The 144,179-nt window shown below is 35.7% G+C and overlaps 2 protein-coding genes across 6 annotated transcripts; one reads left to right on the top strand and one right to left on the bottom strand.

Moving 5' to 3' along the window:
* Positions 1 to 23,878: 23,878 nt before the first annotated feature.
* LOC6033135 (restin homolog) lies at positions 23,879 to 39,137 on the top strand. The gene is made up of 7 exons (XM_038255219.1): positions 23,879 to 24,315; positions 26,694 to 27,476; positions 31,590 to 31,807; positions 36,416 to 36,911; positions 36,994 to 37,089; positions 37,151 to 37,306; positions 37,369 to 39,137. The coding sequence occupies exons 1-7, from the start codon at positions 24,220 to 24,222 to the stop codon at positions 38,926 to 38,928; spliced, it is 3,405 nt and encodes a 1,134-aa protein (XP_038111147.1). The 5' UTR covers positions 23,879 to 24,219; the 3' UTR covers positions 38,929 to 39,137.
* A 5,472-nt stretch (positions 39,138 to 44,609) lies between these two features.
* LOC6033134 (tyrosine-protein kinase hopscotch) lies at positions 44,610 to 96,111 on the bottom strand. 5 transcript variants are annotated; one of them, XM_038253280.1, is made up of 13 exons: positions 95,554 to 96,107; positions 80,845 to 80,962; positions 72,867 to 73,434; positions 65,505 to 65,827; positions 65,183 to 65,444; positions 64,964 to 65,121; positions 64,806 to 64,901; positions 53,870 to 53,983; positions 53,479 to 53,771; positions 52,535 to 53,410; positions 51,895 to 52,475; positions 51,494 to 51,828; positions 46,093 to 46,246 (listed from the first exon to the last, which is right to left on the bottom strand). In XM_038253280.1, exons 3-13 carry the CDS (start codon positions 73,209 to 73,211, stop codon positions 46,093 to 46,095), a joined length of 3,537 nt encoding a protein of 1,178 aa, XP_038109208.1. In that variant the 5' UTR covers positions 73,212 to 73,434; positions 80,845 to 80,962; positions 95,554 to 96,107. The 5 variants fall into 5 exon arrangements, with proteins under 5 accessions (XP_038109212.1, XP_038109208.1, XP_038109209.1 ...); XM_038253281.1 differs by lacking the exon at positions 95,554 to 96,107 and adding an exon at positions 95,304 to 95,553; XM_038253283.1 differs by lacking the exon at positions 80,845 to 80,962 and having other exon boundaries at positions 95,992 to 96,111.
* Positions 96,112 to 144,179: the final 48,068 nt, after the last annotated feature.

Raw genomic sequence — 144,179 nt, 5'->3', positions numbered from 1 at the left:
TTCCCAAAGGAAATTATGCAAATCGAGCGGGAGCGGCCAAGCAAGCAAGCATAAAATGGATGCTCGGAGTGCGGATAGAGCAACAAGGCTAAAAAATGCTTGTGGGATTAGGGTTCCCTTAAAAAAACTGCTGAAATATCTAATTTTTAAATCAAAATAATGGTACATTCAGACAGCTTATCTTGAATGATGTGAATTCGAAAAATCCAACTTTTTTGATAAATACCCTAAATCTATCAAAATAAAACGATTGATCACCCTAAAGTGAACAAACCTGCGATATTATTTTTGGTGTCAGAAAGATTTTTAAACCGTCATAAGCCAAATCAGAATTTCAGGGTTTAACTTTTAAGTTTTTTAAGATTTTTTCGATATTTTTAATTTTGTGTTTTTTTTTATTAGAATGAAGCATTATTGTCCAGAGGATGACAAGAAAAGAATCTTAAGAAGGAATTTTCTGATCGATTTGGTAACTTGAGCAAAGTTGTCGTATATGGTTAGGCCTTTTCAGAAAAAATAGGTATGTACACGGAAAAATCCCGATATTTTATTTGACTTTAAAGGCCGATGCAAATATTTAAAAAAGTTTTTGTCCTTTGAGGCCGAGACCCTTTTGTTTCGAGCCAGAGGGCGAAGGGGAAGGGCAAAAAAATAAAAATTGAAATAACAAGCAATGGTCTTAACATTTGAATAATAAATAAATAAATAAACATGCTAAGAATGATTTGAAAGCAGAGAAATGCATTTTTTATTGATTTTATCTTATAACATATGCATTTCCATTGAACATTTTAGTTTTTTCGAAAAAAATTTACTTTCTCAGCGTTTCATACATATTTTTTTAAGAGGTGCTTTTCCCCTTCATGAAAACATTTTAAATTGCAAAAAATTACATTTTCCGAAGAAAAACACTTTTAAATTACAAAATATTTATATATTACTATACTTGAGAGTCCATTCTGATTGTAGATTCAATTTTGCATCTATAAATGATCTTTGAAATTTTGTATTACAATACTTTCAGTTTTTATTCCACAAATCACAATATATCAAAAATGCTTTTTTTTTATTTCCCTAAAACATGATATTCATTTGCTGGAAATTAGCGTCTTTAATAAATTAAACATTTAACTGAAACTGATGTTTATTTTTTGTAGATTAATTTATTTAATAAGTAGTAATTTGTTAAATATTTTGAACTAGGTCAACACCCACAAAAATCTTGGTAGAAAACAAGTAATAGTAGTAAATTAGTTTTGTTTGTTTACATTTATTTTTTATAAAAAATTCTAATATGATTGATTTACAAAACCAATTCTGGATTCTTTATTTTCTATTAACTGGAAATTGTTGCAGTAGCTTTTTCAGTCGAGAAAGAATAATTATCGCAGAATTTTAAAAGAGGACAGTTTTTGTACACCAGGTGGAATACCTTTTTAAAAAATTGATAAATAGTATTTTTTTTGGAAAAAAATATTCTTATTGCTATTTGCTACAAAAATTCTTGCTCAGTTTTGATAGAAATGAATAAAATAAGTAGGTATTCCAGAAGAAACATTAACATAATACAGTAATTCCCCACAAAAACAGCATGATTCGAAAAAAAGTTCTCCGATCAGGCTCAAAATATTTCTGGGGTTTCCTGGGCCGAAATAATTAGACCCAAATGTTCGCCGATTTTCGCAAAAACCACTTTTTTTTTCAAAAAATCATATCTCCGCGCCATTTTAACCGATTTTAGCTGTCTTAGGCGCAAAAAAAAGGTGATGAGTTTGGCTGTTTAGGAAAATTATTATTATTATTATTTTACTTTGAAAGGCCAACTTATTACCTTTCATTTGCGTTTAAGACAATTGAAATCGGTTGAAATGGCGAGGAGTTATGATTTTTTGAAAAAAGTGGTTTTTGCGAAAATCGACGAAAATTGCAATTTTTCGGACCACCCGACCAGCCGTAGGCCAAACAAAAAATACGGGTCTAATTATTTCGGCCAAGGAACCCCCAGAAATAATTTGAGCCCGATCGGAGAACTTTTTTTCGAATCATGCTGTTTTCATGGGGAATTGCTGAATATGAAGAAAAATATCTTTTTAGGCGTCATCCATAAAGTATGTCACGCTGAAATCGGCCAAAATTAACCCCCCCTCTCCCCTATGTCACACTTTGTCACGTTGGCTCTGACCCCCCTTCAGAAAGTACGTCACGTTTTGTCGGACCCCCCCCCCCCTCCGCACTATCTTGTTGTTTGTACAATTTTACACAGTAAAAAAATCATGGTAATATTACATCTGGGAAGGGGTACATCTTTTATGTCAGAAAAAATGTGTAATTTTACCTCTGAAAATGAGTAATTTTACCACTTTTGTAATGACACTTTTTGAGTCTAAATTGAGGTAAATTTACATCAATAGATCTGTAAAATTCAACCTTCAGAAATCACAGCTTCGAAATTTACAAAAATTTTTACTGTGTGGCATGATTTATAAAAAGGATGATTTTGAAATTCGGAATGCATTCGAGAATGTTTTTAATTTGTTCAATGTTGTAGTGATAAAAATCACCATCACAGTTTTTTGAAGCATATTAAATCTATTATCAAAATCTCTGTTTCTTAAAGCCTTGAATCGTGTTTGATTTATGAGTAAAAGTTATCAAACATTAAATTTTTAAAGCTATATTTAAGAACAAAAAAATTCAATATTAAATAAATAGTCTAGCGTGACGTCACAGTCTCACGTACCCCCTCTCCCCCTTGTCACACTTTGTCACACTTGCGACAACCCCCTCCCTAGAGCGTGACGTACTTTATGGATGACGCCTTATCAGCTACTACGACTGACGACTGAGGTTTGTATCCTACCATGATTAAAAACTTTGAAAAAATAAAAAATGTTTAGGGAACTTAAATTGAAGTTGGAAAGAGAATACACAATAGTTGCCGTTAGTTTCAGTGAAATTTTAACACTTTTTTAGATTTTAGGTTATACATTTATGGTAGAAAAACATCAAAGTGAGAAAAAACAGTTTTCACCGACAGAATATATTTTAAAACAGTTTCTCTGACTCGGACCATACCCTAAACAAAGTTCAGTGTGAAAAAGCGAGGTTCATTTCAAATTTAAAAAAAAAACCATCAAAGCAAGCCGTAAGCTAATATGCAAATATAAATTTAAATATTTAAAATTACATTCAAATCATGAGGAAAAAACAAGAACAAGCAATTAATTTAATGTTCTTCTTTTTATTAACTTTTTTTTTTGTTTTTTCTCAGATTGTGGTTTTATGCAACAATTTCCCATCTGCTCCCAACGAGAATGTTAAGAACATATAAATTTGAAATGATGAATATGAACGAAAAATCAAAGTCGCTCGAGGCGGGGTTCGATCCTCCGTCCTTTGGATTGGTAAGCAAAAATGCTAACCACTAGGCCATGACGACTTGGTGAGCGTGGACTGGAATTAGGTATACTGTTACAGAGAGCGAGTTGTGGCGCTATAACCACGGCAAATAGTGTCCAGGACATTCGTGGAAATACAATGTCCCATCCCAGAGGGTCCCGGAGTACCAATCCTTCTTAGCATGGTGCTCCCAACGAATATAACCAAATCTCGGAGCGTATGGTGGAATGTCCCCACGCTTCTTCCTCCCCTGTCGATTCAGAATTGTGTTGTTGTTCGAACACTCAGTGCTCAAACTCAACCCAATTACGAGTCATCTCTGCGATACGGCTTTACGCAGTAGGCCTGGCCGCTTTAACGCTTGTGATGTTTCAATGCATTCTAATGCAATGGCGCACTACAAATGTTAATAAATGACAAGAAGAGTGCTAGGCGTCATCTAACCTAAGGCACTCTCCAGGATCCCTTCGAAAGATTGGCTGCGCTAGGGTCTGATTAGATTAGATTAGATTGTGGTTTTATGCAACAAAATAAAAAAAAAAACTTTCGAAAATAAAGCAATAACACAATATATTTTTTTAGTCGATCGATCATGTAAATCCATCTAAATATTGGTATTTTACTTTATTTTGTTCGGATTGGAATCCAAGAAACTTCATTATAACTTTATTTTTTTTAAACACGGTACTCAAATTCTACATAATGTTCAGTTGGAATAAAAACTATAATTTTCAAACAGCCATTTGACGCAAACACTAATATTTCCGTTTCATCCATGAGCACAACCACAAACCACAAAACTAGAGGAAAGCTCTCCCGGCTGTGTGCTTCCCGTGTAAGTGTGTAGAAATTCATTTTTGAATTGTAGCGGCTGCCATGCTGCTGCGCTACTCCTGCTGTCCCGATTTTTCACGCCACATTTTTTTCCACTCAAACTTTTCCCCCAGCCAAGTGCCATTTCCGCGTGTTCCAATCCAACACCAAACACTATTTCCGCCGCAGCTCACGTTTATCGTGCGAGATTTTTCCTCCATTTTTTTCCCTCGGAAAAACGGAAACGCATTTTTGTTTCGCAGTTTCCGCTCCAGATTTTCCCACCAGACTTTTGGGGCCCCGTGCGTTGGAGTTTGATATGCGGGAAAAGGGAGTCGGCAAATTGAATTTAAATAATATTGTTATGTTTGTGCCCTCGCGCACAGCCCCTCTACACGTGGTGATGCGAATGCACATTTATTTTAACGGCAGCGGCCAAACCGGAACATTTTACTATGCAAATCATCCGGTTTGTTGAATGATTTTTTTTAGCGTTAAACTGTTCCTTGCTTGGATGTTTGAGGCAAACAATGTTTAAAAAATTTCTTGTTTGCTCACATATTTTCATACTGTGAATTGGGATTTCAAAATAAAAATGTTTACGCATCAAATTTGGGTTTTGGGTTTTGGGTTTTGGGTTTTGGGTTTTGGGTTTTGGGTTTTGGGTTTTGGGTTTTGGGTTTTGGGTTTTGGGTTTTGGGTTTTGGGTTTTGGGTTTTGGGTTTTGGGTTTTGGGTTTTGGGTTTTGGGTTTTGGGTTTTGGGTTTTGGGTTTTGGGTTTTGGGTTTTGGGTTTTGGGTTTTGGGTTTTGGGTTTTGGGTTTGGGTTTTGGGTTTTGGGTTTTGGGTTTTGGGTTTTGGGTTTGGGTTTTGGGTTTTGGGTTTTGGGTTTTGGGTTTTGGGTTTTGGGTTTTGGGTTTTGGGTTTTGGGTTTTGGGTTTTGGGTTTTGGGTTTTGGGTTTTGGGTTTTGGGTTTTGGGTTTTGGGTTTTGGGTTTTGGGTTTTGGGTTTTGGGTTTTGGGTTTTGGGTTTTGGGTTTTGGGTTTTGGGTTTTGGGTTTTGTTTTTGTTTTTGTTTTGTTTTTGTTTTTGTTTTTGTTTTTGTTTTTGTTTTTGTTTTTGTTTTTGTTTTTGTTTTTGTTTTTGTTTTTGTTTTTGTTTTTGTTTTTGTTTTTGTTTTTGTTTTTGTTTTTGTTTTTGTTTTTGTTTTTGTTTTTGTTTTTATTTTTGTTTTTGTTTTTGTTTTTGTTTTTGTTTTTTTCGTTGTTGATCGAAGTTAAAAAAAGATTAACTGGAGAAATAATAATAAAACATAATTTAAAATTCCTCTTAAAACCTTCTACTCTCATTTTCTCTAAGAGCAACCGTTAAACCCGTTATTGGCACGCTCGTATTGCAACTTCATTGGTCACAGAGATCGATGAAAAAACGAAAGTGACAACCGGAAACCGGAACCCGGAAATGAGAAAACACACTTCAATGGTAAATGCTTTTGGTCTGGAGGATGAGGCAATACACCATCGAAGAAGCGGGGACAAAAAACGAGTTCACGTTATCTCGTCGTAACATTTCACCAACCAGCAAAAAACCGGCGACAACGGCGTTGATGCCCATTCTAGGTGATTGAAATTGCAAAACGAAATCAATCGAGAGACGTTTTTTTTGTGTGTGATGTCGTCAAAGGAAAGTGTTGGTGTTTTTTTCTTGGGATTTGGAGCTTGCAGCAAATGCGAAATTGTGTTTTATTGGACTCATCAGGATTTCGATTGAATGAGACTAGATCAATAAATTGCTGTTCAAAATGCATGAAATTGAATTATTTAATGACCGTTTAATTAATATGATTTATGAATGCCATAAACCATCAGCGAAGTTTACGACTACCTAGAAATTCATTACTTTCAGCTTTGCTCTCTCTTGAAAACTTATTTATGACTTTCCTGCAACGCTTGCTGATCATAACTCGCCCAGTCCAATAACTATAGCTCTGTCCCACCTCCCAATAAACTGTATATTAGTGAAAAGCCCTGCCACCTCCACGCAAAAGTTTATTGAGAAGTTCACCCACCAGCAACCGACCGAGCAAATTGAACTCCTGCTTCACCCCTCCAAACCAACTCCACCCCACATTCCCACTTGATGGCAGTGCCATTATTTCGCACGAAACTCGATTATAAATTTCAATTACAACAGCACCAATTTTCCGCGGCAGGTCGCGTGGCCACCAACCCCTTCGCCGTTAATCCTTTATTTCTAGTCAACCAAAAGCCGGCGTGCTCCCGGAAAAGTCTGGATTTGGCAAGTCCGCCCCGCACTCGGATTTATGGCGAGGGTCTTTCGCTCGAAAAATGCGAAACAAAATAAATACTCAAGTCCCTTGAAAACCCCCACCCCTAAACGGTGGAGGGTCAGGTCGTCCAAAATCCAATTACTGGCGCTTAATTAATCGCCCTATTAAACGCTAGTAAATATCGAACGCCACCGTTGGCCGCACCCTACCACTGACTGCTTGAGCGGGAAAACAACGCCACCAATTGATTATGAGCAAGGCTGACTAATTAATCACACTCTCGGCTCGGATGGAACCGTTGAAGGAGGGGAGAAGGTTCCTTCCTGAATAAAAATTCACTGCAGCAAAAAACTTATGAGAATTCAAATCGCAAAAATTATTATTTTTGGAAGCTAATAACTTTTCAGCATATAATCCTAAAAATAAGATGTCTTTGGGAAAGATTTCTTAAATTAAATAAAGATCTTAGTTCCGAGAAAAGGAGAGAGTTGGAAAGTTATTGCGCATTCCACAGGTAAAAAACTGATACAGTTGCTTTTCCTTATACATTACAAGCCTTACCCGAAAAAACTTCGTCTTTTCCTTTTTTCGTTTGTTGACGTTTTTAGCTTTTTTCCTTATTCAGCCTCCTATGATCAAAATTTGATTTTACGCAACTTTTTCCATACAATCTGCAGATTTTCCGGAATCGGTTCCAGAGTGGCCAAAGTTGCCACTTTTTGGCGTAAGAACCATCCTTGGGCTTATACGAACCCAACGCAACAAAAAGCACCTCGATCCGACGCTCCGTATTGAACTGATTCGCGTTCGAACAAAACCGTCGAAATTTTTTATATATATAGAAGATAGAAGATAGATAAGATAGATAGATGACGGTTTTTCCCATGCAAACTTCAAGCGATTAGGGAAAGTTTCCCGAGGTCAAAATGAACTCAAATTTGATATTAGGCCTAGTTATGGGCCAACTGAAAAAAAATTAAATTGAACTTAGAACTAAACAAATTAGAATCCACTCGATTTTTTTTATTTTTCCAATTTTTTATTGAAGACTTGAAAGAATAAATTTGCTTGAATTCTCTTGACTTGCAAAATGTTTAAAACATGCTTGCCCTAATCTAGTTTTACTGTCTATTTGAAAATTTGAAGTAATTTTTTATTAAACGTTATTGCGAAAAAAAATCTATCTTCTTCAAATCAGATCAAATTTTTTGTTGTGGTTTTATGTTAATTTAAAATTTGATTCAATCGCATTTTACTTTTTTGCATTTGCATAAAACAAATCAAAATTACAATAGTTTATTTCATCATAGAGTGACAAACAATAATTTTCAAAAAAATATTTGGCGAAAAATTCGAATAAGAATAAAAAAAAACATAAATTACCCATTTCACACATAAATAATATTTATAAGAACTATTTTTTGAAAAATTAAAATCTATAGTTCGTCATTTTTTTGAGTATTAATGATTAGTTTGTAATGAAAATCATTTGTTACTACGGTTGACATTTTTCTGATATTAAAGGCATTTTAGGCATTGTTATTTTTAAATCATTTAGTAATTAACTTATTTTAAACACATCTATATATTAACAAAAAGTAGAAAAGTTTGTGTACGCAAACTGGGCAGCTACTCGGCAGGACGTCTTCTCCGTGGGGTCGAACTTTCGAAGAAAACTACGGCTTAGTCTTAGGCCATTTATTTAAAGAAAAAGCAAAAGTAAAGTTGGCAGAGGTTCCTCCTCGATGTATTCTCTGTAACGTTGTCGAATACGAACTAAATCTAATGAGCCGCAGCTCCCTATCGGCTACCCGATCGACGTGCTGACGATTGTCGGCGGAAATGTAAAAGATCGCAGAGAGCGATAAGAGATTGATTGAGAGAACGCAACATTTCATGATTACATTAGAACAGTCCAAAAAATCTTATATCTAGGGTAACAAATTCAATCTTCAGCAGTAGGTCTCCAACAGTTTGATTTTATTTTAATTTTTGTTCATTAATTCAGTTTTTAAAACTTTCAATGTTTCAAAAACCTTTTTTAGAAAATTAAATATCTCTAACTTAATACCTCCTAAATCCTTACAAATATTGCAGTTATTTAAACCGAGTTGGAAGTTCTTGTTTTAAGATTAAATCCATTTATTCATGAAGGAAAATTGAGTCACATGATTCCGTCACTGCTACTAAAATGCAAGTTGCAGAGGTTGAGATTAAGTAGCTCTGATTCCAAAATTATCATGAAAATAAAAAAACTTAAAAATAGGCTCAAGAAGAACAGAATGGAAAATTTAAGACACGAGAAGACACGATCAAAATTATAAATAAAATAAAACTAAAACTTTTCCCGGAAATCTAAAGGGGTAATTCTCTACCAACTCACACGAAATCGGGAAAAGTTGCCCTGACCCCTCTTCGATTTGCGTGAAACTTTGTCCTAAGGGGTAACTTTTGTCCCTGATCACGAATCCGAGGTCCGTTTTTTGATATCTCGTGACGGAGGGGCGGTACGACCCCTTCCATTTTTGAACATGCGAAAAAAGAGGTGTTTTTCAATTATTTGCAGCCTGAAACGGTGATGAGATAGAAATTTGGTGTCAAAGGGACTTTTATGTAAAATTAGACGCCCGATTTGATGGCGTACTCAGAATTCCGAAAAAACGTATTTTTCATCGAAAAAAACGCTAGAATAGTTTTAAAAATTCTCCCATTTTCCGTTACTCGACTGTAATTTTTTTAGAATATGTCATTTTAAGGGAAATTTAATGTACTTTTCGAATCTAGATTGACCCAGAAGGGTCATTTTTTCATTTAGAACAAAATTTTTCATTTTAAAATTTCGTGTTTTTTCTAACTTTGCAGCGTTATTTTTTAGAGTGTAACAATATTCTAAAAAGTTGTAGAGCATACAATTACAAAAATTTTGATTTATAGACATAAGGGGTTTGCTTACAAACATCACGAGTTATCGCGATTTTACGAAAAAAAAGTCGATGACGACCAACTTTTTCAAAACTTTTTTTCGTAAAATCGCGATAACTCGTGATGTTTATAAGCAAACCTCTTATGTCTATATATCAAAATTTTTATAATTGTCTGCTCTACAATTTCGTCGAACATTGTTACACTCTTAAAAATAACGCTGCAAAGTTAGAAAAAACACGAAATTTTAAAATGAAAAATTTTGTTCTATATGAAAAAATGACCCTTCTGGGTCAATGTAGATTCGAAAAGTATATTAAATTTCCCATAAAATGACATATTCCAAAAAATTTTACAGTCGAGTAACGGAAAATGGGAGATTTTTTAAAACTTTTTTAGCGTTTTTTTCGATGAAAAATACGTTTTTTCGGAATTATGAGTACGCCATCAAATCGGGCGTATAATTTTACATAAAAGTCCCTTTGACACCAAATTTCTATCTCATCACCGTTTCAGGCTGCAAATTATTGAAAAACACCTCTTTTTTCGCATGTTCAAAAATGGAAGGGGTCGTACCGCCCCTCCGTCACGAGATATCAAAAAACGGACCTCGGATTCGTGATCAGGGACAAAAGTTACCCCTTAGGACAAAGTTTCACGCAAATCGAAGAGGGGTCGGGGCAACTTTTCCCGATTTCGTGTGAGTTGGTAGAGAATTACCCATTGATCATTTATCATCGCCATTTTTGCAAACCATCTCCATTTTATCATCTGGCAAGACAAAGACTTATTTTTGCCAATGTAAACGTATGAAATGTCATTTTTCCGTAACTTCTGACTAAGTTTCAACAAAGGTTTTATTACGGCTTTGAGGAGGTTGATAATGACCCAAAGGCTTAAAAAAGCTGATCCAAAAGTAATAAAAATCATTTTCAAATTAAAACCATTCGCGCCCCTCATAAACCTCCCCAAACCCTTTTCCTCCTTTTAGATTTGAGGAGCGCCCCCAACTGGAAGCGCGTGCTCGTTACTGAGTAAACTTTCTCTCCTTATTACCGAATTATAATCTCGGTTTTGTAATAAATTAATGCTAGAAGGCAACGGCACAGAATAAATCACTTCTTTGCGCCCTCCAACTTCCTGACCCCGTCGATTTTGGACCCTTGGGTTCCAGGATTTTCAACTCTGAGGTTAAACAGTGTCAGCTGGTCAGTTGATTATTGCACTGTTTTTTCCATTTTTTCCACAAATTGCTTTGCAAGTAGTATGTGCAACTGATATTGATTTTTAAGTTTTTTAAGGATCATCACTACCGTCACAAGTTATCAGCCTTCCAGCTGTTGCTGCTTCTCGTTGCTGCAAGTTTGGTGTGATTAACCAATTTTCCGAGAGATTTAACCCGTAAATTACATGTTTACTACCAGCCACAATCCACGGTCCAAATCTCAAATCTGGCCAAATTTCGGGAATTTTTTTTTTTTGCTTTTTTTTTACTGAAAAGATTCTGGGCTGGAAACTGTTGAAATTGATGAAAATATTACGTCGATCTAAATGAAATTGGAGTGAGAACTAGACCTAATTTTGTTAAAGTGTTAGAAAGTAAAATTAGACTAAAATAAAGTAACAAACTGCATGGCCCTAAGATTATCTAAATTATAAGCAAATTGGCAATAGAATGGATATCAATGGATCCAGATATTCCTGAAATTAGTAAACTGATATTTAGGTGTGTTTACATAATTTAAAATAGTTTCTAAAGTCTCATAACTTGAGTCGTCTGCACCAAGTGTTTTAAAATGACATAACATATGGTTTAAATTTCCCTTGTAGTTGTCATTTGCAGAACCTTCATAATATAAAAACAACAGATGAAAAAAATCAAAACCCTTAACAATAACTTTATGAAGACCTCAAAAAAAAAAAGAACCGACCCTTTTCCGTACACAATCCGCGCCCATATCAGGGACCGTCCGTTCACGGTGTCAACCTTCTTTATTTCCCATGACATCTGGATATAATCATGCCAAAGTCCGGCAAACATGTCCGTTTGCCCTGCAGCAATATTGACCCTCGTGTTTCTAGGTAAAGGGGGCCACTTCACTGTAACACATTTCCGGAACGGACCGTAAGTTGGATTGGATTTTGTTGGAAAAGTTTGGACCAAGGTTTGAACAAAAAATAACCTTAAAACTGACCTGACCTGCGGATTTCCTTTCAAAACTGTTAAACTTTTCAGACAGGAAAAAAAATCCAAGTCCCAGCCTACAAAAGTCGCAAAGTGCACAAATCTTGGCAGTGAATCAGAAGCAAATTAATTGCGGAATGATTTATTTCACTTGGAATTACACTCTTCTTATCGGCGGGAGAAAAAACTTTTGCGGCTGTACTTATGATTCGAGGGGGGAGTTTTTTCTCTTCTTCCTCGAGTAAAAGCTAAAGTTGGCAATCCACCGCAGTTTGCCGGATGGTGATATAGTTTTCCACTTGATTAATTTGTGCCATTTGCATAATTTACATTCGCTTCAGTAGGCACACACACAAATTCACTCACTTGTAAGGGGGGAGTTTGCCACCAATGCAGTGGTGGTTTCTAGTTGATATTTTATTTCCGAAGCTTTTCTCCACATTTAGCGAGCGGGGAGCTTCCCTGGAAACTTTGGAAAGTTTCTCGAAGGGTGGTGCTCACTGGAAGCAGTAATTGCAACAGTTCTTCGAAAGGTATTGTAAAGTGGGGAGAAATTGGAATATTAAAAAGAAAACCAAAACCAAACAATATCAACTAAATAAAATTTAAAACGATTAGAGCGTTATTTTGAAAAAACGAAACAAAAATGTTCAAGGGAATAAAAAAAAAGACAAAAATACCTCCAATTAAAGAATTCCTCAACACCGGTGGCTAATTCCCCTGCAAGTGCACAATTTCCCTCCCGTTTCCACGCAACAACAATCCAGTCCGCACCATGGCAACACTGCATCAGAATCCTGCCGCGCGGCGGAAAAACTCCCAACGGAAGCGGCAAAAGTGCCGCCAAAAAGTTAAATAAGTACCGCAGAAAGATAAGTAGTAGCAATTTTAAATACGAGAAAAGTTTTCACTTCGGAACCGGGCGAAATGAGTTGGTCGCGCGCGATTGCGAAAGTACCGATAAAGTCGAGGCAAATGTAATTAATTAGGCGAAAGAGGATGTTGCATAATGCACCGAGAGAAAGTTTGGCTGCTGGAATTTCAACTTCAAATGACTTGTCTGTACTGACAACAACAGAAAACTGAAAACGAAAATTTAGATCGTTTAATTAATTAGCTGTTACCCCCTTAGCAAACATTTAACCAGTGTCATTTTGGGGAGCCACTTTCAACAAATTTGGCAGAAAAGTACGTAATTGTTTCGTCATACTTGGCGTGGCAGCAGTCACGGAGGGAAATTCGCGATGTGTTCTAATCGCTAATTTATTCATCGCGATTGTACAGAGGAGCGTCGAGTGGCTCACTTGAGAGCGATAGAGTGTTTTTCGTTTCACATTTTGCAGTCCCAATGTGCCAGAGGATATCGACAAAAGCAAAAAAAAAAAAAAGATAATAAAAAGTTGACTGACTCTTTGATTTGATTTGATTTGATGGGATAACCAACAGGGCCACAAGGATGACCTATGTAGCGGTTGCCTAGAATTACAGTGGCTCAGACTTAAAAGAAGCATCTTCAAATTACTGCCGTATGAAGGGCCAAAAGGGGTGGTTGGACGCGAACAAGCAAAATCACTCACGGTGTCCTCAGGGGAAGAGAATCTCCTTCCGACAGTAACCTCCAATAACTCCGAAAAAAGTCTGACAAAGCTGAATAACAGGGCTCGCACCCTGTTGGGGGCCTAAAAGGGCGCGGCAGACAGCTGGAAACTGACAGAAGTCAATAAGTGCAGTAATTAGACAATCCTTAAGAATTGTTCAATTAATACACTATTTTCCCCTTGTGACGTAGTTCTGGTCTTCCACTATCTACATCCAGTCTCCGCCACTACAGCATACTGTCCACTGCCCTGATGCTCCCTCCCCAATCCCCGGCTTTGATTCTAACTACTGATGAAAAGGAAAATCAAAGATGAGAAAAGGTCAATGCGGATGGAGAGCAAATCGAGCTCAGTATCCCCTCACAAAGACTGGTAGTAAGTGTGAAAAAGACAGCGAAAAATATGAAGAAAGGCAGAAAAATGAAAAGATAGTATGTCAATGCGGATGGATCGATGATCCCCTCACAAGGACATAAAAGAGATAGATTGTAGAAAAAGCAAAAGAAGCTCAGGAAATCAGGAATTAGAAATAGTCCAAGTGGATGGAGAGCAAATTAGATTCTCCCCTCATAATTACATCATAGAAAAATTATAGAAAAATATTCAACAATTCATTTTAAATCATAGAAATATTGTCTTAAATGGAATGTGTGTGTGTCAGTGTAAATGAAAGAAGCTTCTGATATTCAAAAGGAAAGATCTCACCAAATCAGGAATCTTGGGCATCAATCCATTTGATCGTCTCGTCACACGTCGCCTGAATCTTCATATGTTCATAGTTGAAATTTTCAGCTGCAGTACCGGTAGCACATCTGGTTCTACATGATCGACTGCTAGCAGCGCCCGTTAGATGGTTACACTCGGCAATTTCTCCTGCTGCTTGGCATTTTGGTCGTGATCTGCGGTTATGCAAATGGGAAGCAGTTCTTGTAACGGGACTGCTTAAACCAATCCTAAAACACATGCAGCTATTCACTGAATTCGGGCTGCATCAAGCTAGGACCACAAAATGACTTCGCCGATGGTCACTCTGTAAAAACGAAAAACGAAACTATTGGCACTACGCCCCCCGGGGCATGGCCTTCCTCTAACGTGGGATTTCTGCTCCAGCGCCTCTGACGAGACAGGATAAAACGGGACCGACGTTTTACTTCACCATCCGATAGAAGCTCAGTGGATAAGGCGGGAATCGAACCCGCGTCTCATAGCATCATCGGGATCGGCAGCCGAAGCCGCTACCCCTGCGCCACGAGACCCACCTGTCACTCTGTATTTTTTTCTGTTTTCTCTTCCTCTCCACTGACGACAAACGGTATAAGTCCCATGTTTTTTTTTTAATTTCACCGAAACTATCACAAATTCTCGTTATAGATGACCACCAAAACAGGATAAAAAATTCCCGTAAATTCACTGATTTTACATCACATAATTGAAAATATTAGAAAATCTAAAAATGAAATTTAGGAAACCAATAAAAAGTTGACTGACTCTTCGGTTCAAAATATATAAATTACATTAACGAATGAAAAGAGATTTTTCATAAATGAAAAGAAAGCAAAATTATACTCACTATAATTTTATTGTATGAATTTCAAATGAATTTGTTTTTTTTTTTTGCAATACTGTACACTATAATTACAGTAAGATTTAAAAAAAAAATAAAACTTTTTTGTTTCATTCAAAGGAGCAATTATTCGTCACTTGGTAGTCATTTGATGGTTCAATTATTCCTTTCATAATTTTGTAATATACGATTGTTTTTATATCGATTCCCATGGTAGAAGGTGCATTCGTGCAAAATAAATTTTAAGCTAAGCCCATAACAAATGGTGCATTATTAATTTTGAATTAAATTGGAATACGCATATTTAATATCTGGGTAATTCTCCGCCAACTCACACACTTTTTTTCGTAAAATCGCGATAACTCGTGATGTTTATAAGCAAACCCCTTATGTCTATTTATCAAAATTTTTGTAATTGTCTGCTCTACATTTTTGTGGAACATTGTTACACTCTAAAAAATAACCCTGCAAAGTTAGAAAAAACACGAAATTTTAAAATGAAAATTTTGTTCTAAATGAAAAAATGACCCTTCTGGGACAATGTAGATTCGAAAAGTACATAAAATTTCCCATAAAATGACATGTTCCAAAAAATTTTACAGTCGAGTAACGGAAAATGGGAGAATTTTTAAAACTTTTTTAGTGTTTTTTTTCGATGAAAAATACGTTTTTTCGGAATTCTGAGTACGCCATCAAATCGGGCGTCTAATTTTACATAAAAGTCCCTTTGACACCAAATTTCTATCTCATCACCGTTTCAGGCTGCAAATTATTGAAAAACACCTTTTTTTTAGGATGTGCAAAAATGGAAGGGGTCGTACCGCCCCTCCGTCACGAGATATCAAAAAACGGACCTCGGATTCGTGATCAGTGACAAAAGTTACCCCTTAGGACAAAGTTTCACGCAAATCGAAGAGGGGTCGGGGCAACTTTTCCCGATTTCGTGTGAGTTGGTAGAGAATTACCCATCTTTATTCTTTAAAGTTGTCTACATTACATTAGATATTTTATTAATCATCTTCCAAATGTATAGTGATAATTCAGAAAAAAAAATACTATCTAAAATCTTTTTTTTTTCAAAAACACAGTGGGATCACAGTTTAGATAAATCATTAGTTTAATCTCAACAGAAACTTAAACGATAGAGAACAGATGGGTAGTGTTTTACATGATTATTAAAAACTGACCCGCGGACCATACTTTGGTCACCCCTAACATAGAGTGATGTTTGAAAAGAGCAAAATAATCTACTGAAGGAACTTTCAAGTTTGATTTGAAGACAAAGAAACATTTTTGAAAATGTAGCGCTAATTGCATAATTTCTGTTACATTTAGCAGTAGTGCAGTCGAAGAGCCGTTCCTAAACCATGTGGACATTCTTTTAAAAAAATTATACTCCCATTCCTAATTGTATGGAAAAAAATGTTGAATGTATAAGGAAAAAATCACGTCATATTTATATTTACTGCTTGAGAATACTGAACCATACAAAATGTTGCATTCTGGATCTAAGCTATTTATCATCTCCCTACTGATCCCCAGTCAGACCAAAACATTTCTTCACCATTTCTTGGTTTGCTTGGAACAACTTTAAACCGAATTCTCAACTCATCAAAGTCAGGAAAGCTTGCGAGTGAGATATTATAAATCATGAACGGTGTTTCAACGAAAGTGTCGTTTAAAACGAGATTTCCATAAATGGTTTGAATATTGTACATAAAACCAAGACCTAGAATGTTAAGATTCTTGGAAGATTTCCAGGTCACTTGCCACTGCTCCTCATTTATTTCCAACGAATGCGGCCCAGCAGGTCGTACAATGTCGTAGTTGTTAACTCTAAATCGCATAGTCCTTCGACCAAAGCGATTACTAGCAAGCAAGGTATAGACAATGGTCCGATGATCCGCCGGATAGTGACAGGTCCTTTCCGCACGACTGTCAAAGCGCAGCATACCGTCGAGCAGGGTGAGTTTGCACGATGATGGTCCTCTTCTCGAAGGCGATGACAGAGTGTAACTTGGACCGGTCTGACAGGGGTCGCGGTACGGGAAAGCACAGTGGAGGTAGTCGAAGTTTTCCGAAATGCAGGTGAAATTATTAGCTGCTATTGCTTCGGGTGGTTTTCCGACGTGGACGGAGTACTGAGCAGTTTGGAGACCGTTGTACTGACAGGTGTAGTTACGCTCGCCACAAACGGGCACGTTACTTTTGTTTGAGTAATTTATGGTTGCAACAATTGCAGTTGAGTTTATAATCTGAAATAAGCCGTAGTTGTAATATATTTTTAATAAAGTAAATAAAGCAATATCACTTACATGAGATTCAAGACTTACTCCATCTTCAAAAATGTTCAATAAATTAATGTTTTCACTTTCAGATCTCAAGCTACATGTCACTTCGTAGTGCGTGACATTCGTATCATAGTTTATGATTCTTGCTGACACAACCAAATCTGCCAAACCTTCATTAGTCAAAGGCACCATGTTACTGTTTTCAATTAATGCAAATAACTGATAAATTATTATTAATAAAACGGATCTCATTTTATGAGGTTTCAGTTAATTTGTCCTAAATTATTAAAGTTAAGTACAAAACAAGTGCATTCGATAATGGGATTGAACCGTTATAAATTTCACTCAACCTATTTCGGTTCTTATATACTGAGCGGCAGTCTTCTATTTATACTATGGATGTTTTACTGAATATGAATGTTACATGGAAAGGTCATATTGATTAGAAACATTGCCCTGGCAAAGATGAAACACACTATTTTAGAATGTTTTGAAATCTATCACAACCATATCAAGTGAATGTGGAACATTTAGCCCTTTTCAGTTTTTTACATTCAGTGTTACCTTCTTTTAGAAAAATAAACAAATTTCAATAAATGTTATATTTAAAGAAATTTTGCAAAGAATTCATAGTTGATCGATATGAACGCAACTAGAATTAATTGATCATACATATTAAATTTCCATTTGTTCTAAACCCAATCAAATTCTACCAGGTTTCAAACTTCAATGTAAAAAGTCTTTCGTGGATTTAATGGGATAATTTTAATGCACGATCTAGTTTCACAATCAACTCAGCGATTCCCTAGAAATTGTTTGACACACTCTTCATCAAAACTGTCCGTCGAATCAAAACACAACTCAAAGCACAACATTTACGCTGCACTGCATTACAGCTGAATTGTGTGTCGACAGAAGCACAGAGGAAAACGCCGCTGCACTATGGGGTTTCAGGCGGCCATAAATCGAAAAACCGACATACTCTAATTATTTTTTTGGTATTTTTTTTCGAAAATAAACATTCTAACTAAGAAAAATCCGGAGTTTGAAAGTTGTAAGTTCAAAATTCACTGAATTGCAGACCTTCAAAGGCGAAAATGGTAAGAAAAAACATGTTTTTTGACAAAAAAAATGATTATTTTTCATAGTTGTACTGTGTAGCTGTTTATGTATTTTTTCCTGCATCATTATATATATTCAGAAAGGTAATTGATTCAACTTTTCAATAACATTTTACAAAACACACTTTTACAGGCTAAACAAAATAATAAAAATCAAAAAAGATGGATTTTTATTCAAAATTTAGTTTTTTTTCAACTTTGTTAATGGAGTACTTTTTTTGTGTGCATTTGTGCGATCTAAGCTGCGATTGCAGCTTAAAATTTGAACCATGTCCTAACTTGTCTCCAAATTTCAAAGTGCACTTTTTGAGTTATGCCATTTTGAACATTTTGATTCATGCAAGAAAATTAATGATTTCGCGTATACGCTTGGTTAAAATCACATTATTTACCTGCGGAGGCAGAAATGACGTACCTGCTATGTATGTTTTGAAATTGATTTGATATTCATGACTTTGTTGGTACTTAGGTACGTTTAATAAAATTAGAAATTCCTATTCTAAGTATTTTACAGAAACGACTCGTCGAATATTCATATCAGTTCGTTGTTGTGTTCTTTTGAAAGTATGGATAATAATACCGTAGTGTCCCGGTGCGATATAACGAAGCACTATTCTGAAAACGTGAGAACTGCTTTCGAGTATATTTCGAATTACAACATTGCAGAACCATCACATGATCAACTCAGGGAAAACCCACAGAGGAAAAACTACGCATGTTGTTCTGTAGCTTCAAAACGAGGTATACGAGGTATGCCCATAGAAGAAGTTCATATTTTAAGTAATCTAACGACAATCGGTTACATAGTGATTTTGATTTAGAAGAATTTATCGTGGAAAACGTGAATTTTGCAAGTGGATCAACAAAAAACGTGGACGAGAATCCATACAATGTTCCATAAAATAAACCGTCTAAAATTCTAAAACACCGCAAATATCAAATTTTAATTGGGGGGAAGGGGGGGGGGGTCTTCAAAGAGAGGTGGATTTTAACTCAAGAAGAAGGGGAGGGAGATTGACCGTAAATCAGAAACTTTAACATAGCATAAACTGCATCAAATAGACAGAGCAAGAATATTAAAATTCACCACTTTAATGCATGTGGCCTCAAATATATGAAAAAAACGAAAATTAAACTTTTTTTTGGAAAAATATCAAAATTCATTTGTTTTCATTATACTAAGTACAAACAACACAAAAAAGTCACAAAAAAGCAAAAAAATATTTTTGGCCGCTCGCTTATATGGAAATACCCCATAGTGCGCTGGTTTGACACGCGTTTCCTTGGTAGTAATCCCTATCAAACCAGCGAGCTTTTACTCGGAAACAATTTCTGTCGAATCATTCATCCAACGCTGCTGTTTTTGTTTGCTGAATAGTTAATGCGATGCAGTTTGAAATTTAATTTGCAATGTTGTAAAAGCGTTTAAATTAAATTTACTTTTCACACGCACCGGTTGGCACTTTCACTGTGTGTGTGTATGCGTTCGTGCATTATTGAAGCATGGTAATGAGGTTTTGGATTTAATTATGTGGGGGAACGTGAGGGTGGAGCTCGGAGTTGATTAATGAAGAAACAATTTAAAGTCTTTTAAATTCACGGAAGAATTGAGGAGGATTTAAAATTAATTCAATGCACGGATAGAAATCTACAGCGAAATCGAAAAAGCACTTTTTTTTCTTTTTAAACTTTCATATGGAACATCATTTATCAAATCAAAAAATCAAATTATTCGCTCTACAGCATTGCCTTGGCGTTCTCGATTGCGAGATTTCTACTCGAAACTAGGTGTTCGAAGGCTTGATTGTTGAGGCAATTGCAAACCTCTTTTTACACCTTAGCTTCCATCCACCCCGGGATTCGAACTGACGACCTTTGGATTGTTAGTCCAACTGCCTACCAGGGAGACGACTCCTACACCTGGACTGAGCTAACGACCTAACCTTTTTAGGTCAGTCCGAGGCCAACATTCACTTCCCGTCCGACGGAAGGCGTGATCAGACAAATCTCGTCTCGAAAAATGCCACCGGGACCGTCTGGGATCGAACCCAAGCCGACTGGGTGAGAGGCAATCACGCTTACCCCTACACCACGGTCCCGGTGGTGTACTTATACTTTTATGCTTTTCTGAAAAATAAACTCATCATGTTGTCAAATGATTAATCTATGTTTAGGGGAGGGTGGTTAGACGATTATTTCAACGTCTAGTGATTTTGTAGCTGTGGTTTTCAAACAATTCGTGCATTAATTAATGATTTAAAATTGTAAAAAAAAAAACAAAAAAGAGGGTTTTTCCAGTATTCTTAAGAAAAATGTGTGTAATTCTATCCAAACCTTTATAATTATTAAATTATTAAATTTCGAACAGTTTTCAAGAATTATACATAATTTTTCTACCACACGTTGACGAGATACAGGCTAGGGAACAAATATCCCCATTCTCTCCAATAGTATTGAATCTAGGACATTCGAGGCACTATTTTCTTAAAACAACAAATCCAATATTGCACAATACCTGTCCATCATTCCCAGCTGATTCATCCTTAACCACAACCTTTGCATCTCCGGTCACCTGTGTATCTAGTCATGACAAAGTCAAATGGGTTAAAACTCATAGAACAATATTCAAGACAATTCCTGTGATCTCGGTACAAATTAATTTTGAGGAAATTTTCGTACAACGTTTTGAGAGAAGTTTGAATATTACACTTTCTAGTTAGTAACTAAAAAAAATCTATCTTGAAAATAATTCGTCAAATCTCGTCAGAAGAAAAAAATAATATCATAAAAAAAACGAAATGATATAACGACCGGCGACGCATCGTTTTTGGTCGATATTCGTAACACGAGCGGGAGAAGTTTGTACTTGAGGAAAGCCAAAAAAACGCCGAATGAGCGTCTCCTGTCATTCACGGGATCTAAAAATATATGAAACATGTAAACAGTTGGTCCAAATTTTAACTAATGAGAAGCGATAATTGAGATGCAGGTTAACTAGGAGTTTGTTTTCCATCAATTTCATGTGAGCTGAAATATACTCGAGAAAATAAAATATCTAGCCTTGCCATGATGATCATTGCCAGATCAACTGATTGACTCTAACAAATGATTGAAATTGACAAATACAATTCCTGATTCTGCTTTATTCGTTTGCACCCAAAAAAAAAAACCTCACGCACTGCCTTTTGAGAAACGCGCATCTTGTAAAAATAAATTTATATCAATTGGATCTTCGTAACGGAACGGTATTGCAATCACAAATAATAACTACGAATCCAACCTGAGTTACCTCTCAAAAGCACGCTATGTAGATCGATTTTATCCCTTAATAAGCTAAAAATCATTTAAAAAAACATTCAAAAATGCACAAATGTTACCTTCTTGTGTTTTTGCCTTCCTCACCTCAATGGCTATAAAATCACTCGAAAAATGAACTTCTTTATTTGACCTCCTAGACCCCTCTTCACGTATACCTATCGACTCAGAATCAAATTCTGAACAAATATCTGTGCGTGTGTCTGGATGTGAGTCCGTGCACCCAAAAATATGCACTGGCTTAACCGATTTAGACTGTTTTGGTCTCATTCGATCCGTCTTGGGGTCCCACAAGACCCTAGTTAATATTATGAAGTTTAGAAAAGTACTTCAAAAGTTATGCTAAAAAACATTTTTAGCTAAACTTTGGAAGATAGCAAAAAGGGTGATTTTTGTAAGAAAATCCCGTCATGCTATTTATTGATAGAAAGGTATTTGAAAGACCTTTCCAACGCGTCCAAAAGATTGAGGATCTGACAACCCCATCAAAAGTTTTGAGCGCTTAAGTGTTATTTATTCACTTTTTTGAGGCCGGATCTTAAATATTTTGATGAAAAAGTTGTCCGGATCTATAATGCAACCCATAGTTGAATAGGTAATCAAAAGACCTTTCCAACGAGCCCAAAAGATTGAAGATCTGACAACCCTATCAAAAGTTATAAGTATAAGTGTTTTTAATACACTTTTTTTGAGGCCTGATCTCAGATATTTTGATAAAAATAAGCGTTATTCATACGCTGTGTATAGTGTATTCACTTTATGAATGTGAGGAAGGCAGCAACCACCTAAAGGTGGATTAAGTTCTGCGATACTAAACATCGAAAATTTTCAACAAAAAAAAATGTTTAAATCAACTTAAACATGCTAAAAATTATTATATTTTTTTTGTTTTGTACTAGCCTTACATTGTAACTTAAATTTGACGTGAATTCAAATCTAATTGATTATTATTAATGATCGTGTTTTATCTAACAATTATTTTTTTTCAATTTGCAATAATTTTAGTTCCTTTAACTTTAGGCAACAAATAAAGGATTTTTTATTTTTTAAAGGAGTTGCTCTATCCTGCATTTTCCGTGACTCTTTTTAAAATATATTAGACTTTTTCCACAAAAAAGCGGAACGAAACAAAAATCGTGAGCTCACCTACAAATTTAACTTTTAAACTTGAAATTCTAAAAATCCTGTTTTTGTCAAATTTGGTCAAGATTTTAAGAAAAATTTTCTACTTTCTATTTCAAATTAAGTACATGCAGAAATTATTTTTTGTTCCATATTATAATTGGACCCACTTTGTTGCAGCTTTGAGGTTTATAGATATTAGATATTTATTTAGAACAGCAAACAGTCAAAAGATAATCTTTCAAAACTTGAATTTGACTAGTGCGTCTATCCCGGGAATTCCCGGGATAAAATTCCCGGGATTTTTCCAAAACCGAGGATTCCCGAATCCCGAGAATTTTTATATTTTGTCCCGGGAATTCCCGAAATTGAAAAAAAATGGTCTGGAAATTCAGATTTGGTTTTGGAAATTTATTTTATATTTAATTTCATTTATTTTTACAAAGACTGGCTTTTATTTAATTTATATTTACTTATATTTAGGATTTTTAATTTGAAAAAATATTATATTTAATTTGATAATGTGTTTTCTATTGAAAATGGAGTTCTAAACTTAACTAAAATTTTATTTGTTGTCGCTTGTTGTTGTCGGGAAAATTGGACGCCCTAAATTTCACTAAAATTTTGTTTAGTTTTGGCTGCCGATGCAAATCAAACTTAAAATGCCATTCATCTTTGATATTACCTTGGTGATGATTTGGTGACGAACAAAAAAACGTGTTTTTCGGAATTCTCAATATGGCATAATAGCCGAATTTTCAATTATAGGCAGATAAGCAATAAATGTTTTTTGCCCATATTGCTGAAGAATCATGATTAGCAATTTTTTTTGCAATTTTGGAAAAAACGCACCTTGTATTGAATTAGAAAAGTGAATCATTGAAATTTTCTAGGCGATGAAAAGTAGGCTGTAGACAAGTGCTGAAAAGTTTAACTGAAATGTGCTGAAAGGTTGAAAATGGAGTCAAATGATACTTTAACGCACTCGTGCAGAATTTCTTCGCCAAGGGTTAGGTCTTAGGTGGCACGCGCACGCGTTCTTGTGCATCATCTACGTCCACATTTATCCGCATTCACACACAGGCAAGGGGTCGTCCATAAACCACGACTATTTCGAGTAGATTGTAATGCCGGTGAAACCTCGAGATCCACACAAAAGTAACTTGTGGACGCTCCGCTTCTAAGACGAACGAACCCAAAGTCGACGCTTGGTGTTTTTGTCGGTCAAACACTCCAACGAACGTGACGGCGACGTTTGGCCAAAAATAGCTCAGTCGTCTCGATTGCTCAAACCCGACAAGATCTCCCGCCCGAAACGCGCCGCGCGATTTTTCACTCTGAGTTAGTCAGTTTTTTTCGCAGTAATTTCGAAACGAACGAGGAAAAAATTTCCCGTGAGAAGGAAAAACTTTATATTATTCGCAATGATTTAATAATCGTTCCGGACAGCAGCAGCAGTGCTTGACTTTTCCGAAAAGTGCAGTGCAACGAATAAATATTAGTCAGGCCCAGTGTGGCCAGCAGCGGAGGCCAATTGGGGTGGCAATTAATTTTCCGAAAGTCGGAAAAGTTAACGTTTTGCAGTTGCAGGGGGAAGTAAAATGGGTAGTTTTCAGTCGACCCACGCTCGCGAGCAAGAGTCGCGACCGGTGGAGGACGAGGAGGAGGGGGAGGAGAGTGTTGGGGAGGAGGAAGAGGTGAGCAGTTCTCTGGGATTACGCAAAGTGATGACTTTTGCTTGTTTTTATGTTTAGTTGGGTAAAACTTTATGCACACATTTTTTACGACCAGAGAAACTTTTAAATGCTTCGAAAATTAAAGTTTAAAAAAACTTGATGCAAAATGGGTTCAAAAATGCATTTTGAAATCTCAATTTAATGTCGTCCTATTTGAACATTTTGGTCTCAACATTTTGATTTGCAAAATTTAGGATTAAAATGGTTCATCAAGGACGTTATTATTTCATCAAAACAGATGCAAACCTTAAAAAAATGAAAATGGTTGAATTTTATTAAATAACCAATAATTTTGAAATCAAAATAAAGTAAAACTGCTTTCATTTAACTTATTTTGTTGTTTTGGATATAATAAGTAAGGTATCGTAAATCGGGGTGAAATGGGAGGATTTCAAACTTATTTTAAAATATTATTTATATATTGAAACGGTAAGACTAATCTCAATATTTATATTTTTTAAATATTATTGGGATAGGCCACAAAATTTCCAAGAACGTTTCAACGGTAAGACTAATCTCAGGATTTATATTTTTTAAACATTATTGGGATAGGCCACAAAATTCTCACGAACGTTTATTCTAAATAGTTTTTTTTTATGAAAAAGTTATGTTTCAATAGCTAAAAAACCGGGTGAATTTGATAGTATCTGTGTCTTATGACAAATTTCCGCCTAAAAGCCAAAATTATATATTTAACAAACTAAATTTATCACCTTTAAAAAAATGTATATAAATTTGAGGTTAAGTAGATAATCAGATTCCAGTTTAATCAAAACTCTAAAATTCATCTTTTAGTAGAAAAGTATCATCTTTTATTGTCACTCTAATTTTGCAGCATGAATCAAAGATTTTCCATTTTTAGTATTTAACTTGTTCTACAGAAAATGCCTATTAATGTGATGATTTTTTATTGAAGAATATTTCAGTAACACTAATTTGACTCTTCTAAGTGTTAAATTCTCTAAAGAATCTTATAAAGCAGACCTTTTTTCGATTCGAACTCATTTTTAATTAAGAAAAACATGACACTTTAAAAGTATTTGAATAATACTATTTATCAATAATTTCATAACTGTAGTAAGCTAACTTTTAAAACTTTTCATAATGAGTGATTCTTGAAACATTTTTAACACTTGTCTACCAAGCTTGATTTCACACTATTCCGTTCGTACTTTTCATATTGCAAAAAAAATCTTCAACCTATCAATGTCACCCCGGTTAACAGTATTATTTTTACGATTCGTTTCAGATAAACAGATACTTTTCATTTGATCTTAATTTTTTTTTTTTTTTGATGGTTTTTATAAAATTAAAAATTTAATTTAATTTTTTTATAAAGCAGAAGCTAAACTATTCCAAATTTTAATAAAATCTTAATCCGTCGGCATTGGTCAAGGTGGAGAGGGGAGGAGAAAAAAATACTTTTAAAATGTATTATCAAAAAAATATTTTTTTATGTGCATTAAAGTACTGCATTTGATTTAAATATATAAATTAGCATTTTTTAAGGATTCAGAATAGTTTTCAACCGAGTAACAAGTTTTTTTTCTCACTTTTTGAGATAAATTCTAAAGCTTTAAAACATTTCTGCAAAAATCAATCTAATGATTGATTGCTTCAAAAATCAAGAGAAACTTAAATACTTAAACTTAAAAAATCAGTTGATTGCAGGGAACAAAAATACAACAGTCAAGCATTATTATCGGAAAACCCAATATCATTAAAAAAAAACTAGTACCAAGGTTTACAAAAATACCTATATGGAAAAAAAACACATTTATTGTTAAATGCCTAATTTTTCAGAAAATTGTTTTCATTGAATGTATTGTGGTTGCAAAAAAAACTAATTCAGTAATTCAGTTAGAATTAAAAAAATATGAATAGGGCTAAACAGAATAAAATCAAATAAAAACATGATTTTTTAAAAGTAATGCGAAGCAAAATAAAAAAAAAACTAAATTACTGGTTTTATCTGAATAAAAATTTCAAATGTTTCATATAAATTTATCAATGCTCAGAAAATAGAAATCTAAGAATTAAAATTTGCAAGAGTTTATTTTAATCTGAACTTAGTTTACTGAAATTTGTTTCAATACAATTTCTGATGATCTAATCTAAAACAGTGAAATCCAAACCAAAAAATCTCCTTATAAATGCAGAAAAAATACAGCCAATATTTAAAAAAAATCATATGAAGGATGTGATTCAACCAGAAAAAAAAAAAAAAGTTGAGACTTGAAATGTGCTCAAATGTCTCACTAAGATCCGTGTGCATAACTTTCACCCAGATGAAAAATCAAACATTAAAAACTATTACAATTGCGTATGCGATTTTCCAGAGAACTGCTCAGCCAACTAGCGATCCGCTAGTGAACAAAAGTTGTGCAATAATCGAGAAGGAAACAGCGACAGCAGCAGCATCGGAAGAATCGCTCCCAACGGTCGAGCCCGATGCTTCCACGGAAGATCCGGACGAGTTCGAGTCGTGCTGCGATGGAAGCGTCGAAAGATGCACGGAACTGGCCGAATTCCGCGAGGAACTGGCCAGAAAGCGTGTCCTGCGGCAAGCCAAAATGGCGGACATTAAGCAGGAGATGGAACAGCTGCGTGCGAGCTTGACCGAGGAACGCAGCAAGAATCGCGCGTTGATTCGCTACATCCAAAGCAAAGAAGCGGGGTCATCGGAACCGTTTGCGGAGCAAACGACGCTAACGATCGTCGAAACAGCTGCCGAAGCGGAAGCACCAGCCGAACAAAGCGACACCAACACCGACGCACGGCTCACGGTGAAGAAAGACCTGGCTGAGTCACAGCTACAGCTTCAGCAGGCGAACGGCGAACTGCTCTCGCTACAGTCCACCATCGATCAGTTGCGCGGCCAGATTCAGGCGCTCCAGACGCCGTCCGAGGAGGAGCAAGCGGCTCGTGACGAACGTAACCGAGAGTTCCGGAAGCAGCAGGCGGATCTTGCCGACGCGCAGTTTCACCTGCAGCTCGCTAACGCCGAAGTGCTGTCCATGCAGACGGACATCAGTCAGCTGAAGACGCAGATCAAGGGACTGAAGGACGTTATCAAGGCGGGGAAGGAGATTATCAACATACGGGAGGATCAGGTGGAGAAGGTAAGTGGTTCTGAAGGAGACAGGTGTAAATATTAGTGGTGACGGTCATGTTTACGGAGCTGGTGCCAAGAAAAACCGCTGGTGAAGTGGGGAGTTTAGGGGGAGGAGACAACACTCGGAATAGTGCACTTGAACTTTGTGGGGAACACGTTGTTTGGCACATGCCAACGGGTTGGGCAGACAGCAGCACGTGATTCGGTATTTTAATTGGATGTGGTTGAAGTGACTTTTTTTGGATAGTGGCGTTGAATGACAACGTGGTCAAGTGCAGTGGCAGTTGTTTTGAAATTTATTGACAGATTTTTTAAGGGTTGAGCAAAAACATGTTTTTTTTTCTGTATGTCTGTAGCACCATTTTTTTGACAAAAATACTTGTGCTTATTTGTACTAAAATCAGATTCTTTTTAAGAAACTAATTAGCAACAAACTATTATATTGAAAATTTAAGAAAATCTTTACAGCGTGACACGTGTTTTTTTAATCAAATTTGAAAACAAGTGCTTTGCTTTGGACTAAACCATTCTTTCTCAAATTGTGAGGGGTTGCTAGGACCTCAACCAGTGTTGGCAGGTCAAAGTTTAAAAAAATCAGGCCATTCGTCGATTTAAAAAATCTGGCAATCAAAATTCGACCATAAAGGATGATGAGAAAAGGTGGAAAGTGTTAACCCTCTACTGCCCAAATTTTTTTTTCGAAAATTTTTATTTTTCCCGTGTTCAGGAGGTCATTTTGCTTAGTTTATGTTTGTTTTTGGTAGTATTTGGCCTGTTCTACCACCTCCTATCATTACATTTTGCCTATCTTATTTGTTAAATCTTATTTGTAATTTGTTTATACAGTCACTTTTCAATGTTTTGCTTGTTTTCACATTTTCTGCTATAAAATGGCACCATTATCATTTAAATTGTAAATAAATGCGTAAAGGCATAGTCTGGAACACTAGAAAAATTACTGCATACTTCTTTTTACTTAAAATATAGGAAATGTTAGTAAAAACACTGCCAAAGTTGACCCCTAAAAAATTACATTTATGAGTTCTTCCTTCCAATGCTTTGAATTGGTTGAAAAATAGATTTTCGGCGATTTATCAAATCGAAGCCCTTCTAAAGGCGGGGTTGGGTTGTAGAGGGTTAATTTTGTTTGGGGGCCATCCATAAACCACGTGGACGTGAACGTTTTTTAAAAAATACTAAAGTGTGTGAAACAAAAGTTCGATGCAACACCCGAGTAACATTTTAGGCTTTATCATAGCTGTTACAACCGCTATAAAACTTATCAGCTTAAACCAACATTGAAACCTCTTAGTCGTAACAAGATCCCCAGAACCCCATTAAACCCCTTTTAAAACCCTAAAGGACAACTGAATCCTATCAACCTCCTCAATGCCGTAAAAAAAACCTTTAATAAAACTTAGTCAGAAGTTACGGAAAAATGACATTTCATGCGTCTACAAACGTCTTATGCCAAACAGGTTTTACTTTGGCAAAAATAAGTATTTTTCTTGCCAAATGATAAAATGGAGATGGTTTGCAAACATGGCGATGACAAAAAATCAACATAATTTAAAAGCTTATTTCTCGCAATTGGAGGCTCGAATTCAGCTGCGGTTGAAATTTTATTGATAAATTTAGGAGAGATAGAGCCAAAAAAATCAACATTTAATTATAATTCTTTGAAAAAAATGTTCAAATTATGTTTAAACATCTATAACTATATTAATTATATCAGAAATTCAGCATAAATGTTGTCAATCAAATTCAATCAGAACACGCTTCTAGCGCCATATTTATGCACTGCTAATTGGCCGCGTTAAATGCTTTTTCAGGAGCTTATGGTTTTAAGTAAGCTTTTTGCATGCCTAATGGCACTTGACAGTTAAAACACCCTTGGTTTTAAAAAAGCATGTGATAAAACCGTTTAGCATGACCTTTCTATTAGGTCTTCAAGACTCTCTTAAAACATTCATAAAACCTTATTGAAAGCTATTTAGCTTTTATTGTCCCAAGGTTTTTATGTCCGAGGCAAAAACCTTGTTAGAACCTACTTATTAGCTCTTGATTATTGGTTGCGGTGAATGTCCAAATAAAACTATGAAGCAATCAAGATGCTACCATAAAACGTCAATAAAACTAGGTGCTGGCTAGTTGGTTTAAAAATGTTACTTGGGGCCGTTGGCTCTAATTTTCACCAGGTTTTATGTCCGAGGCATAAAACCTTGTTAGAACCTATTAATTAGCTTTTGCTTATTGGTAGCGGTGAATACCGAAATAAAGCTATTAAGCAATCAAGATGCTACCGAAAAAAAAAAAACGAAACTATTGGCACTACGCCCCCCGGGGCATGGCCTTCCTCTAACGTGGGATTTCTGCTCCAGCGCCTCTGACGAGACAGGAGAAACCGGGACCGACGTTTTACTTCACCATCCGATAGAAGCTCAGTGGATAAGGCGGGAATCGAACCCGCGTCTCATAGCATCATCGGGATCGGCAGCCGAAGCCGCTACCCCTGCGCCACGAGACCCATAAAACCTTAATTAAACTAGGTGGTGGCTAGTTGGTTTAAAAATGTTACTTGGGCAAACTCTGGTTGATGTGCAAAATTGGCTATAAACTGTGAATCTGGCAAAATTTGTCGAAATCTGGAAAGAAGTATGGATTATTATTTTTCTGACAAATAATGATAAATGGACATGGTTTGCAATTGTCCACGCTCCATATAAAAGATATTTTTTCATGAACAGTTGCCCACGAAGTAGAGAGGGGTTTATATTACCAAAAAAAAACTTTCAACGTGCTTTATGGATGGTCCCTCCATTTTGAGCAATTTTTGTTCCAAGAAATACTTGACTTCTCTTGTTTTATTTATTTCTTCAGCCATTTTTAGTTTTTATAAGCATTCATATGCATTTTGCTTTATATTGGTAGTATCAGGCCATTTCTACAAACTTCATCCAATATCTTTTTTCTAATTTGATGTTTTTCCTAAATTTCCAGTCAATATTAAGATTTTTAGGGTGTTTTTAATATTTTTATAAATATAATTATTAGGATGTAACAAAATGGGTCATTTTTGCGGGCATTTCTGGGCATGATACCCTAAGTGTACTGAGCCCGAAGCCCAAATATGAGCTTCATTGTTTGCGACAGGACCTGGTGCTTTGACTTTGAATTTTAAATAGGATTTAACCCGTAAAATCGGTGCGTTTTGGTTTTGGCCAGTTTTGAGCCCATTTACGATTTTTGCTTTTTTCAAAAAGCTCATGAGGACATAATCCGTGTTCCAGGGTACAACTTTGCCGAAGAGTGCGAAAAGATTCGTTCACTATTTAAAATGTTACAGAATTTATAACACCGTCGCTGAAAACATCAACTTCTTGCTGTAGAGGTCGGATCGATCTCATATTTTGGTCAATGTTAGAATAATTTAATAGAAAGGAAAAACATAGATTAATAGAAATATAAAATGCTTATGAAAAAAATACAAAAATCTTTGAATGTTGAAAACCAAAATTGTCTCATTGATGACAACTCAACCTTAATTAAGATTAATGAATTATAAATCAAAATTCTTGAAAGTCACATTACTAAACTTTAATGTGAACTAAATGCAACACAAACAATCAGATCTGCACCCGGTTAGTCATTTGCTGTGTGTATTTATTCAGGGCACATTTCACTTTCTTTTTTTTCCTGTTAAGGAATCTGCATCACGATTCCGCAGGCAGACCAGGGCAAAAAAGAGACATCCAGGAAGCAAACGTCGACAAATGAAATCTTTACAATCAACAAAGTTTCCTTTTTTTCCCGCGTGCGCGCGCTCATTTTCCGACTTTTTGCCCCGCTTTTCACAGTCTTTCTGCAATGGCTGTGTAGTTTTGTTGTTCAGTTGTTTGCCCATATTTACATTTTACCGGGTAAACGGTAGGGTAAATGTCTTCAATGCTGTCTATTGAAAAAAAAATTAAAGATAATTCATGTTATTTTGTGAAATGTATTCTAAATTTAAATTTACTACAAAAAAAAATTAAATTTTGAAAATCCCCCCTCCTTTCACAGTCTTTTGCGTTCTGCACTAAAAACCCGTTTCTTTCTTCCCCCCCTGCCTCCCACCCAGCTTAAGGCGAAACTGCGCCAGATCGAGGACTCGCTGGCGGAGCGTGAGATGCAGATTATGTCCTCGGATCTGCGCCGCCAGTACGAACGACAAATGGCCAACATCCGCAGTCTGCGCGAGCTGTACGAGGAGCGGGAACGCGTCTCCCGGATGGAGCGGGACAATCTGCTGAGGCAGCTGGAGCTGCGCAAGAATGACCTCGAAGCCGAGCAGGAAAAGTGAGTACCTTGGGTGAATTGTAAAGTCGCGTCCCGTGTTGCGGTTCTGGTTCGTTTGATTAATTGTGTTGATGTGATGTCGAGTGTTGTCGGTCTTTGAAACGGAAACGTAATAACGACGTTGAAATTAAACCAAAGTGAGGCGGAACACGTTGTTTGTCAAGATTGTTCTGGATTGCGGTGTTCTTAAAATAAACGAGTCGTTTAAATTTTATGAGGTGAATGAGCTAGAAATTATGATTCATGCCTATTGAGAAAAAATAAATGGTTGAATCAGCTGGTATAGGGTAACAAAAACAAATCATCAGATTTTTCTGAATTTTCACAGGATATCACTAAATTTATGATTTTTTTTTTCTAAAAAGTTTCAAAAATTTCAATTAATTCATAAAAATACATTCACGAATTTTGTTTCAGCTGTGATCTCGGAAATACAAATTTGTAAATGTCTTTAAGGGGTTACATACACACGGAGAGACCGTGCCCAGAAATTTTAACAATTAAAATTGTTGATTTTACTTTCGTAAATTTTAACAAAAACGTACTTGTTACTGCCAATATTCCGTTAAAATAACTAAAATTTAGTATTAATTTAATAACCTGTTTGTTGAAAATGCTAGAGGCAAAAAGCTAACAGATTTCCCGAACTCGAATGAACGTGCTCGACTGTTAGCTTTGGTTTTAGGAAAATCAAAAATTTTGTTGGTTGAATATAATTTACATTTGGGTGAATGTTTAAAAGATGAACTTGGGTTTGCTTACGTCTGTCATTTGAAGTCAGGATTCGAACGAGAGCGGTCGATTTGTTGAGTTTGTGTTGTTAATTATGAAGTGAGAGTATGTGAAAGGTGAAAATTACACTATTTGGCTAATGTTGAAGTGACAAATCAAAGTGTTGCAACTGGGGAGTTGGAATTGGTGAGTAGGTTTGTTGATGATTTCTTTGCAGGTGATAAACTATGAAGAGCAAGATGACGACCTTCGCCATGAGGACCTCCAATGCGAGTGAGTTGAACACGTTAGAAGAATGTTTGATGGAACGTGAGGGCAATAGAAGGGAAATGCGGGCCGACTCTTTACGGATAGAGCAGCCCGGGCAAATTTAACAAAATGTTGGTTAATCCAAGTAAGTATGCTTACGACGCAGAAAATCTTAATGAACCATTATTTTTTTTTTCAGAATCATCAATTATAAAATACATAGAAATGCCATGTGTACGCAACATAAACAACATAAAAAATAGAGATGAAGTAAAATATAAAAAAATAAAAATATTTAAAATATATAAAAGAAGATAATTATTATCTTGATAGTTTTGTTGCAATACGACTGCTCAATAAACTGGTAAGTAAAACTCAAAATATTTTTTTCAGGAATCGGAGTACGTTGAATAAATTGAATCAAATGAAATGAAAGTTTGTTGCCAAAAGAAATTGTTAAATTAATGCAACCTTGGTAAGTAGCATTATTGATATTTCTTCTTTCCTCAATATAATTTCATTTATTTACGTTCCTTTTTTCAGTTTATAGCCGAAATTAAGAATTTTGTATTAAATGACTAATACATTTCACATGTCTATTTGCAGCCAAAGGTTCATTTTAGTGAAAATTCTGAGTCCAACCACAAGAAAAATAACTAAACCTGAGACCATTGTAGATAATGATGACTTATCTGATGATTTCACATTGATGGTAAGTGAATACAACACCTAATTTTATACAACATAATAAAAATATAAGCTTAAAACTTGGTGAAAATTTTGCTCGATTTCTATTTTTCAGGAATTCATGTTAAATTAAACATCTTTTTTAAATATGTTTAACAAAATTTGTAATATGCTTTTTCATTTTTTTTAGTTAAATGCAACGTATTTTTTTTAAACATTAATAAAACTCTACATGTTTTATAACAACAGTTAAAAAAAAGTTTAGTTTTGATGCTTTTTAAAAGTAATTTAACAACTGCATGCAAAAAAAAAAAAAAGATTAGTACAAAATCGCAGTAATTTTGAGTTTTGACCCAGAAGGAGGGTAACCGTATAAATTAGAGCAACACATGTCTCATGGTGAGAAACATTGGAAAGTGATAAACATTGAATAAAGAAGAAAATTAGCGAAAAAATTGTGCACTGTATTCCGCCGGCGGAATACAGTGCACAATTTTTTCGCTAATTATCTTATTTATTCAATGTTTATCACTTTCCAATGTTTCTCACCATGAGACATGTGTTGCTCTAATAGTACAAAATGTTAAATTTTTAGGCAGAATAAATGCGAAAATAAAAACACTCAGCATTAATTTGTGAGGCATTATTACAAAATTTACTGCAAATTCAATAAAAATATTGCTAACAACAGCTAATTATTGAGTACATGTACGAATATTTTTCTGTATTCAAATAAGACAATAGTTAAAATATAGCTAGAAATTCGGCCCAGCCTATATCGTTAGATAATAAAAGAAAATATATATCAACACTTACATAAATTATGTCTAATTAAGAAATGTTTTGTTATAAAATACTAATAATTTGCTGCATGCAAAAATATTTCGGTTGATACAACGAAAAAAAATTGTTGAAAAATAGTTGAAAAACATTACCCAGCCAATTTTTAACGGAATATTCCACAATATTTCAGCTGAAAACAAGAAATTTTTAGTTAATTTTCTGAAAAAAATATTCTAGCAGTCGACTGCTAGAATTTTTTTCGGCCATTTAACCAACAAAAATGGCAATTCCAAGTATTTTTTTAGTTAATTTTAATTACCGGTGGTCAGCAATTTCGGGTTAACAAAATCAACAATCGATTGTTGAAAAAAAGCTGTGTAAAAAATTAACCCATACTTTTAGTTAAATTAACCAAGATTTTCTTAGATTTGCCCCGGCCGGTCTCTCCGTGCATGTAAATCAGCAAAAATGTCAAGGGTTGGTTCGAGAACACACTCAAACTTTTTTAAAATTTGTTTTCATGGCACTAAAACAAACATTTTCAGCTATTACCGACATAATCATTGCCGAGATATAGCTATTTGAAGTTAACAGTTTCGGGTGCAACGATATCTCAACACTGCTTGATAGAGATAGATAGAGAAAAAAACTTTAAAATAAAATTTACATTTTCTATTGGCCATGGCAAATTTTATTTCAAATTTTGAGCTCCTTCAAATATTCCCTAAAAAATCAGAGGGCAAAAATTTCAATTTTCATTGGAAAAAAATTTAGAATCGATTGGAATCTATACATAATACTTTGAATGAAGCTTATGTAAACATTTTAAGCCAAATAAAGAATTTTCAACTATTTTACAAATTTAAAATTTTTGGATTATAGACAAAAAAGTTGAAGATAAATAATATTTTCACAAATTCATTGATAATTGGCGATTTTTTGATAGTAGTATGATGTAGCAGAACAGCTGCCAAAATTGTGTGGAGACTTTTAGGGGAGCTCCCCTTCAAGTTTTTTAGCTAAATCAAAAAATATAAAAATTAAAATGTCATGAAATATGGCGATTTCGTTAGGAATTGCTGAGCTGCACAAATATCCATTTTCGATTTTTTATAAAGTTCTCTCATCTTTTAACATTTTTTGAAAATATTTTTTCAAATGTATAAAGGATAACATTATATTTCCTGACTAAATTTTCAAAAGGTCTTATCTGCACAGGAAAGCACAGAGGTTGTTTTAAAAATTACTCTGAATTTAATTTAGAATATTTATTATAATTTATTAATTGTAATATCAACCCCTGAAGAGTCCAAAATTGAGAAAAGGCATTTCTTACTATTTTCCATGTGCTTTTTTTCATGTATTTTAGTCAAGTAAGTCAATACACTGATTAATTAAGTTTAAAAATTGTTGATCGGACCCTCAAATGTAACTTTTGATGATTGAAATCACTTTTCTTTCGTACAAATAATATGTTATCTTTATGAATTGAGATTCGAATAAGTCAATAAACTGCATTTTTGGATTCTTTGGACTATACTTAAAGAGCATTTATCTAGAGTACTTTTGCATAGGTCTAATCTTCCATTGGTTTCTAATGTTCCTGAGTACTTTCGAAAAAGTAATCAATAATTTATTAGTTTTGAAATCTTAAAGTAAATTGAATCTAGTGCAATCAATTTATTGGCAACAATGAAAAGTTGTGGGTCCATGGAAACATCATATGAATTGACAATGTTTCATTCAAAGCCAAAAATGCATTACAAAATTATTTGTGCAAACAAGGCTAGGAAAAAGATAAACTTTTTCTATTTGTTTTGACTACAACATTGATTTAAAGTAGTTTTTGAGATCTAATTTCATTTGTTAATTATTAGATTTGATGGAAAAATCGATATATGCTGCTTTTTCCAACTTGATGGTCTTCCGCTATTGAAAGGCATTTTAATCTTTTTTTTCAGCAAAACTCTTCTTCTCGCAAAACAAAATTCGAATGCATTTATTTTCAAGCCACGTGTTTTTTTTTTTTGCAATAAATCACCGCCGCAGACATGTGATGATAAATAATTATGACAAAGCGGTCCACAAATAGTCAATTACCATCGTCAACTAACCGTGTTTTCTTTTCATTTTCTCCCCCTCCCCGCACCCAAACAGAAACAAAAATCTCGAATCACACGTCGCTTCGCTACAAACCGACCTGGAAGCGTCCAAAACCGAGCTATTCGCAACCAAGGAACAACTCAGTCAATCCGAGGCCCAAGCCCGCCAACTACAGTCCGAGATGACCGTGGTGAACCGGTTCATCTCCAAGTTTTTGCTCGGCATGAGCCAAAAGCAGGCCACCAGCAGTGTCCGGCTGGACAAGCTGGCCGAGGTGTTGGCGGAGAATCGTGACCTGCTGATCGAGATGACCAAACAGGAGGCGGAAACGTTTGATTTGGGCGCGTTTTTGCCCCGTGCGTTGTACGACCTGGTGGCCGAAGTGGACCAGGAGGAGGAGAGCGAGGGGATTCCTGCGGGGGATGAGGAAATGCTGAACGAGGTTCAGAAGGCGTCCCCGGAACAGATCGCCGACAAGCTGCCCAAGGTTTGGCGGGTGTTGATCGAGCTGGTGAATCACCAGGAGCGGGCCGAGCAGGTGCAGTTTGTGGTGAGTTGACGGGGTTCATTGTGAAATGGGTTTGAATTTATTCATGGTTGTGCTTCACATCTCTCCCACGTCTAATTTGTAGGAAAATGGTGAATCAGAAGAATGTCTCAAGACGGAACAAACGAAGAATGGGCCGAAGCTGGTGGTCAGCGTCAGCAAGACGTATCTAAAACTTAAGGTATGAGATTATTTCGCTTTAACACCATCGGAAGTACATGCTCTCGTTCCATCGCGCACAGGACCTCATCCTGGAGAAGAAATCGCTCAAGAAGGAAACGAACCGCCTGAAGACGCTCAACACCCACCTCGAGCGTCGGCTGGAGTCGCAGGAGAAACGCCTCAGCGTGGTGAGCCTGGAGTTGACCAAGACGTGGCACCTGGTTGGCAAGATGCAGGTTCGTTTCACCTTAAAATTAGTTTGATTTAACAAATTTAAAGCTTTCTTCCCCCTCGACAGCGCCAACACCGTCAACTGCACACCCAGGAGCAGATCCTGCGCTACCATTTGCAGCAGAAGCGTCGGCTGTTGGGCGAGCTGAAGGAGGAGCTCGAGTACTGCCGGCTGAAGTGGTCCGCGGCACGGGCCAAGCACACCGAGTCCGAGGACCAGTGGCGGCAGCTGAAGGCCGACTTTGCCGCCCGGAAGCAGCAGGACTCGCTGAACGCGTCCGGAGAGAGTGGGTACAGCGATGAACAGCCCACGACGGACGATGAAGAGGACGATGCGGAAGGAGGAGGTCAGCTGGAGTTCAAGAAGAAGCTGGGAAGAAAGAGTTGCAGCAGCTTGGTCGAGTTCCGCCGGAGCGCCTCGCTGGGGAATTTGTTGCTGTTGCAGGTTGCGGAAATGTTGGAGATGCGAAAGTGTCACAGCGAGTCCGACATGAAGTCGTTGGGCAACGTTGAGAGGGCGAATCAGTTCTGCAACGAGAAGATTGAGGATTTGCCGATCTTTCCGGAGGATGAGATTGCCTGCGGGGTGAAGAAGAAAGCCAAAAAGGGAAGAAAGAAGAAGAGAAGTGGTCCGGAAACGGCTGAAGAGATGTTCCTGAGACTGGCCGGACTTGGACAGGACACGAACGAGGATGAAGATGAGGACGACTCGGATGAGGATCTGCCAGATGATTCGGAGTGTTCGGAGATTGAGAAAATCGACCAACGGGAGTCTACGCCAGTTAAGGAACCTGAACTGACCAGCGAGGAGTTGTTCAACATGAAACGAGAAGCAAGGTTGAAGCGAATGGCCGAACTGAATTCTAGACTAGATAACTACTCAAGCAGCCCAAATACCTCGAACGACAATACTATTTCAGAAACAGATTCGGCAGAAGCAGGTCCATCCTCCCAGGTGTTGACCTCCAACGAACAAGACGCGATGCAACGAAGAGCCGATCGACTCGAACGTCTAGAACGAGAAGCTCGCGAGTTCCGTAATAAACTGTCCCGTACCGTAACTCGTGGCACCGAAATATCCGCCCAAATTGACGGAATCCACAACGGGTTCATTGCACGACAGTCGGAGTCCCCAATCCCAGGAAGTTCCTCAGAAACCCAACCCACAAGCCAACGCCCTTCAGAAATCCCACCGGAAGACCTCGCCCTCCTAACCGACCGCGAACGAAACTACACTCAGAGCCGTTCCGAACGACTTCAACAGCTCGAAGGTCACAGTCAGTCACTGCTGGATCAAATGAATCGCTCACTAAAACGCGGATCCCGACTAACGACCCAACTCGACCTTCTCCACAGACGATACGGCGGCAGCGCTGATCAACCCACTTCCTCAACCGCTACCTCCGTGGAGCCACAAGAGCAAGCCGTCGAACCCCAAGAATCGTCAGACCCAGTCGACAGCGTCCTGCTTGAAAACTCGATCGTCATACCGCCAAACGGTCCCATCGAGCTCATCCTGGTCTCCGACGAGGAAATTCTCGAGGAAGTCGACCAGCTGTTGCCCACCCCGAGTAATGCTACCTCAATGCAAGAAGAAGACGCCGAAGGCGGCGAAGATGAAAATTAATTACACTCTTTTTACTAACGAACAAATAACCACTCCGATTCAAAAGACGTGTCCACCAGAGAATGTCGTCACTTAACGGATTAATGCACTAACTAAAGCTATCATATTTATATATACTCAACGCATGTCGAAACGTTTCTGTGTTAAAACAAACTGTGTAACCTCTTCTTCCTGAAAACAATGTGAAATAAACGAACACGAGCAAAGTTCTATGAGTCGCTCCTTTTAAATTATCACAATCAAGCTTATTTGTTTCATTTAATGGAGACGCATTATGCATTAGAGAGAAAAAGATATGCTCAGCTCGTGCCACAGTTGATCACGAGCAGAACTTTCGGAGAGCTTTCAACGACCGGGAAGCAAGAAGTTGAAAGATAAAAGTTTCAGAGGAAATGAGATAAACTGTGAGAGATATTTGATACTTCAATCATTAGATTATTTTTTTTTTGATTTTAGGCCGATGCAAATATTTTTCAAAGTTTTTGTCCCTCAGCTCTGGCCGGGGTCGAGGGTGGTGGGAGGTGGGGACAAAAAATTAAAAAATATAAATATTGAAATAATAAGCCGTAGTTTCGACATTTGCATGTAAAAAGTTTTTAAAAATACATTTTACACTAGTTCAGTTGGTTTGCAATCATTGGTTTCCAAAAAATGTAAGATTTGACGAAAACAAAAATTCTAGCGAAAAAAAAATGCGATACTAAACATCGAAAATTTTTAAAAATTCAAAATTTCTTCATTTTTTTTTATTAGAGTTAAAAAATATGTTTGAATCAACCCAAACATGCTAAAAATGATTGTGAACGCAGAGGAATGCATTTCAAATTGATTTCAGCTGATTGCAGTTCAATTTCCATTGAAATTTAGAAATTTTATGAAAAAATATGTTGTTGCCCCCTGATTTTTCGGACCAATTTTGAAGGGGGGACAAAAACTTGGAATAAAATTTGAACCAGCCTTATTGATCGCTATTACATAGCTTTTTTCCTAAAATTATGTATGGACCGTTCAATGACTAAAGAAGCAATTTTACATTACTGCACGGAGAGACCGGCCGGGGCAAATCTAAGAAAATCTTGGTTAATTTAACTAAAAGTATGGGTTAATTTTTTACACAGCTTTCTTTCAACAATCGATTGTTGATTTTGTTAACCCGAAATTGCTGACCTCCAGTTACTAAAATTAACTAAAAAAATAGTTGGAATTGCATTTTTTGTTGGTTAAATGGCCGAAAAAAATTCTAGCAGTCGACTGCTGGAATTTTTTTTTCAGAAAATTAACTAAAAATTTCTTGTTTTCAGCTGAAATATTGTGGAATATTCTGTTAAAAACTGGCAGGAACATATTTTTCAACTATTTTTCAACAATTTTTTTCGTTGTATCAACCGAAATATTTTTGCATGGAGTAAATTATTAGTGGTTTATAACAAAACATTTCTTTATTAGATATAATTTATGTAAGAGTTGATATATATTTTCTTTAATTATCTAACGATATAGGCTGGGCCGATTTTCTAGCTATATTTTAACTAATGCCTTACTTGAATACAAAAAAAATATTCGTACATGTAGTCAATAATTAGCTGTTGTTAGCAATATTTTTATTGAATTTGCAGTAATTTTTATAATAATGCCTCACAAATTTATGCTGAGTTTTTTTATTTTCGCATTTATTCTGCCTAAAAATGTAACGTTTTGTACTATTTTGTTTTTTTTTTTTGCATTAAGTTGTTAAAATACTGTTAAAAAGCATCAAAACAATTTTTTTAACTGTTGTTATAAAACATGTAAAGTTTGACTAATGTTTAAAAAAATTACATTAAATTAATTTAAAAAAAAATAATAAAAAAGCATATTACAAATTTTTCGTGAATTTCTTAAAAATAGAAACCGAGCAAAATTTTCACCAAATTTAAAGCTTATATTTGTATTATGTTGTATAAAATTAAGTGTTGTATTCACTTACCATGACTGTGGAATCATCCGATAAGTCATCATCATCTACAACGGTCTCAGGACACAGAATTTTCACCAAAGTGAACCTTTTGCTGCAAATAGACATTTGGAATTTATTAGTAATTTAATACAAAATTCTTAATTTCGGCGATAAACTGAAAAAAGGAACGTAAATAAATGTAATTATAATGAGGAAAGAAGAAATATCAATAATGCTACTTACCAAGCTTGCATTAATTTAACAATTACTTTTGGCAACACACTTTCACTGCATTTGATTTAATTTATACAACGTACTCCGAATCCTGAAAAAAATATTTTGAGTTTAACATACCAGTTTATTGAGCAGTCGTATTGCAACAAAACTCTCAAGATAATAATTATCTTCTTTTATATATTTTATATATTTTTATTTTTTGATATTTTACTTCGTCTCTATTTTTTTATGTTGTCATGTGTACGCATTTCTATGTATTTTATAATTGATGATTCTGAAAAAAAAATAATGGTTCATTAAGATTTTATCCGTCGTAAGCGTGAAGCTTTTAAATCATTCAGTTTTCTTATAAGAATCACATTAGATAAATTATTGTGCAAAAATAAACCCATACTTACTTGGATTAACCAACATTTTGTTAAATTTGCCCGGGATGCTCCATCCGTTAAGAGTTGGCCCGCATCTCCCTTCTACTGCCCTCTCTTTCCATCAAACATTCTTATAACGTGTTTAACTCACTCCCATTAGAGGTCGTCATGGCGAAGGTTGTCCTCTTGCTCTTCATAGTTCATCACCTGCAAAGAAACCATCAACAAACCTACTCACCAATTCCACCTCCCCAGTTGCGACACTTTGATTTGCCACTTCAATATTAGCCAAATAGTGTAATTTTCACCTTTCACATCCTCTCACTTCATAATTAACAACACAAACTCAACAAATCGACCGCTCTCGTTCGAATCCTGACTTCAAATGACAGACGTAAACAAACCCAAGTTCATCTTTTAAATATTCAACCAATTATTAATTATATTCAACAAAAAAAAAATCTTGATTTTTCTAAAACCAAAACTAACAGTCGAGCACGTTCATTCGAGTTCGGGAAATCTGTTAGCTTTTTGCCTTTAGCATTTTCAACAAACAGGTTATTAAATTAATACTGAATTTTGGTTAATTTAACTGAAAATTGGCAGTGACAAGTACGTTTTTGTTAAAATTTACGAAAGTAAAATCAACAATTTTAATTGTTAAAATTTCTGGGCACAGTCTCTCCGTGTGGTTAGCTAAAACTAGTTTTCTACAACTTTGTAGAACAATAATATTACTATTATCAGATAAATAACCTTGCAATTTTGTTGGTTTTAAATGAAAAATGACCTTACTAAGTTATTGCAGATTCATCTAGATGGGTACACATAAAAAATGATGGTAATATTCATATCTTGAAATGGTGACAGAATTTGTGTCAAAAAATGTGCAATCTAACATTAGAAAATGATGAATTTTCCTCAGTTTCTGGTGTCATCAGGTTCAATTTTTTTTACATTTTTTCGGTAAATAATATTACTCAAAAAAGAGTTAATATTCAACCTACCAAATATTCAACATTCCAAAATTCAACTGTATTTTGCTAAGTAGTTCTCCGCAAACTTACATGAAATCGGAAAAATTTGCCCAGATTTTTTTTCGATTTGCATGAAACTTTGTCCTAAGAGATAACTTTTACTACTGATCACGAATACGACCCCTTCCATTTTTGAACATTTGGAAAAATACGTATTTGCAAGACTTTTATGTAAAATTGGACACCCGATTTAATTACAGATTGTCAAGGCAAACAGATTGGCCAATGTTTGACAGATCCAAACGCGCTGGACACCAACCGCCCTTTACGCCCAGCAAAACTGGCAGTGTTGCAAGCGCAAAACATACGTTGCCAGAGCCGATTTATTTTGCATCGACCAATCTGTCTCCCTTGACAATCTGTAGATTTAATGACGTACTCAGAATTCAAAACAAACGCAGTTTTTATCAAAAAAAAAAAATGTTTCAAAAATTCTGCCTTTTTCCGTTATTATGTGAGTTGGCGGAGAATGGCTATTTTTTTATTAGATTTATAATATTTATTATTTTATTTGGATGGACCTTTTTCCAGATTGATGAGAATAGCTAATGATTGTTCGTGGTTTCACGGAAGCCGCGTAACCTTACCCATAATCTGTAAACCATGTACGGGCTGGTTTAAAAGTATTTAGCTTTTTTGTGAAAATATTATGTACAGTACCGCAAAAAGTTCTTCGCGAAAATAAAGTATTCGTCAGTACATAGATATTTTTAAAACTGAGGATTGTAAAACAACTAGACTGATGAATAATACATTTTACAACACTTTTTTTTTCATTCAAATGTTGTTAACATGTTCTTGAATTTCAATTTGTCCAAGAACTTTAAAAAAAATAATGCCTTTGGTCATTTATAAATACCTAGTGGAATGAAGTGCAATAGAAATCCAATGTTGTCAAATATTTTTGCAAAAAACTTGACTTTTTCTTAGGAAACATTTATGTTGCTTTAAAGCTAACAATAATCTTTTGATCATATGTAAATTTCATTGACAAGTAACATCAGCATTTTTCCTTTCCTAAGATTTCATCTTTGAAGTTGTCTAAAAATATAGCTATCAAAATCTAAAAACTCTGAAAATTTGCTCGTAGAATTGTTAAGGTCCGCTGGGTTGTGCAGAAAACTAGTTGAGAAGGATATTGCACTAAAAAAAATTTACTAAACTTATTTTTCGAGTTTGTTGCATTTCTTTGAACATTTTCACATTTTTTTTAAGATATTTTTTTTTAACTTTTGTAAGTTTTGTTTTTGCATGAGCTTGAATCATAAGCAGTTCCTAAAAAGAGAGTTTTAATTTAAAAAAGAGTTTTTTTTTTAGTTTTTGCAAAAAAATCATTTCATTCAGGAATTGTTCAAATTCCTTCATAATTAAAGTGCTTGAAAACTTTAAAAAATAAAATGAAATTTTTTCTCGAGTTTCCTATTGTTTTGATTATGTGCTGTTCTTCATTCTATGTAATTTAAAATTATAGTTAACATTAATTATTCTTTAAAAAATTATTTTGCATTTTTTTTTTCAAACCAAAGCACTGCCATTTTACGCAAAATTGTCTCATGCCATTTTTGGACGATTCTGACTTTTTAGCATTTTTGAGTTTAGTTTAACGTATACTTTTTGAAAAACCAAAAAAACCCAAGTACCTTGTTCGGAGACTCATGAAAAACAACACCCGGTCCCGGTATTTTTGTGAGATTTGATAATGATAAATGCAAAAAAATGAGCTGTTCTTAATTAAATCCTAAACAAAAATTTATTACATGTGTGTAATGATGATTGGTTAATCGCCTATATGAGCCTGACATTTCGATCAAGTAGGTTTTCGATTATGGTGGGCATACATACATATTTCTGAGTGTAATTTTGCATAAAATTTCATAAAGTAATGCAAAATAAATTTCAACAACCAGGCCTTTTACGCGCAGCTAAATTATTTTTTTTGCCGTAAATATTAAGAGTATCGGTAGCAGAGCCACACGTTTGTGCTAAAAAAGAGATTTGGGATCAGGGGAGAATCGAAAATTAATATCGGATATTTTCACCAGCTCATCACTTCTCTTTCATCAGGATTTTTCGGATTGTTCTACAGTGAAAACAACAACACCATCTTGCTTTGTATATATAATCCAGAGTGAAACATTCATGTACACCTATTAATTTTCATTTTTCTTTGAAAAAAAAAAAATTCCGTCAGAAGTCTTGATATCACCGCAGGCATTGCAACCTCAGAAGGTCGAACCATTTCCGTCCGACTTCTGGCTACGATCCGTTTCGTTTTTTTCTTTTTACATTTGCAATTCGTTTCCAATTGTTTGTGTGAGTCTCTGTGTGTGTGTGTTGAACAAGAACTACACCTTATCCTTACCGCTAATAGTCCAAGAATATAGAACAGCTATCGTCTTCGTAAGTGTGAGATAAATGCTTTCAAAACGGTGTTTCTTAAGTAAGTTAGGCTCGCCAGGATAAAACAAACATCATTTCTTAGTTGTGAAAGGATTTAGCAGGCAAAATTTACTGATTTAGGTCGAATTCTTTAGTTTAGCGTTGTACAATTAGGATTTTTGTTGTTTTTTTTCTAATCTGTCATGTTTTTTATAGATGTAATCTTAGTTACTCATTATTCGCACGTTTTTATCTAAGATAGAAAATATAAAGATTCATAAAAATATAACGATTTAAAAATATCAATAACAGGATCCCGGTCTAACAGTACTTCCCTTTTTGTTTCTAGCTCGATCATGCATAAGACTTTAAGACTCTTTTTTTTTTCTCAGTGTTGTTTTTGACTGATTGGGGAGCTACAATTGACAGTTGAGAATTAGGCAAAATGAGCGCGACGCTGCTGAGCAATCCTACCGGGCTTAAGATTATAAAGGATTTTAAATGATAAATCTAGATGCGGGGTAAATAAAATACGAAACTACCTCATCTAGGGTGGCACTTTGAGAATAGACTTGATTTAGTTTTTTTTTTCTTTTACTCTAATCGATTCTGTTTTCGTTTGTCTGGGTTTTCAATTCCAAATTTTACCTCCTAAATAAAGTAAGGAGTAGAAGCACGCGGCTTCAGTTAAAAATATGGTTTCCTTTGCTTTAACTTTATAACAACTATCCATAAGACACGTAAATCCACAGTGAGACGGGCACGTTTTTTTGTTTCCTTTATCGCAAATGTTGCTTTCGTTTGTTCAAAGATTTTTGCTACATTCATATTTACACCAGTTACAAAAAAGAGCTAATATAGACAACGACTATCATCAGGGTGTTGATGTGTTTCAAGATTTGTTTTATTTTGCTAAGTGCGACTGCGGTAAACATGAAGCTCAAAATTTTCGTTTCCAATTGATTCGACGTAGTGTAAAAGCAGTATGAATTCAAAAAATAGAAGCTTTTTGTGTTTTTTTTTATATTTTGCCTAAAATTCAAAATATACTTTCCTAGCCTAAAAAAAACGGTGCAATAAAGTTTGCTCACAATCTTCTTCGGGGCTGGCAATAACGATTACCACACTCTAAAACTCCTCCGCTCGAAACCGTCTACGTGCGTCGTCAAAGATCTAACAAGCTATCACATTTCCCGTTCCGCGGTTCTTACCTCGGCTGGAGCAGCTCGCCGTACTGGTCGATGAGATTGCCGATGTAACCGAGCAGTTCCTGGAACGAGGGCCGCAGATGCGGGTCCAGATCGAAGCACGGCTGCATCAGGCTTTCGTCGATTTCGCGATCCTCCTCGGACAGGCGGAGTCTGAAAGGTAAACGGTGGAATTGAGTTTTTTTTTATAACTTTCAATGTTTTTTGTACAATTTTTTCGCGGCAAATTTATGTGAGTAATGAACAAACTCTTGTAGTTCTGCTCTTTTGAAATGCAAGTCATTATTTTATAATTTTTAGAATAAACATAAAAAGGAATCAACAAAACCATATGGGTAATTATCTACCAACTCACACGAAATCGGGAAAAGTTGCCCCGACCCCTCTTCGATTTGCGTGAAACTTTGTCCTAAGGACTTTTGTCCCTGATCACGAATCCGAGGTCCGTTTTTTGATATCTCGTGACGGAGAGAGGTGTTTTTCAATAATTTGCAGCCTGAAACGGTGATGAGATAGAAATTTGGTGTCAAAGGGACTTTTATGAAAAATTAGACGCCCGATTTGATGGCGTACTAAGAATTCTGAAAAAAAGTTTTTTCCATCGAAAAAAACACTAAAGTTTTAAAAACTCTGCCATTTTCCGTTACTCGACTGTAACAAATTTTGTAACATGTCATTTTATGGGAAATTTAATGTATTTTTCGAATCTACATTGACCCAGAAGGGTCATTTTTTCATTTAGAACAAAATTTTTCATTTTAAAATTTCGTGTTTTTTCTAACTTTGTAGGGTTATTTTTTAGAGTGTAACAATGTTCTACAAAGTTGTAGAGCAGACAATTCCAAAAAAATGATGTATAAACATAAGGGGTTTGCTTATAAACTTCACGAGTTACCGCGATTTTACAAAAAAAAAAGTTTTGAAAAAGTTACATTTTGCGTTTCTTTTTGTTTCGTCGTCCGTGTTAGTCGCGGGTGACCATGAACGGCCGTGATCAACGACGACCAACTTTTTCAAAACTTTTTTTTTGTAAAATCGCGATAACTCGTGAAGTTTATAAGCAAACCTCTTATGTTTATATTTCAATTTTTTTGTAATTGTCTGCTCTACAATTTTGTAGAACATTGTTACACTCTAAAAAATAACCCTGCAAAGTAAGAAAAAATACGATATTTTAAAATGATTTTTTTTGTTTTAAACAAGCTAACCCCGACAAACTTCGTCTTGTATTTTTTTCACTTCTTGACGTTTTTAGCCTCCTGTGATCAAAATTTGATTTTACGCAACTTTTCCCATACAATCTGCAGATCTTCCGGAATCGGTTCCGGAGTGGCCAAAGTTGTCACTCTTTAGTGTAAGAACCTTCCTTGGGCTTATACGAACCCAACGCAGCAAAGAGCGCTCCGATCCGACTTTCCGTTATCAACTGATGCGCGTTCGAACAAAACCGTCGAAATTTTTTATATATATAGAAGATGAAAAAATGACCCTTCTGGGTCAATGTAGAATCGAAAAGTACATTAAATTTCCCTTAAAGTTACATGTTCCAAAAAAATTTACACTTGAGGAACGGAAAATGCCAGAGTTTTTAAAACTTTTTTAGAGTTTTTTTTTCGATGAAAAATACGTTTTTGCAATCCCGTCGTGAAATTACATACTTTTCCTGTCATTCTTGAACGGCGAAATAGCCTACTTTTCTGTACCAAAAATAACAGAATCAAATAGCAGCACTTTTCAAAATAAATGCTGAAAAGTTCTACTTTTCAGCACTGAAATGAGTGCTGAAAATTTGAACTTTTCAGCACTTGTTTCGAAAAGTAACACTTTTCAACAATTTTTTGATTTAAACGATTTATTGACAAAATACATGAAAATTTTAATTAAAATTTGTTTTTCGGAAATGCAAAAAATGTTGTATGGAACTCGTTGCAAAACTTGATTTTTTCAGCACTCGTCGTATTTATCCAACTCGGTGAACCTCGTTGGATAAATGTACGACTCGGTTGAAAAAATCCTCTTTTTGCAACTTGTTGCATAAACTACTATTTGCCTTCCTCACCTCACTGAGGAAAGGCTATAAAATCAATCCAAAAATGAACTTTCTTATTTAACCTCCTAGACTCACCTTCACATATACATATCAACTCAGAATCAAATTCTGAGCAAATGTCTGTGTGTGTGGTGGGATGTTGATAAAAAAATGTGCACTGGATTATCTCAGCACTGGCTCAACCGATTTGGATCGTTTTGGTCTCATTCGATCCGTCTTGGGGTCCCATAAGTCGCTATTGAAAATTATAAAGTTTAGTTAAGTACTTCAAAAGTTATGTTAAAAAACGATTTTGACTTAAGTCCGGAAGATTATAAAAAGGGTGGTTTTTGTAAGAAAACCCGTCATGCTATACATTTTTAGAAAGGTATTTAAATGACCTTTCTAATGAGTCAAAAACATTGAAGATCTGACAACCCTATCAAAAGTTATGAGCACTTAAGTGTTCATTATACACTTTTTCAAGTCGGATCTCAGATATTTTGATGAAAAAGATGTTCTGATCAATCATGCAAACCATCAATGATGCGTAATCAAAAGACCTTTCTAATGAGTACAAAAGGTTGAAAACCCTATCAAAAATATATTAATGTGAGGAAGGCATCAACCACCTTAAGGTGGATTAAGTAATGTTTTTTTTTTGAATTCTGAGTACGCCATCAAATCGGGCGTACAATTTTACATAAAAGTTCCTTGACACCAAATTTCTCATCACCGTTTCACAAGCTACACATTATGAAAACACCTCTTTTTTCGCATGTTCAAAAATTGAAGGGGTCGTACCGCCCCTCCGTCACGAGATATCAAAAAACGTCCCTCGCGATCAGGGACAAAACATTACTCCTTAGGATAAAGTTTCAGGCAAATCGAAGAGGGGTCGGGGCAACTTTTCCCGATTTCGTGTGAGTTGGTAGAGAATTACCCTTATCATAACAAAAAATGTTATTCGTCTGATATTGGTTGTAAGCCAAAACAACTTGGGAATAACATTTTTTGTTATGGAAGAATAACTCCAACTGCTATAAGGATGATAGGATTAGTTCTAGATTATTTTTTTTGAAAAGGACCTATAAACTATTGTCTTTCATATGTTTATAGGACCTATTAAAAAAAAACTCCAGAGTTGTTAAAATAACAAACCGAGCAATATTTACAAATACTGCCTCTTAATCCACCTTTAGGTGGTTGGTGCCTTCCTCTCATTCATAAAGTCAATACATTCAGTAAAAATATCAACATTCCCTTAACATGTTTAACAAATCAACTTTATTACTAATTTCTTTTGATAGGGTTCGCAGACCTTCAATTTTTCTGGCTCATCGGCAAGGTCTGATAAAAAAAAAACCTATCCAACGATAGTTCGCATTTCATTTGAAAGGTCTTTTGATTATCTAACTAACGTTGGGTCGCATGATGGACCCGGACATCATTTTTACTGAAATATCTGAGATCCGGCCTCCAAAAAGTGTATAAATAACACTTAGGTGCTAATAACTTTTGATAGGGTTGTCAGATCTTGGAATGGTCTTTTAAATACCTTTCTGAAAATGTATAACATGATAGGGTTTCTTGCAAAAATCACCCTTTTTACAATCTTCCGGACATACGCCAAAATCGTTTTTTTAGCATAACTTTTGAAGTACTTTACTAAACTTCATAATTTTCAATAGGGACTTATGGGACCCCAAGACAAATCGAATAAGACCAACACGGTCCAAATCGATTAAGCCAGTGCTGAGATAATCGAGTGTATATTTTTTGGTGCACAGACCCACATCCCTACACACACACACAGACATTTGCTCAGAATTTGATTCTCAGTCGATAGGTATACGTGAAGGTGGGTCTACAAGGTCGAATTAAGAAGTTCATTTTCCGAGTGATTTTATAGCCTTTCCTCAGTAAGGTGAGGAAGGCAAAAATAATAACAAAGATTTGTTCGAAGAATAACTAAAAGTGTTTTTAGTCTGTGATAACAATAACGATCCAATAACAAAAAATCATAACGACGAATAACAAATCCTGTTATAAAAAATATAAAATGTTATTGGTATTTTCAAATATCAGAAAATGTTATTCCCAAGTTATTTCCGTCTGCTCGGATAGCCACACCCCTAGTAATAGAATTCTATTCTGAACACTTGAAGAACATAAATGATTTGAAATTTACCAAAAAATCGTGTCCAGGGACCAAAATTACCCCTTAGAGCAAAGTCATGGAAATCGAAAAGGAGTCAGGTCAACTGCTGTGTGAGTTGGCGGAATATCAAGCACGAAGGTATACATTTTAATATCCCATGCAAATTTAGCATAGCATAGCATAACGGGTCTGCACCACGCTGTAGGGGGTGCCACAATGCTCAATTCAATATTCTTAGACAATTTGATTGCTGCCCGGTACAACCAAGAATATCTAAGAACGTAAATTTCCACACTGTGCTCCAAGGCTACGCCCATACAGTCCCGTGGGGATTTGGGAGGGGATGTTTTTGTTGTTCACTAGTGGCAAAAGTGCAGGGAACCCATGCGACTTTTAAAAGTGAACGGAATATTTTTGGGAGGTTTGGAATGGGGGTTAGGGGAATTTCATCGGGCCGATGAAAATGGTTGAGTGCGTAATGTATTTAATGATTTGAATGTTTGTAAGTGTAAATGTGAGTCTGTAGTGTATTATCTAATAAGCATATAGTCTTGTAATAATGATAAATAATAAATATAATAAATATAGTAAATAAAATAAATATAATAAATATAATAAATACAATCAAGATGATTCCAGGAAGCTGTAAAAAAACAGTGATTTAAAATATAAATGCTCCAGATGGTTCCCATGCTGTTTTAGAAAGTTTCGTTAATTTAAGCAATTTGTTCATATATGGTATGAGGAGATGGTATATTACAGGAAAGGAATAGGATAAGGAATAATATGAACATTCAAATAAATCATATAGTGAGTGGACAAATTTACATGTAAACATTTGATTTAAAATAATTCCAGGAAGCTGTAAAAAATGAAAATAATTTTAAAACTAATACTCTAGATGGAAACACAAATAAAACAACAAAGACACAAGAATCCTAAAACGCGGCTTCGCACCTTACACATAATTCGACATGAACACGATCACGAATACAGCACAAAAAGAACGCCACAAAAATCCATCTTTCCGCGCAATAATATTCATTAGCACAATGACCCCCCTCACCGCATGCATGATATGAACACGATCACGAATACAGCACAAAAAGAACGCCCCAAAAATCCATCTTTCCGGCGCTGCTGCTCACACGATAATCATTTTAATATCCCATGCAAATTTGAAGATTAAAAAACGATTAAATGTACTCACTTTACACCCTGCTTCGTGATCATATCGTACAGCTGCTCGCCGTTCTGGATGTCGACGTTCGAGTAGGGCGTATTGCACGTAAACATCTCGTACAGCGTCACCCCGTACGACCACACGTCCGACTTGGTCGAGTACTTTTGCTTCGCAAGCGTTTCCGGCGCGTACCACTTGACCGGCAGCGAGCGCGGACTCTGCGCGTAGTAGTAATGATTGCCGTCGGTCACCTGGGCCAGCCCAAAGTCCGAGATCTTTACCCAGTTTGCGTCCTGGACGAGAATGTTGCGCGCGGCCAGATCCCGGTGGATGATCTTCTTCTCGAACAGGTGGTGCATGCCCTGTTGGAAGGTGAAGGATTTGTTTGAGTTTTGTGAAGTGGGAGGACAATTTTATCAGGTACTTACACTAGCAATATCCTTGGCAAAGTTCAGCTTGTTCAGGTTGGTCAAATCGTACCGCTTGTACTGCAGGTACCGCTCCAGCGATCCGTGCTCGATGTACTCCATCACCACGACCATCCGATCCGGCTCGTCAACAAACTCCAACAACCGCACAATGTTCCTGTGGTTGAGCTTCTTCATGATTTCGACCTCCCGCTTAAAGTCCTTCATCGCCCGGTTCAAATCGACCGCATTCCCAATGTTGATGGTCTTGAGCGCCACCTTGATCGGATCCCCGAGGGCGTTGCTGATCTCACCCTGGTATACGTTCCCGTAGTGACCCTGGCCAATCTTGCCCTGGAACGTGACCGTGCGGCCGTGCGACAGCTCGATGTAATCCAGACAGTCGTGCGCAAAGTGGTCCACCTGGCCGGGCCGGTTCCACCCGCTCGACGAACCGACGCTGTAGTGACTAGAACCGTTGTTCGAAATGAGCGGCTGCGAGCTGCACTCGCTCGAGCCGTTGCTGCGCGCGTCGCAATCGCTCCCGTTGCTCGTGTACGACGAGCTGGAAATGTCCGTGTGGGACTGGAGTACGGTGGAATCTGAAACGCGAGAGAGAAGTTCAACGGGAGGTTCAGAGGTTCAAACTGCCAACACTTACCAGTTTCAATCGACAGTATGCTTTGCGCAGAGAAGGAACCGTTACCGGAGTGCGTTGTACCGTTCGTTGTAGCGCCAATTTGGTGATAGTTTCCTTTTTGACCCGCCTGCACCAGCTTCGAGATGATCATCTGCGGCGACAGCCGCTTGTCCGGATCCGCCATCCAGCCGTTGTACATGCAGTAGTAGATCTCGCTCACCTCCTCCGTCTCCTTGGGCGCCTTCAACCGGTGGCCGGACGCGAGATATTGCTTTGCGTTCGGCACCCGCAGCGGCCTGCCCCGGCTAAAGATCTCCCACAGCGTGGTCGAGCAGGCCCAGACGTCCGCCCGCAGGTCTCCCCTCAACAATTGCACTTCCCTCGGCCCAAGTTCGTGGTACTCCACGGGGATCCAAAACAGGTCCTGGTCCGTGTACTGCTGCAGCTGACACAGGCCCGGATCGCCCAGCTTCGCGATCAGCCGGTTTTCGCGGCGATTATAGTGCGTCACCAGCATCGACGAGCACCGGATGCGACCGTGGACGAGCTGCTTCTCCTGCAGATAGTACAGAGCTCGCGCCAACGAATGAGCCACGGCAAGCAGAGATCCAAACGTCACCTTGGGATGTCGCCGCAGGAACTCATCCAGTGGATCATCCCGCGACAGCTCCATGACCATCGCAACCGGCTTGTACAGCGTTACTCCGTACAGCTTCACGATGTCCAGCGAATCAACGCTGTTCCAAAAGTCGGTCAGCTGAAGGAAGTCACCCAGATGGTCCTTCTTCTTGTCGTCCTTGAGCAATCGCAGCGTAACTTCCATTTTGGTATTGTTTGGCATCAGCAGATCCGCCCTGGTCCGATTGAAGAAGCCGTCACCCTCACTCTTCAATGCATCTAAAATCAAAAAACGCAACGTTAGAACCCAAAACCCTCTCCCTTCACGACAAACCAAAAAAACTCACTCCGGTTGATGATCAGCTCCTGCGCTGCGTTCACGATCTGGGGCCGCACCTGGCGCATCTCCTGCGCGTCCCGCAACATCCGCTTCGAGGCCATCGTGTTCTGGGGCATACACAGCTGCAGGTTTGGCGACTTGTCGTGCTCGGTCGGCGAGAGTCGGTACAGCTTCTGGATGGCCGGGTTCAGGTTGAGCAGCGCTTCCGGCAGTTCGTCAAAGGTGTCCTCCCGGTTGCCGTCGCGTATCACATGCCAGCGGTTCTGACCGAACCTCAGCTTATAAGTTCGCATCTGGTTGCTGGAAGAGACCGTAAAGTGACGTCGTTAAGTACGGGACTCGTAAAACCGAGGCTTAGTAACCGCCGCGGTAACGTCATCAAGCCAGATGATACTCACTCGCATTCCAGCATGTCGACGTAGTACGTGTCGTAAGTGGTCTCGCACTGACGTACGATGTTGGCACCGACCGTGCTGTTCTTCTCCTGAATTTTACGGTAGGAGAACTTTCCTCTGGAATAAGGTACAGACAGAGAGAGGTTCATAAATCAAAGTTGCTTTACGATCGATTTGTGGGGAAGCACGTTGTGAATGAAACAGGTGACTTCAAGGGGGAAGCGATTAAAAAAATCTACTAAATGATACTAAGTTGTAGGTGTACAACTCATTGAAAAACTCATTTCGGTTACAGCCCGATTTGATAACGTACTCAAAAAATGAGAAAAACGTATTTTTCTCGGAAAAAAATTGTTACAAAACCTCAGCAATTTTTCGTTACTCATTTTTTTTAACAATGGTGTAGAGCAGACAATTACAAAAACAAATAATGTACAAACCTAAGAGGTTTGCTTGTAATAATCGCGATTTCACGTTTAACACTTAAACTTTTACACTCGAGAAAAAGGGGGGAATTTCCATACAGATTTTAGTATTTTTCAAATGCCGGATCTCAGAAATATCGATGACAACGTTGTCCGGATCTAGCATGCGACCCAAGTTTAGCGAACGTGGAGGTAGATGGAGTTGGTGTTTGCTGCAGAATTTGCGGACTGAATTTTCTCAAAAATATGTATGGAGTGGTACGTCAGTTCGTCAGCCCGAGCAGACGGAAACAACTTGGGAATAACATTTTTTGATATTTGAAAATACTAGGCCAATAACATTCTTTGTTATTTATAACAAGTTTTGTTATTCGTCGTTATGATTTTTTTTTGTTATTGGATTGTTATTGTTATAACAGACTAATAACATTTTTAGTTATTCTTCGAACAACTTTGTTATTTTAACAACTAATTCGATCATCGTTATTGTGCTGGAGGTATTCTTCCATAACAAAAAATGTTATTCCAAAGTTGTTTTGGCTTTCAATCAATATCAGACCAATAACAAATTTTGTTATAATAACATAAACTGTTATTAAACCCTTATGCAAACATTGATTTTTCAAGAAGATTTCATAACACTTTCTGTTATTTTAACAGTATTTGATATTAAAATGGTAAAATCATGGTTAGGTTTTTTTTGTTGTTATTTATGATTTTATTTTATGTACGACACAAATATCTTGTTAAAAAATCACAGCGAAAAAAATAAACAAATTTATTGTGAGTTAAGAAAGGATATTTTTTTAGGTGTGCTATCAACAAAAAATTGATTACAAAAGAAAGCGGTTAAATAAGGCACAAAAATATGGATTCCATATTAATTGTTGAACATTCCCTTCTCAAAAAATATCATAATTTACACTTAAGCTATTTAAATTAGAAAAATAAACATATTTGTTATTGAATTAATTTATTTATGGAATGACGAAAAAGGCCAACAAATACTTGAAACTTGCAAAATAAAATTCAGCTGATGGAATTTTGTTTTCTTTTATAGATGAAGAAAGCGTAATTTTTTTTATGATATTCCACATTTGGCCCGCAAGTTCATGCGAACTTTGGGCACCCCTGATGTAGAATAACATCGCTTCAGTATTTTTTCACCAGGTTTATTTTTATTTTTTTGTATTTTTTCTTATTTGACTCAAACTTAGTGGGGGCATTTTTATAATCACCAAATAAGCCAATTTGTGTCATTGGTTCACCCATACAAATGAGCATACAATTTTGGCAACTGTCCATTAGCCTGTCCCATTTTGAGGTCATGTCGAGGAATTTTAAGTGCTCTCTTCTTAATTGATAGATTATGATGTTAGGAACAATGCTCTGGACCACTGCAGAACGCAAAATTAAGTGGAAAATTGTTTTTTTCTAAAAATGGTGAAGTTTTGGAGTTTTGGTGTCTTGAGAAGAGTTGTTGCAAATGGAAAGGGGCAACTTTTGATTTAGTTGAAAATTAGGGTGGTTCACGGTTAGGGTAATTTTAAAAATCTAACTATTCAGGAATATTTTTGGGAATTTTTTCGTCTTGTAAAAAGTTGTTAGGCTTGCCAATTTATGCAACTTTGTCGAAGACACCAAAATTTTATCTCGTAATCTACGCCTTCTACGACCAAATTTATAGAAAGCATCTGAGCAAACCTTCAAAAATCAGTTTTTTGAACGTGCCAATTCAGGGCTAAGTTTTAGAGAAAAGTGATGTTGGGGGCACTTTTAGAACTCTAAAAAACAAACATTTTTCTTATTTGACATGCTAATTTGGACTTAAGGGTCAAAAGTTACAGCAATTTCAAGGTGAAAAAGATGCAAATTTAAAACTTAAATATCTCGAAAAGGCGCAAGCCAAAGTTTCAGCACCAGGTTACATTTGAAAGAAGAGATCCAGCACTATAAATACTGAAAAAATCTCAGGGGTGTTTTTCTTTAAACTCGAAATATCTTCATTTGAAAAAAGTCTAATTTTCAAGGGAAAACCATATGGGACTACCCTAACGAAATTCGAAAAATTTCCAAGTATATGTTTTTCCATGTAATTTTGCCTGCTAAATCTGAATCTGCCCTCAGAATTGAGTCAAATTGTCAACAAATCGATTTTTGGTCATAATTTGGGTTTAAATGATAATTTTACATGCAAACCCAAAAGAAAAATACCCCTAAGATTTTTTCAGATATTGTAGTGCTGGATCTCCTCTTTCATATGCAACCTAGTGCTTAAAATTTGGCTTGCGCCTTTTCGAGATATTTAAGTTTTAAATTTGCATCTTTTTCACCTTGAAATGGCTGTAACTTTTGACCCTTAAGTCCAAATTGGCATGTCAAATAAGAAAAATGTTTGTTTTTTAGAGTTTTAAAAGTGTCCCCAACATCACTTTTCTCTAAAACTTAACCCTTAATTGCCACGCTCAAAAAACTGATTTTTGAAGGTTTGCTCAGATGCTTTCTATAAATTTGGTCGTAGAAGGCGTAGATTACGAGATAAAATTTTGGTTTCTTCGACAAAGTTGCATGAATTGGCAAGCCTAACAACTTTCTAGAAGACGAAAAAATCCCAAAATATTCCTGAATAGTTAGATTTTTAAAATCACCCTAATCGTGAACCACCCTAATTTTCAACCAAATCAAAAGTTGCCCTTTTCCATTTGCAAAAACTCTTCTCAAGACACCAAAGCTCCAAAACTTCACCATTTTTTGGAAAATCAATTTTCCACTTAATTTTGCGTTCTGGACCACTGTGCATTGTTTTCTTAGACAAGAAAAAATAATAAAATACTTTCTCGCACCCCTCTTCGATTAACTGAAAAAAAGTCACTTTTTGAACAAATTTTCTAAAATCGCTTGGAATCAATACAAAAACTGTTCCAATCAGGTGTGTATTGCCTTCAAATTATAGGTTTTGTCCATAGATTAAGTTGCATTATCGAAATTGGACCAATATTTAAGTTTTTGGCTTCTCCCAGGCGGATTTATGTCGAAAAAATCGCATTTTTTCGAAACTTTTTTCAGAAATGCTCATTTGAATTAGGGTAGCCCATTTTTCCCAGCAAAACCAATAAATGCAGCTTGTATGGAATGTAATGTATGCTGGGAAAAATGGGCTACCTTTTTCGACATAAATCCGCCTGGGAGAAGCCAAAAACTTAAATTTTGAAATGACAAATGACTCTTCTGAGTTACTGTAGATTCGAAAAGTTCATAAAATTTTCCTTAAAATGACATGTTCCAAATTTTGTTAAAGGTTGAGTAACGGCAAATGGCAGAGTTTTTAAAAACTTTTTTTATGTTTTTTTCGATGAAAAATACGTTTTTTCGGAATTTTGAGTACGCCATCAATTTGTCCCGCCCGTGTGGATCAATCGGACCGCGCACTGGACTCATAATCCAGAGGTCGCCGGTTCGAATCCCGCGGCGGGCGCTCAAAAATTCTTTGTGTAAATATGGGTATTCGGCGCCGTCGCTCCGTGCCATACTTTCATACACTTAGGAGCCCAGGGCGGCGAAGTCCTTGTAGATAAAAAGGAAGACACTAGTGGTTGGTACTAGCAATGCACACTGGGAAAAAAGGGACCCGTAGCCCCATGAATTAGATGCCGCTGAAATTTTAACTTGGAAATATATGTTTATTATGTAAAAAAATCCGGGGAATCGAATGGTGATGGTTTCGTCTGCCGGAGATAATGGGAAAGGGTCCATTTTGCCCAAATATCCCCTAAAATGCAACCTTTTTATATTATATGCTACATTACGAGAAATACCGCAGGTTTTTAGACTTCAAAATAAGTGAACTTTATGTAAAAAACCATGACAAATCGATTGGTGAAGGTTTCACGTGCCGGAGACGCCGAGAAAGGTCTCATTTTGCCCCAATTAACCCTATATTCGATTTTTTCATGTAATTTGCTCCACGTCGTAAAGTGCCGCAGTTTTTCAGACTTCAAAATAAGTGAACTTTATGTAAAAACCATGACAAATCGATTGGTGAAGGTTTCACGTGCCGGAGACGCCGAGAAAGGTCTCATTTTGCCCCAATTAACCCTATATTCGATTTTTTCATGTAATTTGCTCCACATTGTAAAGTGCCGCAGTTTTTCAGACTTCAAAATAAGTGAACTTTATGTAAAAAACCATGACAAATCGATTGGTGAAGGTTTCACGTGCCGGAGACGCCGAGAAAGGTCTCATTTTGCCCCAATTAACCCTATATTCGATTTTTTCATGTAATTTGCTCCACATTGTAAAGTGCCGCAGTTTTTCAGACTTCAAAATAAGTGAACTTTATGTAAAAAACCATGACAAATCGATTGGTGAAGGTTTCACGTGCCGGAGACGCCGAGAAAGGTCTCATTTTGCCCCAATTAACCCTATATTCGATTTTTTCATGTAATTTGCTACACGTCGTAAAGTGCCGCAGTTTTTCAGACTTCAAAATAAGTGAACTTTATGTAAAAAACCATGACAAATCGATTGGTGAAGGTTTCACGTGCCGGAGACGCCGAGAAAGGTCTCATTTTGCCCCAATTAACCCTATATTCGATTTTTTCATGTAATTTGCTCCACGTCGTAAAGTGCCGCAGTTTTTCAGACTTCAAAATATGTGAACTTTATGTAAAAAACCATGACAAATCGATTGGTGAAGGTTTCACGTGCCGGAGACGCCGAGAAAGGTCTCATTTTGCCCCAATTAACCCTATATTCGATTTTTTCATGTAATTTGCTCCACATTGTAAAGTGCCGCAGTTTTTCAGACTTCAAAATAAGTGAACTTTATGTAAAAAACCATGACAAATCGATTGGTGAAGGTTTCACGTGCCGGAGATACCGAGAAAGGTCTCATTTTGCCCCAATTAACCCTATATTCGATTTTTTCATGTAATTTGCTCCACGTCGTAAAGTGCCGCAGTTTTTCAGACTTCAAAATAAGTGAACTTTATGTAAAAAACCATGACAAATCGATTGGTGAAGGTTTCACGTGCCGGAGATACCGAAAGGTCTCATTTTGCCCCAATTAACCCTATATTCGATTTTTCATGTAATTTGCTCCACATCGTAAAGTGCCGCAGTTTTCAGACTTCAAAATAAGTGAACTTTATGTAAAAAACCATGACAAATCGATTGGTGAAGGTTTCACGTGCCGGAGACGCCGAGAAAGGTCTCATTTTGCCCCAATTAACCCTATATTCGATTTTTCATGTAATTTGCTCCACATCGTAAAGTGCCGCAGTTTTTCAGACTTCAAAATAAGTGAACTTTATGTAAAAAACTATGACAAATCGATTGGTGAAGGTTTCACGTGCCGGAGACACCGAGAAAGGTCTCATTTTGCCCCAATTAACCCTATATTCGATTTTTTCATGTAATTTGCTTCACATCGTAAAGTGCTGCAGTTTTTCAGACTTCAAAATAAGTGAACTTTATGTAAAAAACCATGACAAATCGATCGGTGAAGGTTTCACGTGTCGGAGACACCGAGAAAGGTCTTATTTTGCCTCAATTAACCCTATATTCAATTTTCCATGTAATTTGCTCCACATCGTAAAGTGCCGCAGTTTTCAGACTTCAAAATAAGTGAAATTTATGTAAAAAACCATGACAAATCGATTGGTGAAGGTTTCGCGTGCCGGAGACACCGGGAAAGGTCTCATTTTGCCCCAAATAACCCTATATTCGATTTTTTAATCTAATTTGCAAGTGTTATGTAGTTTGAAAAAATCACTTATTCTAAAAATATTAAACATTGCAGCCTTACCCGTTGTGCTTCTATGATGAGCAACCAGGCGAGCAAACACACGAACGTTACAAACAAGCTCGGACTCACCTCGCTCGTAAAACGACTCCTGAAGCCAATTTATTGGACATAATGAGGCTATCGCTGACCTGGTCGGACCCGAAAATGTCCGATACCAACTTTCGTTCGAACACCATCGATTTCTTTATTGATGAATAATGTTAGGAAATGCACATTTTTCCATATAAGGGACATTTGTGGCAAACGGACCTATTTCTGGTGTCTCCGGTGCATAAAAACTTTCACCAATCGATTTGTCATGGTTTTTTACATAAAGTTCACTTATTTTGAAGTCTGAAAAACTGCGGCACTTTACGACGTGGAGCAAATTACATGAAAAAATCGAATATAGGGTTAATTGGGGCAAAATGAGACCTTTCTCGGCGTCTCCGGCACGTGAAACCTTCACCAATCGATTTGTCATGGTTTTTTACATAAAGTTCACTTATTTTGAAGTCTGAAAAACTGCGGCACTTTACGACGTGGAGCAAATTACATGAAAAAATCGAATATAGGGTTAATTGGGGCAAAATGAGACCTTTCTCGGCGTCTCCGGCACGTGAAACCTTCACCAATCGATTTGTCATGGTTTTTACATAAAGTTCACTTATTTTGAAGTCTGAAAAACTGCGGCACTTTACTGTGGAGCAAATTACATGAAAAATCGAATATAGGGTTAGTGGGGCAAAATGAGACCTTTCTCGGCGTCTCCGGCACGTGAAACCTTCACAATCGATTTGTCATGGTTTTACATAAAGTTCACTTATTTTGAAGTCTGAAAAACTGCGGCACTTTACAATGTGGAGCAAATTACATGAAAAATCGAATATAGGGTTAATTGGGGCAAATGAGACCTTTCTCGGCGTCTCCGGCGTGAAACCTTGCCAATCGATTTGTCATGGTTTTTACATAAAGTTCACTTATTTTGAAGTCTGAAAACTGCGGCACTTTACGACGTGGAGCAAATTACATGAAAAATCGAATATAGGGTTAATGGGGCAAATGACCTTTCTCGGCGTCTCGGCACGTGAAACCTTCACCAATCGATTTGTCATGGTTTTTACATAAAGTTCACTTATTTTGAAGTCTGAAAAACTGCGGCACTTTACGATGTGGAGCAAATTAAAAAAAAATCGAATATAGGGTTAATTGGGGCAAAATGAGACCTTTCTCGGCGTCTCCGCACGTGAAACCTTCACCAATCGATTTGTCATGGTTTTATAAAGTTCACTTATTTTGAAGTCTGAAAAACTGCGGCACTTTACGACGTGGAGCAAATTACATGAAAAATCGAATATAGGGTTAATTGGGGCAAAATGAGTTTCTCGGTGTCTCCGGCACGTGAACCTTCACCAATCGATTTGTCATGGTTTTTACATAAAGTTCACTTATTTTGAAGTCTGAAACTGCGGCACTTTACGATGTGGAAATTACATGAAAAATCGAATATAGGGTGGTGGGGCAAAATAAGACCTTTCTCGGTGTCTCCGGCACGTGAAACCTTCACCAATCGATTTGTCATGGTTTTTTACATAAAGTTCACTTATTTTGAAGTCTGAAAAACTGCGGCACTTTACGACGTGGAGCAAATTACATGAAAAAATCGAATATAGGGTTAATTGGGGCAAAATGAGACCTTTCTCGGCGTCTCCGGCACGTGAAACCTTCACCAATCGATTTGTCATGGTTTTTTACATAAAGTTCACTTATTTTGAAGTCTGAAAAACTGCGGCACTTTACGACGTGGAGCAAATTACATGAAAAAATCGAATATAGGGTTAATTGGGGCAAAATGAGACCTTTCTCGGCGTCTCCGGCACGTGAAACCTTCACCAATCGATTTGTCATGGTTTTTTACATAAAGTTCACTTATTTTGAAGTCTGAAAAACTGCGGCACTTTACAATGTGGAGCAAATTACATGAAAAAATCGAATATAGGGTTAATTGGGGCAAAATGAGACCTTTCTCGGCGTCTCCGGCACGTGAAACCTTCACCAATCGATTTGTCATGGTTTTTTACATAAAGTTCACTTATTTTGAAGTCTGAAAAACTGCGGCACTTTACAATGTGGAGCAAATTACATGAAAAAATCGAATATAGGGTTAATTGGGGCAAAATGAGACCTTTCTCGGCGTCTCCGGCACGTGAAACCTTCACCAATCGATTTGTCATGGTTTACATAAAGTTCACTTATTTTGAAGTCTGAAAAACTGCGGCACTTTACGACGTGGAGCAAATTACATGAAAAAATCGAATATAGGGTTAATTGGGGCAAAATGAGACCTTTCTCGGCGTCTCCGGCACGTGAAACCTTCACCAATCGATTTGTCATGGTTTTTTACATAAAGTTCACTTATTTTGAAGTCTAAAAACCTGCGGTATTTCTCGTAATGTAGCATATAATATAAAAAGGTTGCATTTTAGGGGATATTTGGGCAAAATGGACCCTTTCCCATTATCTCCGGCAGACGAAACCATCACCATTCGATTCCCCGGATTTTTTTACATAATAAACATATATTTCCAAGTTAAAATTTCAGCGGCATCTAATTCATGGGGCTACGGGTCCCTTTTTTCCCAGTGTGCAATGGTGGCCGACAGCTATAAAGTCAACTTCGTTTTTTTCATCAATTCGGACGTCCAATTTTACAAATAAAGTCCCTTTATTACCAAATATCCATCTCATCACCGTTTCAGGCTGCAAATTGAAAAATGAATACATCGTTTCCGCATGTTCAAAAATAGAAGGGGTCGTACCGCCCCTCCGTCACGAAATATCTTAAACGGACCTCGGATTCATGATCAGGGACAAAAGTTACCCCTTAGAACAAAGTTTCACGCAAATCGAAGAGAGGTCGGGGCCACTTTTTCCGATTTCGTGTGAGTTGGTACAGAATTACCCAAATTTGGTTTTGAAAATATACACTTTTTGCTCTCCTCATCTTAATCAAGAAAGGCTTTAAAATCACTCGAAAAATGACCTTCGTTATTTGACCTCGTAGACACACCTTCACGTATGCATATCGAATCAGAATCAAATTCTGACCAAATGTCTGTGCGAGTGTATGTCTGTAAGTCCGTGCACCTAAAAAAAATGCACTCGATTATCTCCGGACTGGCTTAAACGATTTGGATCGTTTTGGTCTCATTCGATCCATCTTGAGGTCCCATAAGACCCTAGTAAATATTATGAAGTTTTGTAAAGTACTTCAAAAGTTATGCTAAAAAAACGATATTAGCAAAAGTCCGGAAGGTTGTAAAAATGGTGGTTTTTGTAAGAAGGTATTCAAAAGACCTTTCCAATGAGACTAAAACATTGAAGATCCTATCCTATCAAAAGTTATAAGCACTTAAGTGTTATTTTTAAAACTTTTTTGAGGCCGTGCATTCACTTTATGAGCTTTAGGAAGGCACCAACCATTTCTATTTTTCAAAAAAAACACTTTTTTTTTAATCATAACTCGGAGGTCCTAAAACATAAATATCAAATAAATTCAAAAATAAAATAAAACGAATTTAGGAAAATTGTATTTCTTGTAAAAAAAAAGTTAATTTAAAAATCGGCAATTTTTTCCGTGTGCATATTTCTTCTGAATAGTCCTCATCAATACCTACAACTCTGCCCATAACACCAAATCGATCAAAAAATTCCGTCAAAAGTTTCAGATTTCAGAATATTTACGTACCTTTTTTTGTATGGACAGCTGACAAAATAGTATGGAGCCTTGTGTGGGTGAGCCAACGACACAAAAAAAAAGCTTTGGTCGTAGGAAAGGCCCCCATAAAGTTTGAGCCAAATAAAAAAAAATCTTTACCTAAACTCGGGAAGAATTGCTCACATATAACATGTTGTTGTTGTTAATTCATTTATTTCTGGCAGCTTTAACCTTCTTGGTCATTCACTGCCCTATATATAACATGGAAGTTAGAGTTCTCTTATGGAGAGCCAATCGAATGGTGCATAAATTGCACTGTATTGATTTGTCTGAACAAAATCGTTTAAAATCTGATGCAGTGTTCTCCGGCTTTTCACCCAAGTTATTACTTTTGTAAATTTTCAAGAAATTTCCCTGAAATTCCCAACGAATTTACTCGGAAATTTCGTGATTTGGCCACTCTCGATTTTCGGGAAACTTAATTTTGTTTAACATTTGAATCAATAGTTTCAATGAATTGATTGCAGCTTGGTCTAGTTCTGGTTTCATGACGATACAATTGAAAAAGTACAAATCACGATCGATTACAATCAACATCGCTCAAATCCTTAGCATCAAAGCGGGCAAATTGCTTTGAACGAAAGCTAAACTGTTTAGTCCTAACAAAGTTAAAATTGACAGACAAATTGCTCTTAATGCACGAGACCCTCGCCGTCAGGCTGGAGGCGTGACCCACGTACTCCACCAGTTCGTTCGGGGTTGTAATCGTTCTGTAGTACGATAGTAGGTTTCCACGTGGGTTAACAGTAGCATTCACGGAGGCGAATCGTCATCTGGTAAAAGGGTCAACTCTACGGTACGGTTTGTGTACGCCCATCGTAATGCAAAGTTAAATAGGATTTGTACAAATTGGAGTGCGTTTGCTCAGGTTGTACAAATTACATCATCGGGGACTGATTGCTTTTGGGATTTCATGTTTTAATTAGGAGCTAGCACAGACAAATTACTTACCCAATCGGGCCGTGACACTTGATGTCGGTGAGTCGATTCAACGACGGTGAGTACAGGTAGGGCTTACACAGATAGACAGTCCACTTACACATTAATCTAAAAGAGGGGAAAATTGGTTAAAGGTAAGACTTTTAAGCTAAATACTGTTTGGTACAAACCTATAATAACCAGCTAAACACGTTACGAAAGAGTCTAATTCAGTCTGACTGCCAAAGTCTATCGAGTAAAGATTCGACTGATCCTGGATGGAGATGTTCACCGTCAGGTTGTCCACCAGGATGGTAAAGATCTCGTCAATGTTGGCCACGTGTCTCCACTGAAATTGGTCATAGCCGGGATCAGTCAACTGAACGTTCTCAACTTACTCAACTCCTCACCTCTCGCGAGTAAAACACCTTCAGCCCGGGCTGCTCCTCGGACTCGTCCTTGGGCACTCCCTTCTTGCTGCCGTTTCCACCACCGCCCTTGGCCGGCTTAGACAACGGCTGAGCGTACGGTACGAACTTGATCTTAACCCGGCACTTGCCCGGCTTCAGGTGGCCATCCTCCTCCGGGTACGGAATGTGGCCGTTGTACTCCTCGTACAGATAGCCGGGCGCCAGGTTGTCGATGTCGTCGATGTAGACCGTCTTGACGTAGCTGCACCGAAAAAGTTTTTAGTAAGTATCATCCCTCAAATCCCCCCCGCAAAACACTCACTCCACGTCGTGCTCCCGGTTGCTGATCTTGTTGAGCGAGTTGAACACCTTGGTGCGGGCCCAGTTGAAGAACAGCAGCGAGTGCTCCTTGTTGATCTTGCGCGGGATGTAGTCCTCGTAGGTGCGCTTCAGATCGGCCACGCTCACCCCGTCCTCGACCATCTTGCGGTACATGTCGTTGACGACGTAGCCGAGGATTTTGTTCTTGTACTCGTCGTACTCGATCTCGGGGATCTTGCTCTGCAGCAGGTCGTGCCGCAGCTGGTAGTAGTAGTAGTTGAACAGCTTGCGATCGAGCGCCTTCAGGTGGGACAGCTTCGGGATCTGTAATGTAATGGGGGGAAACAGGCGAAGAGATTAGAGGAAGTTTAGCAATTGTCTAACTAGTTGTTGCTTCTGAAGCTAAACTTTTTATAAGGCTCCCTTATGAGTCTTCCTGTCACCCTATTGTCCATACAAAAATGGTACGTAAATATCCAAAAAACTGTAACTTTTGAAGAAATTTTCTGATCGATTTGTTGTCTTCGGCAAAGTTGTAGGTATAAAAGAAAAACGCACAATGAAAAAAGTGTTTTGTCGATTTTTAAATTAACTTTTTTTCACAAAAAAAAACAATGTCCCAAAATCCGTTTTTGCCTTCCTCACTGAGATAAGGCTATAATACTGCTCTAAAATCAACTTTATATAAAAAGCTCGTAGACCCACCTTCATGTATACCTTTCGACTCAGAACCTAAAACTGAACAAATGTCTGTATGTCTGTGTGTCCGTGTGTCTGTGGGTATGTGTGTTACCAATAATGTCACTCAGTTTTCTCAGCACTGGCTGAACCGATTTTGATCAAACAGGTTGCATTCGACTCGGTTTAAGGGCCCATATATCGATTTTGAATTGTTTAAAGTTTCGATAAGTAGTTCATAAGTTATGTATAAAGTCAGTCATCTGGATTTTTGGTTAGGAGGAGTGAGGAAGGCATCAACCACATAGGTGGATTATGTTATTTTTTTATATTTGATTTTTGTTATGTGATTTAGGGGAAAACACCACAACTTTTGAGCCATAGAGAAGTATGGGCAAAAATTTTGTCGCCGAATTATTATTATTTTTTAAATGATGTGTTTGAAAATAATAGAAATACATGAAAATACTGATTTGACTTTAGTTTTCAATGTAAAATCAAATGTGCAATCGAAATGCATTTTACATTTTTTTTTGATAAAGTGCATGGTTTTTAAAAATTTAGCTACTTAAAGTTTGATTTTAACTGAACGATTCTCGCTTTTCGATTTTTTTTTAAAGTGTCCATGATTGTCCATTCATGAATTTTTTTTTTTTCAAAAAGTTCATAATTTTTTTAATAGAATTGCCTGAAAGACATTGACACAAACATTGACCTCTGGTTGTGGAAATACAGCTAATAAAAGAAAAAGAAACTAGAAAATTTAAGTTTTTTTAAGTGTCATACAAACATCCCACATTTGAGATTGAGATTGAGATATTTGTGAAATTTTAGGATTTTTCGAAAAATTACTTGGATTTTTTTAATCAAGACGTTTTAAAAGGGCCAAACATTATATTACGCCCACTTGAAATGTTAGTCTTTTCGTAATTTTTTTTGTTTGAAATTTCTTTTTTTTTTCAAAAAACTTCATTTTTTCAAAGGTCAAATATCAAAAATAAAAAAATACATCTTTCAGGAAATTTACTTCTTGAGTAAAACAGTCAACAATAAAATCAGCATTCGTTTGTGTACCTATTTTTTCTGAATAATCCTCATCAATACTTACAATTTGGCCGACAGCAGTCGATCAGAAAATTGCTCAAAAGTTACAGATTTTCGAATATTTATTATTTATGTACCATTTTTTGAATAAACAGCTGCCAACATTTTATGCAAGTCTCCATGAGAGAAACCAATGCCACAAAATGGCTTCTTTTGTCATAGGGAAGGCCACCACAAATTTTGAGCCAAAACACAAAATACAACAAACAAAAAATTGTCGAAATCGGCCAATTTTGTAGAGAATTGCGCAATACTCTTGTTTGAAAGACTGCAGAATATTGAAAAGTATTATTTAAACAATTCATTTGAACAGAAAGTAATTTGAAAAGGTTATATAAAAAGGAAAACTTTAACATCAACAAACCCAAAACGATTCAGAACAAGTCACTTCAGCAGCAAAACATAAGTCACGCTTAGCTTGAACATAGCCTTCTACTTTTTTTCTACCCTAACCAAAAATCATGATTTTCTGAATTCAATATCCCACTTTTCATACAAATTTTTCAGTTCAACCCATTTAACCATTTTTATGGTTGTAGTACCTTAACTCAAAAAATCGTATGAAAAGTGGGATATTGAACTCATAAAATCATGATTTTTGGTAAGGGTGTATGTTTACAGCTGTAGTGCAGTTGTAGTAGTTGGCAGCATTCGAAAATCACGTAACGCAATCTGTCTTTTCAGCACACAGGGTAAATCTATAATGTCAGAAAAAATGGGTAATTTTACCACTTTTCTGGTTTACTTTTTACTTTTAGTCTAAATTGGGGACTAAAGCCCTATGTAAATTTTTATGTACAACGTTAAAAAACACGATTAAAAACCATTTCTGAACACTTTTTTTTCATTTTAATGCAATTTTTTTTTTTGACAAGACAACATTTTTTCGATGGATCAACTATGGTCTCCTTGGAACGAGCTGTCAAGTAGGAGCTTTTCTGTCAAGAAGGACTGCGAGGATTATTTTTCAAAATTGATTTAAAAATCCATTTTCAACTCTTTGTGGTCGTACAAAGGGTCATTGTACTCAGAAAAATAAGCTTTATCGCTGTAAACAATAATATCAGCAATCTAAGCTTCATTTTAGGACCCAATTGAGGGAAAAATACCATATAGAAAAGTTTATATTCAACCTCCTAAAATTACACCTCCTAAGTTTACACATTTTTTGCTGTGCATAAATTCGGTAAAATTACATTTAAAAAGTTAAGAGTGTAATTCAAATATCAAATTCAATTTGAAAAAAACTGTTGATATTTTGTGAAAGAATGTTTATAATTTTTAAATGAAATAATCTCTTTTCAAATGTCTGTATGACTAATGCATCTGATAAATCTACTACTGGAAGATAAAGGTGGAAAATTTTGCCACGCGAAAATGAATCAGGAGGTTATTTTTGCTTAAGGCTTCGAGCAGGATGGTTCAACCATCTGTGATATTTTTTGCATTAATACGCGATAGCCGTTGAAAGGCAGAATCTTCGCGGAATGTAACACCGGCAAAAACTCATCCTTATGTTCTATGAATGAAAGTAAGGCGGGTGTTTTTTGTTCAACTGAATCGTATCTTCCGCAGCGTGGGAACCATTTATTCGTGGAAACATTTATCGGTGCATTGGCCTAAGTTTAATATTTTTTAGTAATCAAGTTAGTTTGTTTTAAATTTTTGATAATTAGTTATTTTATTATCCCTGGTTTGAAAATCATACACCAACATCTCTTTTACTTTTGAAATAATCTGCATTGTATTTTTCATATACCAAAAAACGCAGTTTTTGCCGCGCCCTCCCCAAAGGAGGGTAACGCGCGGTCATTTTTTCCGAGTCTCGGAACAAGTGCTTGAACGGAACGGCTTTTTGCTCTGAGGTAAAAGGCCGTATACCACGCGGTGATTAATGGAAGCTTCGGGGAATGCACCACCGTCAAAGACCCAACCTGCTGTTCAATGAATGAAGGTAAGGCTGGAAATTTCGATTTGAACGAAAAAATCGGGTTCGTATCTTCCGCGACGTTGAAACGTTTCTTCGCGGGAAACCTTTCCGTCGCTCGAATGGACACCTATGAATAGACTTTTACTCAGAAACTTAAAAAGTTTAGCTAGTCACTCGAATTACTTGCTTTGTTTGTTATTGATATTATTAATGGATGAAAATCCCCCCGGTTTAAAGCAATTCATTTGAAGTTACTTGTTCATTTACTTTACCTGGAAATACCTTGAAGAAATTTGACAGTTTTGTCTCAATGACTACGTGGGTAAATTGTCGGTGGTAGATTGGAAATGGATTGGATTGGATTATTGGAAATGTTTAAATATAAATGTAACAGGCTAGCTCAAATTCAACTAAATTGGATTCAAATAAAGTAGGTTTAAAAATCAAACGACCCAAACAGTAAAAAATAACTGAAAACCTTAAAATATTAGCATTTCAAAAAAGGCAAAAATATAAATGTTGGTTTCTTGGTTCTGAAATAAAAAGAAAAGGGACCAGCAAAAAATTAAAAAAAATATCAGTTAAACAAAATTAAAACACCCAGAAAATCAAGTCAAAAAATATTTTTAATCGTGTTTCCTTTTCAATGTTGTGGATATTGATGATAAATTCTAAAAATCAATGATTACTCATTAAGTTTTGAGTAAATATTGTAATGCTTTAAATTGTATTTAAATGAAAAATTACATTTAGAGACATTTTCTGACACGTCGGACAAAATTTTTTTTTTTTGTTTTCATTTTTAATATGGATGAAACTTTGTGTGTACCTTTTCTAAGATCAAAGAGAAATGTTGCATAGTTAGTTCACCCAGACAATTTTTCATACAATTTTGGTAGCTGTTCATTAAGGTGGTCCAAATCTGGGCTTTCTCGGGGCTACCCACTGAAATCAAAGATTGACCCATCAATACACAGAAAAAAAAATCATGGTAATATTACATCTGGGAAGGGGTACATCTTTTATGTCTGAAAAAGGTGTAATTTTACCTCTGGAAATGTGTAATTTTACCACTTTTCTGGTGTAATGTCACTTTTCAGTCTTAATTGAGGTAAAATTACATCATAAAAGAGGTAATATTCAACCTTCCAAAATTACAGCTTCCAAAATTTACATTATTTTTTTCTGTGTAGGTAGCCCCTTAAAAGCTGTCTTAGAGGTGAAGTTTGCATATAATTTTTTTACAATGTTTGGAGAAAGGCAAATTTATTGTTTTTTTTCTCCGGAAGGTGGTGTTAATTGAATGTATGACAAAAGGTCGAAACACATAAGGGACCATCCATAAACCACGTGGACACTTTAGGGGGGAGGGGGGTATGGTGATTGTCCCCGTTCCATACAAAAAATGTTTTTTTTGTATGGATAATTGTCCAAGAGGGGGGGGGGGGGTTTAGATTCCCAAAACAGTGTCCACGTGGTTTGAGGAACACAAGTATTGATTTGAACGCTTTTATTTGGGTCATTCCATCCGAAGCGGAACAGCACTTGAAAATTACCATCTTCGATTCTGCCCAAATTTGGCAGAGCTGTTGAGACTATCAAAACATGCAAAAATCCCGAATTTCATCCAAATCGGACCACCCCCTCCATTTTTGTACCCTCTTAAAAAATCGACTTTTTTGCGATTTTTGAGCAAAACCCCTATCTTCAAACGACGATAACTCAGGAACCACACATCTTAGAGGGTCGGTCTTAGACTCAATTTTGAAGGAAATTGGACGTAGAATCCATTTCTGCGATCAAAATTTAGATTAAAATATGTTTTCTACCTGTATTGCGCAATTGAAAACTTTAAATGGCCGTATCTCAAAACAGCCCTATTTATTTTTTGAATTTGACCTCACCATCGTATTCCCCGTCCGATTTTACATATGAATCACTTATCGACAGAAAGGAATATGTTTCGTTCCAGAGATATCGAATTTTAAAGTTTTGAGTATTTGAGATTACCTAAATTAGCTACACTCGCCGCCTTTGCTAGAAGCACTCAGGCGCGCTGATCAATATCTGTTACCTGCTTTTGTTGAAATAAAATTTCATCCCAAATAATCATTAACAAAATAGGCAAATATTGAATGTACACCACTGTACACCATTCCTGAGTTATCGTCGTTTGAAGATAGGGGTTTTGCTCAAAAATCGCCAAAAAGTCGATTTTTTGGGAGGGTACAAAAATGGAGGGGGTGGTCCGATGGGTGTTTATCTTGAAAAATATAAATAAATACGATCGTTTTTTTAAATATGTATACAGCTATGTTTTTGAGGTCAGATATTACTTAGGATCTTTTGTGACCTTGAAAGAAAGATTGAAAAGGATAGAAAACCTCCAAAAATATTTAAAAAAAACGAGACTTTTTCATTTTTCGATACTATTACAATTTAAAAGTCTCTAAAATATTCCAACAATTTTTATAAATAAAATAAAACTTACAAAATATTTATGAAAAAGTATTTTTTTAAAGCATCGCTAATTTTTGAAAGAATAGAAAAATTCACAAAATCATTACGACAGTCAAGAATCATTTTTTTTTCATTAAATAAAAACTTTAAAAAAATATTTTAGAAGTCGAACTTTTTTTTGGAACAACTGCTCATGTTTGTAAGAATGGGAAAACTCACAAAAACATTACGACAGTCAAGAATATGCTGTTTAATTAAAAAAATATTATAGAAGTCGAACCTTTTTTGTAAGAACAGCTCATGTTTGAAAGAATGGAAAAACTTACAAAATTATTACGCCAAACAAGAAAATCAGACTTGTTTGTAAGATAATATTTTTTTCAAGATTTTTTTTTAAAGTTTATAATTATAATTATTTATTCCATTTTTTACATCTGACCTTTTGTCCTTTCGACGTTTTGTCCATTCGACCTTTTGTCCACTTTCGACCTTTTGTCCATTCGACCTTATGTCTTTCGACATTTTGGCATTCGACCTTTTGTCCATTCGACCTTATGTCTTTCGACCTTTTGTCGCACATCCGGTGTTAATTATTTAATTTTTTTGTCAAGAGTAAGATTCTAATGTGAAATTGACCGCACTACAGTTTTGTCCAAGAGTGCAAAGCGATTCAAGTTGATCTTGGATAGTTATTAGCGACGTTTTTGGTAAGAAATGATTTTTTTCCACCAACTTAAACGTTCTATAGCGACTCGTGAACCTTAACAGATTTGGCTCAAAATTGACACAGATGCTTAGTTTTTCATAAGGAATAGAGTCAGAGGGTATCCCTAAAATATTTGTTTGTGTTGTCACCCTAGTGGCCACTCTGTTATTACACTATCTACAAATCAAGTATCTCGTTTCGATGGAATTTACAAATTTTTGTATTGATTAGAAAATACGGATTAATGTCGAGGTTACAAATAACCGAATGTACATTCCAGTCAATCAAGTTAGATTACCTTTTCGCCGCGTTGCCGCCGTCTCGCGACCTTTTAACATAACAAGAAAGGGGCGGAGGTGTGCGACATCGATTAACCCGTCTATCGGTTTGCATAATATGCCCATTAACACAATCCGATTACAAAAGCTCTTCACCGCCCCCTCCCCCAAAATCAATGAAATCGAATATTAATAACCAACACTCACCTTGAACCGCACCCGGAACTCGTACTTTTTGCCGGCCTGTGGCCGCGCACTCGGCGGCAGGAACCATCGCTCCTCATGGATCCGGAGCCCCACCAGCAGCTGCACCAGCGGCCCAATCCCGAGCTGCTGGCACAGGTCCGAGCAAATGTCCTCGCAGGTGTCGTCCTCCGTTACGGGCACGTCCACGAAGGACTCGCGCAGATACACGTACACCTGGCACTTGTTGCTCGAGCTGCCGGTACTGTTGGCGCCGTCGTCCGACATGGTGCTGCGGACAGTTCCTTCGGCGGCCGTTGGTTCCGAACTGGCGGAACGTTCAGACGGTACAAACACTGCTGATAGCATACAGATCGCACTCTACAACACTAGAACGCGGGTCATGTTCCCTCTATTTTAGCACAGCAGCAAATGCTTCAACACTTCAAGCCGGACTCCCCGCGAACTCTACGGAACACCCTTATCACATGTTGGTCCGCGTCTGCCACTATAGAAAACTCTGAGCCGACTGTTTTGAACTCACTTATAAATGGTTTTTGTTTGGGGAACTCCGATTACAGCACTGCCGTTTCTGTGGAAATCAAAACAAGTTGCAACTTTTACTGTATTGGACGGCGCGCGCGCGCACACGTTGGAACGATCTGCTCCGGTTGGACGTCAACAAGTGACTGAATAGGTCAACCTGCTGGCGGTGCGGTCTGCAGTCCCTAGCTAATGTTTGTGAGCGTGTGTGTGTGTGATGTGTTGTTCGGGGGGTGGTTCTGTGAAAGAGGACCTGAGGTTGCGACTTGGGACGGTACGGGTCTAGGATTTCAGCTTCAACTATTTAAATGCGTCTCAATTCTTGAAATCTTATCACTCGATCGATGAGTTGCATAGAAAATAAAGGATTTTCCCGTGCTGGTTGACCCACCGAATCCGTCATGGAAGCGGTGCGTGATGTTGTGCAGGCGGATGATTGATTACTATATTATAACATTATAAAACTTGTTTCAATGTTAGGTGCAAATGCACTCTGTGTATTGAAATTAATGAAACAACTTATTGATTTGCATTTAAAAGAGTTTCAAGTACTAAGTATGGATTGTTATAGGAGGATTCAAAAGTTTGTCTAAGCGTAAAAGAGGTACGATTTGATCAAGAAAAGTAAAATAGAAATTTACGATAATTTGAAATTTACTGCCTTTTTAAAAAGCATGCAAAATCGTTTTTGATGTGATAATAAAGAAGGAGATCATTTGTATTAGAGCAGTTCTCTAGGATTTCGGTCATTCGATTTTTTTTGTATTTTTTAATCCGACTGAAACTTTTTTGGTGCCTTCGGTATGCCCAAAGTAGCCATTTTGCATCATTAGTTTGTCCATATAATTTTCCATACAAATTTGGCAGTTGTCCATACAAAAATGATGTATGAAAATTCAAAAATCTGTATCTTTTGAAGGAATTTTTTGATCGATTTGGTGTCTTCGGCAAAGTTGTAGGTATGGATACGGACTACACTGGAAAAAAATAATACACGGTAAAAAAAATTTGGTGATTTTTTTATTTAACTTTTTAACACTAAAACTTGATTTGCAAAAAAACACTATTTTTATTTTTTTTTATTTTTTTATATGTTTTAGAGGACATAAAATGCCAACTTTTCAGAAAATTCCAGGTTGTGCAAAAAATCATTGACCGAGTTATGAATTTTTTAATCAATACTGATTTTTTCAAAAAATCGAAATTTTGGTCGCAAAAATTTTTCAACTTCATTTTTCGATGTAAAATTGAATTTGCAATCAAAAAGTGCTTTAGTGAACTTATGATAAAGTGCACCGTTTTCAAGTTATAGCCATTTTTATGTATCTTTTTTCAAAATAGTCGCAGTTTTTCATTTTTTTAAATTAGTGCACATGTTTGCCCACTTTTGAAAAAAATATTTTTGAAAAGCTGAGAAAATTCTCTATATTTTGCTTCATTGGACTTTGTTGATACGACCTTTAGTTGCTGAGATATTGCAATGCAAAGGTTTAAAAACAGGAAAATTGATGTTTTCTAAGTCTCACCCAAACAGCCCACCATTTTTCAATGTCGATATCTCAGCAACTAATGGTCCGATTTTCAATGTTAAAATATGAAACATTTGTGAAATTTTCCGATCTTTTCGAAAACAATATTTTCAAAATTTTCAAATCAAGACTAACATTTCAAAAAGGCCAAACATTGAATATTACGCCCTTTTAAAATGTTATTCTTGATTTGAAAATTTCGAAAATATTTTTTTTGAAAAGATCGGAAAATTTCACAAATGTTTCATATTTTAACATTGAAAATCGGACTATTAGTTGCTGAGATATCGACATTAGAAAATGGTGGGTTGTTTGGGTGAGACTTAGAAAACATCAATTTTCCTGTTTTTAAACCTTTGCATTGCAATATCTCAGCATCTTAAGGTCGTATCAACAAAGTCCGAAGAAGCAAAATATAGAGAATTTTCTCAGCTTTTCAAAAATATTTTTTCCAAAAGTGTGCAAACATGTGCACTAATTTAAAAAAATGAAAAACTGCGACTATTTTCAAAAAAGTCACCTAAATATGGATTTATCTTGAAAACGGTGCACTTTATCAAAATTTTACTAAAGTACTTTTCGATTGCAAATTCAATTTTACATCGAAAAATGAAGTTAAAATTTTGCGACCAAAATTTCGATTTTTGAAAAATCAGTATTGATTAAAATTCATAACTCGGTCAATGATTTTTGCACAACCTGGAATTTTCTGAAAAGTTGGCATTTTATGTCCTCTAAAACATATAAAAAATAAAAAAATAAAAATAGTGTTTTTTTGCAAATCAAGTTTTAGTGTTAAAAGTTAAATAAAAATCACCAAATTTTTTTACCGTGTATTATTTTTCCAGTGTATCCGTATCCATACCTACAACTTTGCCGAAGACACCAAATCGATCAAAAATTCCTTCAAAAGATACAGATTTTTGAATTTTCATACATCATTTTTGTATGGACAGCTGCCAAATTTGTATGGAAAATTATATGGACAAACTAATGATGCAAAATGGCTTCTTTGGGCATACCGAAGGCACCAAAAAAGTTTCAGTCGGATTAAAAAATACAAATATTAAAATTGAAGAAAAAAGACCGATTTCGTAGAGAATTGCTCATTAATGAAATGCCTCAGTTTAATAACTATACGTAATTAAAAAGTTCCAAGTTTATTGTAAATTGATAACAAATAGATCTTTGCAAAAAAAAAACTATCAATGTTTGTTGTCACCAAAACCAATTTTGCAGCATGAATAAAAAAAAACAAATTTATTAAGAAACTTGTTAGCATTAATTGCTATAAATCATGATACATCATTAAATTTGATTTCAAAAACATTCAAAACTTATTACTTAGAAACCAATTAGAACTGTTTTAGGGAGAAACTTTGCTAGGAATCTGATAATGCAGTATGCTTTTCGATTTAAACTCACGTTTAATGAGAAAAAAACGGATCTTAAAATGATCTTATTTGTCAATGCTTTCATAATTTAAGTAAATAACTTTTGAAACTTTTCAAAATGGGTTGAAAATTACATCATGAGCCTTGAGGTACTTTCATCAGTACTCTACTATGCTCAGTATGATTCTATACCATTTCGCTTCATATTTATCATTTTGCAAAAAAAAAATCTTCAACCTACCAATGTCAATGTGGTTTACGGTACCCTTACAAAATTGACATGTAAATTTTCTAAATCAGCTTTGTCAAAGGGTTTTCTGAACTATTTTTATTTTGAACGTATTTTTATTTTGTAAAGGTTTTTCTTCGATTTTTTTAATGCTTATGTTTTGATACGTTCTAGCTAGAGTCAGAGAGAAAAAGGGACTTAAATTGTTAATTTCCAGAGATTAAAATATTTGAAAAAATTATTTATTTTTGCAAAACTTTCATCTAATGAAAAAAAAATTAAAATTAAATTTGCCATCAAAAGTACTTGTTACATGTTTTCGATAAAACGTATAACATTCGAGATTCAGTCAATTGAGTACATTTTAAGTAGAAAAAATGTATATTTAAAGTTAAGGAAGAGAGACTTTGTATGTCCATTTCTGAGAAAAATAAGAAAAAAATCATTTGATCTTTGAAAATCAGACAAACAGTTGCCGAAAAGATGTATTGCAAAGGATAAAAATTGAGAATATTGAAATTTACAATTTTTTTTTATAAATCTTAATTTTTCATCCAACGATAACTAGAAAATTAAACCTTTATAAATATTTACATCTTTAAAAAAATATTTTATGCTTTTGCTTTTGAGCATTTGAAAAGCAAACATTTATGTTAGCCCCGTTGAAAAGTTAAAAAAAATTAAGATTTGTTCAAAAAAACTTAGAAAATATTTATTTTTAGAATTTTTATCTTTACAAAGAAATCTACGCAACTATTTGTCTGATTGTCAAAGATGAAAAATACAAAATTATAAAGAATTTTATAAGCTCATTGAAAAAAAGTATTTTTAGCAAATAACGCAATTTAAACACTACCTAAAATATGCTTCTTTTAACCTTTTATTGACCAACAAACAATTACAACTTGAAAATTGTACGTTTCGTCAAATGCATAAGCAAAGAACTGTGGAATTACGCATGTATGGATTTTACGGAATATTTTAACATATTTTTAAAAATCTAACAATTTTTTGAAAAATAATATCTCCGTGAAAAAAATGTACTTCTGTGTGTCTCAAATGTGGTCTTTTGTTGGTCAACTTAAACATATAATAAGAAACTGTTTCCATTATTTTTACTTTTTGTGGACCAAAAGTTGTATAAAAGTAAGGTTTAATTTTTCTGAGTGTATTTTTTTCTGAATTGTCTTCATTTGACCTATTATTTTGCTAAAGACAACAAATCGACCAGAAAGTCCCTTCCCGATAATTGCCATTTTGTTATTTTGGAATTTTGAGCTGAAAATTAAACCAAAATGCTCTTAAAGGATTTGAAAACTTTAAATCGTTTAAGGGTAATTCTCTACCAACTCACACGAAATCGGGAAAAGTTGCCCCGACCCCTCTTCGATTTGCGTGAAACTTTGTCCTAAGGGGTAACTTTTGTCCCTGATCACGAATCCGAGGTCCGTTTTTTGATATCTCGTGACGGAGGGGCGGTACGACCCCTTCCATTTTTGAACATGTGAAAAAAGAGGTGTTTTTCAATAATTTGCAGCCTGAAATGGTGATGAGATAGAAATTTGGTGTCAAAGGGACTTTTGGGTAAAATTAGACGCCCGATTTGATGGCGTACTCAGAATTCCGAAAAAACGTATTTTTCATCGAAAAAAACACTAAAAAAGTTTTAAAAATTCTCCCATTTTCCGTTACTCGACTGTAAAAATGTTTGGAACATATCATTTTATGGGAAATTTAATGTACTTTTCGAATCTACATTGTCCCAGAAGGGTCATTTTTCATTTAGAACAAAATTTTTCATTTTAAAATTTCGTGTTTTTTCTAACTTTGCAGGGTTATTTTTTAGAGTGTAACAATGTTCAACAAAGTTGTAGAGCAGACAATTACAAAAATTTTGATATATAGACATAAGGGGTTTGCTTATAAACATCACAAGTTATCGCGATTTTACGGAAAAAAGTTTTGAAAAAGTTACTTTTTGCGTTTCTCTTTGTTTCGTCGTTCGTGTCTGTCGCGGGTGACCATGAACGGCCATGATCGATGACGACCAACTTTTTCAAAACTTTTTTTCGTAAAATCGCGATAACTCGTGATGTTTATAAGCAAACCCCTTATGTCTATATATCAAAATTTTTGTAATTGTCTGCTCTACAACTTTGTTGAACATTGTTACACTCTAAAAAATAACCCTGCAAAGTTAGAAAAAACACGAAATTTTAAAATGAAAAATTTTGTTCTAAATGAAAAATGACCCTTCTGGGACAATGTAGATTCGAAAAGTACATTAAATTTCCCATAAAATGATATGTTCCAAACATTTTTACAGTCGAGTAACGGAAAATGGGAGAATTTTTAAAACTTTTTTAGTGTTTTTTTCGATGAAAAATACGTTTTTTCGGAATTCTGAGTACGCCATCAAATCGGGCGTCTAATTTTACCCAAAAGTCCCTTTGACACCAAATTTCTATCTCATCACCATTTCAGGCTGCAAATTATTGAAAAACACCTCTTTTTTCACATGTTCAAAAATGGAAGGGGTCGTACCGCCCCTCCGTCACGAGATATCAAAAAACGGACCTCGGATTCGTGATCAGGGACAAAAGTTACCCCTTAGGACAAAGTTTCACGCAAATCGAAGAGGGGTCGGGGCAACTGCTGTGTGAGTTGGCGGAGAATTACCCTTAAATGATCCAAAATGGAAAACTACTTTTTATCCATGATTCGATAATCTGATGTTTCTAGGTAACCTTCGGACAATCCAATTTTGAATAATCGAGGTTTCACATAATCGAATCATGACTGTATTTGCAAATCAATTTTGTCGAAATGCTTTCTTTGGCAAAATTTTTTAACCAAATTTAAAAACTTAAACTAAACATAAATATTCCATCTAATAATTTTTTTACGAAATGAGCAGTTCTCGCAGATTTCGGTCATTCGATTTTTTGTTGTATTTTTTAATCCGGCTGAAACTTTTTTGGTGCCTTCGGTATGCCCCAAGAAGGCATTTTGCATCATAAGTTTGTCCATTTAATTTTCCATACAAATTCGGCAGCTGTCCATACAAAAATGAAAAATGAAAATTCAAAAATCTGTATCGGAAAATTTTAGATTGGAAAATTTCACGAATGTTTCATATTTTAAGATTGTAAATCGGACCATTAGTTGCTGAGATATCGACATAAGAAAATAATGGGTTGTTTGGATGAGACTTAGAAAACATCAATTTTCCTGTTTTTAAACCTTTCAATGGCAATATCTCAGCAACTAAGGGTCGTATCAACAAAGTTCAAAAAAGCTTAATATAGAGAATTTTCTCAGCTTTTCAAAAATATTTTTTTCAAAAGTGGGCAAAAATGTGCACTATTTAAAAAAAAATGAAAAACTGTGACTATTTTCAAAAAAGTCACTTAAAAATGGCTATAACTTGAAAAAGGTGCACTTTATCAAAATTTCACTAATGTACTTTTTGATAGCAAATTTGATTTAACATCGAAAAATGAAGTTGAAAAATTTTTGCGACCAATATTTCGATTTTTTGAAAAAAAATCAGTATTGATTGAAAAAAAAATAAAAATAGTGTTATTTGCAAATCAAGTTTTAGTGACAAAAAGTTAAATAAAAAATCACCAAAAAATTTTTTACCGTGGAACATTTTTTTCCAGTGTGTAGTCCGTATCCATACCTACAACTTTGCCGAAGACACCAAATCGATCAAAAAATTCTTTCGAAAGATACAGATTTTTGAATTTTCATTCATCATTTTTGTATGGACAGCTGCCAAATTTGTATGGAAAATTATATGGACAAACTAATGATGCAAAATGGCTTCTTTGGGCATACCGAAGCCATCAAAAAAGTTTCAGCCGGATAAAAAAATAAAAAAATTAAAATTGAAGAAAAAAGACCAATTTCGTAGAGAATTGCTCAAATATATAAAAAAAAACATTGTTTTGTTCCAAAATTTGCACAACCGATCATTAAGAATACATAATAAAACGTCTAATATTGTATTATTGACATAGAGACGTACGTTATACAACGCTATTACGTGTACTGACTTTGACTTGTTGCTTTTAAATGATGTTTCAAAAAGATTATAAATTATTCCAACAAATAATTTAGATGACTATTTTTTTACCTTCATTTTTATTTTTTTGCCTGAATAAAGTCTTGCATTTTATAAATATTAGAATATTTCTACCGAACAAAAAGAATAAAATAGACTGCTCCAAAATAACGCAAAAATAACAATCAGTTCTTTCACATAACCACTCTCTGAACCCAACAAACCACACAAACATTACACAGTTAAAAAGGTTCTTGAAAATGTGTGTATCGCCGGCGGCTTCCTGGAGTCGGATCTTGAGTGGACACATCAATTACAGGTGATGTCGCAAAATTATCTTGTGAATCCGTCGGTATCTGGAAGTAGAAAGTTGAGAAAAAAAAAGGTTAGATAAGAAAACATGAAATTTTGAAATTTTTGAAGACAAAGTATCGTTCTAATGGCGTGTTAACATTGTGGACATTATCTTATGACATTATTAATTGATTGATTTTCTTGGAAATATTTTTTAAGCGATGTGTTTTCATATTGGTGTCGCAGTTTAGTTGCTGATAAATCTTAATTAAAGTAGAGTAGATTGAATCCAGATTGAATTCCTTGGAAATAGAACAAAAATACGCCCGACAAGTCAAACATCGCAAAACATTAACCGCCGACCCGTTTGCGTATATCAAAACATTTTCCCTCCGACTAAAACAACCGACTTGAAAACAATCAATCCCGCAAACATGCGACTTTTAAAACGCACTCTTCCACGTCGATCGATAAGACGCATCGAGAAACTTACAAAAAAACACAATAAAAGCGTGCAAATTAATTACACCTGTGGTCATCACGCTCAGCTGTTTGCTCCTCGTCGATTAACCCTTAACTACCTTTCAACATTTGATCGATTTTGAATAATTTTTTTTCAATCGTAATTTTTGAAAACATTTTTTATATCTAATTAAAAAATATATTTTTTTTTTGCTTGAAATGTTGAGGGTTAATGCACTTGCTCCAGACTTGGTTACACTGCTCAGATGGAGGCTTTCCGTCTGGCAAAAGTCAGTCCTGAGTGAGAGCCTGAGATGATGATGATGATGACGGTTGGCGTGTGCGGCGAAAAGTGCAATCAAATCACAAACACCCGCTCCATAATTAAAGGCTGAGGGCTTAAGCCTTTACCGCCTCGAAAGGAGAGCCGACTATGGGCACTTAACACGAACACGAAATAGGGGAGGTTGGTTTTGTTGTTTGTATTTGTATTGCATTTAAGATTGTTACCTAAGGGTACTTGTACGGAACATATTATTTTTGAATAAATTACAATAATTTATTTTTTTTAAATTGTGAAGTCATCAAAGAAAGGTAAAAATTGAAAGATTTTTTTTAAAATCAAGACTTATTACAATAGTTGAGCTATTTCTCTTGTTAACAATCACCAAACTCCTCCTTTTCTCTTAATTTCCTGAGTAAAACTTCCACGGATGAAAAATTCTCCAGGTCAGGTGAAGCGAAAGTGATCCCAGGTGCGCCAGCCAAGGTGGGAGAGGAGGAGGATTGTAGATTGCCTTTGATCGGCGGTGCGTGCCCCGGTTGAGTTATATAAACGAGTTTAGATTTATTATTTATTGTTTACGTTCGAGTTCCACCGGACGATTGACAGGCAGTACTGGGAGTAACGAGCGGGGTGAGAAAAAAACGTAAACAAATCAGATTTTTTTTTTATTTCGCCTCAATTCACAAGCTTCAAGCAACTTGCTACTTCCACGTGGACTGATGAATTCAGGCGATTTGTTCACTTTGATCAAATAGAACCGTTGACGTCCGATTGACTGTTTGCAAATTGATCAAACAGTTCGTTTATGCAGGTTAAACTGTTCGCAATAATATGTTTAGAATTCAATTAAACATTTAACATTCCTCCCCTCCCCATTGGGCATTGGGCACCCCCTTTTGATGCAAATATTGTTTTATTTTCAGGGAGGAAAACCTTGAAATACCTGGAACTAGGAGTTGGACAACTTTCCGACTCTATCAGTTCCACGGAAAACATCACCCGCATCACGGTGTGTGAGTGTGTGTGGTAAAGGAAACCGTTTAAGGTGCGCTAAAAGAACGTTTGCAAAATATAGTAAAACAATGTTGGGCGATTTCGTGATGCATATTTTATGCAATTAACGGGAATTGTCGACATATAATTAGCGAACGGTTTGGATTTCATGTTTGCGCTGGAGAAAGACGCTCGTTAGAGCTGGACACGTTGAAAAGGGGTGGTCTAATTGATAAACATGGGCAACAATGTATCAAAAGGTCCTCAATGCAAAGTCGGTCAAAATAGATTAAAAAAAAGTCGGTCGAAACAGAAAAAAAAAATAACATTTTTAAAGTCGATTTTTCGTTAATCGATTGAAGACTGATCAAAATCGTCTTTGTTTACAAAAGGCGCTAAGATTTTTTGCAAACTTATTCGAGATATGAACTTTTAGGTTCCAAAAACACTGTAAAAAAATGTATCTCAGTGTTTAAATTTTTTGAGGATATCTAAATGAAAAATTTACAAAAAATTGAAACAAAATGTATCAAATAATGCTTTGCACATTATTTTAAGTATGGTTCTGTAAAAAAAAGCTAGTAATCAATTAAAAAACAACATATGGTCAAATGGACAAAAGGCTCAAAGACATTTGTCGAAAGCAGGGCGGTCACCAATTTTTTAGTTTGGGATTCCCTGTTTTTACCCTGATTTCTGAAAATTTTCCGAATCTAACGGTTTTCAAATTTCAGTTTTTCCCTAGTTCAGATGTTATTTTGATAAACTTTCGTCATAACAACACATTATTTAATTTTCCTTAAATCATTAAACATTATAACATAATATTTTCTCCTTTAAAAAATTTCTGCTTTTTTTGCTTTATCATAAGCTTTTTTCTTTCCAAGAATTATGGTTTGTCATAGTTGAACTCATGAGAAAAACTACTGCCTTATTTTACAATAAAATTTGCTAGTACAGTCCAGACTCGATTGTTTCACTCCGGATCGAACAAATTTTTTTTTTTGCTTACTTATTTTTGTTTGTCAAGCTAAAGTATGACCCTTAAAATCAAAAAGGTGACCAAATTAAAATATGTCTTTTTTCCTAATTTCTTATATCTGGAATTTAAAAATTATTGATTCCTGAATCTTTAATTTTTTATTGTTTTATTTCGCAAAATTTTAAAATCTCTGAATTTTTCACTCTTTTTATTTTCAATTTTTAAACTTTTAAATTCTTTAATAATTGAACTCTAGAATGTTTTAACTCCGGAATCACCAAATCAAAACTAAAAAAAAAGAAGTTTAAAGTATTGCTTGTTCATCTGTGATTTTTTTTTATTCTGAGCAAAAACAAAATCCGTCATTTTAAATTTCAGCGTTTCAAGATTCTGCATGTTTCTATTCGGCTTAAGGTTACGATTTGCATAATTGCCATGATTTTTCGTTCGAAGATTTAAATTTTGCTTTCCTGACAATATTTTGACAAATTTTCTTCTGAGCAATTCTCGACGAAAACGGTTTTTTTTTCTTCAATTTTAATTTTTGTATTTTTTAATCCGGCTGAAACTTTTTTGGTGCCTTCGGTATGCCCATAGAAGCCATTTTGCATCATTAGTTTGTCCGTATAATTTTCCTTACAAATTTGGCAGCTGTCCATACAAAAATGATGTATGAAAATCCAAAAATCTGTATCTTTTGAAGGAATCTTTTGAACTATTTGGTGTCTTCGGCAAAGTTGTAGGTATGGATACGGAATACACTGAAAAAAATTACACACGGTAAAAAAATTTTGGGTGATTTTTTATTTAACTTTTTGTCACTTAAACTTGATTTGCTAAAAAAAAAAACACTATTTTTATTATTATTTTTTATATGTTTTAACGGACATCAAATGCCAACTTTTCAGAAATTTCCAGGATGTGCAAAAAATCATTGACCGAGTTATGAATTTTTGAATCAATACTGATTTTTTCAAAAAATTGAAGTATAGGTCGCAAACCTTTTTCAACTTAAAAAAAAATAGTCGCAGCTTTTTTTTTTAAATTAGTGCACATGTTTGCCCAACTTTGAAAAAATATTTTTGAAAAGCTGAGAAAATTCTCTACATTTTGCTTTTTTGATATTTGTTGAAACGACCCTTAGTTGCTGAGATATTGCCATGCAAAGGTTAAAAAACTAGAAAATTGAAAATAGAAAAGTCTCACCCAAAAAACCCACTATTTTCTAATGTCGATATCTCTGCAACTAATGGTCATAACATTATAAAAGGGCGCAATATTGAATGTTTGGCCCTTTTAAAATGCAGTTCTTAGTTTTAAAAAAATATAAAAAGAAAATATTTTTTTCGAAAGGTTCGGAAAATTTCACGAATGTTTCATATTTTATTATTGTAAATCAAACCATTAGTTGCTGAATTATCGACGTTAGAAAATGGTGGGTTGTTTGGGTGAGACTTGGAAAACATCAATTTTCATGTTTTTAAACTTTTGCATGGCAATATCTCAGCAACTAAGGGTCGAATCAACAAAGTTCAAAAAAGCAAAATATAGAGAATTTTCTCAGCTTTTCAAAAGTGGGCAAACATGTGCACTAATTTAAAAAAAATAAAAACTGCGAATATTTTCAAAAAAGTCACCTAAAAATGGATTTAACTTGAAAACGATGTGCACTTTATCAAAATTTCCCTGAAGTACTTTTTGATTGCAAATTTGATTTTACATCGAAAAATGATGTTGAAAAATTTTTTCGAACGGTATTTCGATTTTTTGAAGAAATTTGTATTGATTCAAAAAATCATAACTCGGTCAAAGATTTTTTGCACAACCTGGAAATTTTTGAAAAGTTGGCATTTGATGTCCTCTATAACATATCAGAAAAAAATTAAAAAATAGTGCTTTTTGCAAATCAAGATTTTTTGTGACAAAAAGTTAAATAAAAATTCACCAAAATTTGTTTTACCGTGTATAATTTTTTTTCCAGTGTAGTCCGTATCCATACCTACCAGCCATACCAGATATACAGATAAATCTGTATTTTACAGATTTTTCTATTCCAAAAATCACAATAATCTGTATTTACAGATTAAAAAAAAAAATTATATTTAAAAATTTCAACAATTTAATAATTGAATTATGCTTTAATATGATAAAAAAGCTAAAATCTGCTGTTAAAATTATAAAAAATGTATTATATGGCTTCGAATTTGACATGATACAGATAAAATACAGATTTATTTTTAAGAAAATACAGATCTCCCATAAAATTATCTTGCATCGTTGACCTACAACTTTGACTTAAACAGTTCGCTAGCAAACGTATTCTTTTAGCGTGTTTGTTGTGTCGAGTACTTTTCCAATAACTTTTCCTTTCAATATTCACTGCAAGGTGCGGGAAGGTTAATGACATTCGCTTCCGATAGCTCAGCGCCTGCCCCACTAGTAATAATACTGGCGTCGTAGCTGCTGGTGACGCCAGACACAAGACAACAAAATCTGTACAATGAATGTCTGTTTTAAAATGTTTGATATTTAAAGTAACATTTCATTACTATTGACGTCATCAGCACTTGATAAAAATGTCAAAAACACCGCACATATTTTTAGAACATAATGTTTTGCTTATCTGTGCACCAATACGCTGGAACTACACGGGGCCGGCAAAACTTTCAACTTCTAGCCAGAAGTGAAAAGTTCAACAGATGGAAAGTCCCGCACTAAGCACATTATTTGTCACGAACGACGACCGTCAGAACGGGCGCGCATAAATAAAAGAAACTCGCAAACGAAGGCGATAAGATATAAATAATTGCAACGAAGTGCAAGGAAACAGAAAACCAACGGTACATTTATGCATTCTGCAAACAACAACAACAACAACAACAACAGCAGTTAAAAGAACAACAACAAAAAGCATTACGTCTGGACTAGAACCCGAGCAGGGGTAAATATCAAGGGAAGGACTGGGGCAAGCCCCGACTATTAACTATTTTCATGTCTTAAATATTTTTTTTTCCAAATAATGTTTTAATTTCCAAACTCAAATCATTTTTTAATGTTTATGATTAGTTTTAATCGTGTATTTCTAATAAATAATTTTGGTTTAATCCAAGTAAGATCAAGTTTTACTACTTCCATGTTATTTTCCCCTCTTTGGGATGTCTCAACGGCCTTCTAGGGTGGAGGAGAAGGAGTGCATTTCAAATGTGACAAATGCACATTCTGCATGCAGTATGCATCTAGCACTTTGCATAATGTTGGCAACCGTAAGGTGGTGTTGGTTTGCGTTGGTGAAGTTAGAGCAGATGATTCGCACGCACTTTACAACCAATCGATCGCCGTTCAATTCTTGGTATTAGCAGATGTTTTTTTGTTTGTTATGTTTTCAATTAATAAGGCTAACCTGATATATTTTTACAAAGATTCTTAATTGCTTAAAACTACTGTACCATCACAATGCGACTGCATGCAAAAGTGAATATTTGGCGCCTCCATTCTGCTGCACAGTCGGTGCTCGTTCTTAATTGATGATCCCTGTTGAGTGACGAAGAACGTACAGCCAAAGTGCATTAAGGCACATATTTACATACATACATAACATTACGTATTACGTCACTGGCAGGCAAGATTACAGCTCGGTTTATCTCGTAACGATGGAACGAGTATCAAACTGCCCTGATCGGGCCCTTCAACCAGGAAAGGATAATTCGTCCGTTAATTGTCGGGCACCGTCGACGTCGTATAGACATTTTGATTGACAGCCAAATGATCGGGCGGAGAGGACTTGCGCGAACGTGGTGATGTGTTAGGGTGTTACAAATGTTACCTTTCAATGTACTGCTGAAGATTTGTTGGTAATAATCTGAAATCCACAGTTTTGTTGCACAAATTTTATAAACACCTCTAACAAAATTTTAAAGCGCAAACACAGCCAAAAGCAGCCTCAGCTCAAACATATATTAGATAACTCTTTTTTATTTTCTTAAAAGATTTGTTTGTAACACCCTAACCTTTTCACGAAGACGGGTAGCAATATGTGGTTGCAACATTGTAACGATGTGCACGGGAATACTGTGAGTTTCGATAATTTGTTACCAAGAATCTGGTTACGACAATTATTGTACCATAATTTGAGGCGGTAGTTGAATTTCCAAATGTTGCAATTACTTTGTTTGTTTAAGCTAACCAACTACAACAAACAGACTTGAAAATGCCAATAAAAAAAAAAGGCTTTTCTACTGCAAAAGACATTGACAAACCAGTAGAGCTGGGACTTTGGATACCCGGGTAGTTAGCGCCACTGATTTAAAAAAAATGGTGTGAAATTTGCTAAACTGGCGCTTTGATTTGGAATTTTAAATGGGATTTAACTGGAAAATCGGTGCGTTTTGATTTTTTGACAGTTTTGAGTCCCTTAACGATTTGTTACATTTTTCAAAAACCTCACAAGCTCATAGCTTGGGTGCTACACACCCAAAATTCAGCGTCGAGAGAATCGTTCCCTCAATATTTATTGAGGGCTCTGTGCCAAAATCGAGAGAATAATGCTGCCAACTCACACCATCATAACAAATATGTTCATCCGTTAATTGAAACAATGAATCTCCAACAAGTGTCATACATCGACATCTAACCACTCCCTAGTCACCAAGCTGTGGTGGTCGAGGCAGTTAAGTCATAGGATTAGTCTGTCAAAGGTCTCTGGTTCAATTCCCGTAGTCAAAACTATTTTTTTTTTGTTTTGACGGATGAACTTTTTTTTTGCGAATGAACCTCGAGGAAATAATTCTCTCGCCAATCTCGAGCTGTGTTCTCTGTGTCCGTAAATGGTACCACTATTCTCTCGACTTGAGGCCATTATTCTCTCGGACGAGCGCTGCCCAGTTTTGAGTGCAGGGAGCAACTTTGCCGAAGAGTGCGAAAAGATTCGTCCACTATTTAAAATGTTACAGAATTTATAACACCGCCACTGAAATCATCAACTTTTTCTTCTTTTTTCTGGGAGCACTTGCTGCTCCTGCAGGGAAGATTGAGGCAGGCGTCGCGACGCTCATGCAACCAAGCAATCTGATGGTGTTGCCAGAGGAGCTTGAAGAAAAAGTTGATGTTTTCAGCTGCGGTGTTATAAATTCTGTAACATTTTAAATAGTGGACGAATCTTTTCGTACTTTTCGGCAAAGTTGATCCCTTGAACATGGACTGGCAAAAACCTTAATGCCCTGATTTTACGGGTTAGATCCCATTTAAAATTGAAAGTCCAACCAATCAAACTGAACTAGGGGATCATGCCCTGAAATGCTTTCGAAATTGACCCGTTTTGTTACATCCTACAGTGAAACTTCTTTTTACGCGGTGCGTAATGTTTTTCTTATTTGTCGATTTCTCTGGAACGACGCAACATTTTTGCAATCTTTTAAAAGCAATTTGTAGGTTTTGTTCAGATCTACAAAATGCTTTTTGAAGCTTACAAAAATATGGTATGGTTTGAGAGAAAATGTCGGACGATTGATCCGGACATAGTTTATACACATTTAAATGGAATCCAGCCTCATTAAAGTACATAAATATCACTTAAGTGGTCATAACTTGAGACAAGGTTGCCAGATCTTCAATGTCTTCGACTCTTTGGAAAGCTCTATCGATTACCTAACCAACGATGGGTTGAATGATGGATTGGTTTATATACATTTAAGTGAGATCCGCCTATAAAAAGTACATAAATATCACTTAAGTGGTCATAACTTAAGACAGGGTTTCCAAATCTTCAATGTGTTGGAGTCTTTGGAAAGGTTTTCAATTACCTAACCAACGATTGGTCGAATGATTGATCAGGACATAGTTTACAAATAGTTAAGTGAGATCCGGCTTCTAAAAAGTACATAAATACCACTAAAGTGATCATAACATGAGACAGGGTTGCCAGATCTTCAAAATGTTAGATTCATTTGAAAGGTCTTGTAATCACCTATACAACGATTAGTTGGATAATATATCCGGAAATAGTTTTCATATAGATAAGTGAGACTTGAACTACTTATTGGATCTTAAAAAAAAAAGCGCAGTATGGGGCACCAAACCGGATCGAATGCAACTTGTTTTACTCAAATCGGATCAGCCAGTGCCGAGAAAACTTAGCAAAAATTTTGAGCACCAAGGGGAATACGCACACACATAAACACACACACACACACACACACACACACACACACACACACACACACACACACACACACACACACACACACACACACACACACACACACACACACACACACACACACACACACCATCTTAAGCTTTTTTTATAAAAAAATGAACGAAAAAAATCATGACTTCACCTTCAAATTTTACAAGTTTGTTTGACACGATGCAACGACATCGAAATACAGCAATATTTAAATTACGAAATACAACATTAATTAAACAACTTACGCCCTTCTCAAATGTACCGAGTGCAGCTGGCTCCATAAACTCGAAAATGGTTGGTATAACCTTAGGATAACATGTCTACAAAGTTTCATTGAAATCGGAGAGGCCGACCCTCAACCTTTCAATAACTTGAAAAATCAATACTAACGTTTGATAAATTTAAGAATTTAAGAAGAAATTTCTCAGTGGGGCGTAAGCCAACCAGTCGGACCGTCAAAGTTAATTTCTACACGATATCTCCCACGCAGAATGCTTTGCTTGAGTAATTTCGTGTGCCATTTGTTCAGAGTGTAGGCTCGTTGACATCGGCAGCCGAAAGCAAATGTTTCCATTAACCAAAGACGGAGGCAAATTCGACTTTTTCTTAACAGAAAAATTCTAACAAAAAATAATGCGAGGGTTGATTCAGTCAATTCTTACATCCCAAAAAAAAATATATAACAATGAAGCCACTCTCTTTTTTGCCAGCTTTGGAATACATTATGAGCTGTAATTATGCACAGTAAATTCTGAATAGAGCTGATCCCACCCACACCCGTCACGTCTGCACCACCGCCAAGGTCGTGTTGGCGGCAGATAATGCAAATAGTTTTAAAAAAAAAGAGAAATAAGGGAACCCGTTGCATTACAAACTACCACGGGAGGAGTATGCAACTTTTTGCACTGTGATGTCTTCTGGACCCAGATCCGGAGTAGACAAATATTTCGAAGCCAGAGTCAGCTTCAGAAGCTCTGCGTTAATAAAGCTGCCAACGAAAAATTTGCACGCCGAAATTATTATAAGCTGTATGTTCCACAAAAAGAGGTCATTTACGCGAATCGGCCAAACAATGTTGATCGAAAGCATTGATTCAATTGCGCGTATTTTCACCGAGGACCGACCATCACTCTCGGGGCTGTACCTGGAGAATGCAAATGAAGCAACCGAAATCGATTCAGGCTTTAATTAAGGGGTTACATACATGTGAATCGGCAAAATTGATAAGAGTTTGTATGAGCCCACACCTAATCTTTTTTAAAATCTGATTTCAGGGAACTAAAACATACATTTTCAACTAATAACAAAATAAATTTCAAGACATTTGGTTGTATCATTGCCGAGATTTAGCTATTTGAAGTAAGCAGTTTCAAAAACCGGGTGCCACGATATCTCAACACTGCTTTGACCAAATCGGCTCAAAATTTAGGTGAAGACTCGTTAAATCAGTATCGTGACAAAGGCCGATTTCAAAAAAAGTTTATTTTTAAAAGAGATATAAATATTTTTAAGTTTTCGTATAAAAAAATGTCAGTTTTTAATTTTTCTATTTTTTTAAAAGCAAAATTTAAAAATCTGTCTTCACCCCAAATTTTAGCCCATCTCGAGATATCGTGGCACCCGTAAATCAACGCGGTGTTTTGAGAAAAACGATCTGAAAGTTTAACGCTTTGCGCATGGAAAAATTTCAAACGCAAATCGTCTGCTACCTACTGGAATCATGAAATATCTACATGAAACTTTCAGGAGTGATTGGAAATCATGTTTATGGTGTATTTAATAAATATTCTGTAATAGATTTGGTTTCGTCGAGGTTTGCTACGTGTATGTAACCCCTTAAGCTAAAGCTCGAAACGAGGTACAGAAATAGAGGCCATTTGTATTCACTCAACATAAATGGTTCATGAAATTATCCTTATTTTGTTACGTAGAATGCACTGAACGCTTTACTCGTCATAACTCAATTTAACTTTTTTTTCATTGGCTAGGCAAAGGGTAAATAATTTATCCTTTGTTTTTTTTTTTGGTTTTCTTTTATTTAAAAAAAAAAAAGTATGAGACACAACCCATTTTTATTCCCAAAAAAAACTTCTCCGTGGCTCCAATTTCATCCTGGGTCACCGTTCAAAGAATTCATTTTGAAGTAATTAAAAATATTATGGTTTCTGACCTGGTTCTATGTAATCTCGTTTTATCAACGAAATTTATCCCCCACAATAATTTACAGCACTTGTTTCACCATTAAATGCGACGCTCTTTTTGTAATTATTTCATCTGTTTTGTCGGTTGAGTTAGTAATGACGTTTTGTTGAACTCAACGAACCCTACAGGATGCACTTACCCGATTTTGGAAATTCGCTTCCCTTTCCCGGATATCGCAATGAAGCAATTCTCTCAAAATCAGCATGTTCATGGCTTTTTGTTTGCCAGAAACTTTGTGGGTACCTTCCCTGTGACCAATGAAGAAATTTTGTTGTCATCGGTTCGTCAATACAGTTCTCCATACAAATTTGACAACTGTTGATACAAAAATGACATATAAATATTCAAAAACTATGTCTTCAGTAAAGTTGTAAGTGTTAGTAAGGATTTTGTGAAAAAATACAAAAAGAAACATTTTTTCATTAACTTTTTGTCACTGAAGTGTGAATAACTCAAAAACACTTTCTACTTTTGGATATGTTTAGGGGACAAAAGATGCAATTTTTGAGGGTAATTTTGAAGGGCAAAAATCATTTGACCAAACTATGTATTTTTGAAAAAAGGTGTTTTTGAAAAATACATAGTCACTGAATATTTACTTCGTTTTGAAAAGGACAGATTTGTCTCTTTGTTTTGTAATCAAAAAAAATTTCAGTGAAAAAATAATACTTGAACAAGAGTTATTTTTATGTCATTTTTTCTCATCTTTCAAAAAAATCAAGGAAAGGTAAACATAGACACTTTGTTTTGAAACTGGAAATGGAAGTAACAAATAGCAAATTCGATTTTACGATTACAAAAATTTCAAAACATTTTTTTGGCGCATTGTTGATTTTTTCAAAAAACTTTTTTTGATTCATAGCTCGGTAAAACATTTTTTCTCTATTGCTGAGCCATACCTTACATTCCATACTCAAAAATAGTTTTTTGAGCAATTTATTTTTTGGAAAAAAGTAGTTTTACCGTGTATATATTTTTTTTAAAAGTCCGAAATTTTTCCATAACATATTTGAAATACAATAGTTGTTTGGGCGTTGTTTAACTGGGCTGCTTTTTAACTGGGCGCTCGATAAGTGGAATGTAGCCCAGTTAAAAAGCAGACAAAAACCCAAAACAAACCGAAATTACCGAGGGGTTGGTGGATGTAAAAATCAAGTTCAATGACTAAATAAAACTTTTTTCAAGCATTTAACAAATTTCAAGTCACAATTAGAAAAAAAATAAGGAGTAAACATGGTAAACAAATTTGAGTAACTTTTGTTTTTTTTTTTTTTTTGTTTCATTATTAAAATATTATGCATCGGTGGTCCTCTCCTAATTTTTTGTTCAGCCCAGTTAGCGAGCAGCATTCGGTAACTGGGCTACGTTCTCAACCCGGTTACCGAACAAGTACTGTACTTAAAATTTTCCTTTTGCTGAAAACTATCACAACAAATCAATAAAATTTCACTTATTTTACTAATTGTGTTTTTCGTGAATCTTTTGTTCGTGAATCTTTTGTTTAGGATTTGCTTCATTTTGAAGATATTTTAGCAACTTCATTTTCTTGAATCTCAGGATAGCTGAATTGTAATTTCATTGCATGCAAATTCTATGAAATATCACAAAAGTTTAAAAATTCGATTATTTTTGCAATAAATAAGGTGTGTCGAATCGTTGGTTATGTTTCGTAGCTTGAACTACTGCTCACTGTTTCAGTGACTATCCTGTACACAAGGATTTTTGTAAAAACAAAAGATGGCATCGCTTAAAAAATGGGTATCAGAATAAATTTGTGAAAAATTAGAAAAAAAGTACACATCATTTTGATGAGAAATGGGTTTCTGTCACAATTTAGTCTATATTGCGATACCCGGGAAACAGAGGCGAATTTACAAAACCGGGTTAAAGCATCTTGTAAGGTTTCCCTCAGGTTGTCCAAATTACCCAACACAGTAGAAATCTAAATAAAGTAAAATTTTAATGTAAGTCGTCCTAACTTCATGATTCCTGAAAATTAGCATGACAGAACTCCAGTTGCCCGTTTTTATTTTTCATTTGGAAGCCAAAAGTTAACACATTTTGAGTGAAATTAATGTTTCAAAAGATGAAACGTCCTTTTTACTTAGAGCGAAAATGTCGATTTTGTCAAAAAATGTAACAGTTGATTCATTCATAAATATGGCTATAAACAAACATGATTTTTTTTAATTTTGTGATCAACAATCAGCTTTTCAAAATAAGAGACACTCAGAACCAACCTCCCAGCTAAATGTAGGTACACAGCAAAAAAAGTAGTAAAATGACTGCGTGTAAAACTGCTTTGTGTAATCATTTTTATGTAATATTACACAGTTATTGCAGAACACCACTTTGCACTTTTGCCTAAGATCTTGTACACCCAAATTGTGTAATATCGCATTCGCGTCTTGTCTACTATTGAGTTGTCAAAAGTTGCTCCCACCCGCAATCAAATCAAAACAAAGATTTGGTGGAGCGGAAAAATTTCGATTTTTCTTTGGTTAAAAGCTGCAGTTCAGGTTGTTAAGAGTGTGGAGGTAAATAACTATTGTGGTGTGAAAGTCTTGAATGAGTTTAAGCTAGTCAAAAACCGCTTAATAATCGAACCTGTTCCAGAACGAAACAAATGCGAAGAGTAGGCGAATTCAGAGCGTCTGTTCCCCGATTACATCAAAAAGTTCAAGCTGAAGTTTACCCGGCCCCGGAGGTCTCACCGGAAGAAAGTCAATCTGACCGAGCCCCGAATGCCTTCATCGCTACCATCTAAACTAAGCGCACGATCAAGTTCGTCGGCAGGTGCCCCACCGGATACGAACTTCTTTCTCCAACCGTCGTCGCGGGAGGTGACCCCGCCAGAGTGCCGCGCGCTGTTTGCATGTTGTCCAACAAAACTGCCATCACCGAGGCAACGTTTCCCAGCAAGAACCTGGTCTGGAACCGACCGTTTTCGATAACGTTACCACCGGAACGTACCGCCAGCTTTATCACCCATCAGAGTAGCTAATCGCCGGCAAGTCATGGACAACTTCGCCCGTTGCCACTGCACTATCACTGCTCATCAATTCAAATCAATTCATCGAATAGTGAATACAAATATGGATGTAAAATAAATTTATTATCAATCAAAACGAAACATTTGACATTTACTTTGTAGAGAGAGCAATTCGACACCTATCCCAGGAACCGAAATAACCAAGAGTGTAATATTACACGTTTTATGGTGTACATGCAAAGTGTAATTTTAAGTGCTTTTTCTTACAAAGGTGATGTGCATGCTTTTGCATGCGATTTTACCATCCGATTTTTTGCTGTGTACTGGTTTGCCCGCTGCTCGATTTCCGTTTCTGTAGAAAGGTTGCGTCGGCGCAGGTGCCTGGTAATTTTCCTGGGAATCGACTTTTGCATCGTTGCACTTTTTGCATCGGATGGATGCAGTTTTCGGGGCTGACCTGGAAACCGAAAACCCTCAAACCATTTTCTATCCGGAGAGGATGGGTGAAACCGTTCTATGAGGTACACTTTCTTAAGAGCTAGTTTGTAGTACCTGTTTTTAAAAGAATCTTTGCGATGAACCCGTTCAAGAACATAAACAATCCGGATCTTTTTTCCTGGTAGCGGCACCTACCGACGGATTCTCCAAATTATTTTGTGAATCAATTTTCCACGTTCTATCCTCGAAGCCGACTTCAATGGAGCTCGTTCAATCCTTTTCCCCGATTCAGCGGACGACAACGACGACGATAGCCATCTTTTTCCGAGGGCCTCTCTTCCTTCTTCATCACACACACAGGGTTTAGACGGAACCGATTTTGAAAATTCCGTAGCTGCCCGCAAAACCTACCCCGTATAACTCGACCCTTGGTTGTAATTTTCCACCCTCGCAATTTGCGCACTCTTTACACACAAATCTACACTTTCACCAACCAACTCGCGAAAAACTACTGCTCCTGATAACACACATCATTTTAAAAGAGCAACTCACAAAAAATATAACACACGCAGCTCTTCTTCCGACGAATCGCGTTCAAAAACCCGACGACAACGTCGTCATTCATACGCCGTTCGTTCGTGTCTGTTTGCCTGCCCCTTGCCGACCGACCGACGTCGAGCTGTCAGTGGAGCCCACACCCACACAGTTGCACGGGCTGACGGGCAGGCAGACCCGTCCCCATCCGCCCTTTGCCTGTTGCGCCGCAACGTCAATGGACGGGACCAATACACAGTCAAGTTCATTATCGAAGCGCGCGGCGGTGTCGCACCAACACTGGCGGGCTTTGTTTTGGTATTTATGTTTTTCTCTTTTGAGTTTTGTAGTTTGGATTGATTGTAGGATGGTTTGACAGCTAAGGGGGCGATCCGTGAATGACATTCATTGTGTTTTGGGATGAAAATACTTAGAATTGCTCATGGTACAACTTGACAGTTGGTCTATTCTTAACAGCTTTTTCTACTTAATATTTTTTTTTAACTTGTTGATGAATTTGATTAAAAAAACTAATTGTTTAAAAAATAATGAAGACCAACAGAAGACTTAGTATTGATTTTAGGTAAAACTAAATTTATTTTATTATTTTATAGAAATTAAAATAAGACTTCAAGGTAAGATTCATTGATTATGTTGCGTATCGAGGTTTTTAAGCGAAGATGGTGTTCGAATGGTGAACGCCCGAAATGTCAAAATCACGCAGTGGTACCAACATTACGGAACAAGTGTGTCATGGCATGACAGCCACATATTTTTTTTCTAATGTTGGTGCCACTGCGCGATTTTGACATTTCGGGCGTTCACCATTCAAACGCCATCTTCGCTTAAAAACCTGGATAGATAAACATTAAAAAATATGTTTCCATTGTATATACGTCATACAAAAAAAGTAGCTATAACGAGGGGTATAATAAATACATGTCACAACAATGCAATGATTTGAATTTTAATATTTTTTTTTCCGTTTAGGACACAAAATTGTTGAAAATTAGCCGACTCCGACTCCGGCTTCTAAAAATCTAGCGATTCCGACTCAGATTCCGGGTTCACAGAATATGCCGACTCCGAAAGTTTTGATGGAAATTTATTCTACAAAAATCTATTCTACAGTCCGGACTCGTTTATCCGAAGCCTCGATTATCCGAAGTTTCGATTATCCGAAGTTCGATTATCCGAAGGTTTGTATGGTACTTCGAATACAGTCCAGCCTCGATTATCCGAAGGCCTCGGAAAATTTCACTTCGGGTCATCGAATCATGAAAAAAATGTTTTTTCACTGTCTTATTTTTTTATTTTTAAGCCTTCGTATGGCCCATACACTGCTCTAACGACGACGGCTCTAAGGGAGCGTTCTTTTATTACGTAACGCAGTTGGGGGGGGGGAGGGGGTGTCGGTGTCTGTTACGAAATGTTACGAAAATTGGGGGAGGGGGGGTGTGGTGAAAAATTGTGTTACGTAACGCAAAATTTTCATACAAGACTTCATAAAAATTTGCAAAAATACCTTACGTTACGCGTTACAGAGGGGGTAGGGGGGATCGCTCATCTGTTACGATTTGTTACGAAGGGGGGGAGGGGGGTCCAAAATCCAAAATTTTGCGTTACGTAATAAAAGAACGCTCCCTAATGTGATTTAGAATTATTAAATCCAAGATGGCGACTAAAATGGCGGTGAAGAATTATATAAAAAATGCATTTTGTAATTTTAAAGGTAATCAACTATTCAATTTTTACTAAAACGGGGTCGCAGAATTCGAATTTGTGTTAAAGTTAAGAAAATAACAAAAAATACGTAAAAAATGTGTTTGGTCATTATTCGATTATCCGAACAAGCCTTGGGATAATCGTACTTCGAATAAATGAAACTTAGGATAATCGAGGCTTCGGAAGATCGAGTCTGGACTTTTTTCCATATCGTAAACTATGTTTCAAACACAAACATAATCCCCAACATGGACTACCTTTTCGAGTTCACGTTCATGTTAAGGATTCGTACACTTCTAAAAAAGTGTGCGTGTACTTTGAGCATAAATTATAAACATACCCTCACTCGGTCGACATCTGGTTGTTCGCGAGCAAACTAATTAGGTGTGCGGTTTGTGTTTGCACTAAGCTACGGTTTGAGTCTGCGGTTATTGTTCGAGCGAATGTTACACACTAAATCACTAGATAAGAGGTCATGATTTTGTTCGTTGAGTAATAATTAAATCCTATTTATGTTTAATGATCAAAGTGATCAATGGTAAAAAAGGAAAAAAAAAATAATCGAAACCCTGACTTTTGAGAAAATGACTTTGATTTATTTAATCATTCCCCTTCTGAGCAATTCTTTACGAAATCGGTCTTTTTTTTGAATTTTAATTTTTATATTTTTTTAATCCGGCTGAAACTTTTTTGGTGCCTTTAGTATGCCCAAAGAAGCCATTTTGCATCATTAGTTTGTCCATAAAAATTTCCAAACAAATTTGGCAGCTGTTCCTACAAAAATGATGTATGAAAATTCAAAAATCTGTATCTCTTGAAGTAATTTTTTGATCGATTTGGTGTCTTCGGCAAAATTGTAGGAATGGATAAAGACAACACTGAAAAAAAAATTATACACTGTAAAATTTTGTTTGTGTTTTTTTAATTAAACTTTTTATTAGTGACATTTGCAAAAAAACACAATTTTTTTATATGTTTTGGGGAACATCAAATGCCAACTTTTCAAAAATTTCCAGGTTGTGCAAAAAATCTTTGAACAATTTATCAACTTTTGAATCATTACTGATTTAAAAAAAAAATCGAAATATTGGTTGGAAACAATTTTTAAATTCATTTGTCAGTGTGCAACGACCTCAAATTTAAATCATTAAATTTGTCCATTTTTCGAACCTCACCACAGTTTTGACCATGCGCGCTTACGCAAGCATAAATAATTCTACCCGTCGACTCGCGTTGCGCGACAAATAATTAAGCTTATGTACAGGTGTGGATCATGAGTCATCCTCACCTGAAAAGCCCTTTATTAAATTTCGCCAATTGTTAGGCAATCAAAAAAATGGTTAAGCTTTCAATTCTGAATGTGCGATGTTATTACACAGGGGAAATTGAGGGTGTGGCTTAACCAAATTCATTGGCATGTTTGTTCAATGGAGAATTCGACCTTCTCATAATTGACCAACATTTTTGAGAATGTTTTAGGAACATAATTCTGATATTCCAATAACATAATTTAAAGTTTCACGACAATGGTTCGAACCCATGACTTCCGATTTTGAGGTGTACTCACTACACCATACGGAAAGTCATGAAGAATTGCAGAGGTCTGCATAATTTAATTCATGAGGTTCATCGATGCTTCTCATCGAAACGGACCACTTTTAGTAGAACAAAATTTAGTAGAGTTTTCGGGGACTGACTATAAAAACCCCAAAATTCTTGAGGAGGGCAGTTAGTTCCAGTTAGTTCCAGTTAGTTCCAGTCAGTTCCAGCCAGTTCAAGCCCAGTCCAGTTCCAGTTCCAGAAGACGCCCCAGACCAGCCAGACCCGCCAGCAGCCACCAGTAGCAGAGGCCCCAGTCCAGCCGGACTTAGCGGTGGAGGCCGCAGTCCGCCGGGACTTAGCGGTGGAGGCCGCAGTCCGCCGGGACTTAGCCGCCGTGAAGAGTCCACCGGGACTTAGCCGCAGTGAAGAGTCCACCCGGGACTTAGGAGTTCGGGTCTGGCATGGCTCGGCGAAGAGGTCTGGAGGACAAGTCTGGCTTCAACGTAGAGAATTGGCTCGACGAAAGTCTTAATGAAAGTAGCAACAAAAAGTTGAGTGATGTGATCGTGTGCGTAAAAGTTGAGAGTGTTACCGCAAAAATGTAATCTTTTAAAAAAATGTAATACACAAATAAGTGAAGTTTACTGATCTGTTTTGACTTTGCAAGTAAATATCACAAAAATCCTGAAAGCCTAAACCGCTCGGGCCGTTCAGGTGGTGACTAGCGGAAAGCAACGCTGTGTGTGTTTGGACACGCCATTATGATTGGACAAAACCGAGAGTTGAAAATGTGACTATGTGTGAAAGTTAATGAACAAAATGATTTCGCGAAGTAACAAACAGTTAAAATAGTGTCAAAAAAACGTTAAATTGAAGAAAATGTTATGTGAGGAGTTCTAAGATGGAAGCAAATGTGCAGCAGTACGAGATGGAACCAAAACGGGCTCGACCAATGGCAGAAGCATCGAAAATTTCAAAACCGGCCAACGATGGACAACACTAGGGATTCAACAATGACGAGATCATCTGGATCAACTGGAGACGAAATTCAGCCGCATCGAACACCCAATAAGACGACCATGGAAATCTGGCAGTTTAGGGTGAGTAAACAAAAGTTATACCGAAATTTGATGTAAATAGTTAAAAACACGCTTAAAAGGGTGTACAGCAACCAAGGAAGTTGTTGTCTTCTTATGTCAAAATTGACAAACTTACGGACCCAATCCTGTACAAATCTGATTGTAAATACAGGCAAATTTTGTTGTAAATCACTTAGTAGACAGTACTTAAGGGGATGAATAAAACATTATATCGATAGTTCCCGTAGTTTCGAAAATACTAAAATATTTGTAACAAAAATCTTGGTGCAAAAGCTCTTGTTGATGTGCACCGTAAAGATGGCGAATTTGGAGATGAAGGATTTAATCCAGCTTATTCCAGAATTTGATGGGTCATTAGACTCACTGGACCAATTTTTAATGATATTAGATTATTATGCTGATCAAATTCATGAAGGCGAAGATCAGAGTAAATTTTTAAATATTGTTTTTATGAAACTAAAATTTAAAGCAGCAGCACGTATTAACCGAATTTATGCAAGCACTTGGGAAGAAACCAAGGCAAATTTAATTAGAGAGTTTGGTATCAAAACTACTTTTGGTAGTATAATTGAACAAATTGAAACTCTGAAACAAGGACGGGATGAAACATTTAAATCATATGCAAGTAGAGTTCTTGACATATATTACGAAATCATAAAAATTGATCAAAGTTACAATGAAAATTCATTTACAGCTTATAGCTTAAAAAGCCACTTTATAGTTGGAATTATAAATAATGAAATCAAAGAAATTGCCACGAATAACCGTCATATCAAGTTGGAAAATTTGCTAGAATTTTTAGAAAATGAACGAATTGACAGAGAGTCTTTAAGAACTCTCGAACAAAGGTTACTTGCTAGTACTGAAAATTCAAACCTTAATTTTGACAGAAAATTCAGAAATTTCAGGAACAATAAAAATAAAAATTTTTATCAAAGAAATAATTATCAAGCTAACAAATTTTATGAATGTTATAAAACGAATACTGCAAAGAGCACTTTAAAACGAACTTATACAAATAGTCGACGCAATAAAAATCAAATTCCAAATAATTTTAAACTGCAATTTAACGAATACATTCCACCACATGAAACATTAAAAATCCATTTCAATAATGATTCAATATTTTATGCAAATATTGCTACCTTCGCAAGGCCAACAAAATTTCACAAATTTATAATTGACTCCGCATCATGTAACAATTTTGTAAGATGGGATGTGGTTAGTAATATGCGTTTAACTAACATTGATTTCAACGATAGAATTTCCATAAGAGGGGTTCATGGAATAGCAGAAGATACAGTAGGATCTGTAAATATGATTTTATTGATAGGAAATTCAAAATACGAGGAAAAGTTCTACATTTTGAAGCATTTCGCTGATGTTGCAATTCTTGGAGCACATTTTCTAAAGAAATACACCTTATATATTAGTCAAAGTTTCGACAACATAGTTTTACGAACGCCTGACACAAATAATATGCAATATAATAATCATGAAATGACCAATTTATTTAGAATCAATGACATTGAAAATATAAACAAAGTAAATATGGCAGGTATTGAAGCAAATAGTTATGACAATTTTAATACAAATTATGATGAAAATAATGGAAATAATTATGATAATGACAATGGCTGCAATGGCAGAATCCAACCGTGCATTGAAAAGTATTATGACGATCAAATTGAAATTGATGATGATAACCAAGATCACCCAAAAGAGATGAATTTAGAAAACGATCGGGATTATGATGTGATTGAAAACATGAAGCATGAGAAACTTACAGGCAATGAAAGAATGAGAAAAATTTATGAATTGGTTAAAACAGACCACTTGAAAGGAGATATCAATCAAGAAATTAATAATATTTTGAATGATTTTAATGAAATATTTTATTTAGAGGGTGACGAGTTGACTTATACCAATTTAACCATGCACGATATAGAGACAACAACTGAAATTCCAATTAATAAAAGACAATATAGATTTCCTGAAGCTACCAAGAAACACGTTGAAGAACAAGTGGAAGAAATGCTAAAATTAGGGATAATACGCCCAAGTAAAAGTCCGTGGAATGCACCGGTATTATGCATCCCAAAGAAAGACTTAGACGCCGAAGGCAACAAACGCTACAGAATTGTAGTGGATTTTCGAGACCTAAACACAATTACTAAACCATTTGTGTATCCTATACCGCTTATTAGTGAAATTTTGGACAGTATTGGAGAAGCTCGATATTTCTCAACCATTGACTTGAAATCAGGATTTTATCAAATCCCAATTAACCCAAAGGATGCTGCGAAAACCGCTTTTTCAACATTTCTAGGACATTATGAATTTTTAAGAATGCCAATGGGACTGAAAAATAGTCCATCAACATTTCAAAAATTTACATTCACACTTATTTACGAAATACAACCAGTTAATGCGTTTGTATATTTGGATGATATTATTATATTCGGTAGAACTATCGAAGAACACAATGAAAATTTATATAAAGTTTTGAATGCATTACATGAACATAATTTAAAAGTTGAACCATCAAAATGTAAAATTTTACACAAAGAAGTCAGATATTTAGGTCATATTATTAGTGAAGAAGGGATTCGACCAACTAGTGAAAATATTGATACAATCAAAAACATGAAAAGACCGCAGACGATTAAAAATGTGAGATCATTTTTGGGAACTGTTAATTTTTATGGAAGATTTATTCCAAACATTGCAGATAAACGTAAGCCACTTAATGCATTATTAAAGAAAAATGTGAAATTTATATGGACAGAAGAATGCGAAAATGCTTTTGAAGAATTAAAAAACTATTTAATTTCAGAACTAGTTTTAGTTAGACCGAACTACAATGACAAATTTGTTTTGACAACTGATGCTAGCGATTATGCTATCGGAGCAGTTCTTACTAATGAGAAGTCAAATGATCACCCCATCGCTTACGCAAGTCGTGCGCTTATCGGGGCTGAAAGAAATTATTTCACCATTGAGAAGGAACTACTAGCTATTGTTTGGGCAGTAGACCACTTCAAACATTTTATTTATAACCAAGATTTTATCGTTTACACAGATCATAGACCATTGGTAGCTCTATGGCATTTGAAGGAAACTTCACCAACGTTGACAAAACTTCGTTTGAAAATCCAAGGCATTGGATGTGAAATTCGTTACAAGCAAGGAAAGGACAATGTGGTTGCAGATTTTCTCTCACGTTTAAATAATGATGAAGATCGTGCAGATGATAAACAAGCATCAAAATTAGTAGCAATTACAACTCGTCAACAAGCAAAACAAAATAGACAAAATATTTCAGATGATCAAAACACAACAAATACTTCAAACAGAAAGAATTCATCTAGAAACAACACTAATTGGAATAATAATATGAATGGACTTCAACAAATTGACATAAATTTAGATAATGACGATGATAGCAACGATAAAACATTTACCTACAAGGATTTCCAAGATACAGATATCGATTTTAACGTTTTAAAATTTTCTAAAAATATTATACCATTTGAACAAGCTGAAGCTACATTTATGATATTAAACAGTGTTACGGTACACAAAGAATTGAGTAAATACATTGACCTTCCACATGGTATTAAGGATTACACCAATGAAAATATATTTGTATTTCCGCAAAAGAAAATTTGGGGTTTAATTTTGAATGGAACATATCGTTCAGCAGTTAAGAATGAAGAATTTTTCGATGGGTTATTTAAAAGCTTTAAAGATTTTCCTGATTTTGCTAAAGATGCATCAGCTATACAAATTATTTCTCATAGAATATTTAAAACAGAGTTGGAACTAAACTTATTACGATTTTTTGCAATGCAACTTTCAAAGTCATTTACACTATATGCAACAGAAAATGAACGAATTTATGTAAAGCCAGAAGACAGAGATCAAGTGCTTAAAGATTTTCACGACGCACCGTTGGGTGGTCATGTCGGAGGTAAACGAATGATTAAAAGAATGAGTCCTCTATTTACATGGGAAAATATGCGAAGAGATGTTTTGAATTATGTAAAGCAATGTGATTCTTGTCAAAAGAATAAAATATGGCCAGCAAATAAGATGCCAATGAAAATTACGACAACATCGTATGAACCTTTTGATAAAATTTATATGGATGTGGTTATGTTACCAATTTCTAATAATGGAAACAACTGTGGACTTGTGATACAAGATGATTTAACAAGATTTTTGATTGTAGCTCCCATGGAAAACCAAGAAAGTACTACTGTTGCTAGAACTTTTGTTGAAAACTTTGTTTGTAAATTTGGAGCTCCTAAAGAAGTTGTAACCGATCGAGGTACAAACTTTGTAAGCAAATTATTGCAACATACATGCAAAATATTACACATTAAAAAAATCGTTACAAGTGCATATCATCCTCAAGCTAATTTAGTTGAGAGATCAAACAGAGAGTTGAAAGTTTATTTACGAAATTTTATTGGCAAAGATCCACAATTTTGGGATGAATTAATACCATATTTTATGTTTGAATACAACACTACAGAAAATTCATCAACTGGATATTCTCCCTATGAACTTTTATATGGAAGAAAAGCTACAATACCAAGCACAATTTATAAAATCAATGATTCAGATTTAAATTATGACGACTATATATGTTCAATGAAAGATATATTCAAGGATGCTCATGAAACTGCTAGAAACAACTTAATATTGTCGAAAAGAAAAGGAAATTTATGACAAAAAGACAAATGATTGGGTACCAATGTGGGGAGATAGAGTTTTGGTACAAATGGTACAAACAGGAATTGGTCAAAAGTTACAAAATAAGTGGCGAGGCCCTTACGATATCGTTAAATTTAACAGCGATCAAACGACCACTATTAAAAATGGAAACAAATTTGAAGATGTACATAATAATAGACTAAGAAAATATAATGATTAACATAACACTTAATGATAGTTCACAATGTACCCGTTTTAAAATATATTTAACATAATTAATACAACATAACATAACATAATACAAGAAAAATATTTTGAAATGACAATTACAGTACAATTAAAATAAATTGAAAAAATAAGCGATTTATGCAATGAATGACATAGTATCATAAGCGATTAATATCAAAAGACTACAATTAATGAAAATATTTATTTTTAACACACGGGATTATTTATGTATATTGAAAAAAAATATATATATTGAATTGATATGATTGATGAATAAGTAAAAAGAGCAATGATTATAAAGAGAATTTAATGAATCAAAATATGTGTTACAGAAACCGGATTTTTTAAGATATATAGAAAAATAAGCATGAAAAATATTTGATTTATAGGTTGATGAACTAGTTGAAATAAATAAATAAATAAAAAGATTATTATCAAAGAAATGCGCAAACAAGATGAATGTTATGATTGGGGATGAAAAATAATTTTTATAAATGATTGAATTGATGGGGTTTAAACAAGAAACAGATTAAGAAAAATACCAGTATTGAGTCTATACATTTTTTTTTGAAAAACACGTGAAGCGATAATGATCAAATATAAACATAATAATGAAGCAGCGATGAAACACGTTAATACAATTAAGAAGCTGTTGGGTTGCAATTTTGGGAATATACTTAATTGAGCTTAAATGGGTTAACAGGGTTTTAGAAAAACAATGACGCAATTTTTAACTACAAATAAAAACAAATCAAACGGACTGAACAATCATGAAATTTCAACGACAAGCAAATGAAGATGGTGTGATTATTAAATGTTCCAAAACAACATGTATGCAAGTAAGAATGTGTGTGAGAATAATTGGACAAGGGAAGGCCACCCAGAATGAATGTTGAATGTAAACATGTGTTTTATAATTTACTTAACAATGGATTAAGAATATATTTTCAGACTTTTATACGCTAATACGAAGGATTTACAGGAAACCATTGGAAGACGATCAAGAAGACAACAATTTCAACAAGAACGAATATGAACTACAGCTCAAGGAAAGGTAAAATTTGTGAGTATATCGTGGGAATCTAAAAGATCGAAAAGGACGGTAAAAGTTCCGATCTAGGGATACATAAACTGATAAAGCAACGCCAAAGGGATTAAAAAGTAGACAATTGTACTCTATGGGGAGAGTTTTTATGTCGAATAAAGCTTCAAACAGTTGTAATCCATGGGGGGATTCAATATGTTAATAACATTTCAAAACATTTGCACTTTATGGGGATAGTCAAATGATAATTAAAGGGAATGGATAAATAATGCTTCAAGGGATTTTTATGGGATAAAATAACGCTTCAAGGGAAAAACACCTTTAAACTGATAAAATTCAGAGGGATAAACAAAAATCAGAACATTATCATTAGACTGAAAATTGAACCAACAAATTTTCTTGCAAATTCAACATTTTATTGCGAATTGCTCAAATAAACAAATTTATTGAATGGGTTTGACAAATTTGAAAACACAAAGTGACATACAAGTTTCATAAAAAGTTGATATAACAGAAAGGATATTCTAACATGCGCAGTATTGCAATGACAAGATGATAGGATGTATAGATCAATGAAAAACTTTAAAGAGTATTTTTTTTATTCAAGTATAAAAATAATAGTCAATTAGAACTGATTTTTTTTTAGTATTGAAAATAATAGAACTGATTTCATATAAAAATATCAACAAGATTTATAAGATTGTAAGTAAATTTGATTTTCAATTTTGCACAGAAATTAAATGATAGATTCCTGAAAATTATAAAATATTTTTTATGCGAAGAAAACAAGTAAGACTTTTTTGTGGGAGAAACAAAAGTAGAAACTGAAGTAAAATATGACAGAGACGGGAGACGAAACACAAGGATGATCGACGCGTTCGTATGCTGAGAGGTTCTACGCGTTCGTATGCAGTAGTTTGTGATGGCAAGATGGTGAGTGGCAAAGTCATGCGGGAGGTTGAACAGGTAACGGTGTTGATGTTGTTGTAAAAGGTCATATCAATGAGGATCAAGTCGAATTAAGACACAATTCTAGTAACGAGACATTCACGTAAAACAAATTACCAATCGAAATGTGGAATTAAGCGAAGTACAGACGATGGAAATGTGAAACATCGATAATGGAACAAAATGCAAATTGAGACCATACAGCAAGTCTGAAACTATTGAAAAGGAGAAGTTCATGTGAGATAAGCAAATGATATCATAATCCGATGTCATTAATTAACAAAAGCCAAAGTTGCAAACTACACGAAAAGACAATTTTGGACAAACGACATGTCCTAAACATTTGGAAAAAGAATTACACCAACCGATGTAAATAATTTGAGAATGTCAAAGATGCAAATCAACTGGAAAAGTCAATTTTGGACAAAAATACTGGATTTACGAACAATTTACAATACTCAGCAAGTGAGAAGTCAATGCACTCTCAAAATTGACCACAGTCAACTCACAGTTGAGTTATGAAGCATAATTCATGATGGAAACAACAATTGCACTAATCGACGAAATTCAACACCTTAGCCTCGAAAACTGACCAATTGACCAAGTCATTGTGGAATGAATAGCCTCACGATAAAGACGATTTTAGATGGAAGACGACGACGATAACAACCAGCCGATCAACACAGTTCTACAACAACAACAAATTTTGCTTACAGTGGGAAAAATGCAATTATTTTTTTTAGGAGAGATAATGAAAATTAATTTCAAATGCAAGTTTATTTAAATCAGTTTCAACGAAAATATTTTTACAAGAGAAGTTCAAAACAGTAATTCAAGTAATTTAACAGGACAGAAGATCAAAAGAGTAATGAAAATAATTTTACAGTAGAAAAATCAAAAGAGCAATTATAATTATAAAGCAATTTACAAGAAAGCACAAGAAGAACAAATTGTTAACCGCACGATCACTACACCCGACAATATTCTTTCCATAGATGATCATTTCTTTCAGACGATCATCTAGCTGATAAGTGTGGGGGAGATTAACCAAACCAATATTTTTTTAAATCAATTTCTTATAGCCAGCCATTAAAGTATCTTTTTATGATTTTTTGCAAAGTATTTTTTTCACAAATCAAATTATTAAGTTTGGGAATATTCTTCCAACCTACAAATAACTTTCGATAGATGTTCTTAATGCTTTTCAAGAATACAAACATCTAGCTGGTAAGTGTGGGGGAATGCAACGACCTCAAATTTAAATCATTAAATTTGTCCATTTTTCGAACCTCACCACAGTTTTGACCATGCGCGCTTACGCAAGCATAAATAATTCTACCCGTCGACTCGCGTTGCGCGACAAATAATTAAGCTTATGTACAGGTGTGGATCATGAGTCATCCTCACCTGAAAAGCCCTTTATTAAATTTCGCCAATTGTTAGGCAATCAAAAAATGGTTAAGCTTTCAATTCTGAATGTGCGATGTTATTACACAGGGAAATTGAGGTGTGGCTTAACCAAATTCATTGGCATGTTTGTTCAATGGAGAATTCGACCTTCTCATAATTGACCAACATTTTTGAGAATGTTTTAGGAACATAATTCTGATATTCCAATAACATAATTTAAAGTTTCACGACAATGGTTCGAACCCATGACTTCCGATTTTGAGGTGTACTCACTACACCATACGGAAAGTCATGAAGAATTGCAGAGGTCTGCATAATTTAATTCATGAGGTTCATCGATGCTTCTCATCGAAACGGACCACTTTTAGTAGAACAAAATTTAGTAGAGTTTTCGGGGACTGACTATAAAAACCCCAAAATTCTTGAGGAGGGCAGTTAGTTCCAGTTAGTTCCAGTTAGTTCCAGTCAGTTCCAGCCAGTTCAAGCCCAGTCCAGTTCCAGTTCCAGAAGACGCCCCAGACCAGCCAGACCCGCCAGCAGCCACCAGTAGCAGAGGCCCCAGTCCAGCCGGACTTAGCGGTGGAGGCCGCAGTCCGCCGGGACTTAGCGGTGGAGGCCGCAGTCCGCCGGGACTTAGCCGCCGTGAAGAGTCCACCCGGGACTTAGCCGCAGTGAAGAGTCCACCCGGGACTTAGGAGTTCGGGTCTGGCATGGCTCGGCGAAGAGGTCTGGAGGACAAGTCTGGCTTCAACGTAGAGAATTGGCTCGACGAAAGTCTTAATGAAAGTAGCAACAAAAAGTTGAGTGATGTGATCGTGTGCGTAAAAGTTGAGAGTGTTACCGCAAAAATGTAATCTTTTAAAAAAGTGTAATACACAAATAAGTGAAGTTTACTGATCTGTTTTGACTTTGCAAGTAAATATCACAAAAATCCTGAAAGCCTAAACCGCTCGGGCCGTTCAAGTGTAAAATGAAATTTCAAATTAAAAAGTACTGTACTGAAATTTTGATGAAGTGCACCGTTTTCAAGTTATAGCCATTTTTTTGGTAACTTTTTCGAAAATAGTCGCAGTTATTTTTTTTTTTTCAATAAGTGGCCATGTTTGCCCATTTTTGAAAAAAATATTGTTGAAGAGCTGAGAAAATTCTCTATATATAAAATTGAATATAACGCCCTTTTGAAATGTTAGTCTTGATTTAATTTTTTTCAAAATATTGTTTGCGAAAAGATCGGAAAATTTCACTTATGTTTTACTAATGCAACTAATGCATGGCAATATCTCAGCAACTAAGGATCGTATCAACAAAGTTCAAAAAAGCAAAATGTAGAGAATTTTCTCAGCTTTTAAATTATTTTTTTTTCAAATGTGGCCAAACATGGGCACTAATTTTAAAAAAATGAATAACGAATATTTTCAAAAAAGTTACCTAAAAATGGTTATAACTTGAAAACGGTGCACTTCATCAAAATTTCACTAAAGTACTTTTTGAAAAAAATCAGTTTTGATTCAGAAACTGATAACTCGGTCAAAGATTTTTTGCACAACCTGGACATTTTTGAAAAGTTGCCATTTGATGTCCCCTAAAACATATCAAAAATGAAAAAAAAATAAAAATAGTGTTTTTTGCAAACCAAGTTTTAGTGACAAAAAGATAAATAAAAAATCACAATTTTTTTTTACCGTGTATCATTTTTTTATCAGTGTAGTCCTAATTCATACCTACAACTTTGCCGAAGACACCAAATCAATCAAAAAAATCCTTCAAAAGATACAGATTTTTGAATTTTTATACTTCATTTTTGTATGGACAGCTGCCAAATTTGTATGGACAATTATATGGACAAACTAATGATGCAAAATGGCTTTTTTGGGCATACCGAAGGCACCAAAAACGTTTCAGCCGGATTAAAAAATACAAAAAAAAATCGAATGACCGAAATCTGGGAGAATTGCTCTTCTATTAAATCAAAAAGAACTGTAGAATTTGTTCTAAGGCTAAGATTTAACGCAGTTTTTTTATCGAATTATACCTTTATTATGGTAATTTAAGCCAACATTTTTAAATTAAACGATTGATAAATATAAGCGTAAAAAAATGCCACGACACCTCTTCGATTTGCGTGAAACTTTATCCTTTGTCGGGGCAACTGATGTGTAAGAAAGTGCGATACAAAATTTAAATGACTAAACCTGTTGCAGTCAATATTAAAAGAGTGAGTTTTCTCATGTATTTTCCATTTGAAAGAAAATGGTAAAGTTGCACCAAAATAGTTGAAATATTATAAATCGACTGAGGCAATTTCATTTTATTTCTTTCAAAAGTGATACTTAAAATGTTTTTGACCGCAGTTTTCTCAATAAACAATGTCTTTTTTGGAGACAACACTTAAATCGTGTTGCACCTTAAATTGCCAGAACATATTAACTTTATGAGGGCACAATGAAAAAATGAATACACAAAAAAAGAACAGAGGGGAATCTCTTGTTGTATGAATAAATAAACAATTTCTAATCTCATCTGAAATAAATTTACGAAAACGTCTCCTCATCCTCCATTTTCCCGTGATTTTCCCCACTCTTTTTTTCTCTCTCCCAAGTGAACAACTCAGTTGACTTTCCCCCCGCTTGAACTGCTCCAAAATTCTTCCAAAATGCAATAAAATTTCTCCTCCCTTTCACCTCAAACAGGAAGGAAGTGGGCAAACTTTCTGAATTCTGGAGCCTGTTTTTGGTTGGAGGGAGAAAACCAAGCCCAGCTTCCTTGCACGTTTCAGCCGCATCCCACAAATCACTTATGAAAATATCGCCACCGATTTAGATGGGGTGGTCGCGCGTAGTTGGAGTGAGATTTTTGGGGGAGTTCTTATACGGGATGAACGCTACATTTCAGTTCACACCATTTATTTTTTTTGGTCTCCTTTAATAAAACAGAGCTGAAATAGGAGTGAAATGTTGAGGGTGTGATTTTCATACAGATTCAGCAAAATATGAATTGATGTTTTTATTCACACTGTTTTTAAAACATTTATCAAATTGACAAAGTTTCAAATGAGAAATGAACTTAAAAAATTTGAATTCATCGCTGCAAAAATCCAAATCAGCTTCCTCTCAATTCCTTTAAAATACAAGACTTGAAAAAGTTTCGACCAAAATGTAACAGAATCATTTTATCTTTTTAAACCCAAATAGAGCCTAGCAGAAAAAAAGAAAATAAGTTTCACCATCCCTTTTCCCGGCGGCGGTGGTGGAGGGTGAAAATAAAACATTTTAAATGTAACTGAAATAAGGGAAATGAAGTGGTCATTCGATTTCGATGCAGGGGATGCTGTGGGGGGCATTTTTTCCCTTGTTTTGAGGAAAAAGGTTCGGAGAAAAGGATACCAAAGGTGATGGTTGGGGTGAAATTCGTATACTTCTCTTATTTTTTTTTTTTTGCTAGCCTGAAGAAATGAGGGGTTTTTCTTCGGAAAAGTTGAAGGTCCGCAGGGATTTTGATTGTTTTATGTTGAATTATAATATTGTACTACTTACGAAAGCAACCTTCTTACTTGTAGATTCAATGGGATGTTCTAACCTGATATTTTTTCTAAAATTAATTTAATTTTCGATCCCAATTTTACCCTTTTGCCTTCCGCACTGAGGTAAGGCTATTTTCCTGCTCTAAAAATGAACTTTTCTGAGAAAGCTCGTAGACCCACCTTCATGTAAACCTATCGACTCAAAATCGAAAACTGAACAACTGTGTGTGTATGTGACTAAAATTCTCACTGAGTTTTCTCAGCACTGGCTGAACCGATTTTGGTCAAACCAGTTGCATTCGATTTGGTTTAAGGTCCCATACGTACCTATTGTTTTTTTATAAAATTTCGATAAGTAGTTCAAAAGTTATGTATAAAAATGTGTTTTTGTATTTATCCGGATGTTAGGTATGTGATAGGAAATCGACTCAAATACCATCATTTTATACATCGTTATTGTTTTTACAAAAGGATAACTGAGCAATTCTCTACGAAATCGGTCTTTTTTCTTCAATTTTAATTTTTGTATTTTTTAATCCGACTGAAACTTTTTTGGTGCCTTCGGTATGCCCAAAGAAGCCATTTTGCATCATTAGTTTGTCCATATAATTTTCCATACAAATTTGGCAGCTGTCCATACAAAATTGATGTTTGAAAATTCAAAAATCTGTATCTTTGAAGGAATTTTTGATCGATTTGGTGTCTTCGGCAAAGTTGTAGGTATGGATACGGACTACACTGGAAAAAATGATACACGGTAAAATTTGGTGATTTTTTATTTAACTTTTTATCACTAAAACTTGATTTGCAAAAAAACACTATTTTTATTTTTTTTTATTTTTTGATATGTTTTAGAGGACATAAAATGCCAACTTTTCAGAAATTTCCAGGTTGTGCAAAAAATCATTGACCGAGTTATGAATTTTTTAATCAATACTGATTTAAAAAAAAAATCGAAATTTTGGTCGAAATTTTTCAACTTCATTTTTCGATGTAAAATTGAATTTGCAATCAAAAAGTACTTTAGTGAAATTTTGACAAAGTGCACCGTTTTCAAGTTATAGCCATTTTTATGTCACTTTTTTGAAAATAGTCGCAGTTTTTCATTTTTAAAAATTAGTGCACATGTTTGCACACTTTTGAAAAAAATATTTTTGAAAAGCTGAAAAAATTCTCTATATTTTGCTTCTTCGGACTTTGTTGATACGACCTTTAGTTGCTGAGATATTGCAATGCAAAGGTTTAAAAACAGACAAATTGATGTTTTCTAAGTCTCACCCAAAAAACCCACCATTTTTCAATGTCGATATCTCAGCAACTAATGGTCCGATTTTCAATGTTAATATATGGAACATTTGTGAAATTTTCCGATCTTTTCGAAAACAATATTTTCAAAATTTTCAAATCAAGACTTACATTTTAAAAGGGCGTAACATTGAATGTTTGGCCTTTTTTAAATGTTATTCTTGATTTGAAAATATTGTTTTCGAAAAGATAGGAAAATTTCACAAATATTTCATATATTAACATTGAAAATCGGACCATTAGTTGCTGAGATATCGACATTGAAAAATGGTGGGCTGTTTGGGTGAGACTTAGAAAACATCAATTTTCCTGTTTTTTAACCTTTGCATTGCAATATCTCAGCAACTAAGGGTCGTATCAACAAAGTCCGAAGAAGCAAAATATAGAGAATTTTTTCAGCTTTTCAAAAATATTTTTTTCAAAAGTGTGCAAACATGTGCACTAATTTTTAAAAATGAAAAACTGCGACTATTTTCAAAAAAGTTACATAAAAATGGCTATAACTTGAAAACGGTGCACTTTATCAAAATTTCACTAAAGTACTTTTTGATTGCAAATTCAATTTTACATCGAAAAATGAAGTTGAAAAATTTGTGCAACCAAAATTTCGATTTTTTTAAAAAATCAGTATTGATTAAAAAATTCATAACTCACTCAAAGATTTTTTGCACAACCTGGAAATTTCTGAAAAGTTTGCATTTTATGTTCTCTAAAACATATCAAAAAATAAAAAAAATTAAAAATAGTGTTTTTTTGCAAATCAAGTTTTAGTGATAAAAAGTTAAATAAAAAAATCACCAAATTTTTTTTACCGTGTATCATTTTTTTCCAGTGTAGTCCGTATCCATACCTACAACTTTGCCGAAGACACCAAATCGATCAAAAAATTCCTTCAAAAGATACAGATTTTTGAATTTTCAAACATCATTTTTGTATGGACAGCTGCCAAATTTATATGGAAAATTATATGGAAAAACTAATGATGCAAAATGGCTTCTTTGGACATACCGAAGGCACCAAAAAAGTTTCAGTCGGATTAAAAAATACAAAAAAAATCGAATGACCGAAATCCTAGAGAACTGCTCAACTGTTATAACGAGCGCTTATGCAATAGCTTTTTGTCAAAAATTTAGAAATGTTTTTTTCTTATTTATTTTGTCTCTTTGGCAAAGTTATTGTTAAATTCCAGAAAAAAATGGCACACATTTTTTTTATGATTCAAAGTTCAATTCATAAAAAAAAATGTTTTGTTCTAAAAAATAACTAAAAACCCATATTTTGCGCTTGATTTTAGGATATTGCAGAATTATATTTTTTTCGAAGAATGATAAGGTCAATGCAAATATTTTTCAAAGTTTTTGTCCCTCGGCTCTGGCCGGGGTCGAGGAGGGGCAAAAAAAAAATAATAAAAATGAAAAAAACAACCCATAGTCTCAACATTTGTGTGACAAAAACTTTAAATAAAATTTGTACCAGCCTAATTGCGAAAAAATAGTGGACATATAGTCACATAAAATTTAAAACTTAAATTAAAGGTGAAAATTAAAATTGTCTAGTTGAAATGACCATATTTTACTTATTGCAAAAATTACAATTATATTATTTACCTACTTTGTTGATTGGGCTGTTTGTTGCTAAGATACAGACTGTAAAAATTTAAATTTTGTGAAAAAATAGTTTTTTCAGTGTAATTTACACGTTATTTGTCAAATGGAAATATCTTGAAAACTATAGGACCAATTTTCATGTTATAAAATTGTTCTTTTGTGAATTTTTATTTTGTTTTCAGAAGAAAAAAACTAATTGTTCATACTGATGATGACCGAGTGTCTCAAATTGAGCAAATTCTTAATCCAGAAAACTTAACACAACTTTCTACATATGAATCTTATTTTTATTTATTATATAATATACTTTGCATGAAACTTGATAAAAATAATCATCAATTTCATTAATTTAGAACATTAGTTGTTCAAAAACTATCCCCTAAAGAAAAAATAATTGTAACAGAGAGTTAATTTAAATTCATAGAAGTTTTGAAATGTTTTCTCTTTGTGCACCAGGGTGCCCAGAATATGGGACTTTTTCTCAAAACCTCGCTCCACAAGCTGAATATTGTTCCTTGAGCTATTTTAGGACTCTGGGCCAAATATGAGCAAAATCGGTCAACCCATTGATACTCGAAGGTGAAGTTTGTATGGGAAAAATCGAAAAAAATGTATGGAAGACCCAACTTTCTTACGGTTTGGCTTATTCTATCCAAATATTCCCAAAAGTGGATTCTTATTAAAAATTTAATGCTCTACAACTTAGTGAAACATGCCAAAGCTGTAAAACTTGATCCTGAAAAGTTATTAAAGATTTAAAAATGTCATTTTGTATGAAAAACATTTTTTTCACCAACTTTAGGCTCGGGTATCAATGGGTTAATCTCAACCAATTTCGCTGTATTCCGCTTGTGGAATTTTTCTGAGCACCTTATTGTGCATAGGTTTTTTTATACCGTTTTTGATTCATTTAAAAGACAAAATATCGTGAATTAGTTGAAATTTAATGATTTGGCAAAACTTCATCAAATCATTAGTAAAATTATTGAAATTGATGGTATTTATTTCGGTTAAAAGACATATGGATTTAATTATTCTGTTTATCATTCGGTGAGTATTCATAACTCTAATTTTTGAAGTATAAAGTCAGATTCCATAACATTTTGCGAAAAGGAAGATGATAGGTATCGTTTCTTTTTCAAAAAATTGTGTTCTTTTCTTTTCCCTTTTAATTCACAAATATACGCTGGTACCAAAATATCCGAGTATCAAACGAAACGATCGAAGACAAAAAAAAATTGCGTATTGTCACCGCATTTTTCGTTTCACCAGTCAAAACTTCCGGCGCAAACAAAGTGGCAAAGTTTTCCCATTAATATTACACACTTATCGCATTACTGATGTCGCTACGCGGCGAGGGCGAACGCTGGGGGCGTGCAAAATTGTTCCCATTTTCCATGCCCAGAATAGGCCCAACAAAGAAAAACCGAAACCGGAAGGCAGTCATCGTCTGGACGGTATTTTTTTCTTCTTCGTACCATTTCAACGGCTGCGGACCAAAACAACAAGGTTGTACTCGCGTGTGATCGAAAACGAAACTGTTCGGGGACAATTTCACGGATCACCGCAGATTCTCCGTCTCCTCCGGGGGTGGGTTGACTGGAATCATCCGGCGGGTAACTGCCTTTTGGGCTGGTGCCAACGCTCTCGCAACGAGTGAAGGGCTTTTCCAAAGTGAGGAAAAGTTTAATAGTATTTCAGCCATGGTCCACGAGTTTGAGAAGGTGATGAAGTGTGAACTCGGAATTGGCCGGGAACGAAATCATGGAGGGAAAGTTGTTCTAGCGTTGCTGGATGCTGAAGAGGAAAACTGATAGTTTTTATTAGTTTTGAACTCGAATGGTGCTGGAAACTTGACGATGTTTTGCATTGATGGAGGAGAAAGTTTTGCCAATGGTGCTTTCAGCTGTTGTTTCACATCACTTGAAAAAAGTTTGAATCTTGATGTTTGAACAAAATTGATATTTAACATATCCCACATCACATTGTTTGTTTTAGCACGAAATCATACATAAATTTTAAACCCAAATCACACCATCATGTTCAACTTGTAAATTACCTCTTATTTGCAGCCTGACCAACGATCGGCCCCAAAATCAACGCTACCCCAAAAATAGCCGAAACATTCATTATGAAACGCATTATCGATACTCATCCGGGTACAATCCTGCGGTGACCGGTAATGTGTCCGGCGAATTATGGAGCACGGGAGATTCATTTCCCTGCCCTCCTGCTGCTGCTGGAACCACATAATTTGAGGTGAACACACGCGGTGCCAGCATGGACGATGCAGTTGTGGGCGGCCCAGAGTTGCAATGAATCTCCGTTCCATGAAATCGATATTACACTCTCAACACATGCTGGTAGATGGTACTGTTTAGCGACACAGTGGAGAGTTGGGTTGTTTCAGAACAATACATTTGTATAATGTTCAGATTTGATACCGTCGATTAAAATTGTTTTTTTTTCCAAAATCCGCACATGGACTCATTGTAAAGGATTTCTAATTACCGATCCAATTGGTAATCTTTTTTTTTGTCAGTTAAAAAATAAACTGCATTTTGATGAGTCATGGGTTTCCTATGCAGATAGGACCTTTTGAAAATTTAATCTAGGATGTTCACTTTTCCTATAAAAACATTCAAAACTAGTTATTCCTTGAGAATGTTAAGTTTAATTAAAATGGATTCAAATATTTATGTTTACAAATTTTTAAGCAATTTTTTGGTAAAAGAAGAAAAAAAGTTATTTAAACTGTACAATAGAGTAACAAATAAAAAAATCGACATCAGCGATACCCTTTGACTCGATTCCTTAGGCAAAAATAAATATCTGTGCCAATTTTGAGCCAAATCGGTTAAGGTTTAAGGGTCACTTTTTATCACTGAAGTTTATATGGGATAAATCGCAAAAATGTATGCAGAAAAACATTTTTCTGCCAGGTGGCGTGAGTCTCGCCCAAAATTGGCCAAATGTTAAAAAATAAAAAAAGTTAAAAAATAGTTTGAATTTCACTTTTATTTCCCGTAACTAAACTGTCAAAAATGGAGAGACATGTCATTTTAAAGAAAATTCAATGTTCTTTTCGAATCTGAAATAACCCAGGTCTTGGCCATTTCGGGTCAAAATGGTTTTGACCATTTCTGACCATTTATTTTATCGATGTTTTAACCCTTAAATCTCAATCGTCTGCCTTTGAAAGTATTTTTTTCGGAAAGTCCAGCAAATTTTGCGTTACATTTTTTTTAACTAACAAAGAATCTTAAAAAAACAACCTTTATTTTTGCCCATATACTTCTATAAATCTACAAAACGTATTTGTATAATTTTCAAAAGATGCTCATTCTATAAAAAATCACCCAGGAAATTAAAATTGTAATTTGTGGAGCAATTTAATATGAACATCACTCATTTTTCTAGAAAAATTGTACGTGGACACTGAGTTTATTGAAAAAATAATTTTAATCGAAAAGCAAACATAACAAATGAATAAATATTTGAAAAGTTATCAGAAATCAGGTTGTCACCTCAAAATACGGTAGATAAATAAAGATTTTTGAAGTGTTTCTTTATTCAATTTTTTTGTTTGTATAGACAAGACAATAGAGTAACAAGAAAAATTGGAAATTTTGAAAAATAATACATTACACCCCTTGGCTCGATTCTATAGGTAAAATTGAGTTTCTGCGCCAAATTTTGAGCCAAATCGGTAAAAAGTTGGGATTGCTTTGGAGGGTTGAAGCTTGCATTTGATTTTTTGATAAAAAAAAATGCATGGAGAAAGACAAAATTTTCGATTTATTCCTGGAAAGTGGTGTTAATTGTGTGGAAATTATGCCAAGAGTGAGATTCGAATGCTAACTTTAACGCTTTACAGTTTTATCAGTTTTATCGAAGAGTCCCAAGCGATCCGAGTTGATCCGGAAAAGTTACCAGTGATTGAAAACAAGACGTTTTTAAATGCCGTATCTTTTGCCAAGGGCAAGATAGTGCCTTATCTTCCTTGGGATTTTTTTTAAACATTTTTTTCAATTTGAACGCTATTAGGTTAGTTTTTTATATTCACAAAAATCAAATAACAAAAAAGTTGATTTTTCCATACAAATTTGTAAATTTGTTTTCCATACAAATTTGTAAAATGGCCCTTTGACTCATCAGTAAAATGATTTTGTAATTCTTAAATATTTAGCATATACTTTTTATATGAAGAATTATATTTTTGTTCATTTTAAAGAAAAAGTTTATACATGCTTTGATTCCGCCTATGCAAAACAAACATTTTGTTGAATAAAAATTTAAATGTGATTAAAAATTGTTATTAAAAAAAAAAAACATTCAATCGTTCAAATTTTACTATAGTAGAAAACTGTACAAATAGCAAAAGCATAGGTATTCCAAACTACGTACCATTTTTTTTTTTCGGCTGAGCCTCAAACTTTTTTTGTACTTAGAAACTTTTCATCTCGGGATTCGAACTTATGACATTTGAGTTATGAATTGAATTGATTAACATCTGATTCAGGCACCCCATCATTTATTCAAGTTTTATTGAATATTGGGGAACAATTATTGAAAACCAGTTTTGCAACGATTTAACAAAAAATTGCACTTTAAAAATAAAATGACACATTTTTTTAGAATTACCCTTTATTTTTTTAATGATAATTAAAATTTAAATGAAAATATAAGTGCTTGCAATTAAAACCCTTTTTTCATTTTTACTATATTTGAGAAACTACGATCATCTTTAGCCACAAAACGACCACCCTACGACCTTGACACGTTTTAAAAACTTTGATCAAAAATATTTGCAGTAAATGCAATGAAAAGCTCAAGTATATTTTTTGGAATATTTTAAGTTTTGTTAATTTCAATAAATTTGAACCAACTGATTATAAGCTGTTTTGAACAAAACTTTTGGAAAATTGTATTTTTTTGTTCTTTTAAATATATAAATGATGAAAATAATAAAATCATAGAATTATTAAAGTAAACTTCACTTGATCGAAGCATAACGTTATTATTATTTTTAAATAAGATCATGTTAGCTTTAAATTTGGCCCGCCATTCAAAAACTTTGAGCACCCCTGCTTTACGGAAAGCACCGATGCACCGATTGTACCCAAATTTTAGAAGGTGTTTTTTTACGATCAAAAAATAGATGTTCTGATTGAATTGGACAAGTTTTGAAGATATTCCATACAAGCGCACCCTAATAAATATCTGTCCAAATTTGCTTGAAAAGATTTTTCAATTTCAATATTGCTCAAAATTTTCAATTCACTTATGTAATTCAAAAATGCATAAATTTTTATTTGGAAACGCAGAATTAATAATGTGTGCTTACAATTCAGACTTATATTTATATTTTGAATCTGGGGGAAATGAATTTCAAATTCATATTGTGTAATCAAAAATTGAGGATATTATATATTTAATATTTTTTAAACTTCTTCTAACATTTCACCTGTTCTCAATGCTCTAGGTCCAAAATTATTCTCAATCGAACGGTTCATTCTCCCATGCGTACAAACAGCATTTTCGGTCATATTTCGCCTAGCAAATTGAGTAGGTCCTTTTCGCCACCATAAAGCAGCCATTATTGGCAATGAGAGTAGTGCTGGGAGGTGCCGATGCCAAAATGGCAAACATTGCGTCCCGCCCCTAAAAACGACACGGGAGCCCTCTAATTAAACTTCCATTCGGGCCGATAATGGAGTTAAATTAGTCGCAACAAATGTGACAAATGGGGTTCCTATTTGGGGTCCTATCGACGGTCATCGACGGTGTTCGAACGCGGTGAGCCTACTTTTCGATATTTTGTGGCAATTGTGGGTCGCTGGCATTGGTGGGGTATCGATTTTCCAAACTACTGTTGGTTGGACTTATTGGGAGATATAGTGGTCGTTAGTGGGAAAAGATGTTAAAAGAAGCTTAATCTGAAACTATTTAGACGAACTGACAGTATTTTTTGTAACTCACTTGTTCTAAAGTTGAACCCGAAATAATGACAGAAGAATGCCTGAAACACACGACCACTAAGCTGCTTTTTTCGGTAAAACTTCACCCTTTCAAACTGAAGAAAACCGAAGCAAATTTTCGTTGCGAATGCAAACCAGTAAAGCCCCCTTTCCTTTGATGTGTTTTGTGGAAAACCTTTCTTTTTTTTGTACTCTGACTAGTTATTATTTTGAGTTGGCCGTCGTTGCTTCAAGGTAGCTTTTCAGTGGCGAAAAGCTTAAATTGAATGGCACTAGACTTGTTTTTGCAGGTATTACAGTACGGGACATTAACTTTGTTTCGACAGGGTTTTGCATCAACGAAAGGGAAGTTTAACAATAATTTAGGCAAATTAAATTCACCTTTTCTGTTCTCCGCATTTGCGATCACTATTTAAGGATTTTAAATGGTGGCAACTCAATGCAAAAAATTTACGCGGTTTACTGTTCTTTGTTGATGGTTGATTGTTGATTGTTGATTGTTGATTGTTGATTGCTGATTGCTGATTGTTGATTGTTGATGGTTGATTGTTGATTGCTGATTGCTGATTGGTTGTTGATTGTTGGTTGTTGATTGTTGATTGTTGATTGTTGATTGTTGATTGTTGATTGTTGATTGTTGATTGTTGATTGTTGATTGTTGATTGTTGATTGTTGATTGTTGATTGTTGATTGTTGATTGTTGATTGTTGATTGTTGATTGTTGATTGTTGATTGTTGATTGTTGATTGTTGATTGTTGATTGTTGATTGTTGATTGTTGATTGTTGATTGTTGATTGTTGATTGTTGACTGTTGATTGTTGATTGTTGATTATTTACTGTAGATTGTTGATTGTTGATGGAGGATTGTAGGTTGTTGATTGTTGATTGTTGATTGTTGATGGCTTTCGATTGATTGGTTGATGATTGATGGTTGAGTGGTAAAACTGATTATGGATGGTTGTTGGTTGAACGTTGGTGTCGAAGACTGTTGATAGTGCTCAGCTGATTTCTGTTAGTTTAAGATAGGTAGATACACTGTTCTTTCTACTTTCTTTCAACAAACCCAGTTCACCAAAGAGAACAATCACAACCCTTGGCAGAGTCCTCCGAGTGAAACCGCTCCAAAATGAGGGATTATTTATGCAGTCCTAACGGACCACACCGAAGAAGGTCTTTCCCATGCCGGGGACGGCCTTCGTTTCGGTGACGGTAGTGTCGATGAAGCCTAGGCAAACAAGCCACCCCGTCGAAGCTCTTCAGGAATATTCATCAGGAGGCTCTCTGGCTGGCCCGATTTGCCGTCGCCGCCATGAAGCTCTAGTTAAATACGGTTTTCGGTTACAGTTTAAACAAATCGAGCGAAACTCGGCTGGCAAAAGACACAGATTGTGGGGGGGAAAGGAAACCACTTCTTAAACTTTGGAGCCACGGCAGACGTGCCAGAAGAGAGGGGCCCCTTTTTGCATTGCAAAGTAGTGTGGAAAAGGCTTTGGTTTCACCGAATCTGCCTCAGGGATCTTTGGTTGGATGGGAAATGCAACATTCTACTCTACGCTCATCGCGATCTTCAACGTTTGGTTTTGGGTCCCGAATTCCCGCTTGAGAGCGGTGGGAATCTGGGACAGTCGTACAATTTAAATTAAAACACAAATGTTTGGTCTTTCAGTATTGAGATTTTGTTTCGTTTTTTGAGATGATTTTTTAGGCATGAGAACCATTTAATCAATTTTAAATTGGATTACCTCACCAGGAGCACGAATAATTTCAACGATTTTCTGCCAAACACAAGCAGCTCTTTTAATGAACTCCGCAAACGTAGCTCGCAAAAATGCAACTGATGAAGTTAATCAATTTGTTTTGCGTGTTACTCCCCTCCCCCGCAACGATGGCGTCAGTTGCAGTTTACAGATGGTTATGTAACATTTATTTTTCGAGTATTTTTTTTTCGTTCAATCGATTTTTCTCGCAACACCACACGAGATTGGTGTGGTGCGGTTAACGATTGAAAAGCCAACCCATTGCACAAAAGTTTGAACAAATTTGGTGGTGTGGAGGGGGAAAATGCACTCGGAAAAATAAATATTTTTTGTTGCGGTCGTGTTCAGCTTACGAGCCAGTCGAGAACCTGCTCGAAATAAAGTACTGTAATTGAATGGATTATACAAACAGCACAAATCTGTGAACTGTTGTGGTCAACCAAAAAATCGGCTCGGACTAATGGAAAAACGTGATTCTGGAGCAGAAATTTGCATTCGTAACGATGATGCGTAATGATGGTGACGCATTTTTTGTGGTTTTTATTTTATGCAACAATGAGAATAATTTAAAATCAATCACAGCTTCCAAGATTTCCACCGTCAAGTTTGGGCAAAATCCTTCCGGACAGCAATCACTTCAACTCGCCAATCCCGCACGGATAAAGTTTGTCTTTGCTCAAGTGTGTTTGCGCTCACTCCTCGGGCACCCAATCAGGACCTTCAAGGCCGAAAAGCTCCACTTTCCAACCCACATTTTCCCTTCTTTTCCCTCGAAAGGCAGCTCGAAATGACAATTGATTGGATTCTCGTTGCCATTGTCTGAGGGACTGGGGTACTGGGTTCGGTTCCTTATTTGCCTTTATCATCGTCAGGCTGCATCGTTTCGTTTGTGAAGCTCACACTGGAGAACTTGTTCTGCTCAATCTTCGATATCGATTACCCAATCTTGGGGAGGCTGCTTGCTTTACTTTTTTTAAGGGGGGCCTAGCCCACCAGTAAAATGGCGCGCAACGCAAATCGAATTTTTCTTTGGGCTTTCACAGGCACATCGGGAAAATTTTGGGGTAATTTTCTTAAAAATAGCGTGTTTAAAATACAAAATAAATTGAAAAACAAAAAACAAAAAACAAAAACAAAAAACAAAAAACAAAAAACAAAAAACAAAAAACAAAAAACAAAAAACAAAAAACAAAAAACAAAAAACAAAAAACAAAAAACAAAAAACAAAAAACAAAAAACAAAAAACAAAAAACAAAAAACAAAAAACAAAAAACAAAAACAAAAACAAAAACAAAAACAAAAACAAAAACAAAAAACAAAAACAAAAAACAAAAACAAAAACAAAAAACAAAAACAAAAACAAAAACAAAAACAAAAAACAAAAACAAAAACAAAAACAAAAAACAAAAACAAAAAACAAAAACAAAAAAACAAAAACAAAAAACAAAAAACAAAAACAAAAAACAAAAAAAAACAAAAAACAAAAAACAAAAAACAAAAAACAAAAACAAAAAACAAAACAAAAACAAAAACAAAAACAAAAAACAAAAAAAACAAAAACAAAAAACAAAAACAAAAAAAAACAAAAACAAAAAACAAAAACAAAAACAAAAAACAAAAAACAAAAACAAAAAACAAAAACAAAAAACAAAAACAAAAACAAAAAACAAAAAACAAAAACAAAAAACAAAAACAAAAAACAAAAACAAAAAACAAAAAACAAAAAACAAAAAACAAAAACAAAAAAAAACAAAAACAAAAAACAAAAACAAAAACAAAAAACAAAAAACAAAAAACAAAAAACAAAAAACAAAAAACAAAAAACAAAAAACAAAAAACAAAAAACAAAAAACAAAAAACAAAAAACAAAAAACAAAAAACAAAAAACAAAAAACAAAAAACAAAAAACAAAAAACAAAAAAAAAAAAAACAAAAAACAAAAAACAAAAAACCAAAAACAAAAAACAAAAACAAAAACAAAACAAAAAACAAAAACAAAAACAAAAAACAAAAAACAAAAAACAAAAAACAAAAAACAAAAAACAAAAAACAAAAAACAAAAAACAAAAAACAAAAAACAAAAAACAAAAAACAAAAAACAAAAAACAAAAAACAAAAAACAAAAAACAAAAAACAAAAAACAAAAAACAAAAAACAAAAAACAAAAAACAAAAAACAAAAAACAAAAAACAAAAAACAAAAAACAAAAAACAATAAACAATAAACAATAAACAAAAAACAAAAAACAAAAAACAATAAACAATAAACAATAAACAATAAACAATAAACAATAAACAAAAAACAAAAAACAAAAAACAAAAAACAAAAAACAAAAAACAAAAAACAAAAAACAAAAAACAAAAAACAAAAAACAAAAACAAAAACAAAAAACAAAAAACAAAAAACAAAAAACAAAAAACAAAAAACAAAAAACAAAAAACAAAAAACAAAAAACAAAAAACAAAAAAACAAAAAAAGAAAATTTGCAACGACTCACCGTGCAATCCTAGCTCCGATGCCTTCTTTTGTTCCTGGCCTAGCTTTTCTCCGAAGGGGAGAGAAGTAAAATCGATGAAGTCATAAATTTAAGGATTTGCGCGCATGAAAATGTTGATCGAGCTGGAGTGATAAGAGTTTGCTGGTTTAGATTACGCCGTCAATGCAAATTTCGGCGAAGTTCGAACTTCAATCGAAACGTTTTTTTTTCTTTTGTCGTAAACAAGATTGTTTTCGCGCTTAAAAACACCGCTGGATGTGGGTGAAAACAATTGCCGCAAAATTCCACGCCCGAATGGCTTTAACGAGATTTAATTTTTAGGCGGAATTTTTTTCGAGAAGCAAGAAAATTTTCAAGTGATGAAAAGAACACTCTTCAATCGGATGAAAGAACTTTTCCAGACCAGCCAGACAGACAACTTGATAGAATGCGGGGGGTTGCAAAATACCTTCGAAAAACTTTTTCACTTCCCTCCACCCTTCAGCTTGGAAAATCGTTTTCCATTCTTTCCCGTTCACCACTTTGCCGCCGCTGCTCGGGATTAATTATTTCGCAACTGCAGGCTCCCATCGTGCGAAACCTGGGCAGGCAGCAAATTGAACGTACGTAATTCAATTACTTGCACCCTTGAACAACTTACTTATACAGCGGGAAGGGTTTGGTTGCGGGCGGAATTGACTCGTTGAGAGGAATCACTTTCGGGAAGTTGATTCATAATTGATGGACGGAAAATGGGCAGCTTTGTGCAATGTTTGGTGCTGCTTTAGTGGGAAGGATGACATACAAACTTTAACTTCAATAAACTTTAAAATATTTTTTAATTAAATAAAATAAACTGCCATGAAGTTCGTTTTTGTGTTTTTTTTAATGTAACAAATCATGCAAAAAAGGTTATTTGTGCAACATTAGCTTAAAATGACTCAAAAGTCAAAACAATGTTCCCAATCTCAAACGACTTTAATGTTCCAAAAACCAAGAGCAGCTCAGTTCAGCATAAAGCTCTGCCAACATATGCGTCGTCTATTGTCGTCCGAGTGGCAGCAAGATTTACGACGGTGACACGAGTGCAGAGTAATAAAATATGATGAAAAATGGATGTAAAATAAATAAACGATAAGTAATATTGTGCACGATCATCCTGACTGGTAAAGGGGAACAATGCCACTGATGCACTTTAAGGAGTGAAGAAAAAAAAGGGTTCGCCGAAAACCGCAAAAATGGTGATGTTGAATGTACTACAAAGTTACACCACCCATAGGACGAAGGAAGTTCATCAAAGCTTCATATCCTTAAACAGGCAAACCAACCCAGCAACGGAAGGAATTATGATTGCCTCGTAAAGTTCAGCATCTCTGGCGGGCGTTCGGCTTGCTCTTCAGTTTAAAGTCGTAAAACATGATTATATGGGCCCCCCATCATAAAGTCAGCTGGTTGACCATAAACAACAAGTACAACGACTTTTCCCCCCCAGCTCTCCGTTTCGACGCAACAAACAGTAAAACCCGAGCCTTTCAATTTGCCAGGATCACTTGAAATAACCCCTCAGAGAGTGCCAGTGCAAAAAAAAAGAAGGTTCCCAAAAAGTGCCCACAATGTATGCGAGTGAATGAATGCATCATAAAATCTCCGTTGCTCGGGAAAGCCCCTGTTTTGATTTAATTTCGGAAAGGCATCAAAATGTATGTCGGTTGCCTATACATTCAGGAAGCTGGGAGGAATTTGCAATTTTGAAACGGGGCCAAACGGAGCAAAGCAGCGCAGCATACGTTGTATGGAGTCTATAAAAATCGAAACGAAAATATGCAAAGCATTTCGGCGGAATCAATCATAAATGAAAATGAACTGCTGCACAATGCCCCCGCTGCCGTTCACGTGTGGTATGTGAGGAAATTGTTTTGGGAAATTGTGCGGCAGATGGGGTCATGTTTGTGCAGATGATTTTCAAGATGTGTTTGAAGGGGGAAGGCTTTAAATTTTCTTTTGAATTTGTTTAAAAGATTTCTTAAACCACTGAAACATGAGTAATTTTCCGTCAACTCACACAGCAGTTGCCCCGACCCCTCTTCGGTTTGCGTGAAACTTTGTCTTAAGGGATAACTTTTGTCCCTGATTACGAATCCGAGGTCCATTTTTTGATATCTCGTGACGGAGGGGCGGTACGACCCCTTTCATTTTTGAACATGCGAAAAAAGAGGTGATTTTTAATAATTTGCAGCCTGAAACGGTGATAAGATGGAAATTCGGTGCCAAACGGAATTTCATGTAAAATTGGACGCCCGATTTAATAGCATACTCAGAATTTAAAAAAAAAAAACGTATTTTTCATCGAAAAAAGCACTTAAAAAAGTTTTAAAAATTCTCCCATTTTTCGGCCGCAAATTATTAAAAATCACCTCTTTTTTCGCATGTTCAAAAATGAAAGGGGTCGTACCGCCCCTCCGTCACGAGATATCAAAAAACGAACCTCGGATTCGTGATCAGGGACAAAAGTTACTCCTTAGGACAAAGTTTCACGCAAACCGTAGAGGGGTCGGGGCAACTTTTCCCGATTTCGTGTGAGTTGGTAGAGAATTACCCACATATTTTTGAATCCAAGTCTTCACAAAATGTTGAATATCCGGTGAATTAATTGAAAGAGATCTAGGTGTCTATTACAGTTATTTTAATAAAAACATAAACGTTTTCAATTTAAAATGGTTTATCCCGTTGCAAATATTTGTTGATGCTTGAGTCCCTCGAATGAAGGCAAAGTTGAGGGGAGGCAAAAAAAAAATAATATTAAAATTAAATTACAAGCCATGGTATAAACATAAGGCTACCAACTGTACGGATTTTTTCCTTACCATACGGATTTTCAAACCTCTTCGCGGATTATTAACAGGCCGGAGTTTTTGTAAGGAATTTTACGCATAATACGGATTTGTACGGAATTTTAACAACTTTATAATCATTGAATTGCTTTTTGATTTGGTCGAAGCTTTTGTTTACAAGAAATATTTTTCTGTGAGTTTGATTTAAAAATGGAGAGTTTTCCGAGGTTTCCTCAATTCAAACTTGATTATCAATAATTCTAGAGTTTTTGAACTATTGTCTTTCATATGTTGATAGGACCTTTTAAAAATACTCTAAAATTGTTTTTTTTTAGAAATTACTTACTAAATATATGTATCCATTTCCAAAGGCTTTCTAAAACTTGTGAAATAACAAATCTCGAGAGTTTTGTTTAAAGGTTCTATAAACTGTTGTGTTTCGCATGTTATTGGACCTTTGCAATAAAAAAAAACTCTGGAAAAGTGTTCGTGAAAACACTAAGATCGATATTATTCGTAAATGCAAACTTGACATTTCGTAAAATTTTAATTGTTTAACAACAAAAATTGAAGAACATAATGATTTGATTCAAATCACGGTTTATTTTATGAATACTTTTAAACGTGCAAGTCATAAGCACTCTGCTAGCATTTTGTGAAATTTGTTAGCTGTAAAGCGACACAGTTTTATATTTTTAAGTCTCAAAATTATTAAATTTAATTTATCTAAATAATTCATTGACAGTTTTTGTTATACCATGATGTCATATCGGCAAAGTGTACGGATTTTTGCTCAGCAAGAGTTGGTAGCCTTATATAAACATATGAATGAATAAGTGTTTTTAAATACATATTTAACCAGTTCAGATGTTTTGCAATAATCAGTTTAGTTTAACATAGCTACAATTTTCAACATAATATGGTACCGACGAAATTACTGACTGGCGAAAATAAAAACTTTTTGTACATTTTAATTTAACAAAAAAAAACTAAATATTTTCAATCGAGGAAAATGCAATTCATTTTGTTTTCAGTTGATTAGACTTCTATTTTCATAAAAAAATTAATTCCTAAAAAAAGTGCTTTCGCCCCCTATTTTTTTTGGGCAGAATTTGCCCCCCGACATGAAGGATGAAAAATGTTTGCAACGGCCTTAATGAAAAACTTTTTTTTTCTATCCATTTATGTTGTGTCATTTGTGAAGTAGGTTGCCTTTTCTTTCAATATTTGTAAAAATTTTCCTGTTCCTTGTTAACAAAAAATAAATGAATAAATAAATGTCAGGCTCAACATAAAAAAATTATGCTTTTGAGCTCATGTGGAACAAACCTATTGAAATATTTTTTAAAAAGTTTTAAGTTGTACCAAAGTTGTACTAGATTTTTACAAAGACAAATTTCATCATCGTTTAATGAAATTTTTAGGGTCATGTCTGTCTACAAATTAAAAATTTTCTCTGCGATTCATTTTTAATGTTTTACTCTTTTAACCCGGAAACGGAAAACGGAATTACACTTTTTTAAGTGCATAGCCAAAAAAGTTTAGAGCTTTAGATAATATTTCAAAACAACTCTCAGCTGTAAGCAAACTGAACACTGTGTAATGGATTAGCTGTTGTTGTTAATTCATTTATTTCAGGCTGCATGTGGTAATTTTAACATGTTTCTCGTCAACTAAAAACAACGTTTACAACAGATTACGTGAATATCGATAACAAAGGAATGATTTGTTAATAATATTGATTTTGTTTTTGTTTTATTTTCATAGTATACCAACTATATCCAATTACAATTAGTATTATTTGTGAGAAATTATTATGTTCACCCTCTGCAATCCAACCCCGCCTCTATACGGGCTTCGATCTTAAAATTTACTAAACATCAATTTTTCAACCAATTTTTGATCCCAAAAAAGCATTGGAAAGAAAAACTCCTAATTATTCAAAAATGCTATGGTTAGTAGTTTGCCTTCTTTTATGTTACTTTACAATTGTTTAAAAAAATGTATTTTTTCTAGAGGCTAAATTTTTCGTTAAAACTTTCTATATTTTATGATGTGATGTCTCAGACTATGCATCTAAGTTTTTTTTAACTTAAATGATAATGGTACCATTGTATAGTAGAAAAAATTAAAAACAATCAAAAAATAAAAAATGAAAAAGAAAATGATATGAGGTGGTAGAACAAGAAAAATACAATTAAAACAAACATAAACTAAACAAGATAAATGCAAATAAAAATACTAAAAATTGACGCAAGAAAAACTTAAAACAAGAGAAATAATGTTTTTCCTAGAACAAAAGTTGCGCTAAATAACCTCCTGTTCAGGGAAAAAAAATGGAATGTAAGTTTGCGTGATTTTGATTTATTTTTTGTACACCTGAATCCGAAAATCTGTGTCTCAAAAAGTTGTTAGAATATCATTTGGTTTCTTATGGAAAATTGTTAGTATTTGAAATGTTAAAAATATACAGCAATTCCCTGCGAAAACAGGATGATTCGAAAAAAAGTTCTCCGATCGGGCTCAAAATTTCTGGGGGTTACCCATATTTTTTTGTTTGGTCTTTAGGGTGACCTACACCGTGTTAGGGTGGTCCAAAAAATGGCAATTTTCGTTGAACTTAAACTGCTATTTTGAAGGTCTCGGGACCAAAGAACCTATGGCTGAAAATATTTTTATTTGATTCCTCAGAAAATTTCACATATTGTATCAAAAAATGGAGAAGTTATGTTTTCAATATGCCGAGATACGATTTTTTGAAAATAAAAAACTGTGTTTTTCGACGCGCCGCGCGCAAAACGGGAAAAAGACAAAGTCGGGGTTTTTCACTTAAACTGCGATAGCTTAAAAATTTCAGCAATGACCTATAAATGTTTAGGTACCAAATTTTTCGTAATTGAAAGACGCAACTTTTGGTAAAAACTCGTTTTTGTAACGTAAGTTGAGTATTTTTTTTGGTTATGATTTAAATTAAAACATAATGGAATTATTGTTGTTTTTAATGGTTCAATCCTCAATTTTAATATATTTGTGCTATACGAAAACGTCGCTAGACGAAAAATGATCTGATGCTGGTCCTCGTTGACACTACTGATTCCAACATCATCCAACTTTTCCTTTATCAATTCCTCCATTATTGTCGGTTTATGGATTGACATATCAAGTTATATGGTTTAAAAATAGCACAAAATGCGTCTAAAAATTTTTAAGAAAAGTTTTCATAAAAGTTTTTATTTGTTTTGCACTTTTAAAATTTACGCATTTAAAATTTTCTATGGATTTTATATTTATCAAGTCAATATTTAAATTTTTTTTAAGTCTTCACTCAGGACGTTACCAAATGAATGCATTTTGTGCCATATAATATGCATCAACGTGTCGGTTCTGGTCGGGGGTGCGCGACCGTAAACGTGTGCTATTTATGCACACGTGGAACGAGCAGTGAAATGTTATCATTTTATCACCACCACGGAACGAAACCACCCCATTAAACTTGGATGAACCGGGCGAGGGTGCTGGTGGGTGGTTGGGGAAGTGGCAAAAAGTCGCGCACACTTTTAAATGGTATTTAATAAAAGTCGACGGGATAAGAGATTGATCGTAAAAGCATGTTTTACGATGTTCGGGTTGCGTCCTGGGAAATCAACGCGTGATAAGGACCTTTGGGGAAGTTTGTGCGCGAAAATGACGTCAGGGAAGCTTTTTTCATAATGCGTTTGAATTGGACCCAAATCAAATCCAATTATTCATGTTGGCCAGCAAATTAATTGCCACTTGAGCGTCCCATTAAAACTAAGTTATGTTTGCCGCAGATTTTTATTGATGTTGAGGACTTAATTGCCGTCCGAAAATCGAACACGCAGGACAAAGTTCGCCCGGAAAGCTTAATTGAGCTGGAAAACTAATTTTCCCGGCGCTTATTGATCAGTGTGATGTATGGTCGTAGAGGACATTACCACTTTTGCTAGCTCGACCGCTATAGCACAGAGATAGGACAAAGTTTGACTTGCTCGGATTATCAGCAATTCATTATGGACCGGACGGCACCAGAAGAGGTTGAACTTGTTCTATGAAAAACAGATTAAGCAAATTATTGGCTCTAGTGTTCGAACAGTCACGTCTACGAGATAATCATCAAACAAATTTCTCAAAAACTGCAACGAAATATTGTGACGCATCTGTTGCTCAGCACTGACCGTCAATAAAATTCGAGACAACCCGGAACAAATCCCTTGCCGAAAATCGGGCAAGTTGTGAAAATCAAACCAGCAATCAACTGGCGGGTTTTGTGGCTTCCGAATCACTTGTCCTGTAGTTTACAGAGAGTGTGTGTATCAACCACCCCCCACATGGGGCAAATATAATGATGCCATATTGTTCCCGGACTGCCACCACTTAGCTCTAGCTATAGCTGGTCAGATCATCATCAGATTGCAATAGACTCAGCAGGGAAACCGCAAACTATTTCACTCCCTCACTCCTCGCGTTCTTCGTCGAGCATTTGCCACAAACTTTAAAGCAAAAAGGGGTAAACAAGCAATAATGGGATTGCTTTGTTTTATTTGATAATTTAAGTTAACTTTTTTAAACAGTATAAAACATATTTTTCAAAACAAACTATTTCTTTTACACTAAATTAGAAATCTAACTGTTTTTAAAGTGAATATTTGTTTTTATTCATGATTGTTATTTCTAGTGCTGCGGAGTCGAATAGCTTTTGAAGAAACTTCGATACCCGAGCAGACGGAAATAACTTGGGAAGGTCAGTTTTTGATATTGTGAGAAGATCGAAATATGTTATTGGGATGATCGGATTAGTTGTTAAAATAACAAAAATCAATAACAAAGATTTGTTCGAAGAATAACTTAAACTGTTATTATGTTGTTATTACAATAACAAACCAATAACACAGAAGGAATCATGAAAGAATAACAAGATTTGTTATTTTGTGCGGAGAGGTGGAGCAGCATAATAACAAAAAATGTTATTGAACTGGTATGTCTCCATAACAAAAAAAGTTATTGTTTTGGTTTATTTGTAATTTGCAAATAAACCTGCAGTTGCCATAACTCCTCTGTACTAGTCATTGCTGCAGAGTCGGGTACCTCCAAGCGACTTTGAATCCATACTTTGAAGACAACTCCGACTCTGGATGCAGGATATGACGTCAACGACGACTTCAGCTCTCCAAAAATACCCGACTTCACAGATTCCGACTCCAAGTAAAAGTTGCTGAAAATTAGATGAATCCGATGCAGTCTCCGAGGTCACACTCCAGCTCGAACTTCAACGTCAGCTCTGACTTCCTGGCTCTGTGAAAATAATAACAGTTTTTGTTATTCACACTTCAAAAATTCTCAATAAATAAATCAATTCCGTTAGGGAATATAACAAAATTAAAAAAAGAACTCTCAAAAGTTGATTTTATCGGATTAGTTTTAGCTTGAAACCCCATTTCATGGTGAAATAGATGACCCCGATGAAATTGGTCAAAATTATTTCATAGTTCTAGCCAATTTAGTAAAATCCCTTAGGGGGTATATCAAATAATTAAAAAATCAACTTTCTAAATTTCAACTTTTTAGAATAATTTTAGCTTAAGGACCCCATTTCATGGCCAAAATAATGACCCTGACGAAATTGGTCAAAATTATCCCAGTGTTCTAACCATTTTAAACAAAGTCCTTTAGGGGGTATATCAAATAATTAAAAAAATCAACTTTCAAAATTTCAACTTTTTAGAATAATTTTAGCTTAAGGACCCCATTTAATGGCCAAAATAATGATCCCAACGAAATTGGTCAAAACTATCCCATAGTTCTAGCCAATTTTAACAAAGTCCCTTAAGGGGTATATCAAATGATTAAAAAATCAACTTTCAAAATTTCAACTTTTTAAAATAATTTTAGCTTAAGGACCCCATTTCATGGCCAAAATAATGACCTTGACGAAATTGGTCAAAATTATCCCATAGTTCTAACCATTTTAAACAAAGTCCTTTAGGGGGTATATCAAATAATTAAAAAAATCAACTTTCAAAATTTCAACTTTTTAGAATAATTTTAGCTTAAGGACCCCATTTCATGGCCAAAATAATGACCCCGACGAAATTGGTCAAAATTATACCATAGTTCTAGCCAATTTTAACAAAGTCCCTTAGGGGGTATATCAAATAATAATAAAAAAAACAACTTTCAAATTCGACAAAATTATCCCAAAGATCTAAACATATTTAACAAAAGAAAAAATAATAACAGATTGTGTTATGGACACTTAGAAACTTTTCCATTTGTGCGATTTATGGTAATTTCATTTCTTAGTCAGTATACCGAACGAATAACAAATTATGTTATTAGGAGAGTTTTTGAAATGTATAACATTTCCTCTTATTAGCGTGTTATTAAACATTTTCAATTTAATATCACTTCAATACCAAATTTTGTTATTTTATCAGAAACTGTTATTATTTTTTCTTCTTGAAGTTGAACTTCAGGGTAAAATAATAACACTTTTTGTTATTTTAACAGGATTTGTTATTGAAATATTATTAATTTTGATATCCCGGGCAGAAAGTTACATCTTCCTGAAAACTTGTCATGTTCGCAAAAACACAAACATGTCAAGTACCTGTTAACTTCCAGTTAAGAGTTAATCAAACATAAACGCGAACATAATTTACTCTACGCATATCAAAAAATTATCAACTTAAGTTCGTGTTGGAAACTTCAAATTATCATGCTATGGTGCGGAAAAATATCATCCATAAACATAAAATTATCCCGACCAGTTCATTTTTTCCTGGAAAAATATGGGGCGAAAAATATCATACAAAAACATAAAAGTATCATAACAAGTTGTGATGTTTCCAGATATTTTTTTTCTGTAATAATTTGGTTGCTTTAGAAAGCGTAATACACAGTAAGAAGATATAAGTTTCATATAGACTGTTTTTCAATTGTATTTTAATAAAACAAATTAATTTAATGATATAATGTGATTTTCTAGTAAAATTTATTTTTATTAAATAAGCCTAAAATTAAAAACTATAGCAAACAATTAAAAAATCATAGAAAATCGATAATTGAACATTGAAATGATTCGCTTTTACCTTCATTTGACAGCTGTTTTTGCGATCTTTCGAATGCTGTATCGAACAACTGCAAATTTTATCGTTTTATATCAAGTTTTTGAAGAAAAACTTCGACCCTTGAAATCTACAAATTCGGAACACTTTTTTCTAACGATGTAAACAATCTTTTTATCGCTCCTGGGGTACATATTTTTATAAAAATAATGACTTCACATTCTGAAACCAGTAAAACTCATGCTTAGTAATGTTTTATGAATGGTCTGCTAACTTTTTGTGAAAATATCAGTTAAATTCAGGTGTTCCACAATTGTGGGAGGCACAATAACATCCCACAATTATGGAACAGGCAATTTGGTAGCAGCGATTTGCTGCTCTGAATAAAATAGTCTCGAAATGCAGTTTTTTGTTTTAAAAGTACTACTTATATTAATGAAATAGCAAAAGAATGTCCAAATAAAGGTCCTAAAAATAGTAGGGTACACAGAAAAGATGCATTTGGCATGCTTTTGACAAATTATCACAAAAGTGTTCCGAATTTGTGGGTGTTCCGAATATGTGGGATGACTGTATCATTTGCCGTATAATTCGAATTAATTCAAAGTTTAGTGTGAATAAGTAAGGCACACATTTGGTACACATTTTATTTAAAGTTTTTGTCACTCCTCCTTCGAAGTTTGCCCGAAAAATCAGGGGCAACAAAAATTACATCCAAAATTGTATACTACTAACAATATTAAAACAAATCAAACTTTTTGTAAAGCCAAGTCAAAGAAAAGCTTCGAAAATCTGTACAATTGAACTAAACAAATCAATAATGTACTAATTTATTTGCATTGGCCGCTGAAAATTTTCCTGAAATTCTAGCAAACCTATTTGAAAGTGTAGAAATTTGTAAATATTGTCAAGGCGGAAGCGTTACAACTGGGCTACGTGGCTCGGTCTTATACAAACATTTAAATTTATAAAATTCCCAAACAAAAAAAAAAACAAAAATATGGTCTTTCAAGGAAAGAAACTAAAAAATATATGCAATCCTTATCAATAAATAATTTATTTTAAGAATTTTATATCAATCTGTCAAAAGTCAAAAATGTTTATTCAAAATCAGCATAAATAACAGAATGAAAAACTGAACTTTGCTAAACAAACATTGAAATGTTTGAAAGAATTTCTAAACTGAAGTGATAGGTTCACTTTGAAATAATAATTCTCGTACTTACCTTGTTAATCCTCTTCAAATGCATCCAGAGAGCATATGATTGCAGCACAATCCATTTTTGCAGCTGATTGGTCAAAGTAAACAAAATTCTAGAAGCCGAATGTCCAGAAAATGCCCGTTGGTAGATCTGTAAGAGAAAATAAAACACAAAGCATCAATTCTCAAACAAAATTTATGGAATAATTAAAAATTCAATAGTAAACAAAGAAAAAGAAAACAAGCAATACTTATCTGAGTTTTAAAAATCGTCGAAAAATATTTGTCGGTTGACTAGTACACGCAAAGAAATTCCGGTGAACGTTGGATGGTCAATCGCCCTAACCCATAGGCAATCAAACGTCAAAATTACCCCCCACTAGGGGGCGCTGAAACTTGGGGTGATGTTTTCATTATAACCTACAGCGAGTAAATTGATTTGAAATTTGAAATTGTTTTATTTCATCATAAAATCGACATTAATAGCAAATTATGCCATTTTCAGGTAAGAAATAAATAGCTTAATTGATATAAACGAAAATATGTTTGTGATGGCCGATTTAACCTGTTCATTATCTGATTCAAAATAAGGGAATGTTTTAATCAACCAAAATCTAACTAATCAATTGAGAATGTAGATTATTCAAGTGGACAAATATTTTTTAAAGTCACTATTGGAGGTTATGCGAGCGGCGGACGGATTGAGGGAGACGGACGAGATAGAAATAAGAAAACACGTGCGTTTGATAGAGTGATAGAACTGAGAATAAGTTTATTGTTTATATAGTTTGACAGCTAGGGCTGCTTCACGGTAAATGTCACTGTGTGTAAGACGTTGCTCGCTGCAGGGGTGTGCAGCCGACAACACTCCTTCTCAACGTCGACGCACTTTGATCCAAGCGCTATCCGCCGTTGATGGTTTATGTCTTTCGTTGTTGTGCCGCTCTGGTGCCATTTCAACTGCAATACCGATGTATCCAGCTGGAGCGGGGTTTCTCTCCTGTTGATCCTTAAGCTTCTTCTTAAGCTGTACTCGGTTCCTCTCCTCCTGTCCACGTACAGCTTCGGCTCGTTCTTGATCTGGATCATTAAGCCGCTCGTCATCGGTGTCATCATCGAAACCGAAGAATTCGTCATCGGACTCGTTCAACTCTACCGGCGGTAGACGGACAAGAACCTCCTCGGCCTGGGCTTGTACTGCTTGAGTTGCATTGTCCAATTCCAAGAACATCACATCTCGGCTCGTCACGACCTTGCCGGATTTCGGTTCCAACAGTCTGTACGCCTTGTAATCAAAAGAATACCCCACGAAAATCAGCTTCTCTTTCTGGGTTGACGTTCGTACAAATGCACTGCATCCAAAAACCTTCATGTGACTCAAATCCGGTTGCTTGCAGTGCCACATCTCGTAGGGCGTGGTCTCAGCGGCCGTAGACGGGAGTCTGTTCTGAATGTACGCCGCAGTGTTCACCGCCTCTGCCCAAAAGCTCCGTTCTAGTCCAGCGTCCAACAGCATGCGAAGTCCCATCTCGTTCAGCGAACGCCTCTTCTCGTCTGTGGCGCTGCTAGCATCCGTGAACTCCAACTTGATTCCTTCCTCCACACATATCTTCCGAAGACCGTTTGCCATATTCTCTCCTTCTCGGGCTGAGCGAATTATCCTTGGCTTCTGGCCGAACTTCTTCTGCACTGAACACACGTACTGCTGAATCTTCTGCTCAACTTCGGACAAGTCCTTGAGGAAATACACAACGGTATACCAGCTGTGATCATCAATCATCGTCATGTAGTACTTGCATCCGCCGTGCGATGTTGTCATGGGACCGCACACGTCGCTGTGAACGACGTCAAGAACCGCTTTGGACCGTTTTTCGTTCGAGCCTGGAACAGGTGGCCGCGATATCTGTCCTTCAACGCAGCACTCACACTTAACAAGCAGACCGCAATTCTTCACTTTGATTCCGGCAGCCAAACACTGGCGTTCCAAATCAAAAATCGTCTGCGGATCTTGGTGTCCCAATCTGCGGTGCCAGGTGTGAAGACAATCCTCTTTGTGCTCGTTGTCCTTCACCTGTACACACTTCTCGCTCGCCAGCTTGAGCCGATAGAGTCCATCATAGCTTTTGTCTGCTGTCGCGATCACTCGTCTTCCGAACAATAACAAACACTTGTCCTCATCAAACTCAGCTTGCACGCCTTTCGTCGCAAGTTTTCCAATCGAGAGCAAGCTTCCCTCAACTTCCGGGGCGTAGATCACGTCGGTGAGGGTAATCTTGACATTTTGTCCATTGCCATCAACGCACTGCAGCACATAATCTCCGATTCCTTCCGTGCGCAACGCACTCCCGCCAGCGGTCGAAATCACTGGGCAAACGCTTTTGTCAAACCGGACGAAACCACTTCTGTCACTAGTCAAGTGTGACGTCGCACCTGTATCGACCACCCACGATTGCGACTGGCTTCGCTCTTCTCTTTTCACAAACGGGAACGAACTGTCATGTCCGTCTTCACGCACTTTTTCACTTTGCAGTTTCAAGCTCTTTGTGTTCGCTTTGCCTGAATCCTTCGAATCCACTGGCTCCCCGCAGCGATGACACATCAGCACTTTTCGAACACTTCCCACTTTCAACACCCTTTCCTCCGATCCGCGCTGCAGCCTGCTGTGATGCGCCTTCAGCGCCTCCCACGTCGCCTTTGCCGTCTGCTTGTCCCGGATGAAGCCGATCTGGCTTTCCTCCACCAGCAGCTGAATCGTTGTTAGGGCCTCTTCATCCCCAACCATCCACTCAGCCACCGTCACCCCAGCAGGACGAGTTCCCGGATCGACGTACGTCCAGAGCTTCAGACGGCGAAGCAGCGCCTTCACGAAAAATGCCCACGACTCGTAATTGCCATCGGACAATTTCGTCACTCGCGCAAAATCCATCGCGAAACTTTTCGAAATCAATCACTCTTCAAAAATAAAAATTCTTCCTCGAGCACGCGAACGAATAATCCTTCAATCCTCCGTGGGGCTCGGGCTGGGCCCATAACCTATTGGAGGTTATGCGAGCGGCGGACGGATTGAGGGAGACGGACGAGATAGAAATAAGAAAACACGTGCGTTTGATAGAGTGATAGAACTGAGAATAAGTTTATTGTTTATATAGTTTGACAGCTAGGGCTGCTTCACGGTAAATGTCACTGTGTGTAAGACGTTGCTCGCTGCAGGGGTGTGCAGCCGACAACAGTCACATCTACCATAAAAGCAAAGCTCTGCTTGAAAAATGGTAATTGGAATGATTTTCAAAATTAGCAATCTAACCTCATTCTCGCGTTTTCAATCCGGATCTCAAAATTTTCAATGAAAAAGGCAACTTAGCAAAAAAATCAAAAAGTCAGTCGATAGAACTTTTTATTTCTTACCTCCTGTTTACTTTATTTTATTCCAGAAGATCAATTTTCTTTTAAAAAAACTTAAAATAGTTTTCACTCCCCTTTGCAATTATCGCGCAAAAACGTAAACGTAACCTTGCACCAAAGTTCTCCTACTCGAATGTAGGTGGCGAATCGAGTTTTTAGCTTTGGTTTTGAGGGCCTATCCGATGTTCAAATTTATTCCCATCGGATGTTCAAATCATTTTAAAAATCACCAACACCACCGCAATCTGAATCATACGATTTTATTCATGCTCTAGTATGCGTGATATTTGCGCTAACCGTACTGTCAACCGAAGAATTTCTTCTTCACCCTCTTTAAAATAGCCCGTTCTTCTCTGTGATCAGTTTGACGTTTTGTTTTTTTTGTCGCGGTAGGCTGTGCTCGCTTTGCATGTTTTTTTGTTCGGCCAGCAACGGTAGGTTGTCCGGGAAAGTTTCCGCCGGTAATTCTGTGCTCACCGCATCGCGAGTGTCCGAAATTGGTTCCCGTCCGTAGCCCAGAGAATTAATTTCAGTTCACTGTTAAGTGTTTTCCCCCAATTAGTCGAGCCTCCTCTCTCCCTTCAACGTTTTTAGATTTAAGCAAACTGTTCGTGATTCTTAATAGGAAATAGGACAGTCTGGTCGAATCTGGAACTTCCCTCACCGAACGAGTCAATCCGCGGCGGCCCGAGTACGGCCAGCAGTTCCATCGCGACGGCCGAAATGATGGAAACCGACACGGACCTGTTGATGCCCGTGCCGGAAGAGTCCCTACTTTCCGAAAAAGTACCCCGGCAAAGTGTGCGCCCAGTGCGCGCTCGTCGAACGCAGCCAGCTGGGCCAGGGCGAAATGCTACGGATCGAGGTCAAGAACAGTGTCGAAGCGACGATGGCGGCCGCGCTGTAGTCCTAGGAAGACGACGAGGGATTCTCCGGGAGCAGTCCCAGTCAGGGGGACAAACGGGCAGTGGTGGTGGTGTCCTCACGCTCGGAATATCGCCGCTGCTGAGCAGCAACAAACGACAGAAAGGATTGAACTTAACGTAAGTTCTTATGGTTGTGACCTTTTGACCGGCGATCTAACTCAACACTCTATCTCTCTTCCGCAGAAACCCAATTATCAACGCCGAGTACGTGATTGAGCTGGAGAAGATCGGCACACCGAGGTGGAGTTCGCCTCGATCAAGAACGGCGGATACTTTTACACTCACCGGTCGTGTACCAGCTGGTCGTGTGGCGTGGGCCTTGACGCGGCCACGGGGACGCTCAGCAACCTGGAGGTGGCGGTGGCGCAGGCCTTAAGCAAAATGTGCTACTTTTGCTCGCGCTAGGGGGCGAGCTTAGTGTGCAAGGTAGAAACGCATGCTACATCGCGGTCCAGAGATTCAAAACATTTATTTTTCCCCAGATGTCCTGTCCAAAAATGTTCTACTACCCGTGCATCGCCGCGGCCGGTGGCCGGTGGCACTACCACGGAACGTGACGTCGATTACGAAGTACGGCTGGAAGTGCCGGTGCTGTCGGGTTTGTTTTGATTGGGGTTCGCGAACGCCGGGAGGGGACGCTTCGTCGCGATGGCTACAAGCAGCGGGACAAGGGCTTGTCGTGTCCAATTTGTCATCAAACTTACTGGGCGACGGCCCACCGGGATGGTTAAGTGCAGTTTGTAAGTATCGTCCAAGCGCCAACCCATCTGTTGCCGAAAAAACTGACCCAGACACCAAAATCCACGCCAAAGTCCACTCCAAAACCGGAGGAAAAGATCATTCCACTAGCGCTGGAAGGCAATCACTACGTGGACGGAGTTTGCCTTAGCGAGCACAATCTGCACCAAATCAAATCGCTGCAGACCGAGTTGGCAAGCGGAAACCAAAGCTACAGCTGCAACCTCTCCCGGCATTGGACAAGGACGACGGAATTCTGGGCCGTAGCCGGGAGCAACTTGGACAACTCGCTTGATGATGTCAAGCTGGAACCGCTGGCTACGAACGAGCAGGACGTGGTTGAGCTACGCAAGAAACGGCAGCGCAATCTGCAGAAGCTTGGCATCGGCGTTTTTTTTTTGTGCGGAGCCGTCCTCAGCGGACCAAGGACGACCAAATCTGGGAAGAATCTACGACCGCGGAGGTCAAACCGAAAAACAAGCCAATCCGAAGGAACCAGAAGAATAAGAAGATACGTACTTTGGCAGGCCACTGTTGCCGTGGTATTCCCTTGCCATCGGTATACCTGCCAGTCTTGTCCACCGCCTCTCTGATAGTCTTCCATCAAGACGCCCCTCAAAAGTCCATTCAGAAGACTCAGATCTGGCCGGCACGACCAAGTCGAGGAACCGGTTGACATCAACAAAAACATCTCGTGTGTGCTACTTCGGAACTACTCGGCGGAGGTGCGGACAATTACTACGTAGAACCGGATTCCTGACTCTTGATTCTTGTCATAGAGATGACTAAAAAGCTGTGTGTTTAATTTAATTAAAAAAATCAGAAATTTGTCTTATCTTATGTAATAACAAATAAAAAACTGTTGTTTGTTTTTCAATATAATATTTTCTCTTTGGGAGGAATATTTATGAAAAACATACAATTTATGTTCTTGGTAAACCAAAAATAAACTGACTCAATCGTAATTTTGATTGATTTAGTTTTAATTTTGGTTTAACCGCAAATAAATTGTCTGTTTTGATAAATATTCTCTGCTACTTTTTGGTTTGCGTCCTGGGAATGGCTGAATCCATCTGGTGGCGAAAAGTGGTACTAGCACTAGCCGTGATGATGTACGGTGGCGGCACCAGTTGTGAATAGTGCAAACAGTAAAAAGCTGCGTGTGATGTCACGCACACATTCAAAAGAGCTGTCAAAATGTCAGAAAAACACGTTGAACATCGGATGGTCAACGCGCTTTGCGCATCGAACGTTCATGATCGTTTATGACCATTCGATGCTCAAAATTTTGGTACCAATGGTCAGTAAATTCGCATTGGCAGTTTTGCGTGTAGAACCAACATCTGTAGCCACTTTAGGTGGACTCATCTTCCTCCGTGAAACTTCTTGCGAGTCACACAATTTAATCATCTCCTCCGGAATCACAAGAGGAAGGTTCAGAAACGTAAACAATCACACGCACGGACCAAATACGGTTCCTCCACAAATCGCGATTCTGATGACGCGACGACACAAACCAAAACAAATCGAAACTGCTGTTTTCCTCCACCGAGAACTGTCAAATTCGCCAAAATCATTCCGACGTTGATCCGCGTCTTGATAGCACCTGCTGGAGGAGGAGGAGGAATGATGACCAGCGACATGCAGGCAGGAGGATTTCGATTCTGCGAACTGCGGCTTTGTCATGCACCCGCTAACGTAACTTTTTCTTCTCCAACGAGCCACAAAAACATTAACTTTCACATAAATAACAACATTTCGCAACTCTCACATAAAACGACACCAACGAACGCACATTCCCACGGCCAAAATACGCACTTACAACCCGCGGCGATTCGCGGGCTGTTGTTAATCAGTGGAAAACTACTGCACCAAAAACGTAAACAAACCCTTGTCCCTTGTCCTGGCGAATCCGCCAAAATCCTTTCCTCGTTAATCCACAGCAGCATCTTGGGCAAGAGAATTACTTTTCTGGTGCAGCGGCTTGGCCGAAACTTTCCTTGCACCCGTCAACACGGAGCGAAACTTTTTCTTCGCCCCCCAGGCACAAAAACACAAACAATCACTTAACCACAACATATCACGGCTCCCGAACGCCACGGAACGGACGAACACACACTCCCTCGGCCACAGAACGTACTCACAACCCGCGGCGATTCGCGGACTACAATTTATCCGTGGAAAACTACTGCGCGAAAACGTAAACAAACCAGCCCGCCACGAACGCAAAAGCTGTCTGTCTGCCGATTGCCGATTCCTGTCACGACATGTCGCGCGCGTTGCGTGCGAGCAGTGAACGAAAGAAGAGAGAAAAGAGAGAGTGAGCGAGCGCGTGGGCTCATTTTTGCGCTTTGCGATGAAATTTTATATGCGGTAAAATACTTTTTAATGTGATTAGTTTAACTAGTGTATTTAAAGTAAATTAAAGTGGAAAAAAAAGTCAATAAAATGTCCATTAACAAAACTGCCATTTTAGCTAAGTCCCGCTTGAAAAAAAATAACCTTGTAAATCATCTCATAATCCCGGGTTTTCAAAAATATTCTAAGTGTAGGAAAAGTGAAGTGAAAATTTTGCTAAGTCCAGCAAAAACAAGATAAAACAAAATAATATCATCTCATGATAAAGATTTCGAAATTTTTTCTAAGTCCCAAAATA

This window comes from Culex quinquefasciatus, chromosome 2 (genome assembly GCF_015732765.1).
Source record: "Culex quinquefasciatus strain JHB chromosome 2, VPISU_Cqui_1.0_pri_paternal, whole genome shotgun sequence".
Lineage (NCBI taxonomy): Eukaryota > Metazoa > Arthropoda > Insecta > Diptera > Culicidae > Culex > Culex quinquefasciatus.
This window is presented reverse-complemented; position numbering and strand designations above follow the sequence as displayed.

Excerpts from the sequence above, each read along its gene's own strand:
- LOC6033135 (XM_038255219.1), top strand. The coding sequence starts at position 24,220 with ATGGGTAGTTTTCAGTCGACCCACGCTCGCGAGCAAGAGTCGCGACCG. Across the intron at positions 36,912-36,993 it reads CCGAGCAGGTGCAGTTTGTG|GAAAATGGTGAATCAGAAGA; the intron begins GTGAGTTGACGG and ends TCTAATTTGTAG. Across the intron at positions 37,307-37,368 it reads ACCTGGTTGGCAAGATGCAG|CGCCAACACCGTCAACTGCA; the intron begins GTTCGTTTCACC and ends CCCCCTCGACAG.
- LOC6033134 (XM_038253283.1), bottom strand. The coding sequence starts at position 73,211 with ATGCTATCAGCAGTGTTTGTACCGTCTGAACGTTCCGCCAGTTCGGAA. Across the intron at positions 65,445-65,504 it reads AACCGGGAGCACGACGTGGA|CTACGTCAAGACGGTCTACA; the intron begins GTGAGTGTTTTG and ends TTTTCGGTGCAG. Across the intron at positions 64,902-64,963 it reads TGTTTAGCTGGTTATTATAG|ATTAATGTGTAAGTGGACTG; the intron begins GTTTGTACCAAA and ends CCCCTCTTTTAG.